General features: G+C 47.5%; 1 protein-coding gene across 1 annotated transcript; it reads right to left on the reverse strand.

Annotated features, from left to right (window-relative positions):
- Positions 1–28,155: 28,155 nt before the first annotated feature.
- LOC144268587 (scavenger receptor cysteine-rich type 1 protein M130-like) lies at positions 28,156–102,139 on the reverse strand. The gene is given in 17 exon segments (XM_077823615.1): positions 28,156–28,520; positions 29,473–29,625; positions 30,863–30,952; positions 32,027–32,098; positions 33,111–33,206; positions 39,911–40,048; positions 41,680–41,745; positions 44,689–45,003; positions 46,772–47,086; positions 51,839–52,156; positions 57,748–58,059; positions 58,513–58,827; positions 77,476–77,790; positions 90,104–90,118; positions 90,121–90,417; positions 94,087–94,178; positions 102,051–102,139. Coding segments are annotated over 17 exon segments (3,123 nt in total). The 3' UTR covers positions 28,156–28,395.
- Between the last annotated feature and the right edge of the window lie 1,037 nt (positions 102,140–103,176).

Genomic DNA, 103,176 nt, shown 5'->3' on the forward strand with positions numbered 1-103,176 from the left:
ATGGGGGAGTAACTGAGGCTGGAGGGGGCAGATCCTCTCCCTGTGTCACCATCACCCCGTAATCCTTCAGTGATTTCACTGCATAAGAAACTCCCACCAGGTGCAGGGCTCAGTACAAGAGCCGAGCTGGAACTTCTGAGTCCATCTCTTATTTGGTAGTTCCAAACTCCTGGCCAGGAATCTGGAGGGGGCTGGTCTCCAGGACTCGCACTTGTCAGCAGGGAGTCAGTCCCAGTTCTCTCTCAATCATGGTGTAGTGCAGGGAGGGGACACATGGTGCCAGTAGCTCTCAGTTTGGCTCAGGCCTGGCTGTGTTGTGCTCCCCAGCCCAGCTGGGAGGCTGAAGCAGCAGGATCTTTCCTGATGGAATGGAACTATCAACCTCAGTACAGTACAGGGGAACGTGATCATGATCCTGCCCTCCCCCTCCGGGAACAGGGGCCATGACGAGAGGGCAATGTAGGAAAGCAGCTTCAGTGGCTTCCTGGGGCACACACTCCCGTTGGTGCACTGCCTCTGCTCCTAAAGCCCAGAACAGCCTGACCCGCCTCTGAGTTGAGCATTCAGTATCAATGTGAGGCAATCCCACAGCCAGACCAAGGCTTCTCACTCAGCTGCACTGACTCACCACAGGCCATTTGGTGCAGAGCAGGTCCACTGCTCTATCTGGAATTTATCTTTCCCACACTGATCATTCCACACTTGAAAACAGGGTTGCTCTCAAAACCAGGGGGGCTGACAGTTTGCGGAGGTGTGGGGAGTTTTTCCAGTGCATTTCCCTACAGGAGAGGTCACTGGTGCTCAACCAGCTGATCCTGTCCATGCTCTGGAACAGGCTCAACATCCTTGACCCCGTCCTGGGCACCCTGGCTGGTCTGCAGAAAAAAATCTTGGAGTTCTTCTGGCCAGGGTTGCGCTGGGTCTCTCCAGGTGTCTTGAGCCTCTCCCTGGAGAAGAGAAGACTGGGTCTGCTCTTCCTCCACAGTCAGGTCCTTTTCTTCCACCTCAGGCCCTGCACAGATTCCCTTCTGGTGCAGGTAGTCCGGCATAGAGCATGCTAGTGCATGCCTTTGTCTGACCCCTCTGAGATCTCCCATACAATTGACAGCTCTTCTATCTCCACCTAAGGGTTCTCCCGCGAGACCTCTCTGAGCTGTTTGTCTTTTACCAGGACCTCCTCAGGACCTAGAAACTATTCTTTGCAACCAGGTCCATGGCCGCCGCTGCTACAAAGTCACTACCTAGGTGTGCAGGTGGCAAAGTGCCCCTCGGGACACTAGAGGAGGGTCCCAGCTGGTGCAACCAGGATCCCCTGGACTATGACCGGATGGACTGGGTGGACCCCTAAGGTGCTCCACCGCGCATGGGGTTCTCCACCCCACACATTTCTCATTGCGTGCTCCATGAGGCGCCGGCAGCCCTACCACCCACCTCTTGTGTTTTCCTTGAGTGGGTCCTGTGGAAGATTTCTCCATTTCTGCCCCTCACCCATGGCCCTTAGGACCTTACCACTGGCCTCCTGGCCCGCGAGCATCCCAGGCCACCCCCTATGTACCATGTGAGATGGCTGTGAGATATGCAACTAATCTGTCTCTGAGCAGCACCCAGAAGACAACTATGCACTCATGCTCCTCACCCTTCATTTCCTCACCCTTGTGTCCTGCCTTGACACCAAGTGGTGGGTGTGACGGGTTCCCCCCAGGGTTCCACCTGGAACTGGAGTATCACTGAACCCTCTGACCCACCAGCCTGGGCACCCTCTCACACTGTACTTCCATGACAAGGTGCAAAGCCTTCCAGCCTTCACTTTCACGAGCATACATACAGGTGGAGACACACACAGCTACAGTTACATGCAGGCTCTCTGACCAGCCCCTGCATAGGAATGCTACACCTGAGGCAACTTCAAGCTCCTCACGCACACACCCTCTCTGGAGTATAAACCCAAAATTATACCTTCTTACCCTGCACTGGGAACTGTATAGCATAAGCTCATAAAATTCGCTCCCTCCCTCAAAGTGGAGAGGAATATGCAACAGCCTTTGCCCCTGAGTTATGATTCCCAAACACTTCACTCCAACTCACTGGTTTCGATAATGCAAAAACAAATTTATTAACTACAAAAGATAGATTTTAAGTGATTATCAGCAATAGCAAATAAATTAAAGCAGATTACCTAGCAAATAAACAAAAAACACAGACTAAGCTTAATATGCCAAATAGATTGGATATGAATAGCAGATTCCCACCCTAAGAGATTATACAATCAGGCTGTAGTTTCTTAATGGGCAAGCTGCCCTTGCTTTACAGCTTTTAATCCCAGGTGTTTCATTCACAGGGTAAAAATCCCTTTAGCCTGGGTCCAGCACTTTCCACAGTTCAGCCTTTGTTCTTCAGGTGTTACCAGGAGTCTTCTTGTGTGGGGAACGAAGAACACCAGATGATGTCACTCCCTGCCTTATGTAGCTTTTGTATATGGCAGGAACCCTGGGTTCCCAAACCAGTCTTGGAAAAATAATGACATCTCAAGATGGAGTCTAGATACTTGTGGTCCTTATAGAGTCATAGCAGCCATTACTTACAGGCTGTCTGTAGTACTCACAGGAAGGCTCACCAGGTGGGGGATAAGCTTCTCCTAAGGCCTATTGTTTTTTCCTAATGGCCCATCCCTAATCCTTCCCCACCCACTATCTAGATTGAAAGCATCTTGTCAAGTGGGCGTTATTAAGGTGTAACTACATTTGAAATACAGATACATAGTCAATATACATGCATACAAATAGGATAATCATATTAGCAAATCATAACTTTTCCAATGACATCTCACATGACCTGTTTTGCATTAAATACATTATAATTATGTCATAATCATCTCCTAGCAATATCACTACAAAAATATGGGGTGGGGTGCAGTGTCACAATGGGTCCTCCTATCACCCAAGGAGGGTGGGGAACCCTGGTGGGTCAGTCTGTATTTCACCCTGGTCCCACAGCGAGGTGGGTATATTAGTTGGTGCCTCCTTCATGGAGCCATGAACACGGGCGAGTACCTGGCGCGGTTTACAACTACCCCCAAAACCTGATTGTTTTCCCGTGAGGGAGACCCCGATTAACATTTATATTGAGTGTGCCAGTTCACAGCCCCTCTTCTGGCTCCTCCAGAACTTCCTCTTCTGATTCTGGCTGAATTTTCCCCCACACCTTGTTATTTATGCACCCCATCCTTGGCCCAAGAAAATCGTCAGACCTCCTTGTCAATCTCCGCCTGGCGCTGGCCAAGGTGGCCATTCACCAGGAAGCTGGACAGAAGGGGGTGCTCTGCTTCTGTGAGGCCTATTTCCAAACATCCCTCAAGACACGTCTCAGGGCAGAGTTCCTCTGGGAAGTGTCCACTGCTTCCCTGGATGCCTTTGAGGAGCAGTGGGCGCTGTCTGGGGTTCTCTGCTCAGTGTTCCCCTCTGGATCCCTGATCTTATATCTGTGACCCTCACTCCCATCCCTGATTTTCATTTGTTGACCCCTGAAATTATTCGATGACTGGGTGCAATTATTCAATGTCTAGGCTGAGGGGAGCTGCCTTTAGATGTGGGTAGGCTTACACCCACCCATCCCCAGTGCGTCAGTGATCCAGCCCTCAGGCATGCTGCAGCAGCCTATCCCTGAGCAGGCCATGGGTCAGATGATCCCCAGGCCCAAGTATTTCCCTGACCCTGCCAGAGCTGCAAGTTAGTCTGTGAAACAGCCCTACCTGGCCAGGAACCTCCTGATGCCTCACCGTGTCACAGATGGGTCCCTAGGCTTCCAGCCTGCCCTTGATCTGATTCCTGGTCGTGTCCCAGCCTTGCTCCAGCTCACTTGAGCCTTGTCTGCGCCTTATTCTGACCTTTTGCTCCAGCCTTGTTACTGACCTGCTCCAGCCCTGCTTCTGCCTTCAGACCCTGGGAGTGACTCCAATCTGGCTTCAGCCCTTGGCCTGCATCTGCACTCTGACTCTGACACTGATTTGGCTTGTCTATGGACTCTGACATGGGTTCTGACCCACAGCCTGTCCCCAGATCCTGGTTTCAAAAGCGCTGCCTTTAGCCCGGTGCCAACCCTACATCCAGCTTCGACCACCACTCCAACCAACAGGCCTGACTGCCTGCAACCAGAGTCTGACAATCGACACTAGAGCCCTGGGGGCATTGCAGACTGTTAAACGCCAGTGCCCACCCCAAGCTCTCATTACCAGTTACAGCAATGATCTCACTAGCTTGGAATGGTGTAAAAGAGGAAATATCACATGCCTGTGAGCTCTTGGGGCATAAATGTGGGATGCCCACAATAGGGTCTGAATGGAAACTGGGCACTGGGAGTCAGTGTGTCAGTCCAACAGTGTCCCACCTGGCCAAGCAGGGTGTGGAACCAGCTGCCTCAGCTCAGTGGGGCTGTCAGTCTGTTGCTGCTGCTCAGGAACCTGAAAACCCTCTCGGATCTCAGATCTGTCAGGGGGTTGGTAGGGGAACCCAGGCCCACCCACTTTCCTGGGTCCCAGCTCAGGGCCCTCAAGTTAGACCAGCTTGTCCTGGCCTCAGGCCTCATCCACTTGCAGCTGACGTCCTTGAGCCTATGCAACAGGGTCTTAGGCCACATAGAAACGTGTTTTGTGTTTTGACTTTATGAAATGCTTGTAAAGTGATGCATGCACTTATAATCGCTGTATCCTATGCAATAAGCAGTTACTCACCTTGTGCAGTAAGGATGGTTCTTCGAGATGTCTCCCTATGCGTGCTCCACTGTAGGTGTGCTTGCATCTCTGCACTGCTGATCGGAGAACATCAGCAGCAGTGTCCATTGGGCCCGCACACGTGCTGTCTCTCCTCGTGCTGCACCATGAGGCTAGTCAGCGCGCGTGGGGTAACTGTCCTCAGTTCCTTCTCAACCGCAGAGTCATTGACAAGAACTCTGAAATAGAGGGGAGGAGGGTGGGTTGTGGAGCACCCATAGGGACTGTGGCAGGGTGCTGCTAGAGAGGCCTTAATCAGCTCCTGCCACTCCAGGCTGAATCAGGGTTAATGGATTGGGGCTGGGTAGATAGCTTGATGCTTACCTGGTAACTGACCACACCTGCCAGCCTCGTTATCAAGAGCTATAAGGCTGGGGGGAGGTGAGATCCGAACAGTCGAGACCAGGAGGGGAAGATCAGCCTCAGACTGAGGTGGGAGTATCCTAGTCTGTTGCTGGCCAGGTCTGTGATGGGCCAAGCTGTTGTAAAAAGTCTGTATATAGTTGGAAAGGGGTGGTGGGGACATGATCACAAATAAAGATCACAGGTGTTGCACCAGCCTGAAGTGTCCCTGAATTCACGGCCGTCCTTAGGATTTATGGGGCCCTATGCAGTATTATTAAACTGGTGTCCCTATGCCCAACGGCAGCCTGGGCTCACAGCCCATGGTGGGGAGGAACGAGGCAGCAAAGGATACCAAGCCACTTGGCCCGCCTCAAAGCAGCAGAGAGTCACAGTTACTCACAGAGACCCCCGTACCCTCTCCCTCCTGCAGAATGCTGACGCATTCGGCTCTGTGAATACGGTCCCTGCCTAAGGAGACTACAGGGCGTGCTGGGTGTGTGGGAGCCAACCCGCTCTTTCCTGCTGTCATGGGCAGTGAGTGAAGCTGCCACTTGGGGAGGCTAGCTCCCCAGCCCACCTCTTCTGCCTGTGGCCCCACCAATACTCCACCCCTGCTCTGCTCGAGGCCCTGCCCCCCCATTCCACCCAGGCCTCACCCTCTCCCCACTGTCTCCCGCCTCTCTTCCCTCTCCCTCCCTGCTCACCTCCTTCCAGCCAAATCCCTGAACCTAAATGATGCAAATGATGTTTGGGAAAAAAAAAAGAAAAACCTTCTGCAATTTCTTTCAAAAAAAAAAAATGGAGCAAGTTTGCCACTGCATGCCAGAAGGTGAAGCCTGGACATGCAGAAGGTACCTAATTAAAAGCACTAAATTTGGGAGTAAAAAAATGCCAGTCCTGGGTTTTTTGATATACCCTGCAGTTTGTCAGAGATTTATCTGCAAAAACTGTGTAGTAAGAGCAAGTCAGCTGCCCTGCTGAATACAGTATTAAATATTATGGAATACGTGATGCAGCTCTTCTCTGTTTTACATTTTCTTAATCAGTATTTCTAAGCTGATTTTATCATTTAAATGTACTCCTAAGCCTTCATACAGTAACCATTCCAGACTGCTACATATTTAACTCACTGAAACAAAGATATTGTTTTAAATTATTCAGTCAGAGAGGTTTAGTGTGTTCATAACAATGTTCATTGCTTTTAGAAAAAGGGAACACTAATTTACTTTGTGTGATCTCCATAACCATAGACATCTTTATAAAATGTCACCAACTTTAAAAAATATGTTTCCAAAGATTTTAGGCATAACAAAGGATTTTATATCTTACTAAGGTACTGATTTTGCTAGAGGGTTCTCTTAAAACTAGTTCATCAAATAATCAGAAGTAAAGAAAGGGAAACTTGGTTGTTCAGCTATCTGGCAGGAAAGGGGTCTTGTCCCTTTAAGGGCTCTCTTCAACAGGGGGCTGAAGGGAGAAGGGATGGACAGAAAGGACAGGAAGACTTGGGAAGCAGGTTTTTTGTACTACAGTCATTACAATTAAAGTGTATATTTTAGATAAGGGTGGTCTTTTGAAGAATTTATATTAAAAACTCTGTGTCTGAAGATCCAAGCATTTAAGCCTAAAGATGTATACTCAGACTGTGCGTCTAAAAATCTATGCAAGGTTTTTTTTTTATATAGATGTGGTTTTCTCATCTTCAGCAACACACTAATAAAATATTTTTAAAGCAACTTTTAAACAAGGTCCTGTAGACTAACATGTTCTGAGTAAATATTACAGTAATGCACAGCTGTTTTTGTCAGTAAATTCAGAAACTGACAGTATATACCTGGGGGTTGGCAAATGCCTGTTAAATGGCTTCATTACCACTTGAATGGCTCTTTAACAGTTTCAATATTGCGTTAAAAGAAAAGGAGTACTTGTGGCACCTTAGAGACTAACCAATTTATTTGAGCATAAGCTTTCATGGATAAAAACCCCACTTCTTCAGATGCGTGGAGTGAAAATTACAGATACAAGCATAAATATACTGGCACATGAAGAGAAGGGAGTTACCTTACATGTGGAGAACCAGTGTTGACAAGGCCAAGTCAGGGTGGATGTGGTCCACTCCCAATAATTGATGAGGAGGTGTCAATACCAAGAGAGGGAAAGTGCTTTTGTAGTGAGCCAGCCACTCCCAGTCCCTAGTCAAACCCAAATTAATGGTGTTAAGTTTGCAAATGAATTGTAGCTCTGCAGTTTCTCTTTGAAGTCTGTTTTTGAAGTTTTTGTTGTTGCAGGATGGCTACTTTTAAATCTGTTATAGAATGTCCAGGGAGATTGAAGTGTTCTCCTACTGGCTTTCGTATGTTACCATTCCTGATGTCTCATTTGTGTCCATTTATTCTTTTACGTAGAGACCGTCCGGTTTCGCCAATGTACATGGCAGAGTGGCACACATGCAAAAGTGATGTACCCTGCTGGTATTAATAACGATGAATGAGTATCACTAGCCCCTGGCTTTATATACAGGTTGATTGCAAAATGAGATTTTCACTATGCACGGAAAGTAGGGATTTACTGGTGATTGTTTCTGTAAGTCTGGATAAACTTGAGTATGTGTATATTTGACAGCAATGTAATACATTATAGCCTCAATACGCTTTTTAAAATCACTTCCCATAATAAATGACAGCTTACAATGTGAATGTCTAAATGACAGCTTTGTTCACTGGGACAGAAATGGTTACTTACCTTCATTCTCTCCCCATCCCCAACGTCCATCCCCCACCGCTGGTAATGTTCACCTCTGTCTTGCTCAAGGATGGAGGCTGAGACAAGAGCTTGTAGATCAGCAGCTCTTCTCCTCACTTGGCTGAAATGATCTGTGTTGAGCAACATAAAGCACTTCATTTCCCTTCAGGGACTCAGCGTGCTGTCAGCTCCAGCTTAAAGCAAGAGCTAAAAACTAAACCCATGTGTCCTGAATAGGAATGCAAAGTATTAGGCCTCCAAGCTAGTCCCAGAAAAGTCTGAGCAATGCTATATATCCCAGAGACAATTATCACGCAATTCCCCCCTCCCCTCCCCTCAGCTGAACTCAACTGATTTGAGATGTACAGGTTCAAGACAGCAGGTCAGGTTCTCAGCTAAAGCGCCCTTGATTTCAATGAAGAGATTAGTTCTGATTTCAAAAAGAAAAGGAGTACTTGTGGCACCTTAGAGACTAACCAATTTATTTGAGCATGAGCTTTCGTGAGCTACAGCTCACTTCATCGGATGCATACCGTGGAAACTGCAGCAGACTTTATATATACACAGAGAATATGAAACAATACCTCCTCCCACCCCACTGTCCTGCTGGTAATAGCTTATCTAAAGTGATCATCAGGTTGGGCCATTTCCAGCCCAAATCCAGGTTTTCTCACCCTCCACCCCCCCACACAAATTCACTCTCCTGCTGGTGATAGCCCATCCAAAGTGACAACTCTTTACACAATGTGCATGATAATCAAGTTGGGCCATTTCCTGCACAAATCCAGGTTCTCTCACCCCCCTCCCAAAAACCACATACACAAACTCACTATCCTGCTGGTAATAGCTCATCCAAACTGACCACTCTCCAATATTGCGTTAATAGGTCTGGCAGGCTGGAAGACTTTTTCACCTTTAAGTACTAGATCCCCTCCTGAGGAAGACTCACCAGGCTGCAGCAGCTGGCTGTGGGATACTGCAGGAAGGGTCAGAACAGCGATAGGAAGAGGCAGAAGGATGGACACTAAGATCCAAGGGTGCCCCAAATTTTCGGGTGCCCTACTCAGCTGCGTATGGTGCATAAGCCTAAGAACAGCCCTGCCTGCGTCTCTGAGAAGAGGGAGAGAAGGGCTGAACTGGAGGGGCACAGCATGCGCCTGTGACACGGGGAGGTTTGTCCGGGATCCAAGGATGGAGTCAACCATGCAGTGACTAGCTAAACAGCAAGAGGAGCTTCAGAAAACCCTGCAGGTCTTCCAGGAGTCCCACCAGGCAGAGCAGCTGGCCTTACTTGTCTGGCAGGCTGAACAACAGAAAACCCTCCAGGACTTCATCAGGGAGCAGGCCAGTGTGCAGCAGCAGCTCCTGCACTGATGGATGAGTCCCCCAGGAGGTGATGTCAGCCGTGCACCAGGCTTGGGACTCTATCAGATGCCTTCCTGTGTACATTTGAGCAGGTGGCAATGGGCGCCAGATGGGACAAGCCAACCTGGGCCCTAAGACTGGCCGCCTATCTGGCTGGTGAGGCGCAGGCTGCCTACATGGCCTTAAGTGATGAACAGGCCAAAGATTAAGACATGGTGGGGGTGGCTGTCCTAGACCGGATGGGAATGTCCACGGAAAAATACAGACAGACGTTTTGGGCGGCCCAGTGAACAGGAGCCTTGTGGCAATGAGATTTTGCCCAGAAACTCATGGACTGGGCCACTCGGTGGTTGAGGCCGGACACCCAGGCGGTGGGAGAAATTATGGACAGGGTGATCCTGAAACAATTTGTGCAGGGCCTCCTGGAAAACATGTGAGTCTGGGTCTGGTGGCACCAGCCAAATACGGTAGAGGCCGCTGTCAAATTCACTGAGGAATACGCAGAGGCAGACATTCCCCGAAAGGAGGGCCAGACAGGCCGTGACCTGGACTGGAGGAAGAATCCCTGAGAACCCCCCTCCCCACTGGGAGAAGCATGGAGAAAAGAAAGGAGGAGAACAAGGGAGCCACAGTCACCCGGGACACTTGGTCTGCTGGTGATGTTGGCGGCCAGGATACAAATGCAGAGATTGCCCAGAAATGGAGTGTGGGCTAGCCAAGATTTGCAATTAGATGAATGGTGGAGGGAGGAAGCAGGGACAGGGACTAGCCACCATCCCCATGAGGGTGGGGAGGAAGCCCCAGAGGGACTTGGCCTTTGCCCGCTCCCTCATTCAGCGAGAGCTTGTGAAGCCCCAGTGGTTTATCCCTGGGGTGAGAATGACACTCAAGTGCATCCATGGGGATTGGAGGCCCTGCCCTGTGGCCCAGGTGCCCCTGGAGGTTGGTGGCTGGCTTGCCTGGCAACTGGTGGGGGTGGTAGAGGGGTTGCCATACCCCATGTTACTGGGGACAGATTGGGCCCATCCCAAAGTGGAAAGGAGGCTGTGGGAGGGGGGCCCCCAGCAAGAAGGAAGAAAGAAGGAGACCCTGATATGGGAGGGGAGACCACTTTGCTGAGTGGCCCCAGGGATGGGGAGGACCCAGGTCCCCAGAGGACAAGAGAGAAAGACCCTAGACAACAGAGCTAGAGTGAAGACGGGAGAGAAGTAGAGGGCGAGGGACTGAAGGAGCGTCCCGTTATTGAACCCCAGGGGAAGGGACCCAAGGCCAAGAGGAGGCAGGGCCCCAAGGAATGCCTGAAGGTGGAGCCTCCAGGCAGGGAGAACCAGAACCCCCTGGGCCGGGTAACTGCACCTGTGGCCTCAGGCAGCCGGAGTGAGGTACAGAAGCATACGGCTCCCCTGCCGGCCAAAAAGGGGGAGCAGCAGGGAGGGTGACCGCGAGGCTGCGACTGGTGTGAGGACCTGTGGGTAGCAGTAGACCTGTGGGGAGGACTGCCCCCTGATCCAGTGCACCTTTTGTGCCCTGGGGATGGGCTAACCCTGCTTGGAGGACCCTAGGGACCACCCAGTGGGCGGCAGCGGGACTCCCTGGAGCAGCCTCCCAGGAGGGCTAACCCCCCCGTTAGTTCCTTAAGGAGGGCGGTGTGTGGCAGGGTGCTGCTAGAGAGGCCTTAATCAACTCCTGCCACTCCAGCCCTAATGAGGGAAATTGGATTGGGGCTGGGTAGATAGCCTGATGCTTGCCTGGGAACTGACCACACCTGCCAGCCTCATGATAGAATAAGGAGTTCTGAACAAGGACAGATAGCAGATGACAGAACAAGGAGTAATGGTCTCAAGTTGCAGTGGGGGAGGCTTAGGTTGGATATTAGGAAAAACTTTTTCACTAGGAGGGTGGTGAAACATTGGAATGCGTTACCTAGGGAGGTGGTGGAATCTCCTTCCTTAAAAGTTTTTAAGGTCAGGCTTGACAAAGCCCTGGCTAGGATGATTTAATTGGGGATTGGTCCTGCTTTGAGCAGGGGGTTGGACTAGATGGCCTCCCGAGGTCTCTTCCAACCCTGATATTCTATGATTCTATGATTAGCTGGAGCTATAAGGATGGGAGGAAGCGAGAGCAGAAGGGAGGTGGAGACCAGGAGGCTCAGGCTCCGGCTCAGGCTCAGAGGGAGGTGGGAGTCTCCTAGTCTGTTGCTGGCCAGGCCTGTGGTAGGACAAGCTGTTGTAAAACCCTGTATATAGTTGGAAACTGGTGATGGGGATGTGATCACAAATAAAGAGCACGGGTGTTGCACCAGCCTGAAGTGTCCCTGAGTCTCTAAGAAGATGGGAAGAAGAGCTGAACCGGAGGGGCACGGCGTGCATCCTGTTACATGGACACACATCTCAAAGAGACATTTTTACTGCACAAGGTGAGTAACTTCGTCTTCTTCTTTCAATAGTCTCCCTATGAGTGTTTCACTGTAGGTGACTCCCAAGCAGTACCCATGTCGGGGGCTGAAACTTCTGAGTCAGGTCAGTTACAGACGATAGTACTGTGAAGCCGAAAATGGCATCCGAGGCAGACACTCCAGCGATAGCATGGAGTTCTGCGAAGGTGTGGATTTGACCAATTGTTGCCACTCTACAGATCTCTAAGATAGGGACATTCTTGAAGAAGGAGAGAGATGAGAAGATAAACCTTGTGGAGTGTGTATGAATAGTATCCAGAAGGATCCTATTGCAAACTTGGTAGTGAATAGGGGACTGCAAACAGGGGAGTTTGAGAGGGAGTTAATAGGAGGGAGATGTAATGTCATCGTTATGGTTAGGAAGGGCCGTATCACCAGTTCCAATGCTGCCCCTATCTCCTCCACCTGCGCCTGTATCCAGACAGACAACCTAACCATGGGAGCTTCTATCCAGATCCTGGGGTGGATTTGCAGAGACTGTGGCCTGCATTTCCCACTCACAGAAAGCCAGGCTGGAGAGACCATCCAGTGTGAAAGGTGCCTGCTGGTGCAATCTCTCAGGAAGCAGGTGGGAGAGCTACAAGAGGAGACGGCTAGGCTGAGGAGCATCCGAGCCCACGAGGATTTCCTTGAGAGTATTCACATGGACACATCCAAGGCTGAGGAAGCTATCCAGATACAGAGGACTGCTGTCACACCACCGGGGGACAAGGATATGACTCAGTCACAGGGAGGACACTGGCTGCTGATTACTTCTGCCAGCAGGCAGTGCTCTACCCCTACTCCCAACCCACCCACCATGCTGATGGAAAACCAATATGCTGCCCTGGCAACGAGCAATGAGGAATCACCCCCAAAGGTGGAGGAGCAGAAGCCATGTACCCCCAAGGATGGGAGGATCACAGTCACCACTCCCAGGAGGAAATGTAGGGTAGTAGTGGTTGGTGATTTTCTTCTGAGGGGGACAGCAGCACCCATCTGTCGCCCTGACATGGCATCCCGGGAGGAATGCTGCCTGCCAGGGGCCCATATCCAAGTTGCTATGGAGGGATTGTTGAGGATCATCCGGCCCTCTGACTACTATCCCATGCTACGCATCCATGTGAGCACTAATGATATGACTCTCAGCATATCAGAAGTGACTACAGGGCTCTGGGAGTAAGGGTGAAGGAATTGGGAGTGCAGGTGGTGTTCTCTTCGACATTTCTGGTCAAGGGGAGAGCCCCAGGCAGAGACAGATACATCCTGGAGGTGAATGCCTGGCTGCGAGGATGTATCCAGGAGGGCTTCGGCTTCCTTGACCACAGGACGCTGTTCCAGGAAGAAGGACTGCTAAGCAGAGATGGGATCCACCTATTGAGGGAGGGGAAGAGCATATTTGAATACAGACAGGCTAACGTAGTGAGGAAGGCTTTAAATTAGGTTCAAAGAGGGGAGGTGACCAAAACTCACAGATAAGTCAAAAACAAGGACACCTGGGGGAACAGTCGGAATTTAGAGAAAACTTGGGCTGTTATAGCAGGGATAAGGGAGGCACAAGACAGAACTTGGGGTGCGGGGGGGGGATCAAATCAGTATCTCAGATGTCTGCATACTATTGTGAGCATTATGAGGAATAGGCAGGAAGAACTCGAATTGCTAGTAAAGTAACACAACTATGACACACATGGCTGGAATATTGGTGTGGAAGGGTACAGCTGGCTCAGGAAGGACAGAGAGGGGAAAAAGGCAGGAGCTGCTGCTTTATACATTAAAAATGGAAGAAGAGGTTGATGAGGCATTTTTTAAACAACGAACAAAATCATCCAAAGCGCAGGACTTGGTGGTGATGGGGGACTTGAACTACTCAGACATGTTGGGGAAAAAACCCAGCAGAGCACAGATTATCCAACAAGTTCTTGCAATGTATTGGAGACAATTCTTTATTTCAGAAGGTGGAGAAAACTACTAGGGGAGAGGCTGTTCTAAATTTGCTTTTGACAAATAGGGAGGACCTGGCTGAGAATTTGAATGTGGAAGGCAGCTTGGGTGAAAGTGATCATGAAATGGTAGAGTTCATGATTCTAAGGAATGGTAGGTGGGAGAACAGCAAAATAAAGACAATGGATTTCAAGAAGGCCAGACTTTAGCAAACTCAGGAAGTTGGTAGGGAAGATACCATGGGAAACATGTCTAAGGGGAAAACAACTGAAGACAGTTGGCAGTATTTCAAAGAGACATTAGTAAGGGCCCAAGAGCAAACTATCCCACTGCGTAGGAAGGATAGGAAGTAAGGCAAGAGCCCACCATGACTTAACCAGCACATCTTGAATGATCTAAAAATCAAAAAAGAGTCCTACAAAAAGTATAAATTAAGTCAAATTACAAAGGATTAATGTAACCAAATAACACAAGTATGTAGGGACAAAATTAGAAAGTCCAAGGCACAAAAATGAGATCAAACCTGCTAGAGACATAAAGGGTAACAACAAAACATTCTACAAATACATTAGAAGCAAGAAGATGACCAAGGACAGGGTAGGCCCATTATTCAATGAGGGGGAAAAAACAATCTCAGAAAAAGTGGCAATGGCAGAAGTGCTTAATGACTTCTTTGTTTCGGTTTTCATCAAGGTTGGTGGTGATTGGACATCTAACATAGTGAATGGCAGTGAAAATGAGGTAGGATCAGAGGCTAAAATAGGGAAAGAACAAGTTAAAAATTACTTAGACACATGAGATGTCTTTCAAGTAACCAGGGCCTGATGACATGCGTCCTATACTACTCAAGGGGCTGACTGAGGAGATATCTGAGCTATTAGCGATTATCTTCCAAAATATGTGGAAGACAGGAGACATTCCAGAGGACTGGAAAAGGGCAAATAAAGTGCCAATCTATAAAAAGGAAAAAAGGACAACCTGTGGAATTACAGATCAGTCACCTTAACTTCTGTACCCGGAAAGATAATAGAAGAAATAATTAAGCAATCAGTTTGAAAACATCTAGAAGACAGTAAGTTGATAAGTAACAGTCAGTATGCATTTGTCAAGAATAAAACTTATTAAACCAACCTGATTGCTTTCTTTGACAGAGTAGCAAGCCTTGTGAATAGGGGGGAAATGGTAGATGTGGTATATCTTGACTTTAGTAAAGCTTTTGATACTGTCTAGCATGACCTTCTCATAAACAAACTAGTGAAATGCAACCTAGATGCAGCTACTATAAGGTAGGTGCATAACTTGTTGGAAAACCATTCCCAGATAGTAGTTATCATTGGTTCACAGTCATGCTGGAAGGGCATAACGAGTGGGGTCCCACAGGGATCAGTTCTGGGTCGGTTTCTGCTCAATATCTTTATCAATTATTTAGATAATAGCATAGAGAGTACACTTATTAATTTTTTGGATGATACCAACCTGGAAGGGGTTGCAAGTGCTTTGGAGGAGAGGACTATAATTCAAAATGATCTTGACAAAGTGGAGAAATGGTCTGAAGTAAATAGGATGAAATTCAATAAGGACAAATGCAAAGTAGTCCACTTAGGAGGGAATAATCCTTTGCACACATACAACATGGGAAATGACTGCTTAGGAAGGAGTACTGTGGAAAGGGATCTGGGCGTCATAGTGGACCACAAGCTAAATATGAGTCAACAGTGTAACACTGTTGCAAAAAAAGCAAACATCATTCTGGGATGTATTAGCAGGAGTGTTGTAAGCAAGACATGAGAAGTAATTCTTCCACTCTACTCCACACTGATTAAGCCTCAACTGGAATACTGTGTCCAATTCTGGGCTCCACATTTCAGGAAAGATGTAGACAAATTGGAGAAAGTCCAGAGAAGAGCAACAAAAATGATGAAAGGTCTAGAAAACATGATCTGAGGGAAGATTGAAAAAATTGGGTTTGTTTAGTCTGGAAAAGAGAAGACTGAGAGGGGACATGATAGTTTTCAAGTCGAGAAAAGGTTGTTACAAGGAGGAGGGATAAACATTGTTCTTCTTAACCTCTGAGGATAGGACAAGAAGCAATGGGCTTAAATTGCAGCAAGGGAGGTTTAGGTTGGACATTAAGGAAAAATTAATTTATTCCAAAAAATAATTTATTCCAGAAAAATTAATTTATTCCAGTGCTTACCCACCCTGTCAGGGTGGGTAAGCACTGGAATAAATTGCCTATGGAGGTTGTGGAGTCTCCATTTTTGGAGATTTTTAAGGGCAGGTTAGACAAACACCTGTAGGGATGGTCTAGATAATACTTAGTCCTGCCAAGAGTGCAGGGGACTGGATTAGATGATCTCTTGAGGTCCTTTCTAGTCCTATGAATCTGTGATTGCCAGATACAGTTTGAGACCGACTTGAAAAGTCTTTTGGCCGGTATTTCTGAGCCCTTGGATCTTTCTGAAATGGAGAGGATTTCCTGAAGGCCTTTATTCTGTCTGGGCAGAAGGCATCTATGGTATGTAATATAGCCTCTCTGTTATCTCTGTGAGGGTTGATGTAGAAGGTTGGAAGGTGAATCAATCAGTTCATGTGAAATGGGGACGTTACCTTCGGAATGAATTTTGGATATTGTCTGAGTGTATCCTTATCCTGAAAGAATACCATACAGGGGAGATGTGCCATCAGAGCTGCAGTTTCTCTTATTCTCCTAGCCAAAGTAATCCCTATCAGAAAGCCCGTTTTCACTGAGAGATAAGTCAACAAACAGGGGGGCACAGGTTCAAAGGGAAGACTGGTCAGTCCTTTTAGTAGCCATTTTAAGTCCCATATGGGAGAGGGAAGCCAGGTTTGTGGAAAGAGATTTAAAATATCCTTGAGGAACCATCTGGTGATCGGGTGTGAGAGCACTGAGAACATAAGAACGGCCATACTGGGTCAGACCAAAGGTCCATCTAGCCCAGTATCCTATCTTACAAAACATGGCTAATGCCAGGGGCTCCAGAGCAAATGAACAGAACACGTAATCATCAAGTGATCCATCCCCCGACCCTATTCACAGCTTCTGGCAAACAAAGGATTGGGATACCATCCCTGCCCATCCTGGATAATAGCCATTAATGGACCTATCCACCATGAATTTATCTAGTTCTTTTTTGAACTCTGTTGTAGTCTTGGCCTTCACAACATCCTCTGGCAAAGAGTTCCACAGGTTGACTGTGTGTTGTGTGAAGAAATATTTTCTTTTGTTTGCTTTAAACCTGCTGCCAGTTAATTTCATTTGGTGATACCTCACTCTTGTGTTATCAGTAGGAGTAAATAACACTTTCTTATTTACTTTCTCCACACAAATCATGATTTTATAGCCCTCTATCATATCCTCCCTTAGTCATCTCTTTTCCAAGCTGAAAAGTCCCAATCTTAGTAATTTCTCCTCATACGGAAGTTGTTCCATAACCCTAATAATTTTTGCTGCCCTTTTCTGAACTTTTTCCAATTCCAATATATCTTTTTTGAAATGGGGCGAACACATCTGCATGCAGTATTCAAGATGCAGGCATATCATGGATTTATATAGAGTCAAGATGATATTTCTTTCTTATTATCTATCCCTTTCTTATTGAATCCCAACATTCTGTTCACTTTTTTGACTATTGCTGCATGTTGAGTGGGTATTTTTCAGAGAACTATCCACAATGACTCCAAGATCTCTTTCTTGAGTGGTAACAGCCATTTAGACCCCATCATTTTATTTGTATATTTGGGATTATGTTTTCCAATGTGCATTACTTTGCATTTATCAACAACATTGAATTTCATCTGCATTTTGTTTTTAAGTCATCCAGTTTTGTGAGATCCCTTTGTAGCTCTTCGCAGTCTGCTTTGGACTTAACAATCTTAAGTAGTTTTGTATCATCTGCAAATTTTGCCACCTCACTGTTTACCCCTTTTTCCAGTTCATTTCTGAATATTTTGAATAGGACTGGTCCCAGTACTGACCCATGGAGGACAGCACTATTTACCTCCCTTCATTCTGAAAACTGGCCATCTATTCCTACCCTTTGTTTCCTATCTTTTAACCAGTTATCAATCCATGAAAGTACCTTCCCTCTTATCCCATGACAGCTTACTTAGCTTACGAGCCTTTGGTGAGGGACCTTGTCAATGGCTTTCTGAAAATATAAGTACACTATATCCACTAGTTTCAGAATAGCAGCTGTGTTAGTCTGTATTCTCAAAAAGAAAAGGAGGACTTGTGGCACCTTAGAGACTAACAAATTTATTTGAGCATAAGCTTTCGTGAGCTACAGCTCACTTCATCGGATGCATTCAGTGGAAAATTCCCCCTTGTCCACCTGCTTGTTAACCCCCTCAAAGAATTCTAGTAGATTGGTGAGGCACAATTTCCCTTTACAAAAACCATGCTGACTCTTCCCCAACAAATTATGTTCATCTATATGTGTTACAATTCTGTTCTTTACTATAGTTTCAACCAGTTTGTGTGGTACTGAAATCAGGCTTACCGGACTGTAATTGCTGGGATCACTTCTGTTGCCATTTTAAAAAATGGGCATCATATTAGCTATCCTCCAGTCATTCGGTGCAGAAGCATATTTAAATGAGGTTAGAAACCACAGTTAGTAGTTCTGCAATTTTACATTTGAGTACCCCTCTACTAGATGGTGAAAGTCTGTTACAGTTTCTAGGTGGACAAGACGTTGAGTGAGTGGGAGAGGGAATGGTGGGCACATTGTCCTCTGTGAGAGGTAAGGATACTAGGTCTGTCTGAACCACGTAGGAGCAATCAGTATGATGTGTGCTCTGTCTTTTTTTATTTTCAGTGAGATCTTTGATATCAGGGGAAAGGAAAGGATACTGTAAAGGAGGTCCCCATCCCAAAGGAGGAGGAGAGCATTGTCTAGGGAGTGTTCCTTGTGACGGGTTGGATCACAGAACTCCCCTGGGAGCTCCCACCTGATGTGCCAAGACTACTTCTGCCCCTGCTTTCCTGTCCTGTCAGCTTAGGACTCCAGCACCCTGCCTGGTTTGAGCCAGACCCGCTAGCCTGCTGCAAACCCAGGCCCAGGTCTGAACCACGTCCCCTAACAGCTGTAGGCTTAACTGACACCAGCTTACAGAAGTGTTCCTGTCCTTGACACTCAGATGCCCAACTCCCAGTGGGGTCCAAACCCTAAATAAATCTGTTTTACCCTGTGTAAAGCTATTACAGGGTAAACTCATAAATTGTTTGCACTCTATAACACTGATAGAGAGATATGCACAGCTGTTTGCCCCCCCCCCCCCAAGTATTAATACATACTGTGGGTTAATTAATAAGTAAAAAGTGATTTTATTAACTACAGAAGGTAGGATTTAAGTGGTTCCAAGTAGTAACAAACAGAACATAGTGAATTACCAAGCAAAATAAAATAAAACATGCCAGTCTGGGTCTAGTACAGTAATAAAAACTGAATACTGATAAAATCTCACCAGTTCCAATAAGATTCCTTTTACAGACTAATCTCTTTCTAGTCCAGGTCCAGCAATCACTCACACCCCCTGTGGTTATTGTCCTTTGTTCCAGTTTCTTTCTTGGGGGTGGAGAGGCTCTCTCTTTAGCCAGCTGAAGACAAAATGGAGGGGTCTCCCAAGGGCTTAAATAGACTTTGTCTTGTGGGTGGAGACCCCCTCCTCTCTTCTATGCAAAGTCCAGCTCCAAGATGGAGTTCTGGAGTCATGTGGGCAAGTCACATGCCCATGCATGACTCACAGTTTTTACAGGCAGAAGCACTTGCCCAAATGGTATCTTGAGTGTCTCCAGGAAGACTTCTTATGTGGATTGGAGCATTCCAAGATGCATTGTTCCTTAAGTGCTTCTTGATTGGGCACATAATTTTGACAGTTCGTTTCTCCAGGAACTGACCAAAAGCTCTACTAAGGTTATTTAGAAATCAAGCCCGTACACAGCCAATATTCATAACTTCGAATACAAAAATGATACATGCATACAAATAGGATTAATAGATTCAGTAGATTGTTAGGGGGCTTATTTCTTCACCCACTTACTTCCCTGGTCCTTCAGGGAACAACAATACCCAAAGTCCAAAGGTGCAAACAATTTGATGTTTATTGGGGTGAACTTCCAGCAAGCATGATTCCTGTTTCCTTCCTTAGTGTCCCCCTTCCCAGCTCTGACACCACAGAGCCTTACACCTGTATCCTTGTTCTCATTCCTCTCCTTAACCAACATGATTCCAATTTCCTTACCCCCATTTCCTGTTCCCATCTTCCCCTTTAGCAAAACATGATTCCAATTTCCTTACCCCCATTCCCTGTTCCCATCTCCCCCACCCGCACACCCACACCAACACCCACCACCTCACTTCCTGATTGACTGCAGCCTATACAGTAAAACTTGAATTCTGCTTACCTATACCTTAACCAATCATTTCCCTGAAATTTAACTAACCAATCCTAACATATTGCAACATAATTATGTAACAATTATATCCCACCACCTTAATTAGTTTACACCCAACAAAATTAATTATACAGCAGACAGAAACAATCACAGAACCAGACAGAGATTATACAGACAAACAATAGCAAAGTGGGAACTATAATGACAAAACAATACAGAAGTGAGGATTTCACATCCCAGCTATTGATAAGTGAGTTCTTGCCAGACAGGATGCTATCAAACTAAGTTTCCTTTTACATTTTCTAGGCATTTCCCTTTCTCTTGAGGTGATAGGCACTATCAGGACAGGGTTGTATTCCTAACAGCCCAATAGCACCTTCTTTCAATGTGACTAGTTTGGAATGTGAGGCTGTGACCGGTCGCTTCCCAGTTTATGGCTGCCTGTTGCTTAGCCAAAGGCCTTAGCCTAAGAACAGGGCCTCACACTGTCACAGTTAAGAGAAGGCCCTTACACTGGCAGACAGTGATTTTGATTCTTTCTTTTATATCTCTATAACTAGCTAAGTGATAAGAATACACCTAAATTCTTAGCGTATAGGCCTTTACAGACAGATCTGAATATCTATATCCTAACATAGATCATAACCTTTACATAGATATGTTACAAGGCATATGTACCATGGAACATATTCCAGTTATGTCATATATATGCATAAGCATATTTCCATAAAGCCTTATGGGGGGCACCATCACAAAGGAGGAGGAGAGCATTGCCAAGGGAGTGTTCCTATCTCCGCTCTGGAACTGTAGCATGGACATTTCTTGTTCCGGTAAGTGGTGAACAGGTTTCATAGAATCATAGAATATGAGAGTTGGAGGGACCTCAGGAGATCATCTAGTCCAACCCCCTGATCAAAGCAGGTACAATGCCCAATTTTTTTTTGCCCCAGATCCCTAAATGGCCCCCTCCAGCATTGAACTCACAACCCTGGGTTTAGCAACCCAATGCTCAAACCACGGAGCTATCCCTCCCCCCCATGTGTGGTTGGTGTCCCCCACTGCCTGAGTAGATCATGAAGTACTACTGCGTCTAGTTCTCACTCATGGTTATGTGGGAATTTGCAACTGAGACTGTCCGCCATCGAGTTCTATGTAGACGGGACGTAGGCTGCTGACAGTGTAATGTCGTGGGAGATACACCAATTTCATGGTCTCATCACTTCCGCGCAGAGGGAGGGAGACCAGGCTCCCCTTTGTCAATTGATGTAGAACATGCAGAAAACATTGTCTGTTAGGACTTTTCTGTGTGATCCTTTGATCAGATGGAGGAAGTAGGCGCAGGCATTCCTGACTGCCATTAGCTCAAGGAGATTGATGTGGAGGGATATCCCCATGGGTTACCCTTTTCTTTGTGTTGTGAGGTGGTTCAGATGTGCTTTCCATCCTATGAGTGATGTGTCGGAAATGAGGAGCAATGACGGAGGTTTTTGCACAAAGGGGATCTCTTTGCAAATGGTGGCTGGGTCTTTCCACCAGTCATTACACAGGAATAAGGGTTGATTTCTGGGCATCGATCTGCACGCCCCGCTCTCTAAACAGTCACATAGCGGTTTTGGTGACTCAGTGAGCTGCTCGGAGAGACCGAACGCTGAGGAGGCAATCGTCCTTCCTCAAAGATGTTGAGGTACCAGTTCTATGGCTCCTCGCTGGAGGAGACAGTCTACCTCTTGTCATAGTACACTCTTGTAAGAAGGGTCCGCGAACAGTGATGGGGAAGGATGTTGGGCCGGGGGGAGGTCAAATGGATAGAGTACCCATGGCAAACAAACAAACAAACTCTAGGACCCATCGGTACGATGTTAGGCATTCCCAGGTGCAGCAGAACACTGCCAGATGGTGGCCAAGTGGGTGAATAGTGATGCTCAGTTGTTGGGAGTGGTTTGCCAGCACCTCAACCATCACAATAAAATTGGTGTTTTTAGGTGGATGGCTGGGATAAGGAAGATTGCTGGCCAGATTGTTTACGTCTTGAGAATTTAGTTTTCTTCTTGGGTAGCTCGTAGTATTTATGACCCGGTTATTGGGAGATGTGTGGCAGGAGCATCTGAGCAGTCACAAAGGGAAAGAGGGAGAGTCCTGTATTTATCCAGGACCCAGACAACAGAGGGGATCATAGGGTAAGGCCTGGAATTGCACACTGCTGTAAAGAAGAAGCCAATACAAACAACAGAGACCTGTGGGTATACTGCCTCTGATCAAGAGAATTAAGTCAGTGAAAAGAAGGTCTGCTATATGCCAATGTAAAGCACATGAAGGTCATGTAGTGAGAAGATCACAGAGCCACGGATACCTGTAATGAGTCCACTTCACTGACAAATCATTCAACTCATGTATCAAAACACAAAAGGAACCAGGCATCAGGCACTGGGAACTGATGGGGTTGAGGAGCAGTGGGGGACTTAGAAGTCACGCACATTGAAAACCTCACTGACAGATTGGGAAGCCACTTCAATGATGGGAGTTAACAGCATCACTGCACATTTTTCAGGCATTTCCCTGAGCTACCAGTATCACCATTCTGAGCCAGCTGGCTCTCAGCTAAGACCACAAAAAATGCTAGAGTATGGGACTGCGGCATTCATGTGAGATGGAAAAGAAACATCCTGATAGTGCCACGGTCCAAGACATCTCCTGCATCACACTATTCCCCAGAGGCCAAAGAGACTCTGGACATGAGCGGTTACAGAACAGAGCCTAGCAGAAGGGCACAAAAGATCTCCTGCAGGGTCGATGGGAAGTTACCCAGCACCAGAGCTGGGAGAAGAACAGGGGCAGAGTGTGATGAACCTTTGTTGGACATTTTTTGCCCTTTTCGTTATGTTGAAATTCAAATTTTTGACAAAAACAACAAAACTGAAAACTTTAACGTTTCTCCTTGCCCTGTCTTCCTTGACCCTCAGGGATCTCTGTGGAAGGAAGGAATGGAGTCATTTTAGGGCAGTACCCTGCACCCCAGCTATGACATGCAGGCAAAGCCACAAAATCAGAGTCAAGAATGTCAGAAGTTGACGGCAGAGCTAAGAGAGCCAGCACGGCTAGGAGATCATCAGCTCATGAAATCAGAGCAGTTTCCATCCCATGCCCAGGATTTCTCCTGACTAAAATAACTCAGGTACAGCAGGAGACCTCAGGTGACGTCAGAGTAGCTTCTCCACAATTTGCTCAATGAAATTACCCAGAACATGGAGAGTAAAAGCAGGGCAATGAGAGCTTCACGTCATGGCTTCCTGGGCATGGGCCTAACAATGGATCATTTGAGTGAGGATGGCTCTGTGCTCTTCTGTAGCAAGGCATTAATGGTCTCAGCCAGTAGTGAGCCACAGCAACATTGCATTTAAGGCAGCCAGCGTTGCAAGGCAGATGTTGTCTGAAACCCTTACTGGCCTGGGTTATCCCAAAGCACCGTCGGAGGCTAAATTATTAACCTCTCTGTGCCTCAGCTCCCCACCTGTACGCTGGGGACAATGATACTTATGTAACTCACCGGGATGATGTGAGGTAAATTGATGAATGTCTGGGAGAGGCTGAGATATTACAATGACGGGGCCGTACGAGTACCTAGATCGTTCAGTTCAGTAGCAAATTTAGCAATGTCGCCACTGGTGCCAGGGCGCCGGGTCCATGCTCCGAAGGGGCCCCGGCCAGCCACTGTTCTCCGCCCCCTGCTCTCTCCTGCATGGCAGGCTCTGCCAGCAACCAAGCTCCCCCCTCCCCAGCCTCTTCCCCCAGCTCGCTACTTCCATCCCTCTCCCTGCCGCCGATCAGCTCTTTGCCAGAGCCAGGGAGGGGGAGGAAGCGGAGAAGAGGCAGGAACGGGGCCTTGGGGAAGGGGGTGGAATTGGGGCATACCCCCTCCAGCCCCCTGCCATGAGCTGCTCAGCACAGGGGGCTGGGAGCACCCCCACAACCCCAGCCCACACCCCAGCTCCCTGCCCTGACTCCTGCACCCCCCACACATACCCTGCCCTGACTCCTGCACCCCCCTCACACACACCCAGTCCCCAGTCCTGACTCCTGCACCCCCCACACATCCCCACCCACATGCTGAGCACCAAACTGGAGCTCCTGCACCCTTCCCCCACATACCCACCTGCACCCCTCCCACCAAATGGGAGCTGCCCCAGGTAAGTGCTCCACACCCCAACCTCCTGCCCCAACCCTCAGCCCCCTCCCTCATTCTAGCTCCTGTTCAGACCCTGCACCCCAACTCCCAGCCTGCTCCTTCACACCCAGCCCTGTGCTCAGTGCACCCCCACCCTCAGTTCGCTGCAGAGCGAGACAAAGAGAATGGGCTAGAACCAGGGCCAAAGATCACTCTCTGTGAGCAGGGGTGGGGGGGATCCTGTTTGCCCTGCTGCCCTTGCAGTTTACCCCCAGCCCCTCTCTTGCTCCAAGAACCAATCCTAGCTCCCACCCCGCTGTGATTTTGCCCTCAGCCCCTGCCTTGCTCCAGTCAACAGGGACTAATCCTCCCCACATGCCCCGCTGTGCTCATCTTGCCCCTGGTCCCTGCCTCGCTCCAGCTGGGGACCAATCCTCCCCGCACCCTGCCCAACTGTCAGGGTGGATAAAAATCAATGACTTGTTTTAAAAAAAAAATCAAATAATCAGATTTTTTTTATTTTAATTGGATTTTTGAGGAAAAGATAGCTAAAGATAGTTTTAATTAAGGTACATTATAACTCATCATGGAATTGGGATTATAAATTTTAATTCTATTGTATGACACAATATATTCATGTAATGTTTAAGAAAAGTTTTGTAAATGAGTTCTAATAGTTCATGGATTAGGGATCCAATCTTATGGGGTTCCACAGGCTTCTGTATAGATTATTTAAGTTAATTTTTCTATCTACCCAATCGGACTCAGTGCTCAGTCTAGAAGATACCATCAGAGATGCTGAGTTTTGCAGTTCTCAGACTGTGGATTTGTGTCTCCAGAGGTAACATGCTTATTTACAGCAAAAATGTTTTAAATAAATAAATAATATATAGAGGTGAGAAATAGCAGACCTCAACCCTATTGTCCCTCTGCAAATTTGTGTACACAGGGTCAACCCCTTACCTGTCTTTAAAAGTGAAAAGTTTCAAAAAGTTCAATGAATAGAAGATTGTTGGGGGTGGAATAGATCTGGACAAGGAAAAGAAGTCTGGAGAAAAAGGTGAGAAGTGAGGGACATATGCTTTTTTGTTAAACAATTCTGTTTCTTGTTGAAGAAAAATATCCAGAATACTTACTTAACGTTGTTGTTTTAGTTAAATAAAACAATTTAAATATCTGTCTGGTAATGTTCTCCTCCTAATACAGCCTGGCAAGAAAATCCTCCAGATATTAATGATTAACCTGTTGAATTGGAGATAGTTCACCTCCCAATAACTTCATAAATATCTGCTTCAGTTACCTTTGGGAAATGAAATAACCAAACACTCATTCATTTTGTGATATAGCTGTAAAACTAATCTGAAAAGTTTTCAAAATAAATTACAGTTTAAAAATGTATACTGTGTACCTTCTAAAAATGAAACCTACATCTATCTCTGAGTTGTGAAGAATATGTATTAAGGTTATAACAAACAACAAGAATACACTTTTATGTGGAAAACCATGATTAAATTGAGTCTTTCTGACTCTTGATTTAAATCAAATCCACCCTGCCAGCTGTGCTCTTGCCCCTGGCCTCTTCATTCCCCAGGAGGCCCACAAATATGTTTGGTGCCGGGCCCACAAAAAGTTAATCCGGTCCTGGGTCAGTTGCTAGATATTGTAGAAATCAGCCAGGATGCTTAATTACCTCTGTATGTTTTTGCTTCCAGTACATCCCCTTTCTATTACCTTCAGGGAGTGGACGTGATCATACTGTAACCAAAACCCAGTAGGGCTGTTTTAATCTCCTGCAGACTTCTGCCATTTGCTTGCTCTTTCATGAGTGACACTGCTACAGTTGTCTGACTATTTTGGTGGAGGGGTGTTGTAGGGTTCCCTGGATTGTTGGAATTGGGTGGATCTGGCTATGTTATCTCACATCAGGGATTCATATTTGACTTTCACAGCTTAGGAGGGACCATTATGATCAGCTCATCTGACCTCCTGAATAACACACATTTCACACAGGAATTCCTACATCAAGCCCACAGTTTTGGTTGACCTAAAGCGTATCTTTTCGAAAGAGAACCAGGACAAATAGTTGCATTTTTTCCTATTAGAATATTTTTCCATCAGAAAATGCTGATTCCACAAAATCAAAACATTCTGTAGGAAGTATAGATTTCCTGAATATTTCTGAGAGGAAATTATTAAAATGTTTCATTTTGACTTTATCTTTTTGACTTTTAAATTGTATCATAGCACCCCCACATCACATCCACAGTCACATCCACATGCCCAACACAATCCTTTACCACACATCATTCACACCCCACCCAGCACATAAACAACATACAACTCCAACGCATCACTCCCCCACATAATATACACACCATCACATGCAACATCCAACCACCACACACTCTGTAGAAATCACATAACACACCACCACGTGGATACCATCACACACTGCCACAATGTGACACACCCACAATGCACCATGCAACATAAGAGTCAAAATGGTACAAAGATGCCTTCTTTAAACAAAGGTGAACAAATCTAACCTTATCTAAACAAAGCATTTCAACCTTCGCTTAGAATATCATGTTTCATGGAAGGTCTCAGTCTTTATCTTCAAGCCACTGAGGCCGAGATCTGCAGAGGTATTTAAGCTCCATTGAAATCAATGGACATTAGGGGGGTTTAAATGCCTCTGAGGATCTGAGTCTTCAGCATTTGGGCCTTTGACAAATGAAAGATTCCTTCCCATTCCATGGCCTGCATTGATCAGCATTGTCCCTCAGGCGCAGTGGAGCTGTCTCCTGCCAGGAGAAGCTCATTTGTTCAGGAGACAGTTTTCTTGGTGGTTGATCCGAGACTCTGGACCCCAAAGTGTGGGCCATTAATGATGGCTTAGAATCTTGATGGCTCCCATTGACTAGGACAATTGGTTGTAAATGGTTTATTTACCTGCAAGCCTTCCTGTGTTCCTGGGAACCAGCCAAGGAAGAATGGAGGCTGGGGTCTCACAGGACATGTGAGCATGTCAGCTGACACTGGAATACATTTTAAACCTGGGGCTTTTCCATTTAGAAGGAGGGGTGGGGACCCAGAGAGACAAAAGATTCTAGCCTTGTGCCAAAGCTATAAAAGAGGGTGGAACAAAACAAAGGAGGCTGCCAGTCATGAGAACACCCCTGCTTTCCACCTAAGATGTCTGCTGGAACTAACAAGTCTGTACTAGGGGAAAGGATTGAGCCCAGACTAGGAAGGAGCCTAGTTTGTGAAAGAAGGTTATTAGCATATCTGTGAGGGTGAGATTTTACCTGTAATCAGTTTCTTAATGTATTAGGCTTGGACTTGTGTGTTTTTGCTTTATTGTGCTTGGTAACTTACTTTGTTCTGTCTGTCATTACTTGAAACCACTGAAATCCTACTTTTTGTTCTTAATAAAATCACTTTTCTTTATTATTGAACCCAGACTAAGTGATTAATTCCTGGAGGAACAAACAACTGTGTATATCTCTCTATCAGTGATATAGAGGGTGAACAATTTATGAGTTTACCCTGAATAAGCTTTATGTAGAGTAAAATGGATTTATTTGGGGTTTGGATCCCATTGGAAGCTGGGTGTCTTGGTGCTGGAGATAGGAGACCTGCTGAGCAGTTTTTGGTTAAAGTCTGCAACTTTGGGGGTGTGGATCAGACCTGAGACTATTGTCGCAGGCAAGTGTGTCTGGCTCAACAACGCAGGGTTCTGGAGTCCCAAACTGGCAGAGAAAACGGGCTCAGAGGTAGTCTCAGCACGTCAGGTGACAGTCCCAAGGGGGTCTCTGTGACCAAACCCGTCACATCAGTCTCCATTTCTCTCCCTGCTGGTCCACGTGGAGCCACCCAACACACCTAATGAGAGAAACATCAGCCCAGGGACAGATCTTCAAAAAGGGTTTAATAAGAAAAAGCAAAAATTCACAATGAAGAAGTGTTAGGGACAAAAAAGCAGGGAAGTTCCAGACTGTCTGATCAATGGGAAATTAGAGGGGAAATCACAGCCCCTGTCTCAGTCAGACTTATTTCTTGCATCTAAACAAAACTGAAATCAAAAAGCTAATTGAAGCAGTTCCCAGGCAGGGATTGTCTCCAATACCCCGTTGGGTCAATGAGCATTTGGGACAGAAAGAGTCTAACCATACAGCATTTACATCCTCACGGGATATTTGATCTGAACCCAGCCATTCTTATATTGATGTCTCAGAGACGCCATCATCAACGTCATCATAACCTGGGTCATGAGAAGATGGGGACAGGGCTTCCCTCTCAGCCCCAGAGGCCCCTTCACTTCTTAGCGAGTGCAGACTCCAGCCTGAAAATAGCAAGCAAGTCACATTACAGTCAATGTATTCATTCTCCATGCATGCGCACTCACATAATGGATGGGCAACATACAGCATGGGCTGTGAATCAGCCCCCACCCACAGTTCCTCTTAGTGGGCCTCTGACATGTTTAAACCATTATCTCTCTCTCTGTTCTTCAAAGAAAACATGTGGGAGCGGATTCTCTCTGTTCTGAGACCTCCCTGGTGCAGGAGAAATGTGGGGATGGCAGTGAGCTGGTGACAACTCCCTGATAGGCCACTGGGAGCTGCTGTAACTCCTGACAGCTGATATAGTCCCTAAGGGACCACACGCCAGCAGACATCTGATGGCTGGAGCAGGGTGGGGACCCTAGCCCATGGGACTTGCCTGGATATCACAGATCTCACCCACCCACACAATGCTCATTCACACGTTATTCCCATCAAGACCAAAGAAATGCACATTTCATCCCAACCCAGTTTCCTTTGAGGTGCAAAGTGGGAGCTCAGTCCTGGGTCCCAGCTCTGATCCTGTGCTAATGGGGACATTTACATATTGAAGAGAGTGATTTCAAAGCCAGGCCGCTAACTAACCCCACCCCAGGGACCTGCTCTTCCCATTACCATCCAGGGCACTGACACCTGGTTTGGGGAAGGGCACTTTGGCCCTGATCCTGCCAATGGGCCCATGTAACTTTGATGATTTGGACAGTCCCACTGAAGTCAGAGAGAGTATTCATGTGAGTAGACTGACAGATGGGATCTAGTATTTGTAGGATCAGGGACCTTATCTAGGAAATCTTCTCTCTGTCTTGATTTCAATCCATTTAACTCTGTTTAGCAGAAGTCAGGGAGGGGACACAGCTGAGAGTTCACCAATAACTGTATTTCAGTGCAGTGACAGTGACCTCTAGTGGCCAGTAAAGGCTCTTCCAGGTGAGTTCTCCACACTCCACTCACCTGTCCGTGAATCCCTGTTCTTGACACTTTCCCCATGGGCTCCCGTGACTTCCTGGGCACTCGGTCCAGAACCAGGGTCATCGTCGGGGTCAGAAATTTCTCTGGCATCATCATAACCATCCCCTGGGTCATCTCCAGGCAGGGCAGGGACCTCTGAAATAATGATGGGAATTAATGGTAATGAGAAGAGGCTTTCCACTGAATAGAGAAATAAGCTACATGCCAGGTGTGGCAAAGGAGGGACTTGTGTGTATTATTTCTTATGAATGCCACATACACCTCAGTTTAGCTGTTTGATATTATCCTGCCAGACTGCACAGGGCAAAACAAAGGAGGCCATTGGAGGGGAAGCAAACAGGAAACATAAAAATAACAAAGACGTGGCTCCTTAAGGCAACAATGAGGGGAGCTGTTAATTGTGGAATGCCCTTGTCATAAACTTAAAGGGAAGGGTAATCACCTTTCTGTATTCAGTGCTATAAAATCCCTCCTGGACAGAGGCAAAGTCCTTTTACCTGTAAAGGGTTAAGAAGCTCAGGTAACCTGGCTGGCACCTAACCCAAAATGGCCAATGAGGGGACAAGATATTTTCAAATCTGGACGGGGGGGGGAAAGGCTTTTGTCTGTCCGTGTGATACCTTTGCCGGGAACAGATCAAGGATGCAAGCTCTCCAACTCCTGTAAAGTTAGCAAGTAATCTAGCGAGAAAATGTGTTGGGTTTTCTTTGTTTTGGCTTGTGAAATTTGCTGTGCTGGAGGAAATGTGTATTCCTGTTTTTGTGTCTTTTTGTAACTTAAGGTTTTGCCAAGAGGGATTCTCTATGTTTTGAATCTGACTGCCTGTAAGATTATCTTCCACTCTGATCTTACAGAGTTGTTCTCTTATCTTTTTTTGTTCTTCTAATAAAGTTCTGGGGTTATTTTTAAGAATCTGATTGGGGTTTTGGGGTCTTAAAAATCCAAGGCTGGTTTGTGCTCATCTTGTTTATTCTCAAGCCTCCCCAGGAAAGGGGGTGTAAGGGCTTGGGGGGATATTTTGGGAAATAGGAACGCCAAGTGCTCCTTTCCCTGGTCTTTGTCTAAATCACTTGGTGGTGGCAGCACACTGTTCAAGGACAAGATGCAATTGGTGCCTTGGGAAAGTTTTTATCCTAAGCTGGTAAAAATAAGCTTACGGGGTCTTTCATGTGGGTCCCCACATCTGTACCCTAGAGTTCAGAGTCGGGAGGGAACCCTGACAGCCCTTCCCTGGCTCCAGCCAGGCTACTTTGGGTTAATTCTTCCCAGCCCTGAGCTCAGGATCAAAGGGCAGACTAGGGAATGAAGAGGGTGGAGCAGCAGTAGCCAAGGGGTAATGTGGCTTCCAGGAGGCAGATTCATCATTGCTCACCTCGGCTGTCTGGAGTCTGGAGTACGTTTCTCAAGGCAGGCTCCTCCACATTATCGTAATCCAACTGAGACCCCGCTGGGGAAGCTCCCTCTGGAACAGCAAACGTCTCGGTCAACTTCCCCTGAACACACCCATTTCCCCAGCAGGTTTTAGTTCCCCATTAAAGGCCTGTTGTTTTCGAGTTTGGGCTTTTCATCATAGAGTCTGGAGGGGAAGTCACAGGGTGACCCAGGGGAAAAGGGAGAGTCATGGACATTCTCTCAAACAATAATTGTGCCACCTTTATTTCCTCAAAAATAACTAAGACTCTGCCCTGCCCACAGCATCCAATACCAACTTTGTCATGCCCTTCAATGAGATCAGGATCTATGCTGGTATTGAGCTAACCCTGGACCTGTTTCATAGATTCATAGATTCATTGATATTAAGGTCAGAAGGGACCATTATGATCATCTAGTCTGACCTCCTGCACAATGCAGGCCACAGAATCTCACCCACCCATTCCTGCAATAAACCTCTCACCTATGTCTGAGCTCCTGAAGTCCTCAAATCATGGTTTAAAGACTTCAAGGAGCACAGAATCCTCCAGCAAGTGACCCATGCCCCGTACTGCAGAGGAAGGCAAAAAACCTCCAGGGCCTCTTCCAATCTGCCCTGGAGGAAAATTCCTTTCCGACTCAAATATGGCAATCAGCTGAACCCTGAGCATATGGGCAAGATTCACTAGTCAGATACCCAGGAAAGAATTCTCTGTAGTAACTCAGATCCCACCCCATCTAACATCCCATCACAGGCTGCTGGGAGATAGTAGCTGCCACACCAGAGCTGACCATTGTGAATTCAACTGAACTCTATAAAGACATGGTTTAAAGTCCTTACATTATATGGGCTGGATCGTGAATTCGGCTATATGCTCCTGTCGAGGAGGCAGGGGGCTAAGGTCATGGGGCATAGATCAGGGGTTGTACAGTGACAAGTGTCAGCTGTGGAAGTCAGATTCTTTCATACAGTGTGAATATTTCTCTGCCAGGTTCCCTGCAGCTCCTCCCCTGGGAGAGAGCACAGTCAACCACACACAGAAAGGGTCAGGATTTGTTCACATTTCCATCAAGAGCTGGACAGAAATCTTTTGTGTGTCTCTGTGTCCACCCCCATCCTTGTTACCTTGCTTTGATCCAGGATCATTTTCCCCCTCGCTGTCCCCGGTGTAATACTGCAGCTTTGTCACTGAGTCATCTGAATAGGAAACTGGAGAAAGGGTAAATGGGATGTTATCACAGTAAGAGCAGTGAAACTGGCTGATGGGCAATGCATCTGGGTCCTGGAGCAAGATTTATGGTCTCACTATATTGCTTCTTCAAGAAAAGATGCTGAATTCACAGTGACTGAGTGGTGAGAGGCTGACACAGACTTTCTAAGCTAAATATCAGGGGTTTTTTTGTAGTAAATGTGGCTTTGGGGTGGATAATTCAGACTGGGAAGATGCTGGGAACAGCCATATTGACCTCATGAGGTGAGGCAGGAACTGAGTGAGCCTTTTACCATGGCATCCCCTCCTGTGGGTTTCATTCAAATCCTTCTCATGAACTGGGGAGCCTGTTTTGAGTCACACTCAGGGTGTAAGAATCTCTTTAGAGAGGAATGTTTATCTTCTCCTCCTGAATGTTGCTGCTTCATGGCCTGATCCAACAGAAAATTATGGCTAAGGCTGCTGGTCTAGATCTCCTCAGCCACAGACATGACTCCCATTTTGTTGTGCAAGATACTCCCCCTCCCCCGACTTTTTGCCAGATAAGGCAACACCCCTCCCAGGATCAGAGTCTGTGACCAACCCCCACCATTAGCAGAGAGGAGAATGTGCATCTCAGAAGTAGCCTCAGGGAGAAGCACTGACCATGCTCAGAGTGCCCCACAATGTGCTAAACTGAGAGCAGCATCTTCCCCCCTGATTGACATTCAGTCAAAATGACGTGAACAGTCACTTTCCTGACCGAAAACTAATTACCCCCTACGGCTTCAGGATGTACTGATGGGCCTGACTGTCCTCAGAATGGGGCTAGCAGAGTCTGCTAGGGAGGAAACTCATTCATCTCAGTCCAGTAACTGGCTGGTCTCTTCACAGACCCAGCATCTGCAGCCATCCAGGACTCACAGGCTTGAAGGCTGCAGAGATTTAGCTCTAAGTCAGAGATTTAGAAGGCAGAGTGCATTAGAGATTTTCTCCCTGTTAGGAATGACACACACAGACCTGAGCAATCAAACATTTCCTGCTTCTTTCTCATCAGGTTATAATCAATCTCCTCATACACGGCCTCAGAGAAAGGGTCCAAGGATCTTCTGGAGCCTGAAAACAAAAGGCAGGGTTTGCACAGGGTCAGAGAAGCTAGGGATGGGAAACCCTATGAGATCATCCAGCCCCTGCCCCCGAGTCCAGTGCAGGACTGGTTCCTACAGCACATTCCCACTGCTCTCTCCAGTTTAGATTTCAGCATCCCAGGTGACAGGGACCATGTCCCTGCCATATTTGTTCTATTGGCTATTTCACTGTCATTAAGTTTATCTTGATATTCAACCTTAATGGTCCCTTCATAAATGTATCCTATTACTCCTACTACCACCCAAAATCATTCCTCTCCTATCCTGGTGCTCACACCTATGGGCAAAATAGTATATGTACTGCCTAGAGACTGTGTGGGGAATAATTAGCTAATATCTGTGCAGTGCTTTAAAAATGGAAAGTACTATCTACATATCTTTTTAGGTGACGACTTTGAGGAACTGTCCCAGACTGAGGTGTCATGAGAGGAAGTTCTGGAACAAATTGATGAAGTAAACAGTAATAAGTCACCAGGACCAGATGGTTTTCACCCAAGAGCTCTGAAGGAACTCAAATGTGAAATTGTAGAACTACTAACTGTAGTCTGTAACCTATCATTTAAATCACCTTCTGTACCAGAAGACTGGAGGATAGCTAATGTGATGCCAATTTTTTAAAAAGGCTCAAGAAGCAATCCCAGCAATTACAGGCCGGTAACCCAAACTACAGAACCAGGCAAATTCGTTTAAACTACAGTAAAAAACAGAATGATCAGACACATAGATGAACATGATTTGTTGGGGAAGAGTCAACGTGGTTGTTGTCAAGGGAAATCGTGCCTCACCAATCCTTTTGGATTCTCTGAGGGGGTCAACAAGCATGTGGACGAGGGGGATCCAGTGGATATAGTGTACTTAGATTTTCAGAAAGCCTTTGACAAGGTCCCTCACCAAAGGCTCTTAAGAAAAGTAATCTGTCATGGGATAAGGGGGAAGGTCCTCTCATGGATCAGTGACTGAGTAAAAGATAGGGAAAAAAGGGGAAGAAATAAAGGGTCAGTTTTCAGAACAGAGAGAGGTAAATAGTTGTGACTCCCAGAGGTCTGTACTGGGACCAGTGCTGATCAACATATTCATAAATGCTCTGGAAAAAGGGGTAAACAGGGAGGTGGCAAAATTTGCCGATGATACAAAACTAGTCAAGATAGTTAAGTCCAAAGCAGACTGCGAAAAATACACTGGGGTCTCACAAAACTGCGTGACTGGACAACACAATGGGAGATGAAATTCAATGTTGATAAATGCAACATCTTGAATACTGCGTGTAAATGTGGTGACCCCATCTCAAAAAAGACGTATTGAAATTGGAAAACATTCAGAAAAGGGCAACAAAAATGGTTAGGGGTATGGAACAGTTGCCATATGAGGAGAGATTAATAAAACTGGGACTTTTCAGCTTGGAAAAGAGATGATTAAGGGGGGATATTAAACTATAAAATCGTGACTGGTGTGGAGAAAGTGAATAAGGAAGTGTTATTTACTCCTTCTCATAACACAAGAACTTGGGGTCACCAAATGAAATTAATAGGCAGCAGGGTTAAAACAAACAAAAGGAAGTATTTCTTCACACAACACACAGTCAATGCCTGTGGAACTCTTTCCCAGAGGATGTTGTGAAGGACAAGCGTATAACAGGGTTCAAAAAAGAACTAGATAAATTCATGGAGGATCGGTCCATCAATGGCTATTAGCCAGGACGGGCAGGGATGGTGTCCTTAGCCTCTGTTTGCCAGAAGCTGGGAATGGGCGACAGTGGATGGATCACTTGATGATTACCTGTTCTGTTCATTCCCTCTGAAGCGCCTGGCATTGGCAACTGTTGGAAGACAGGATACTGGGCTAGATGGACTTTTGGTCTGACCCACGATGGCTGTTCTTATGTTCTTATATAAGGGTAAATCTACACTGCAATCCGGAGGAGTGATTGCAGCACGCATAAACACATCTGAGCTGGCTTTGATCGAGCTAGCCACGTGGCTGTGTCAGCACACACAGCAGCACAGGCTAACCTGCCGTGTACAGCCTCGCCTAGGAGCCTGGGTGCACACTCCAGTGGCTAGCCCACGTCACGGCCATGCTGACGCAACTACACTGCTGTTGTTATGCCAGCTAGCTTTCACCGAGCTAGGTAAAAGCTAGCTTGGGTATTTCTACATGTGCTGCAATCACACCTCTCATTGCAGTGTAGATATGCCCTAAATGCCTAGTAGAACTGTCTGATCTCTTTGGCCATAATCACACAAGCTCTTTTGCAGCATTTCTCCTTCCTGGTACCCTCCCTCCTGCTGTATCTCTCTATTCCGGATCTTTCCCTCACATGGATTTTCTTGTACTTTTCTAAATGGAATCTCAACATGTTATTTTTCTAAGAATACTTGAAGTCTCTTTGTATTATTTTCTCCAGTGAGGCGGAGTGACCTCCCTCCCCACTTTAGAGCGAGGGACCACTACACTCCCTCTGGTGGGCGGAGCCAAACCTGCCCTGCCCCCATCGCTGGAATTACCAGGGCAGGACAGGAAGTATAAAGGGAGGGCCTTGCATCTCATTGGAGTGGGAGCTAGGGAAGGAGACAGAAGTCTCCAGCCTGCTGCAGAATTCTGGAGCTGGACCTGCACTAGGCAGCATCCTGTCCCCAAAGGAGACCGACCCTGGAGAGAAATTGCCGGCACTGCCATTGTCCAAGTACCCCGACGAGACCAAGGACCCGGGCACTATGAAACCCCTCACCCAGACGCTGGTAGGAAGTAGCCCAAGGAAACTGGACTTTGGTCCCGTTACACTGTCAAAACCCGAGTCAACATGTTTTAGCTGGATCCCTGCTGACCCAGTGGCGGAACAGTCCTCCGCTGTTAGGGCCCCGGGCTGGGACGCAGTGGAGTAGGGTGCGCCAAGGTCCCCTCATCCCCTGCTGCCAACCCCATCCCTGGGGTGGCAGCCTCCCCACATTAGGCCAAGAGGTCTGCTGTTGGCCAGAGCCAGGTCATCAAAACTGTCTGTTTGGTGCTCTGCCCTGCCTGAGTCCCTAGACTGTTTGGTGCTTCCTGCTCTTCCCCACCCAAAGACCCAGACTGTGTCTTTGCTGCCTACCTTAGCCAAGAGGCTTAGGCAAAGCCTGCTTCCCACTCTGCCCTGCCCAGAGGGCCAGAGCTTCCCTTATCAACCATGAACTGCTGGCTGTCCCAGCCAGGATGCTGTGGACTAAAGACTGTTTATACTCCACCCCGCCTAGAACGCCAGGGCTCTAGACTCTTGATTGGTGGCAGCTCTGACAGGAGGCTGCGAACTCTAGACTTCTTACAGATCGACGCAGCAAGTGGGAACCGAGCCTGAGTGCTGTTGCCTGACACAGTGAGAGGGTGCGGCCTCCCTCTCCACTTGAGAGCAAGGAACCACTGCATTTCCCCTTTGTATTATTTCTCTGTCGTCCCCACTAATTTCAACTCCTCCCAATGTAGTGTCATCTGCAAGTGTCACTGCTGTGCTGTTCATTTCCATGGCCAGATCATAGCTGAAGATATTAGATATGACAGGACTTAAGATGGTCCCTGGATCCCCCACAAAGCTCTCCCTGACATGCACACCTTGTGCAGGTTACAGGACTGCTACTAGCAGGCCAGACTTCTGTACCAGACATGCACTGGCTACAGAGCTTCCGTGCAAGAGGTACACACCAGATGTGTTCACCATAAGATACGTTAATACTCCGACAGGAATGGCTGAAGTTAGTTTAAACAAGGTATGTTACACACAGTGTCACCTAGTGGCTGAATAGTATAATACAGTTTAGCCTTCCATTACGTCTCCCCCTTTGAGTTCTACATTCCTACCATTTACAACATTCACGTTATCATGGTATCCTTACATTTATATCCTCCTTACGAATATGTATGAACAAAGAATGAAAACACTGTGTGTTGCTTCCAGATGGGGTTTATAGCAGAATGAAAAGAAATAAGGAAAAGAGTTAAAGTGTTGCTGGGTATGGTGGGAGTTTAATACAGAAGTGTACATTTGAAGATTGCCTCGACCCTTATCTCAAGGCAAGGTCAAGCAACCAGATGGGAGGGGCAAGGGGGGTGGTGGGCAAACATAAGAAACACTAAAAAGCCAGAAGAAAGGTGACCCTGGCTGAAACATAACCTTACTCCTTACCCCACCCATACGGTACAAAAGAGGTGGTACCAAAGTCCCCATACTACGATCCTCCAAAACGGAACATGACCATAAATTGTAAGGGGTGGGACCAAGGGATATAATTAAACCTGCTAAGAAAAAGAAGATGGGAAAAAGGACAGGGAAAACTCTGTGACATACAGAGCTATGGATATGCTTGCCTGATTAACCCCACTAAACATTGCATTGCCTGCACTCAGACTATGGTCTTCTGCTTTCTGTTTGTGTGATAAGAACCAAGAGAGGGGTGAGGGAAAAAGCCCTAACATCTCTCAGTGGTACTAGTTTTCTAATTACCCAACCCAAACACGTAACAACTTGGTCATCTGGCTTTCCATCAGTAGCAATGACTGCCTGAGGCCTGTTTGGAATCTCTGAGTTTTCTTCCTCTTGTTTCGGATCTGCCATCTGTAGAGTTTGCTCTGTTGATTGTTCTTTCTGAGGTACACTGTATGCTCCAGCATTTTATCTTGAGTTTATTTGTACTGGGTCTCCTTTCAACTATCCACCTTTCTAGTTCTTCCGCTTTTCTCATGAGGCCCATCATGGCTGCCACACTGAGGTGGAGAACGCTGTTGGTCTTTGATTCTTTGATCACATGCACTCTGAATGAGAAGTTTTTCTCTTTGAAAGAGATTTCTGTGGTGAACTGTCCCATGCAATTCAGAATGCCTCCAGTGTTAGTCAGAGCTGTGGCAGGTAACTTCATCTCTGGGAGGGGTTGAAGGTGATTGTAAGGCCCTTCTGAGATGACTGTTACATCTGCTTCTAAGTCCATTTTAAAGTCCATAGTGTTTCTCTGAATGATCAATTTCACTCTCCAGGCAGGCTCTGTATCTTCACACAGGATAGATCCAAGAAACAATAGCTCTTGATTGTCTGTCTGGAATATGAATCAATTCCCTGACTGCGTTCATGTGGCAAACAACTGCAAAAAGTCCATGTTTCATGCATTTAATATATCCTGAATGTTTGAGTGGAATTTGCTTCTCTTAGCCAGGGAGTTCTCCCTCTTTACCTCACCAATTTCATGGTATTAACTTGTTTCATTCAGGCTGCGTTTGTTAACAGCTTCTAAGCTAGTTTCTCGTTTTTCAAGTTTGACAAGTTGCTCTGGGTTTTGCTGTCTCATGAGCTCAGATTGCTTTGCAATTTGAATAGCAGTGTGTAGGGTGAAGTCTGTTTTGAATTGTAGCTCCTGTGAAGGATTTTTATCTGTTAACCAATAACCAGCCTCTCTCTGATGTTTACATGTTTGCTGTTCCTGAATCACAGTTTTCAGCCAAGGCATGCAGAGCTCTTATAAACTATTCAGCATTTTCCCCTAGTCCCTAAATTCTCTGGTGAAAACATGCCCTTTCATAAACCACATTTCTCTGAGGGTACAGTAGAAACTCAGAATTACAAACACCTTGGAATGGAGGTTGTTCATAACTCTGAAACGTTCATAACTCGGAACAAAATGTTACGGTTGTTCTTTCAAGACTTTACAACTGCACATTGACTTAATACACCTTTGAAACTTTACTATGCAGAAGAAAAATGCTGCTTTTAACCATCTTAATTTAAATGAAACAAACACAGAAACAGTTTCTTTACCTTGTCAAATCTTTTTTCAACCTTTCCCTTTCATTTTTTTAGTCGTTTACATTTAAGACACTACTGTACTGTATTTCCTTTTTTTTCCTTTCTTTCTTTCTTTTTTTGGTGTCTGGAGCTGCCTGGTTGCATACTTCCAGTTCCAAATGAAGTCTGTGGTTCACTGGTCAGTTCTGTAACTTTGAGGTTCCAGTGTATAAAGTATGCATCAAACAAAGCCAGAACCCTTTCATAGTCATCTTTGTGCCAGTCTTCAGGAAAATCAAAGGATTGAAAGAAATGCTCTGCTTGCTTCCAAATAGCACAAAGTAATCACCATACCTGTATAGCTTCAGTTTCCTTATGGAGTTTTGTAGCAATCTGAAATCTTGCAAAATGCTGCTTCTAGTCTGTAATTTGTGAAGGTTTGTCAAAGCTGAAGTTCTCTGGTCAACGAAGAGGGAGATGTTGATGAAATCCTGCAACCTGTGTTGCTTTTTTTTTTCCTGTCTCCATCCTTCATTGCTCCTCCGTCTGCAACCTCTGTTGCTCTCTTCCTTCTATTTTTCTTCTCCTCTGGCACTGCTTAACTTGGGGCACCATGTCACATACACCTTGGACATGGTAGGTGGCAAGGCTGCTATAAGCAGGTCAGGCTTCTGTACCAGACATGGACTGGCTACAGAGCTTCCTTTCCAGAGAGATACTCAACAGATGTGTTCACAATAAAATCCCTTAGTGCTCTGCCAGGCATGGCTGAGGTTCGCGAATGTAAGTTGTTACATGCAACACCACTTCGTGGCTGAACAGTATAATACAATTTAACCTTCCACTACACTGCCAACGCCCCACCCCCCTTAGGCACAGCTCCACCTGCTATTTCAGAGGCATTTCACACAGTGACACCAAGCAGGACCCACCTCTGCGCTCTGCCCTGGCACTTCGCACCTGCGCTCCCAGAATGATTAAGACCAGGCAGAGCAGGGCCCCCAGGATAATGCAGATGACCACGGGCACCGTGACTCTTCCACTGTCGGTCGGAGGGCGGCGCGGGGGAGCTGGATGGAAATGAACATGGAAGAGGGAGAGATTATCCTGTGAGAGTCCGGGGGGCCCAGGGATCTCCCCAGTCACTCATTGCACGGCCCAGGACAGCAGGGTAATGAGCTGGGACACAGTCTGTGTGCCATGGGGGCAGCTCACAGGCTGCTGTTTAAATCATGGGCCCTGCCCTGTCAGCTGGAGCCAGCAGACAGGAATTCTCTGGCTCAGCACAGCCTGCAGCTCCCACCCAGGTGTCATTCGCCCCTAGATTTCACAGGCCATGTGTAAGGGGACTGTTGGCCCCTTACTAAAACTCGGTGGGGGTGTTTCGGTTGGCTAGCTCCCAGGACCAGAAGGAAGGGGAAGGGTTGATAGGAAAGCAGGACCTTGAGACTGACAGTCCCCAGGAACAATGGGGAGAGGTGAATGCCCCAAGTCAGCCTGACTGACAGGGCGGGCAGGCTAATCAGGGAGTCAGGAGGACAAGGTGGGTCCTGTCCTCCCTGTGAGCTGGATTGCCTGGGTCAGACAGAGTGGGGCCGAGCTACGGAGAGAGCAGGGGCCTGAGCTGAGCTGCGGAGCAGAGCCGCGCCAGATCCAGAGAGAACCACAGCAGCAGCCCGGGGGAGCAGGTCAGTGCTGGGAGCAGAGTCACAGGAGACCTGTGCTGGGAGCAGAGCTGCAGCAACCAGATCCGGAGGGGCCAGAAAAAACAGCCCAGGGAGCTGGAGGCAGAGCAGCAGCAGCGCTGAGGCAGAGGGGAGCAGGAGCAGGAGCAGGAGGTGGGGCTGGGGCTGGGGCTGGAGCAGTCTGAAGCCAGGTGCGGTGAGGAGCTGAGGAGAGCGAGGGGGACCCTGGGCAGCGGGCCCAGAGCAGGGAGACGCCCCCAGCCAAGAGGCCTGGCAGGCCAGACTTGGAAGGGGATCGTAACCCCGACTGGGCGGCGGCGATGCTGGGAAGAAGGGTCCTGCCACCTTCAGCCTGAAGGCGTGTGACCACCCCCAGAGCAAGCGTCCGACCCGCAGTATCCCTGCAGCACAGCCAGGGCCTGGGCAGGAGGCCTGGGACGTGTGAGGAACAGACTGAACTTCTCTTACAGTCCAGAGACGCTGGTTGTGACGTCCCCGTGCCACAGTGCGGGGTGATGTGTTTTCCTTTAACCTTTCCCACTTTTTCCTTATTTTTTATATCGATTGCTGTTTAATACACTGTATTTCCTTTGAACTGCATGTAATGATCAGTGGGTCAGGGAAGCATCCAGTGCAGAGAGAGCATCTGGGAGTGGGGACACCTTAGCCCCTGCCCTAAGTGACCACAGCAGGGTTGGGGGTCGACCCCCCCCAGGAATCCTGGGCCCAGCCTTGTCTGGGTTACAAGGACTCTGCCAGACAGGAGCGTGGAAGGGGAGCCCTTGACGTCAGGCAGGCCTCTGGGTAAAGGAAGGGGGAGCGAGGACTCAGATCCCTTCGCTAGCCCATTTCACTGGGGTAGTGTATAAGCCAGGAAAGTTCCCCACAATAGTGGGACCATTCCCCTGCTTACTCATGGAAAGGAGCTCCTGTCCTTAGGCTACAGCTTGCAGCTCATCCTCGTGACCCAGCACCAGGTAAATTTTAACTCTTGATGGGAGCGGGGGATGTTTTACCTGTTCTACTCAGTGATGCTGTCGTCTCTGTCACACCTGCAAAGGGAAAGGGAGGAGAGTTGGAGTCTGGAGCGAGTGGGAGCTGATGTGCTTGTCACTGGGTAGCGTCCCCCTCAGATCTCCAGACATCACTTCTACAAACTCCCTCAGAGCAGCACAGGGTCTGTCTGTTAGTGATTTAGGGCCCACGTCCCCCTATGCTGACTAGTAACAAACCAGCACACTGGGGTCTGTGATGGACGCAGGGGTTATGTGGGCTGATGTCTGAGCCAGTATGGCCCCACAAAGCTTCCACCCCCACAGCATCCATGATGCTTCTGCACGCAGGAGATGGGAGGGCCTGGCCTGTGACCAAGGGTGGGCTGGCAATTGGACCCATCCTCCTTCCAGAAAATTACAGCATGTAGCAGAAACATCTCCTGTCACTCACCTGAGCAATTCACTGCAACATCTTCCTTGTGACCACAGTTGCTCTCACCCCAGGGCTTAGCAGGACAGTCCCAGAGAGATGACTCCGTCCCTCTGCAATTCAACGTTTCTACCCAGATGGGACCAGTCCCCTCACCAAATACAGCCTCGCCTGGGACTGGTACAGCAGATCCACAGCCCAGTTGTTTACACACAACGTTAGCATCCGCCATATCCCAGGAGTCATCACAAACTGTTCCCCAGAAGCCACGGTACCAAACCTCCACTCTCCCCGAGCATCTGTCCTCTCCTCCCACGACACGTAACTTCTCCTGATCTGGAAATGCAGAAAACTCACATGTTACTGGGACAGCTGGGAAAGTCCTTCGGGACCAAGAGTGAGACAGTGAGAAGCAGAAATACCTGTGCAGCTTGTCGAGTTCGGGCAGTCGGCAAACAGGGTCTGAGGTTTCTATGCAGAGAAAATGATTAACTGAACAGACCGAGAAGGGTGTGTGATGTAGGAGAGGGTAGGGCTTATCTGTATATTAAACCCCTAAATTTCAGCAATTTTATAAACTTAAATCTAAATCTATTTTGTTTCATAGCTAATGGATTTGTTCCTCAGTGGATTCTCTGGATGTTGAAATCTTTATTCAGCTCGCTGCTGGTGTGTGCGTGTTTGTGGGTATCTGAGTCTGTTCCATCCACCCTGTGTACAGCTGCTCTTGACCCTGTTTGAAGGTAAACAGATTTGTCAGCTGAAACACACCCACATTATTGTGAGGATCCAGAGACAAGAAATGGTGGTATTAGAATTGAGGACTGTACCTATTGGGTTATGGGAAGTGGGCAGCTGCTGCAGCCCTGAAGGGGTTGGAAAAGCCCTGCAGAGGGCTGGGGCTGGGGAAGGAAGTAAAACCCCAGCTGACTGGGGAAAGTGGCGCCGCTGGGGGCCATGTCCCAATCAAGGCCCAGCTGGCTCTATAAAGGCTGTAAGCCAGAAGCCAAGAGAGACCATTCTCTCTAGCTCTGAGGGAGGGACCTGGCTGTAGAGACCTGAACAGAGGACCTAGTTTGGAGCAGGACTGGGGAAATGCAAAGGAGCCGGGGAGCTCCAGCCTAGGAGAGCCCCAGGCAGCGGGCCTGGTAAGGTCTATTAGGTACGGGGGTTGCAGGGGCAGCCACGGGTGGGCAGAGGCAGCAGGTCCAAACCCAATGTTGCCTGTGATGAGTGGCTCATACTGTAGTCTGCCCCAGGGTGCAGGGACTAGCTGGTGACTAGAAGGAGCCTACGACTGAGGTGAGGTAGGGATAGCGGGTGGGGGGGTTCCCCTGGGAGGGGGAGACCCAGAACTGTGGGGTACTTCCAGGGGGCAGCACCCAGTGAAAGGGGCAGCAGGGTCCTGGGAGGGACACGGGAGCCAGCAGCAAGGCGAGACAGGGCTGAAGAGGGCGCTCTGGCGGCTGGAACGCTAAATCCCAAGGACAACCAGCAGCAGGCGCCGCTGGTGAGTCTGTGCCCCGGTTACAAGGACTAAATGAGACTTTAGATCTGAAACAGACTCTCGCCTATACGCACAGACCCCCTTTTTGGGAACTCTGATCCTGACCCAGATTTCACAGCCTGGGTGTCAGGAAGCAGGGGCTGCAGCAGAGCTAGTCTCCAGGCTACTTAACGAGCACAGCTGGACTGTATCAGGCTGCCTGACTGGTCATACTGCCTGATTGGTCAGCCGTCCAGCGCTTGAGTCCAGCAGCCACACCAGCATTCAGCAACTGCTCAGAGCATTTCCCACAGCTAAGATATCTCATTTTCCTGTCTTGTTCACTGTCATACTGTTACCTTGACCCTGGACTTACCCCTTGCCTTGCTCCAGGTAACCTGGTCCTGACCCTGAGCTCCGATTTCTGCCTTTGGCTCTGGCCTCTGGCTCTGACCCTTGGCTCCAACTTCTGGCTACCAGCTCCTGCTCCAACCACTCAGCATGACCACTCACGTCCTGTTCACTGACCTTGGGCCCATCTCTGCTTGTTCATCCCAAAAGTACAGCCACAGAGATTCCCAAATGATGCTCGCTAATGGGAGGCATTTGCAGTGGTGCTGGAACAATTTTTACAGTTGGGGTGCTGAAAGTCAGTGGTTCCCAAACTTTTTACCTTGCCCCTTCTTACCCTGTCTGTGCTCCCTCTCCCCCGAGTTGGGGCCAGGACTGGGCTGTGGATCGGGGTAGGGTGACTCAGGCTGGGACCACACCCCGCAGGGCTAGTAGCGGGACCCCGTGTCTGGGACCAGCATTGAAGCATGGGGCCGGCAGCCGGGACCCCCGCAAACTGATTAACCCCTTGCACCCCAAGTTCCCGTGCCTATAGGCATTTGTAAGCTCTCACTAGGTGATTGCACCGTGTCACACACAGCTTGTATGAATAACTCCCATTTTGTTTTCCAGGTCCTGTATTGAGAATTGACAATGAAAATATGTCTGTCACTACTGTGAATGTAAAACTGTCTCTACTGAAAAGTAAATACATTCAAAATTTCTATCACACCCTTTCAATGAGTAAAAGATGGAGTGGGTGTGTGCACAGTTTCAGAATTACCACTGCAAGAAATATGGGTCTCCTCTGCTCGGTTATCACAGGACTGCTGTTTCCATATGCCTGATGGGCACTGCCAAAGGGACCTGTGCTGCTCACTGCATACAACATGGTCCAGCCATATGGGACCAGAACCTGCTCCATATGCCAAGTCTCTTGCAACCTGCCTTCCATCCCCACAGTTCAGCTGTTTGCAGACAATTGCTGGGGTGACTACAGACATCTGATTGGAGCAAACACTGCCCCACGTCCCATTGTAGAAAACCTCCAGCCGCCCAGCACAGTCACTGTCGCTCACCAGCCTCAAATCCGTGAATTCTAGAAGGAAGTGCACAAAAAGGGAATTTAAATCATCTGATTCTGAAATGAACTGGGGTGAAGAGTGAAATCCCAGCAATTGCTCATCCCAAAGTATAGCCGCCACATTCTGCAGGAGCAAGTGCAGAGAGAATCATTCTAAAAATGAGACTTTCCTGGACACCATGGGCCTATTACAAATACAATGGTCACCTCTGAAAAGTCACCAGTTCCCAGCAGTTGCACACACAGACACCTGCAATACAGCAGTGACTGCCCTCCTGTCATAAATATAAAGGGAAGGGTAAACCCCTTTAAAATCCCTCCTGGCCAGAGGAAAAATCCTTTCACCTGTAAAGGGTTAAGAAGCTAAAGGTAACTTCACTGGCACCTGACCAAAATGACCAGTGAGGAGACAAGATACTTTCAAAAGCTGGGAGGAGGGAGAGAAACAAAGGGTCTATGTCTGTCTGTATGCTGCTTTTGCCGGGAATAGAACAGGAATGTAGTCTTAGAACTTTTCGTAAATCTAGCTAGGTATGTGTTAGATTATGATTTCTTTAAATGGCTGAGAAAATAGCTGTACTGAATAGAATGACTATTCCTGTCTGTGTACCCTTTTTGTAACTTAAGGTTTTGCCTAGAGGGATTATCTGTGTTTTGAATCTAATTACCCTGTAAGGTATCTACCATCCTGATTTTACAGAGGTGATTCCTTGACTTCTATTAAAAGTCTTCTTGTAAGAAAACTGAATGCTTTTTTCATTGTTCTAAGATCGAAGGGTTTGGGTCTGTGGTCACCTTTGCAAATTGGTGAGGATTTTTACCAAACCTTCCCCAGGAAGTGGGGTGCAAGGGTTGGGAGGATTTTGGGGGGGAAAGACATGTCCAAATTACGTTTCCCAGTAAACCCAGATAGTTTGGTGGTGGCAGTGGAAAGCCAGGGTCAAAGGATAAAATTAATTTGTACCTTGGGGAAGTTTTAACCTAAGCTGCTAAAGGTAAGCTTAGGAGGTTTTCATGCAGGTCCCCATATCTGTACCCTAAAGTTCAGAGTGGGGAAGGAACCTTGACACCTCCCAACACTAGAGAAATGCTGTGATATCCCCAATACTCCGGGGTGGGAACCAATGGGAAATGGTGACTTTCTAATCATGATCCCAGTCGGTAGGTAGAATAGTAGAGTGACCATATTTTCTCAAAGGGAAAACGGAACACCCCACGGGGGGCCCAAACCTCCCTTCCTTTCCCCCCTGACACATGGGGCCATCCTGAATGCACCCTGCCTCCCACCCATATAGGGACACCCTGAGGTTCCCCTAGCGCCTCGGCACATAGGCCAGCCTGAGCCCCCCTGCCACCCACGCGTGCGGGGTCAGCACGAGGCCCCATTCTTCCATCCCGCGCGCACAGCGGCCCATGACTCCGCTGTCCTCTCACGTTGGGCTAGCGTTGCCACTGCCCCCCTCCCCCAACATGTTCCCCGCACTCCGCTAGGGGGCGCATCCCACTTTTTTGGCAAAACTGTGCACGTGTCCAATTTGCTCTTCCCAACTCATGATCCGTTGGCAAGAGGAAACGAGAGAAATGCCCAGTTTTGCCAAAACTGTCAGGACAACCAGGGCAGGCTTGAAAAAGAGACTGTCCTGGCCAAAACGCGCTGTATGGGCACCCTATAGAAAAGACAGTGAGGGAGAGGCTCTATCATCCTCAGCTCTCTCCTCAAATGTCTGCCCCCTCCATTAAATCCCCTGGTAACCAGGCTCACGTGAGCATTCCCGGACCAGACCTGAGCAGAGAACTCCCGCGTCCTCTTTGTGTCTGCAGTTGTGCTGGCCCCAGCCCCTGGAAGGACAGTCCCAAAGATTGGATTCATTTCCAGAGCAGTTCACATCGTCCAGCCAGATCTGCCCGGATCCTTGCCCGTAATGAGCAGAGGCAGTTGCATTGATGGCGCGTCCACATCCCAGTTGTTTGCAAACGACATCGGAGTCTGACAGATCCCAGGAATCATCACAGACTGTCCCCCAGCTGCCATTATAATAAATCTCCACTCTCCCAGCACAGCGACCTGCCCCATTCACCAGTCTGATCCGCCTGCTTCCTGCAGGGATAGATCCCAGCTGTTAATATGCAATATGATGATTATTAAATAGCTTCCATGCAAATCAATGATGATGCTACAATGGCTGAGATATTGAAATGCTTTTTAAAATCTGTCTTTAACAAGAAAGACAGAAAAGGAGAAAAGCTGAGTAAGGAAATGAGGAATACTTTTTACAGAGCACTATTGATAAACAGCATGTGAGTGTAAGGGCCTAATTCTGAATTCCTTACTCATCGGAGTAATCCTTAAGGGACTCATCACATGGGTCAGAGCTATTTGTGAGACTAAGCGTTAGCAGAAACAGCCCTTACTCAAAATCTTGAATATTCTCAAACAACTCTTAAATGATAAAAAGAAAAGGAGGACTTGTGGCACCTTAGAGACTAACCAATTTATTTGAGCATAAGCTTTCGTGAGCTACAACTCACTTCATCGGATGCATAAACATCAAGGTGTTCAAGGAATTATTAGGCAATTAATTTACCCAAAACCAAATATTCTTTTCAATTGTTACAGAATGGGGAGGGGGTGACACTGGCTGACCAGGTCATGCTAGAGTGTAGTTAGATCCATTCACTTGTGTAGATTAAAGTAATGGTTAGATGTATGCGTGTGTATTCAGATGCTTAAACATTATGAAAACCAGTGGAATGTTATGGGTATTGTTTTTGAGTGTCTATTCCTGTCATAATGTAATGCCAAACATTTACATGATAAATACACGTGTAGCTAAATAACTCATCAAATAAATTTTGTGAAATGCGAAGGATTTAAGGACTTTAACAGAAAATGCTAATTTCAAAGGAAATAGCCACTATGAATAAGGTCTGAGGTCAAAAATCTAAGTGCATTTCTCACTCCCTGTCATCAAAGGAAAAGCCCACATGGGTAGATTGTCAGTTTGTTTTCTTATGTTCTTATGTGAGAAGAAGAAGATATAAATATGGATTCAAAGAAAGATCCTGTATCTCTAGACTGTTTGGATTCTAACAGAGAAGAATAACTGAATGAGAAGACAGAGATCCCCAGAGTTATTCTGGGTAGCCCTGTGTGATGGGGTGAGCTCCCCACACTAGCCTTGTAAGAGCTGGTATGGGCCAGGTGGGCCCAATCAGCTAATTACGCTGCAAACGGTGGAGGTTTAGGCTGGAATCAGCTGGTTAGAGAGTTTCACCTGTTCAGGAACACGTGGGACCTTTAAAGCCAGGAAGGTGGCTCCAGATTGGGCTGTTGGGAAAGACTGCAGTAAGGCAGACAGCAGTCATGCCCTGGGAAGAGGGAGGAGTGTTTGGGGGCTGCAGGGAGATAGTCTGTAGTTATTCCCTGGGAGGAGGATTCTTGGGGCTGGCACACTCAGAGTGAGGAGGGGAACCAGAGTATAGGAAGCAGTCATACAATCATAGAAGATTAGGGTTGGAGGCCATCTAGTCCAATGCCCTGCTCAAAGCAGGACCAACCCCAACTAAATCAGTCCAGGGAAGGAGCAGTGTGGACAGAGAGAGGAAGCCCAGAACTGCTGAGCTGTCCCTGGACTGGATCCCAGAGAAGAGGGCAGGCCTGGGTTCCCCTACCAGCCACCGAGGGAGTGGCACCAGGGCAGTGAATGGGAAGACAGCCTAGGACTGTTGATGGATTGAATCCCATCAGGGGGAACACTGAGTGACCTAGCTGGAGGGCTAAGTGACAAAGAGGATGCTGCAGGTCCTGGAGCAAGAGGCGCTGCAAACCAGAGTGAGAGCGATGGTGTGCAAACTGTGGATGGGCATTGGCCTCGAGAGCTAATCCTCAGAGTGACAAGGAGGAGATGCCAGACCGGCAGTGAGTGGAGTACCTCATGACACCCTGTAAAAGACTTTGGGGAAACTGACAGTTTATTACATCACTGCCACCATTTGGAGTTACAAACTGATTTCCCTGTTGTTATATTTTACCTGCTATAGCCTCTCAATAACCCTCCTTCTTTCTTCTTAGCTAATAAACCTTTAGTTATTTACTATAGAACTGGCTGCCAGCGTTCTCTTTGGAGGAAGTTCTGGGTGACTGACTGGTCCCTTGGGACTGGGAAAAACTTGATGTGGTGTGATATTAGGATTAAGTGACATTTTATCACAACTTTCAGTTTGTCTGGGTGGCAGGTTAGGCGGTCTGTGACTCCATAGTGAGACTTGTATAGTGATCCAGGAGTTCACGTTTGCGACTGGCTTGGTGAAATCTAATGATAGAACACACCACCAGTTTGGGGTATCTGCCCTTGTTTTTTGAGTCTGCCCTGCGTTAGTCACTTACAGTGGTGAGCCACTCCAGACAGCATGACAGCAGGTACCAGAACATTAGAGAAAAGGAGACTTGGTACCACTTTATTTTACAAATAAAGGGAAAGACAGGCAAATTGTCTCTGTCTGTGTACAATAAAGTCCAAGACACTTAGGGCCATATTCTACCCTGCTGAAATCAACTGTGAAGCTCCCACTGACACAATGGGAACAGAAATGGGCCCTTAATGTGCTGTAGTTACCCTGCAGTTGGAATGGGCATGAAAAATATCAGTGCAGTAACATACAGTGCATGATATAGGGACATAGTTAAAATATCTGTTACTTGTTTACTTTTACTGTTGAACCTTAATGTAATTATATACCAGCAAAAAGAACAATAGAATTATTTTGTACAATAGTCATGTACAACCAAGAACAATGAAAAAATCCCATCACAGATTTTTTTTTTTTCGTTTTTTTTTTTAACCTTTAAATGATGGAAAATTGCACAGTTATAGGATTAGGACTTCACAAGGTCACATTATAAAAGCAACTTTGATGTATTTCCTAAGTGACAGAGGGTTAGATCCACAAAGGTACGTAGCTACCTAACTACCTCTTTATAAATACATAATAAATAAATCACTACATATTTATTGAAGCAGGGACTTGACTCTCCCATATCCCAGGTGAGTGCCCTGGCCACTAGCTAGAATCAATCTCTAGCTTTTTTTCGGATTCAGTGACTTATTATTTGTACAAAGTGGAACATTTCCAGCAGGAGAGACCCACCCCAGCACAGTCTAGAGTGACTAGGGCACTCACCTGCGTTCACGTCCCTGCTCCAAATCAGGCAGAGCAGGGATTGAATGTGGATTTCCCACCTCCCAGTTGAGTGCTGTAACCACTGGGTCACGTGTAAAATGGGGAGATGAGAGAGCTGACCTGGCTTACGTGCCTAGCTCCAGGAGTGGGTTCATGACTGAGGTCCCTGAGCAGAGATAGGTGCCTACCTCTACCTGTGTGTCAGGGGGCTGAGGCTTTGATCAATGGCAGGTTGGCAACGAAATAACTTTGTGTATCTAGGCCCTACTCCCTTCCTTGGCATTTCACTGCTGACAAATGTAGGTGGTTCCCTGTTCAGCTTTCTGGCTTCTGGTGCCTAACTCTCCCCATGCATTGTACGTGGAGCTGGGCGCGTGACTCATGGCTGAGGATCCCATTCGATGGCTAGGCACCTAGGAGTCAGGCCTTGCAAGGCCCTTGGCGGATCTAGCCCAGAGCTACTATCCATGGCAGCCTTGGTCAAAACAGGTTGCATGTGACTTCCTTTTCTTACTGTTGTTTTCTGATTCAAGACAGCATGCTTTTTTATAGACTTTAACATAAAGAAGCCACTAGATACACAAGAGCTGCTTGGTTTCAGAGTAGCAGCCGTGGTAGTCTGTATTTGCAAAAAGAAAAGGAGTACTTGCGGCACCTTAGAGACTAACCAATTTATTTGAGCGTAAGCTTTCATGAGCATCTGATGAAGTGAGCTGTAGCTCTCAAAAGCTTATGCTCAAATAAATTGGTTAGTCTCTAAGGTGCTACAAGACCTGCTTGGAAATTCATCCTTTTCCCCACAAAATATGAATGACCGTGAATATTTTTCATGGTCCACAAATAAATTTGGGATATTCATAGATCTGTCAAGTTATTGAAAAAAATTAATCATGATTAATTGTGCTGTTAATAATAGAATACCATTTATTTAAATATTTTGGATGTTTTCTACAGTTTCAAATATATTGATTTCAATTACAAAACACAATAGAAAGTGTACAGTGCTCACTTTATATTTTTTTATTCCAAATATTTGAAGTGTAAAAAGTGAAAGAAATAGTATTTTTCAATTCAGCTAATACAAGCACTGTAGTGCAATCTCTTTACCATGGAAGCTGAACTTACAAATGTAGATTTATGTACAAAAAATAACTGCATTCAGAAATAAAACAATATATTTCAATTGGTATTCTGTTGTTTAACAGTGCAATTAAAACTGTGATTAATCATGATTTTTTTAAATCTGGATTATTTTTTTTAGTTAAACGCATGAGTTAACTGTGGTTAATTGACAGCCCAAGTTTTTCAACAAAAATCTGAACATTTTCAATGAAAACAAACTATTTGAGAAAATTTGAAATCTTATTGTGAAGATTTTTCACAGGAAAAAAGTTTTGATGAATTTTTTTGAACAGCTCTAATCCATAAAAATATGAGAGAGAGAAAGAGAGAGAGGTTGCTATAGTGCACTAACCCTATACCATGGCTATGCTTTGTTCTGTATATAATTTTTTTTTCTATAAATAGATCACAGTTTGAACATCAGATCCACATCATTTCAAGGACTGCTGAGACCACAGCACAAGGTGGGGTGGAGGCAGGCCCTGGGGTGGGTCATGTTCCCATTGAACAAGGACAGGATATTTATAAGATTTTCACACTAAGTCACCTGAGCAAATTACACCAACGTCCTCAGCAATTCCTGCCTGGGTTGTCTCAGGCTGGGAGATGTCACAGAGAGTCAGACGAGTCTCATTTCCTCCACATCGGACACTTTTCAGCCCCACGGGGCCCCTTCCTCGCTCAGACATAGGGGGGTTATAAGCTTTCTCAGCGACTCCGCACTGGAGCTGTCTGCACACCACGCTGGCATCGTCCATGTCCCACTGGTCATCCAGAACTCTGCCCCACACACCACGGAGGGAAATCTCAACTCTCCCACTGCATCGGTTCTCTCCATTCAACAGTCTGAGCGCCTCAGAACGACCTGGGCTCACAGAGACAAAAAATATGCTGAATAACACTCCCTGCTGATACTGCAATAGAAATAATACACAGGTGTGATGTGAAACACAGGTTTCTGTGCTGAGTGGAAGGTAACTCTCACCGCTGTGCAGTGATCCAGGGAACAGCCTCTTTCAATGGTTTCATTTGTCTGTCTACTCAGAAATGCAGGAGGTGATGGAAGGAAAGAATTCCCCAGCTCTGAGATAAGATCTTGCACGATGTGGAGCGCTCTCACCTCCCTAAGGAGTCAATGTGAGTGGAGAGTGCTCAGGAACACCTGGCAGATCAGGCCCCTGGTTTCCAAAATGGTATGTGCAAAAGTGCTCAGTGCTCACCCCGCACATTGATAGCGTCAGCGCTGTGAGGTAGCTGTGATTTACAACAGGAGTCTAGGGATTCGCCTGCAATGAGCGCCCCAAGCGCCCCACTTCACTGCTGCAATTCCCAGACCCAGACTGTCAGGACACATGGCTCCTTTAAAGAAAACCCTGCCCTGTTTGTCCCCATTCAATGTACATTGGTGGCCTGCGATCACGGCGTCAGCTCCAAACCCATAAGGAGCTAACACAATAAAGGCTTTTCTGCACTCAGTAAAGATTTTCCAGGCCAGGTCTGCAACTGTGGACGCTTGAGTTACCTTTCTCACGAAGTCTAGCTATTGGCTTGGCTGGAGATGATGCTGGAGAAGAGAGTGACCTCTGGGCAATGGGGAAGAAGATCTCATTTTTTTCTAAACATATATATTTTTCATTTTAAAACTTTGTTCACTGTGAGCACATAAAGATGCTGAAGTTCCTTGTGGGAGAAGCGAAGACCCTTTCTGGTGATTAGGTCGTTGGAGATTTATACAGTGTATGCGGCACCTTACATTTCAAAGGAGCCAAAGTGCTCCCAAAATGTGATCTGTAAACCTGTCAAATCTTCCTAAATATATAAACAGTTATAAGAATATACATACAGAGGACAGTAGTGACTCCATATTTAAAGATGAGATTAGTATTACACTTAAGACAGGTATTTAACTACTCTGTTTTTTATTAAAGTTTTGTATGGTCTGAATCTCACATTAAGACTCCTATACTCTGAGCAGGTGTAAATGAGCCCTTAGGGTTAGTAAGAATTAGGCCCAGTGTAATCTCCCCTTACTTCCCGCACAGAATCTCTGTGTCAGTGTGACCCACATTCCTTGTACTGCACCATTTGACTTTATTTCTCTGACAGGAAGCGAAAGATGCCATGGGGAGGGGACATAGATTTTATCTGTATACTCTGGGCCTCTGTTACGTTATGGGCAACCCCACACCCTAGTCACCCTCTGAGGGCAGAGCTAGAGTGCAGGGTCGGGGGGGGGGAAGGTTATAAATACAGGAGTGGAAGGGCTTTTATACGCTTGAAAGGCTACAAGGGCACAGCTGCAGCTGTACCTCTGTAGCCCTTTAGTGTAGACCCTACCTATGCCGACCGGAGGGGTTCTCCCATTGCTATAGTTCATCCACCTCCCTGGGAGGTGGTAGCGAGCTTGACAGAAGAATTCTTCTGTTTACCTAGTGCTGTCTACACTGTGGGGGGGGGGGGGGTAGGTTGGCTTAATGTGTCACTCAGGGGTGAGGATTTTTCCTATCCCTGAGTGATTTAGCTGGGTCAACCCAGCTTTTTAATGTATACCGTGTCGAAGACAGCCCTGTGGACTCAGTGGCTGAGAGATGTATCTGCTGTGAGGGCTGATCCCAACCCCTGTACCACCGTGGATACAGGGCAGTGCTATGCCAGCTTTATTTTCTAAGGAAGCCCTCCATTGAGATAATGTTTGGTGCACCATGGTGTGGTCTATGGACGTAGAGGGAGAGCTGGGGCAGTATTTGTTGCTGTGGAGACCACAGAGACTATGGAATTTACATTTAGCTATCAGCTGACTGCTCTAAACTGGGATTCTGCCTCAGTTAAAGAGAGAGAACGGGGCAGCACTTGGTGAGGTGAGGATTTGTGAATTCTTGCCTGATTTAGCTGGGTTTATGGGGAGAAGACAGTGCTCCATGGAGTGAGAGCCTCACAGAGATCCAGGGAACAGATATTGTAGAGGCTGCTTCCAATCCTGGTACCACATTGAATACAGGCTACAGATTTCTGTTTCACCAGCAACTGAGATACCCAGTCAACTCTTAACCCAAGCCTAGGGCTGGAGCACTGCTAGCTGCTAAGATCCCCAGACTGTTTCGTTGCTCACCGAGTTCTGAAGTGTTTGAAATGGCTGAGGTACTGCCATTTCTCAAGCTCTGAAGACCCACTACATGTTACAACCACACTGCAAAGCTTGAGAAATCATCTCTAAGAGAAGATCAGTGGGGAATGTGTTTGGATGTTTGTGCTGAAGTATAGAACACGTTAAGTTGTAAGAGAAACAAATGGAGGAAGGTCTGTGTAAGGAGAACCCATAGATTTACTTTCTTATAGCTTTTGTTGAAGTGGCAAAGAGTCCTGTGGCACCTTATAGACTAACAGACGTTTTGGAGCATAAGCTTTCATGGGTGAATACCCACTTTGTCGGATGCATGGAGTGGAAATTTCCAGAGGGAGGCATAAATATGCAAGCAAGAATCAGGCTAGGGACAACGAGGTTAGTTCAATCAGGGAGGATGAGGCCCTCTTCTAGCAGCTGAGGTGTGAACACCAAGGGAGGAGAAACTGCTTTTGTAGTTGGCTAGCCATTCACAGTCTTTGTTTAATCCCGAGCTGATCGTGTCAAATTTGCAAATGAACTGAAGCTCAGCAGTTTCTCTTTGAAGTCTGGGCCTGAAGTTTTTTTGCCGAAGGATGTCTACCTTTACATTTGCTATTGTGTATCCAGCGAGGTTGAAGTGTTCTCCTACAGGCTTTTGTATATTGCCATTCCTAATATCTGATTTGTGTCCATTTATCCTTTTACGTAGGGACTGTCCAGTTTGGCCGATGTACATAGCAGAGGGGATTGCTGGCACATGATAGCGTATATTATCATAGAATCATAGAATATCAGGGTTGGAAGGGACCTCAGGATCTAGTCCAACCCCCTGCTCAAAGAAGGACCAATCCCCAACTAAATCATTCCAGCCAGGGCTTTGTCAAGCCTGACCTTAAAAACTTCTAAGGAAGGAGATTCCACCACCTCCCTCGGTAACGCATTCCAGTGCTTCACCACCCTCCTAGTGAAAAAGTTTTTCCTAATATCCAACCTAAACCTCCCCCACTGCAACTTGATGACATTGATGGATGTGCAGGTGAATGAACCGGTGTTGGTGTGGCTGATCTGGTTCGGTCCTGTCATGGTGTCGCTGGTGTAGATATGTGGGCAGAGTTGGCATTGAGGTTTGTTGCACGGATTGTTTCCTGAGTTAGAGTTACTATGGTGCAGTGTGCAGTTGCTGGTGAGAATATGCTTCAGGTTGGCAGGCTGTCTGTGGGTGAGGCCTGGCCTGCCTCCCAAGGCCTGTGAAAGTGAGGGCTTGTTGTCCAGGATGGGTTGTAGATCACTGATGATGCGTTGGAGAGATTTTAGCTGAGGACTGTATGTGATGGCCAGTGGAGTTCTGTTGGTTTCTTTCTTGGGCTTGTCTTGCAGCAGAAGGCTTCTGGCTCTGTTGATCTACACGTCTGGCTCTGTTCATCTGTTTCCTTATTTCCTCGTGTGGGTATCGTAGATTTGAGAATGGTTGGTGAAGATCTTGTAGGTGTTGGTCTCTGTCTGAGGGGTTGGAGCAAATGCGGTTGTACCTCAGCACTTGGCTGTAGACAATGGATCATGTGGTGTGTTCGGGATGGAAGCTGGAGGCATGAAGGTAGGCATAACGGTCGGTGGGTTTTCGGTATAGCGGTGGTGTTAACGTGACCGTCACTTATTTGCACCGTGGTGTCTAGGAAGTGGACCTCCCGTGTAGATTGGTCCAGGCTGAGTTTGATGGTGGGGTGGAAGCTGTTGAAATTGTGGTGGAATTCTTCCAGAGTTTCCTTCTCATGGGTCCAGAGGATGAAGATGTCATCAGTGTAATGTAGGTAGAGAAGGGGCGTGAGTGGACGAGAGCTGAGGAAGCGTTGTTCCAGGTCAGCCATGAAAACGCTGGCATATTGTGGGGCCATGCGGGTGCCCATACCGGTGCCACTGGTCTGGAGGTGTATATTGTCACCAAATTTGAAATAATTGTGCATGAGGGTAAAGTTACAGAGCTCAGCAACCAGTTGTGCTGTGGCATCATCAGGGATACTGTTCCTGACAGCTTTTATTCCATCTATGTGTGGGATGTTTGTGTAGAGAGCCTCTACATCTATGGTGGCTAGGATGGTGTTTTCTGAAAGATCACCAATGCACTGTAGTTTTCTCAGGAAATCAGTGGTGTCACGGAGATAGCTGGGAGTGCTTATTCATAGCTATTACAATGTTTTAATGTGTGCATTAAATGTTTGGTTTACTAAGGCCATGTCTACATTGTGAGTGCTACAGTGACACAGAACTTCACTGCAGCTATGTCGCTGTAGTGTGGATGCTTCCTTCAGCGACAGAAGGGGTTTTACTATTGCTGTGGGTAATCCATCTTTCCAAGTGTCTACAGTGGGGGTGAGGTTCGCATAGTTATGTCACTCAGGATGTGACTCCTATTGATCTCATTGATGAAGGCTGCAAAGTGCCTAAATCCTTACTGAAAATGAAATGTATGCTCTTAAACCAGTTAGGCATTGCCATGCTGAATGGAGCAACAGCGAAACAGCTGTAAAAATCTGGGCCTAGCCACTATGGATAGCCATCAGACGACTTGCCATCTATCAGCTATGGCAGTTCTCTGGTGTGGCATGGGGAAGCCGATGAAGATCTTTGGAGAAGCCTGCAGGAAAAAGGACCCCTGCAGTATTTGTGTTGCATTGTAGAGGAGGATCTTCATCAAAGTGCCAGCTGCTCTCACTAAGAGCAGGATCTTTGTGAAAGTTCCCAGCTGGCTCAGAAGCCAAGCTCTGGAGCCATTTGAACGCTTTCCTGAAAACTGGGATCTTTGGCAAAGAAATGACTAGTTCTATGAAGTGCTGTGGGGAATTAATGATCTACAAACATACACACCCACTGAGCAAGCTCTGTAGGTGAGGGCTGCAGCCCACCAGCACACAACCCAGGATGGGCAACGGGGGAAGCATTTTGGCCAGGAACACCAGGGCAAACACTTATTTTTCCAGAGAGTGAAATGGGATTGTAATGGCCCCACAGCATGGATGAGATCTCTGCGTTTAGGTTGCTTCTGCAACACCAACCTCAACCTGATGAAGGGCTGAGTCAGCCCTGCTGGGACTGAGGGAATCTGTGAATCACAAACCCCAGGTTTATAGCACAGAGCCATTCTCTTTGGTTCACTCTAGCGTAGTGCTAGGATCCACCTCGCCACCCCTCACTGCACCTGGAGGTGTCTCTGATTTGGGGAACTTAAACAAAGAGAGCAACACTCCAATACCCCTACTTACCTTGCGTACTGTAGTCAATGGGACGACTCATGATGATCCTAAGCTGGCCTATAACCTGCACTATAACTAATACACACACATATATATTAAACTTACCTGAGCAAATAACACTGGCCGTGTCTCTGGGGGAGCAGGCTGGGTTGCCCAGGGCCATGCGAAAACAATCCCACAGACAGGGTTCAGTCCCTTCACAATGAAAAGTGTCGCTCCATACGGTTCCCCTGCCTTCCCCAAAGTGGGCTCCTCCCAGGATCGACTCGGCGTATCCACAGTTCAGCTGATGGCAGAGGACGTTGGCATCTTGCAAATCCCAGTGGGAGGCACAGAGGCTTCCCCATGTGTCTCCATGTCGGATCTCCACTCTCCCGGAGCACTCGGTGCCGTTCACTAACCTGCCGCCCAGGCACCCTGAGCACAAGGGAAAGTGAGTGTCGAGGAGGTGCAGTGATCAGTGTTAACGGCAACAGCAGGGAGGGGAGTAGGGAACAGGAAGGGATTGTTGCTCATGATCAATTCTAGCAGTTACCCTGTGGGGGCTGTGGGACTATTCTACACCTGCACATTCACAAACTGATACTCGATCCACGTCAGTTAGTGAGAAGGGAGGACCAGGAACCAGAATTTGGCTTCATTGGTACATTCCATACTCAAGGCATCACAAGCATTTCACTGAGGGATCAGTTCCAGCAGACTTGGCTGGTGCAGGGACAGGGCTCCAATTTATGGGCCAGTCCCCACCTGGTGTAAATCGGCATAGCCCCACTGAGCCCAGTGGAGCTTGGCTGATTGACACACTGTGAAGATCTGGCTGAGGATGCTCCCCAATCCCCAATTCTTTTCTTTCCCCTGGCAGCTGCTCACCTGAACACACCACGCTGGCTTCACTCCCAGGGGGACACTCAGTTGTGCCCAGCACAGTTACAAGACAGTCCCTCAGGCGGGATTCATTCTTCTCACAGCCAAACTTGCCATTCCAGACAGGCCCGTCTCCTGTGCCAAAGAGCTGCCCTGCTGGAATCGACAGGGCGAATCCACAGTCAAACTGCTGGCAGAGGGCGTGGGCAGCCTGTAAATCCCACTGGGAGTCACAGAGGGTTCCCCAGGCGCCTCCGTGGCGAAGCTCCACTCTCCCCGAACACTCTGTGCTGCCATTTGCCAGCCTGTACCCGCCGTACCCTGAGAAGAAGGAGAAGGGAGATCAAAAGGACATTTCTCTTGCACAATTGTATCCAAAGATGTGACGAAGGAGCCCCAGTGACCTGGGATAATTAACTAATAATTATTTCCCAGTTTCCTGGGCACTTTGTAAATGAGGATGTTCAGATGTGATTATCAGGTTCTTTCAGTGCAGGCGTTATTGCTCATATCTGCCCTTTGTGGGAAGTCACACAGCACGCACCAAACTCCGCCTTGGCATTTACTGCTCTGGGGTCAGGGTCATGCCTGGGACAGATTGTCTTTAGCTGAGGCCAGTCTCTGCTTTGGTGGTTCCAGAGTGCTGGTCAGGAGTCTGGAGCGGCTGCCCCTAAGTTATCACACAAATCCCATGTGAAGAAACTGGGGTTCTCAAGGGTGCTGAGTCCCAGGTTATTGGAAGCTTACTGAATCAGAACAGTTGCACTCAGGGGTCTGACTGGGAATAACATACACAGTGGTGATATTCTAGCTCAGTGACAGCTCTGCAACAGTTAAGGTTGAGACCAGCTTTCCTTCAAAGCTAATTTTTTCTAAGTGCTCTAATATCTGCCTGATTGATTGGATTGGATTGAAATACAGTATTTCACATAGGAGCACAGGGTTGCATTAGTAATCCAAATGTGGGGCCATTTCACCAAGGGGTTTCTGAGATACAGCTCCCAGGAAGGAAAAAAAACAGCTTATATTAAAGTTGACAGATTCTGGCATTTTATTTTTGCACACAGGTAGAGATCAAAACAAGGCGCAGATCATTGCACCAGGGTATCAGACACTTGAGGGTTACCCCCAACAGAGGATATGGCATCCACCAGCCTTTGGGGGAAATCAAATTCAGATGTTATTTCAAAACGAGCCTGCTTCTCCAGTTAGGTGCTTGCAAAGGATTGTGCACCTCCACACACATCTAATGGACTCCACTGAGCATGTGCAGCGAGAGAGGATAGCTATCTGGAAACCTGACAATCCAGCATGAGATGTGGGTGGCTTTGAGGGTAAATTGTGGCCTTTACAGCTAGGCTCCCCCACCCCGGCACTGTGAGCGCAACTCCAGCCCAGAAAAGAAACGTGATGTTAAAAAAGCAGGTTTATTGCTCCAATTGGTCTCTCTCATGGGGGATTTTGTTTGGTGTAAATATAATCTGAGTGCAGCAACATATTCAGAATGTGCTGAAATTGCTTTTGAAAAGAAAACAACTTCCAAATGTGAATGCTGACTGGGAAGGGGAGGGGTGATCAGGGGTGCAAGAGTAGGTGGTAACAGGGGGAAATGTTTGCGTTTTCAGCCAGGGATGTGTTTATTATGGGGAGGGAGACAAATGGGAATCGGTGGTAGGGGAGAGAAGAAGTTGTGGGGTGGGCTCAGGGAAGGGGGAGAGTGTGAGGATTGGGAGAGGAGGAGGGGAGAAGATAGGAGGGGTTGCAAACTAGGAAGGGTAGCAGAAAAAGTTGGGGGATTGAAGTAAGGCACATCAGCCATGAATTCTCCCCTTCCGTGTGTGTGCTGCAATCTACAGGAGCCCTATCCCTTTGCAGGCCCTGGGAGCAACTATACAACCACCATTATCCCCATTCCATTCTAACAAAATGTACAGGACAAGGAGGAGCACTGAGGAATCACATAGCAACCTTGTGGCCTAGTGGAAAAACCACTGGACTGGGACTATCCCCAGCTTTGCCACTGGCTTGCTGTCTGACCTTGGGCAAGTCTGAGGTTCTGAGCCCCAGAAGGTGGTGAGAGGCAGACCAGCTGAAAGTCTCTGGGCAAAGATAAAAGCCGGGAAAAATAGTGGTGATGTAATGGTAGGGGTCTACTATAGACCACCCAATCAGGAAAAGGAATGGATAAGGCATTTCTACAACAAACATACATATTCAAAACACAAGATCTGACAGTAACAGGGAGTTTATCTACCCAGACATTTGTTGGAAAAGTAATAAGGCAAAACACTAAATGTTCAATCAGTTCTTGGAATGTGTTGGGGAAAACTTTTTGTTCCATAAAAGTAGAGGAAGTAACCAGGAGGACCGACATTTGAGACTAGATTCTGACCAAGAGGGAGGAATTGGTAGTGAATCTGAAGGTGGAAGGCAACTTGGGTGAAAGTGACCATAAACGATAGTTGTCATGATTCTAAGGAAAGGAAGGAGTGAAAGAAGCAGAATAAGGAAAAAGGACTTCAAAAACTCCAGACTTTAACAAACATAGTGAACTGATAGCTAAGTTCCCATGGGAAGAAAATCTTAGGGAAAAAAGGAGGTCAGGAGACCTGACAGTTTCTCAATGCTAAAGACACAACTGCAAACTATCCTGATGTGAAGGAAAAACAGAAAAAAATCGTAAGAGAACATTATGGCTCCACAAGAGCTCTTTAAGGACTGAAAATCAAAAAGGAATCGTACAGAAAGTGGAAATGTGAAGCAGTTGCTAAGGATGAGCACAAAACCACAGTACCAGCATGTCGGGACTAAATCAGAGAGGCTAAAGCACAATATGAGTTACACCCAACAAGGGAAATAAAAAGATAATAATAATAAGTTCTCTAAATACATTAGGGGGTAAGAGAAAGATGAAGTAAAGTACAGGTCCTCTACTTAGTTAAAAGAAGAGCTAATAAGGGGTGATATCAAGAAGGCTGAGGTGTTTAATTTCTATTTTGCTTTAATCTTTACTAAATAGGTTAATGGTGAGCAGATACTCAACACATTTAATATTAACAATGAGGGGGAAGGAATGCAAACCTCACAGAAATTAAGTCTACTGTCCCCAAAGATACAGTACACACACACTAGCCTGTTAGCCTGTAGCCCTGTATTTGACATTCCTGCATGCACCCCTGTCATAAATATAAAGGGAAGGATAAACACCTTTAAAATCCCTCCTGGCCAGAGGAAAAACCCTTTCACCTGTAAAGGGTTAAGAAGCTAGGATAACCTCGCTGTCACCTGACCAAAATGACCACTGAGGAGACAAGATACTTTCAAAAGCTGGAGGGAGGGAGAAACAAAGCCTCGCTCTGCCTGTGTGTGTGATGCATTTGCCGGGAATAGAAAGGAATAGAATCTTAGAACTTAGTAAGTAATCTAGCTAGATATGCGTTAGATTCTGTTTGTTTAAATGGCTGAGAAAATAAGCTGTGCTGAATGGAATGGATATTTCTGTTTTTGTGTCTTTTTGTAACTTAAGGGTTTGCCTAGAGAGATTCTCTATGTTTTGAATCTAATTACCCTGTAAGGTATTTACCCTCCTGATTTTACAGAGGTGATTCTTTTACTTTTTCTTCTATTAAAATTCTTCTTTTAAGAACCTGATTGCTTTTTTTATTGTTCTTAAGATCCAAGGGTTTGGGTCTGTGGTCACCAATGTAAATTGGTGAGGATTTTTATCAAGCCTTCCCCAGGAAAGGGGGTGTAGGGTTTGGGGAGAATTTTGGGGGGAAAGATGTTTCCAAGCGGGCTTTTTCCCAGTTATATATCTATTAGATGCTTGGTGGTGGCAGCAATAAAGTCCAAGGGAAAAAGGAAAATAGTCTGTACCTTGGGGAAGTTTTAACCTAAGCTGGTAAAAATAAGCTTCGGAGGTTTTCATGCAGGTCCCCACATCTGTACCCTAGAATTCAGAGTGGGGAAGGAACCTTGACAACCCCACAATTGGACAGCACTGGAGTCAGTCATTTTGTATGTTCAACCACTGCTAGCTGAAACCCAAACATCACATAGCTAACAGTAGTTTTATGACCCTGAGAGGCAAGGCCGAATAGCTACATGCTTGCAGTTTTTCTAATCAAAATGGGAGAATAAAATAAAAAATAAACATACTATAAAAATAGAAAAAAATGTTTGGGCAACTGACCTTGGTTTTAGGTTCCTCTAACATGTAAGCTTTATCATTGTTATAACCAGGAATATTTTGCTAATAAAAATAATGAATTGTTATTGGCTGTTGCTGGGGAAATTATTAGCCCATTAGAGGCTATTATGAGCTGTGTGCTTTATCCAAAGAAAATTTACAAAAAAATTATTTAGAAAGTGTACTTTAGAGCAGTCTGAGGAAGCTTTCCTTTTGGCAAGGATTTTACACCTTAGTTCCCCAATAGTAAGATGGAAGGAGGGGGCCCCCGATAGCTTGTCTGTTAATTTCTTGAGACCATTTCAGACTTTTTAGGTAACTGTAAATATTTGGAATGCTCTGCACCCTACTGCTACAGCATACATAGTGTGCCCACGCTTGAAACCCAATAAAGTAGTTTTAGGTAAAGCACTCTGGTTTGTATCAATCATTTATCAGACAGAGGAGTTATGGCCATATTATTTTTTTCTTGAAGAAAACCATTTAAATTACCACTGATTTGGGTTCTAAAACCCCTGGGTAACAAGCCCAACTGAGGACACACTCTTTACCTTAACACACAGCATGGAGCTGATTTATGGTAAAACCACGAATAAGTTTATTAATAAAGAACATAGATTTAAATGATACTAAGCAGAGATAACAGAAGCAGAAAATGCTTACAAACAAAACAAAATACAACATATTTTAGGAACATCTTTCCATCACACATACATAACTCTACTCGCCATCTGTATATGCCTCACACAATGATATCCATAACCAGCATGTCTCCAGTTTTTATATGATATCTTACCCAAGTGAGCTGTAGCTCACGAAAGCTTATGCTCAAATAAATTTGTTAGTCTCTAAGGTACCACAAGTCCTCCTTTTCTTTTTACCCGGTACACTGTTATAGTACAATAATACTGTATACAAACAGTTGTTTCAACTGCTTATTCTTTGGGTTTCAGGCCCCTTGTTCTCCCCTTGGGGTGTCTGGACCCTGATTGTCACACAAAGATACTTAAGGATCTAGCTGAAGCACTGGTGGAACCGTCAGCCATGATATACAGACAGCTGCAGCGGCACAGGAGCCAGCAAACAGAGGGGTAAACAGGGGAGTTTGAAAGGGGCGTTTGTCTTGTGGTGCTTGTTCAGGGTTTGTTTTTGCTGTGGGGGGTGGTGTTTTGATGTGGTTTGTGTTTCCCAGATTAACAGGATTTAGGTGGGAAGGCTATGACAGATACAGAGGCAGCAGTGGGAGTGACCCATGTCGTGGAAGACACAATGAAGATGACTGGATGTGGAAGCTGCGGTATGTACATGATCCTGGAGGGGGCACCTAGTAAGAGTTTTGTCGGCATGAAATGCCGTCTGATAGAGCTGATGGAGGAAAAGATCCGAGGTTTGGAGATGCAGGTGGAAAGTCTGGTTGAGTTTAGAAAGGGGTTCGAGCAGATTATGGAGCAAAGACATGAGATATCTGAAGGGAAAAGCTCAGACTTGCAGATGGAAGCAGGACTGGGGAATTTTGAGGGGAGACTGCTGAGGAAAGTGGTCAGTGGAAGCATGTGACTAAAAGAACCAGGCAGAGGAAAAGACGGGCTAGTGAAGGAGAAACAGAGCTCAAGAACAGGTTTGTGGAGTTGGAAAATGAAGAAGGGGCTCAGCAGGTAGTCACTGAAGGTAGAAGGGCAAGGAAGAAGAGAAGAGCAGCTAGTCCTATAGAAAACGGGGAAGAGTCAATGGAGACTACACCAACTATGAGCCCCAGGAGGATACGGGATAGATTGCAGGGGATTGCAAGGGAGAATAGGAATGGAGAGAACTTGCAGCCAGAGGGAACAGGGGATAGACTGGAGAATAGCATCATCACCAGGAAAAGGCAGATCTATGTGAGCGGGGACTCTTTACTGAGAAGAATAGACAGGCCTGTAACCAGAGCTGATCCAGAGAATAGAAGGGTGTGCTGTCTTCCAGGTGCTAAGATACGGGATGTAGACCTGAGGTTGAAAAGGATCCTAAAGGGAGCGGGAAAGAATCCCCTAATTATCCTACATGTGGGAACAAATGTTACGGCTAGATTCTCGCTGGAAAGTATTAAAAGAGACTATGCTAGGCTGGGGAAGACGCTTAAGGATATTGAGGCTCAGGTGATCTTTAGTGGGATTCTGCCTGTTCCTACAGAAGGCAACAAAGGGGTGACAAGATTATGACTATCAACAGATGGCTCAGGCAGTGGTGCAATAAGGAGGGCTTTGGGATGTATGGCCACTAGGAGGCATTCATGGACAGAGGACAGTTCTCTTGGGATGGACTTCATCTGAGTAGGGAAGGAAATAGACTTCTAGGATGGAGACTGGCACAACTGATTAAGAGAGCTTTAAACTAGGAATCTGGGGGAGATGGTTGGGAGATGTCCAGGTAATCGCCACACTGGATTTTAGCATTTAGAGGGAAGAAAACGAAGTAAGAAAGGATACAGCCGTGGGTAGGAGAATGGATATAAGGAGGAAGGGCAGTGTGAATACCAGTCTAATAGGTTATACTGGCTGTAGAATGACCGTGCCTAATCAGGTACAGAATGTGAGCAAGGTCAAACAGCAAAAATTAAGATGTTTGTACACAAATGCGAGGAGCCTAGGTAACAAAATGGAGGAACTAGAGCTACTGGTGCAGGAAGTGAAACCAGATATTATAGGGATAACAGACACATGGTGGAATAGTAGTCATGACTGGACTGCGGGTATTGAAGGGTATGTGCTGTTTAGGAAAGACAGAAATAAAGGTAAAGGTGGTGGAGTAGCATTGTATATCAATGATGAGGTAGAATGTAAAGAAATAAGAAGCCATGGAATGGATAAGACAGAGTCCGTCTGGGCAAAAATTACATTGGGGAAGAAAACTTCTCCAGCCTCCCCTGGGATAGTGCTCGGGATGTGCTATAGACCGCCGGGATCTAATTTGGATATTGATAGAGCCCTCTTCAATGTTTTTAATCAAGTAAATACTAATGGAAACTGCGTGATCATGGGAGACTTTAACTTTCCAGATATAGACTGGAGGACAAGTGCTAGTAATAATAATAGGGCTCAGATTTTCCTAGATGCGATAGCTGATGGATTCCTTCATCATGTAGTTGCTGCACTGACTAGAGGGGATGCCATTTTAGATTTGGTTTTGGTGAATAGTGAGGACCTCATAGAAGAAATGGTTGTAGGGGACAATCTTGGTTCAAGTGATCATGAGCTAATTCAGTTCAAACTGAATGGAAGGATTAACAAAAATAAATCTGCAACTAGGGTTTTTGATTTCAAAAGAGCTGACTTTCAAAAATTAGGGAAATTAGTTAGGGAAGTGGATTGGACTGAAGAACGTATGCATCTAAAGGCAGAGGAGGCCTGGGATTACTTTAAATCAAAGCTGCAGAAGCTATCGGAAGCCTGCATCCCAAGAAAGGGGAAAAAATTCATAGGCAGGAGTTGTAGACCAAGCTGGATGAGCAAGCATCTCAGAGAGGTGATTAAGAAAAAGCAGAAAGCCTACAGGGAGTGGAAGATGGGAGGGATCAGCAAGGAAAGCTACCTTATTGAGGTCAGAACATGTAGGGATAAAGTGAGAAAGGCTAAAAGTCAAGTAGAGTTGGACCTTGCAAAAGGAATTAAAACCAATAGTAAAAGGTTCTATAGCCATATAAATAAGAAGAAAACAAAGAAAGAAGGTAGACCTTTTGTAGTGATAATCAAGGTCAGCCATTTCCAGCAGCTGACAAGAACGTCTGAGGAAAAGTGGTGGTGGGGGGAAATAAACATGAGGAAGTAGTTTTACTTTGTGTAATGACCTATCCACGCCCAGTCTCTATTCAAGCCTAAGTTAATTGTATACAGTTTGCAAATTAACCAGCAGCACAGCTATGGGTACCCGCATGGCCCCACAGTATGCCAACATTTTTATGGCTGACTTAGAACAACGCTTCCTCAGCTCTCGTCCCCTAATGCCCGTACTCTACTTGCGCTATATTGATGACATCCTCATCATCTGGACCCATGGAAAAGGAGCCCTTGAGGAATTCCACCATGATTTCAACAACTTCCATCCCACCATCAACCTCAGCCTGGACCAGTCCACACAAGAGATCCACTTCCTGGACACTACGGTGCTAATAAGCGATGGTCACATAAACCAGCTTTCACCCAGATCACACCAGATCACACATCCATTGTCTACAGCCAAGCTCTACGATACAACCACATTTGCTCCAACCCCTCAGACAGAGACAAGATCTCTAGCAAGCATTCTTGCAACTACAATACCCACCTGCTGAAGTGAAGAAACAGATTGACAGAGCCGGAAGAGTACCCAGAAGTCACCTACTACAGGACAGGCCCAACAAAGAAAATAACAGAACGCCACTAGCCATCACCTTCAGCCCCCAACTAAAACCTCTCCAACGCATCATCAAGGATCTACAACCTATCCTGAAGGATGACCCATCACTCTCACAGATGTTGGGAGACAGGCCAGTTCTTGCTTACAGACAGCCCCCCAACCTGAAGCAAATACTCACCAGCAACCACACACCACACAACAGAACCACTAACCCAGGAACCTATCCTTGCAACAAAGTCCGTTGCCAACTGTGTCCACATATCTATTCAGGGGACACCATCATAGGGCCTAATCACATCAACCACACTATCAGAGGCTCATTCACCTGCACATCTACCAATGTGATATATGCCATCATGTGCCAACAATGCCCCTCTGCCATGTACATTGATCAAACTGGACAGTCTCTACATAAAAGAATAAATAGACACAAATCAGATGTCAAGAATTATAACATTCATAAACCAGTCGGACAACACTTCAATCTCTCTGGCCACTCGATTACAGACCTAAAAGTTGCAATATTACAACAAAAAGACTTCAAAAACAGACTCCAATGAGAGACTGCTGAATTGGAATTAATTTGCAAATTGTATACAATTAACTTAGGGTTGAATAGAGACTGGGAGTGGGTGGGTCATTACACAAAGTAAAACTATTTCCCCATGTTTATTCCTCCTCCCCCCCCCCCCCCCCGACTGTTCCTCAGACGTTCTTGTCAACTGCTGGAAATGGCCCACCTTGATTATCACTACAAAAGGTTTTCTTCGCCTCCCCCCCCCCCCCCCCCCGCTCTCCTGCTGGTATTAGCTCATCTTAAGTGATCACTCTCCTTACAGTGTGTATGGTAACACCCATTGTTTCATGTTCTGTGTGTATATAAATCTCCCCACTTTATTTTCCACTGAATGCATCCAATGAAGTGAGCTGTAGCTCATGAAAGCTTATGCTCAAATAAATTTGTTAGTCTCTAAGGTGCCACAAGTCCTCCTTTTCTTTTTGCGAATACAGACTAACACGGCTGCTACTCTGAAACCTGTTAATGCAGAGTTAAGGTTGCCTGTTGATAGCACATGCGCTTCAAGAACTTTGGGTTCAGCAAAACTCAAACTTCTGAACACCAGGAAACACGGAGTTCAAATAAATGCCCATGCAATGTTAACTCTGCCCTCTTCAAGCAATGCCTCACAACACCCATAACACACACACACTCCCACTCTGCCTATTCACTGTCATAGTCAGGCACTATCTGCACTTTCCCTATGCTCAAACACTGAGCGTCCCCCCGAGAGCATACCACACTTGCAAAATATAACAACCACCCTTTTACCACCCATTGACACATCAACACAAGATATCACCTAAACATATACTTTCCCCAACCCATCATTAAATCCACACACAGCTCTCATGTCCCAACTCACTACTGACAATACCCATGGCAAGATGAACCCCGGGCCCTGCTCCTGACACAGCCTACACAAATGATGCCGACTGCAACCTCAAGGGCCATATGCACATCTTTCCTTTGGTGACACACAAGGGGATGCTTAAGCCCAGTTCTCTTCGTATCACATTCACAGCTCTCTGATGCTCCTCAAACTAATTCCCAGGTCTCCTCATATTACAACCACAGCTCTCCCAAGCTACTCCAGCGTATTCCTCCACCATTCAGTACAGCCACACCTAATGCAGTGACTGCAGCTGGAGAGCAGATACGCTCCGTGGTTATTGCCAGCTCCAGGAGGATCCCTTGGTGAAGAGCTGCTTGGGGCTTCTATTGGTGGCACTGAAACAGGAACTCTAAGAATTGTGAACTGCCTCAGTCAACTCAACAGTGCTCAAGCTGGGGCTTTCTGGTGACAGTTAAAAAGCAAACACTGGTGATTGTCTCCCTGCCCCAAGTTGTAGCACTATTCTGAGATTTTGGGTAGAATTGGGGATTCAGAGCTGACTTTGAGTAGAATTAAATGGTAAAATAACGTCATTAATGCAGAGTTAAGGTTGCCCAATGATACCCTGGGTGCCTTCAGAATGTTGATCTCAGCAGGGGAGGGTCCCCCAAGTACAGGGCACAATCCCACAAGGCGATGAGTGAAGTCTGTGAGAGGCTGAGCACCCTGAGCTGCCACTGCTGGATAAGACCCAAAGTGAGTCAAACACACCATTGAAGGGATAAAGGAGGGAAGGGGCATGGGGAGATGAAAGCTTTATTATCACTAGAAACTCACACAAAGAAATGTGAAGGAATGAGCACCGTAGGGCTGAGGTCTCCCTCTCTCCCTGGCACCATCCTTATACTATCTGGCTGGTTTTTGAGTCGCCTGGCTAGTTTTTCCATGGCCTTCCCAGTTGCTGGTCCAAAGGTGTTATTGGCTGGGGGACGGGGAGGGGTTGGTGTTGCCAGAATTTCTAAGCTGTGCACAAATGCACTTGGGCATGCAGTGATCGCAGAACTCCAGCTAAGCGTGTCAGAGCTGGAAACACAAAATGGCCTCCCGGCTGGCACACTCATCCTGATCTGCATGTGTGCAGTATGCCAAGGCAGACGCCAGTCAATGGGAGAGCAGTGCCACACTCCCAACCCCAAATCCCACCAAACCTCCCATAACTCTCTGAGCACTGAGCCCCTTCCCATGTTTGCCCCCAGCCCTGGGACTTGGCTCTGCTCACAGACCAGCCTCTCCTCTTCTGGGACCTCACCCTGTTCACAGACCAGTGACACCTCCCCTGGGATCTGGGCCTGCCCACAGATGGGCCAGTTTTTCTGTGCCTTGGCGGTAGCAACCCCACCCTATACAGAAAGGAAGCCCCTCTCCAATCTTAGTTTCCTCTCTTCAACTTTCAGGAAAAAAGACCTCTTTGTTTTCCACTTCCCCCCACCCATCCCAATACCCAACCTGGCAGCATGATTATTGCCAGCCAGCCAGGGGTCCTCATTGACACAGTGACAAGCTATCCAGCTGAGTGCCGTGGACTGGGCTTTTGGCCAGTGGTGTGTTCCACAGGCAGGCTAGTGGGCAGTGCAGATCCTTTTCAGGCTCTGCCATTAGCGGTGATGTTGGGAAAAGCACCTCACTGGTGGCCCCACCCTTTTTTTAGCTCGTCCATTTAGATTTGTATCCTGACAAGACCCTGGCCCTGACAAGACGGCAACCTTTGTTACCCATATAAGAAGATCCCAGGAATGTCACTCTGTCTGTGAGTCCCTCTGAAGCCCAGGATGTGTGCTGAGTCAGCATGAAATGCTAGGGCCAGCTACTGGTATGGCCGAGAGCTCCTCTGCTTCAGAATATCACCAGGTTCAGTCATCACTGGGATTTACAGTCACTTACCAACCAACTTTTAAGTTTTAAGCCACTTCCAAGTCTCGGAGTTTCCCTTATTCCATATGGCGCCATCTCCTGTCGCTGACAGTGGGGCTGAAGCCAGTGAGATGCTGCCATCTGCCTACAGTCTGTTGCCACGTGGGAGTGAGGCTGCCCTGAGTAAAGTTGGCTGCCATCTTCCGCTGTTTTCAATTAGACTGAAGCCCACAGGAAACATGGCTGCCTTGTATGGCTGATAGGAATGGACAGGGCCAAGGGACAACAGAGACTCTGTGAAAGGAGGGTGGGGAGAGTGCGGGGAGCAGGACACCTGGGGGTGGTTGCAGGAGACAGATTTAGGGGTTTCAACGGAATGGCGTGGAGAAGGATGTGGGGCAGGAGGAAGGCTGTGGGGAGAGGGATGTGGGGGGCACAGGGCAGCTGGTGGTGGAAGGGAGGTTGAAAGGGACATAGGGGGATGTGAAGTGCAGGGAAGCTGAGAGGGCTACAGAATACAGCAATGGGAGTGACAAATGAAGGGGATTAGGTGGCAGATCACCAGCCTCGGGTTGGTGGTGGAGGTGGGGAGTCCCCTCCAAGCAGTCGGGGAAGGCAGTCTTGCCGTGTTTCCAGATCTTGCAAGCTGATTGGGAGGCATGGGATTTTGCTGCCGACAAAAACATCAGAGGAGCTGCTGTGATGACACAAGAAGCTCCTCTAATACTCCAGTTTTCAGGGCTGGACCAAGCTCTGTGCAAGAGCTTCAGGGCTGAGGACACAGACCTGCCCTGCCACTGAGCCCTGCCTTCATGTATGTCCCTAGAGCAGAAAGAGGGTCCCGGAGCAGCAAGAGACAGGGGAGGGCGAAGTTGGGAAACTGTTCCTGCTGGGAACCAGGAAGAAGACAAGCCCACTTGTCCCAGTAGTCAGGGAAGTGATGTAGCTGGGTCCCAGGTGGTGAAGCCCCAGGGCAGCCATATTTCGCCCGCCCACTGCTAAAGGATTCCCCCCCCAGCCTAAGCAGGGGGGGTCCACAGGACCTGGAGAACCAAATAATTACGGGGGACAACTAATGAACAACAGGGACAGGAATACGGTCAAAGGATCAAACGAAGGGAACCAGACGGGGACACCAAGCAGAGAAGCCCACTGCTCCTCAAAGGCATCAAGGGAGTCAGTGAACGCCGCCCAGAGAAACTCTGCCCGGAGGTGTGAACGGACAGAAGATCTGAAATAGTCACAGGAGACTCCATCGGCCAACCTCCTCACCCTGGTTTTATAGATGGCCACTTTAGCCAGGGCCAGGAGGAGGTTGACCAGGAGGTCCCGCGACTTAGTGGGGCCACAGACAGGGAGTGCATAGATAAGGAGGTGAGGGGAAAAGTGCAACCAAAATCTTAACAAAATATTCATGAGGAGCTGGAATAGGGGCTGCAGCCTGGTGCACTCCAGGTAGACGTGCGCCAGGGTTTCCCTCATACCGCAAAAGGGGCAGGTGTCCGGGATTGGGGTGAACCGCGCCAAGTACAGGCCTGTGCTCACGGCCCCATGAAGGAGCCGCCAGCTAATATCCCCGGCGGGCCTCAGGACCAAGGTGGAATATAGGCCGGCCCACCGGGGCTCCTCATCCTCTCGAGGTGGCAGGAGGTCCCGCCACTTTGTGTCAGGGCGGGACGCAAGGGTGAGGACGTGAAGGGTATGGAGCACGAGCATGTATGAATGTTTCCTTGGCGCGGTCTGGAAACGGACCAGCTGCAGCTCGTGTAGCTGGCGCAGGGTGAAGGGGCGGGGGAGTCGGTTGGGTCCACGGGGCAGGGTCCCGATGACAAGGTCCGGAGGGCCTGGGGTGGAGGGTGGGCGGGGCACATCCTCCCTTAGGACCCGGTCGAGGTAGACCAGAGAAGCGGGCGGCAAAGCGGCCCTCACCTCCCGAAGTACGCACAGGGGAGTACGAGCTCTGGAGAGCCCCATGCGCTGAGCGAGCATCAGGGGATCCAGCCAGTCTCCCCGGTCGTAGTCCAGGAGGTCTCTGACTCTGGTGACTTCTGCCAGGACCAACCTCTGGCGCACCGAGGGGGACTCCGCCACCTGCACACGGAGCTGGGAGTTGTGTAGCAGGGGCTCCTCGAGGAGATCTTCCCCCATGGAGGCCACCACGGACCTGGTCGCTGTAAACAGTTTCCAGGTCCGGAGGAGGTACTGGTAGAAGACCAGCAGCCTGAAGAGGTCTCGTGGAAGACCTCTCGGATGGAGATAAAGGAGCTGCCGGTCACATCGGAGCCCTCGGAAGTGGCACAGGAAGGCGTGCGCCAATACGCTCCACGCCGGACTACCTGCACCATAAAGGAGCCTCTGCAGGGCCTGGAGGCAGAAGACATGGACCTGAGTGTGCAGACACTTCAGGCCCTGCCCTCCCTCCTCCAGGGGTAGATGGAGAGCCCCTGCAGGGACCCAGTGCAGTCCTGACCAGAAGAACTCCAGAATCAACGTCCGGAGGTTGGCCAGGAAATCCGGGGCCGGGACCAGGGTGTTGAGCTGGTGCCAGAGCATGGAGAGGACTAGTTGATTAAGCACCAGTGCCCTCCCTCAAAGGGAGAGGCATCGGAGTAGTCCCGTCCATTTCTGGAGCCACTCTATCACCCCGCCCTCTAAATTTTCCCAGTTCTCCAGCGGAGAGGGATGCGTGGCAGAAAGGTAAACGCTGAGGTAAAGCAGCAGACCCGCGCTCCACCGGATGGTCTGAAGTGCAGGTGGGAGGGAGCTTGCCTGCTGCCAGTTTCCTACCGCCAAGCCAGAGCTCTTGACCCGGTTGACCCAGGCGGAGGAGGCTGCCCAATAGATGGCCTGGCAAGCCTCCACCCACGCCAAGTCGCCCGGGTCCTGGACCACGAGGAGCACATTGTCGGCGTACGCCGACAGAACCAGCCGCAGCTCCTGCTCCCAAAGCGCCAACCCTGTCAACCTCCTGCGGAGGAGACAGAGGAAGGGCTTGATCGCCAGAGCGTACAGCTGGCCCGAGAGGGGGCACCCCTGCCATACTCCTCGCCCGAAGCTGACCAGTTCGGTCAGGGTCCAGTTGAGCCTGACCAGACACTCTGCGGAGGCATACAGCACCTGGAGAAAACCCACAAACTGGGGTCCGAAGCCAAACGCTCGCAGAATGCTGAAGAGATACCCGTGATCCACCCTGTCAAATGCCTTCTCCTGATTCAGGGACCAGGAGGGCGAATGACAGACTGTCCTAACACCTGAGTTCCAAGAGGTCCCGGACCAGATACAGGTTGTCGAAGATGGTGCGGCCTGGGATGGTGTAGGTCTGGTCTGGGTGGATCACGTCCGCCATCAAGGACCCTAGCCGCAGCGAGATTGCTTTCGCTATGATTTTGTAATCCTTGCTGAGGAGCGAGACGGAATGCCAATTTCACAAATCACGGAGATCCCCCGAGCCCCAGGGCAGCAGGAGGCAGGGAAGTGTTGCTATGGGTGAAGAGGGAATGAAGTTCCCCGACTCAGGGGTGAGAAGAGGGCAAGTGCAGTCTCCAGCTGAGCAGCCAGGGAGAGGGGTGTTTTGTGTGTGCATTACAAGGTTGACTTTTCAACCTGAAATTATCACACAAACATTGGCAGGGGAATCAAGGGCAGTTAAAAAGCCCAAAGACAGATCAGGGTGAAAACTTACTTTAGCAATAAATACAGTATTGGTACAGTGATAGACTCAGCTTGGTGAAAGGCACCTTGGTCATAAGTTAGTTTCATTTTCAAATCAGAGAGAGCTGTCAGGCACTCAAAGTTGTTGAGAATTTGTCTTTCAATTAATATCTGCCTCAGAATGAAAATGGCTGCATGCTTTCAACATTAATGAAATGTGTGGTTCAAAATTCCGTGAAAACATTAATTGTCCTAAGTTATTTAAAAAAGAAGAGGGAGGGAGTTGGGTATATCTGAGATAGATTATATGAGCCAAAGCTGTCACATGTGCATACATTGCAATTTGACAATGCACATGTTTTGCATTCATATTTGTAGCGGGGCCGTCACCAGGCTCTGGTCAGAAAAGGGTTAAAAGCAGCCAATAGAGGCTGGTTGGGTAGTCAGCCACAGGTGTGGTTGCACCCAATTAGGGCACAGCTGGCCCTGATAAAAGGGCAGGCTGAGCGAGTGGGAGAGAGACTCTTGTGCCAGCTTGGGAGCAAAAGACCAAGCTGCCTGGGAGAGTAAGCAGGGTACCTGAGGCAGAGCAGGGCTGAGGAAAGGCAGGCAGAGATGAGGAGCTCTGACCTGGTGAGTCCCCAGGCTGAGGCCTTGCTAAAGGCCAGGGGAGGTACTAGGGCTGCAAGGAGGCAGGTGGGGCTAGAAAGGCAGCAGGTCCAACCCTTGCCAGTGATGAGTGGCCATAACAGACTGCAGTTTGCCTCTGAGAGAAGGGGCTAGATGATGACTGGCAGTAGCCACTGAGAGAAGGTAGTGTCATAAACATACAGCTAAGGGTAGCATAAAATCCCTCCTTTGCCTACAGAAGCTCAGATAACCTGGTTGGCACCTGACCAAAAGGACCAATAAGGGGAGAAGATACTTTCAAATCTGTGGGGGGAGGTTTTTGTTTTTGTTTTTTTCTCTCCGGGACAGAGAAGAACCAGGGTAGGGAAAATACATCTCTTAAGCCATACCTGAACTAAGTATCTAAGATTACAAATTGTAAGTAATAGGAAGGAAATGCATTAGATTATCTTTTGTTTTAGCTTGTGAATTTTCCCTCGGCTAAGAGGGAGGTTTATTCCTGGTTTGTTTGGGTTTTTTTGTAACTTTAAAGTTTTGCTTAGAGGGGAATCCTGTGTTTTGAATCTGATTACTCTGTAAAATTACCTTCCATCCTGATTTTACAGAGGTGCTTCTTTTACTTTTTCTTTATTATAAAGTTCTGCTTTTAAGAACCTGATTGTTTTTTACTGTCCTAAAAACCAGTGGTTTTAGCTCACCTTGTTTAGCTCACCTTGTTTACAAGTTACACCCAGAAGAGGCGGTGAAGGGGCTTGGGGGGATAGTTTGGGGAAACAGGAACTCCAAGTGGTCCTTTTCCTAAATCTTTGCCAACTGTGCCCATATATCTATTCAGGGGACACCATCACAGGGCCTAATAACATTAGCCACACTATCAGAGGCTAGTTCACCTGAACGTCCACCAATGTGATATATGCCATCATGTGTCAGCAATGGTACATTGGTGAAACTGGACAGTCTCTACGTAAAAGAATAAATGGACACAAATCAGATGTCAAGAATTATAACATTCATAAACCAGTCGGAGAACACTTCAATCTCTCTGGTCACACGATTACACACATGAAAGTTGCGATATTACAACAAAAAAACTTCAAAAACAGACTCCAGAGAGAGACAGTTGAATTGGAACTCATTTGCAAATTGGATACAATTAACTTAGGCTTGAATAGAGACTGGGAGTGGCAAAGTCATTATGCAAGGTAACCTATTTCCCCTTGTTTTTTCCTACCCCCCCCCAGACGTTCTTGTTAAACCCTGGATTTGTGCTGGAAATGGCCCACCTTGATTATCGTACACATTGTAAGGAGAGTGATCACTTTAGATAAGCTATTACCAGCAGAAGAGTGGGGTGGGGGGAGAGAAAACCTTTTGTAGTGGTAAACACCCATTTTTTTCATGCTTTGTGTGTATCAAAACATCTTCTGTACTTTCCACAGTATGCATCCGATGAAGTGAGCTGTAGCTCACGAAAGCTTATGCTCAAATAAATTGGTTAGTCGCTAAGGTGCCACAAGTACTCCTTTTCTTTTTGCGAACACAGACTAACACGGCTGTTACTCTGAAACCTAAATCTTTGTCTAACTCACTTGGTGGTGGCAGAGATACAGTTCTAAAGACAAGGAAGAATTTGTGCCTTGGGGAAGTTTTTAACCTAAGCTGGTAGAGATAAGCTTAGGGGGGGTATTTCATGTGGGTCCCCACAACTGTACCCTAGAGTTCAGAGTGGGGAGGGAACCTTGAAAGGTGGGTATGGGGGTTGGGGTTCCTCTGGGAGGGGAGATCCAGAGTGTGGCAACACCCCAAGGTAAGGGGCACCAGGGTCTCTGAGGGACATGGGGTCAGAGGTGGTGGAGACAATAGGGCAGGTAACAGAGGGCAAGAGACCGGCCCATAGAGGGAACTCCTGAGCTGAAGGAGCTAATTCCTGGACAGACCAGCAGGAAGTGCTGCACTGGTGAGTGCCCTGCCTTGTGACAATATTTCTGGGGTTTTTTTGCTTAATATTTTATTGCAGCAGTCACTATTGCTTCACAAGACTTTACAAGTTACACCCAAGCAATAGTATGGGCTTTCAGCTAGTCTCTAATAATCATATCTGTATGAATGGGTGGCACAAAGCCAATCCCCATTGCAGGGCAATAACCTAAAAGTGGCCACAACTGGTCCAATTCCATCAAGAAAGTTTTAAAATAACACCTACCCCCTACATAGCACTGTGTATTCAAGTGCCTGAAAGCCTTTACAAACACAAATGAAGTTAAGCCTCACAGATACAATCTGAGGTAGGAAATTAACTGTTTCACAAATGGGGAAACTGAGGTACAAGGCATAACTGAATACAGAACCAGAACTAGAAAGAAAACCCATGTCTCCTGGGTTCTGGTTCTGTTCTCTGATCACTAGACCCTGCCCCTTCCCCTTACAGATGTATCTGAGTAGGGAGGAGAGGCTCAGCAGTGGAGAACATGCATCCCTAGTGGAGGATAAGGGAAATCAGAGCTCTGTTGGGACCCTATCCTTATATCAGAAGAAAGGTAAATAGAACTGTCCCCATTTAGTGCAGACACTTGAAATAGAGTGAGGACTATGAGAGAGAATGGGATTTCCCACCATCTCTTCTTGGCTCCCCCTGGGTGGTGGGAAAGTGAAGCCACCCTTTGTAGCAGACAAGAATCCTTTGGAGCAACTTGGAAACGTGCAAAGTTTTCTGGGATGTGGCTTCACAGGAGGAATATATGGATGTGAGAGAAAAGAGATCTAGTAGCCCAGCTGTAGGGCCTATATTAGTCATATGTTAAAGTGAACAGTTTGAATTCTTACCTGAACACAATATGCTGACAGCATCAGTGTGGGAGCATGTGTCGTTAGGACGGGACATCCTGGGACAGTTTGAAAGGACAGTCTCATTCCCCACACAATGAAACTCTTCCTTCCAGATCAGATCAGGTCCTTCTCCAAAATGGGTTGCTCCTATAGTAGCTACAGCCTGTCCGCACCCTAATTCATTGCAGATAACAGAAGCGGTGTTGAAATCCAAGTGTGAATCGCAGACTGTCTCCCATGTATTTCCATGTGTGACTTCAACACGTCCAGAGCAGGCAGTGTCCCCTCCAACCAGCCGGACCTCAATGCGACCTAAAGAGCCAATGCATCCATCAGTGAGTGTTGGTTATACTGACATCCCAAAACCTTCCCCAGGCCTTCCTGGGGATGAAATGAAGGGAACCTTCTTCTCTCAACAGCAAAGACATTGTTAAATAAGCCCTTTACTCCATATGCCAGTTCCTGTGCTCCAGTGATGAGAGGGAGTTTGAATAAGAGGTCAAAGCCAAGAGGTAGCCAACAATATAATTCTCAGGTGTGAACAGAATGACACAAAGCAGAGTGTGTGACTGTCTCTCCAGGTGGGACTGGACGGGACTGATGAGTGTTTACATGGTCTTATACAATATTCCAGCTGAGGATGTACTTTCTGTTCCTTCATTACAGGAAGGATATTGAAAAACTGGCGAAAGTTCAAAGAAAGAAAGCCTGGAGGCTTCAAAGAGGCTTAATCTGTGAGACTGGGGAGTAAAGGAGAATAAGGGGCAAGGAATAGCAAGTGTCTTCACAGGGGTGAGAACAAGGAAGGGAGGAGCTTCATAATTCATATGATCTGAAAATACAAAAATAGTGGCTGAGAGTTCAGAAGGGAAAAGCAAAGGGCAGAGAGGAGAAATAATTCCCCAGAAGCAGAAGGAGCAGAGAGTGGGATAGACACAAAGGAGAAGTGATGGTCTAGAACAGACTAGATACAATACTAGTGGGAAGGAAGCAGGAGAATGTTCTGCATGATGCCAGAAAGCGGAGATGTTCCAACTGCTTGGAATTAGGATCTTGTGTGTCGGCCTCATACCAGCAGAGCCTGACACCTGGAAAACCAGTTCCAGTGTGAAGTGCTTATCAGTTGCTCTTATGGCTTGTCTACAGGGGATGTTACCACACATCAACTGTAATTAGCTTTACTTAAATACCTTGTGTCCATATGAACCCTGTTCTCAGAGCAATTTATTTGGCATCTTAGGTTGCCGTAACTAATCCTCATTGGAGAAGGAATAGCTCCACTTCACAATCAGTTTGTTCATTGTAAGATTCCTGTGAAATAATTCCTAATGCTAATGCTGCTGACAGTCCTCCAGCTAGTGTCCCATACTGCATTGCTCCACACCTGCATCAACCTGCTTTGTGCCTGTTTGCACTCCACAGCTCTGGGGTCATCTTGACCAGATGTACCCTCTCTGGTTAAATGCTGGCAGGCAGCCAGGAGCGCCTCTTTTCGTTACCAGGTGAGTTCACATTCCCATAGCAACCAAGGCCCCCCTGCTTCCACATGGACCCATGTAGAGGCCCAGGACTTGATTGGCCCTGTCTGGAGACAAGCATGTCCAGTTCCCTCTGGATAAGAGTCACCAGAATTCAGATGTCTACAGGGCATTGTCAGAGAAAATGAAAGTGAGGTGGCTCTGAATCTGGTACCGAGTCAGCGAACGAGCTCCAGCAGGTTAGTAACTGCACCTGCATCTCTGCAAGCCATCCTGAGTACACCTGAATGAATAACTGAAATTTTCCCCCTTCCCACCCAACACTTGTTCCTTTTTTAATGTCTTTTCAAAATCATATTTCAAATCTTTCATTAGATCAGAAAGAATATTTTTTATGTTTTGTTTCTGCAAGAAAAAAACAACCATTCAGTTTGGGCTCTAAATGAATCAGTTCTTCTTTCAGATTTTTTGGTTTGGCCACTAAACTGAAAAATCAATGATTTACTCAGCTGTAGTCAGTAAAGCCTGTAGAAGGGCACAAGCAGTCAATAACCTGCTCCTGCCACTCCTCTACCCATCCTAGAAAAGAAAAGAGTCATCCATCCAGCACCCAACAGCTCCAAACCATACACATTTAAAAAAAAAACTCGCCTACACAAAGCCTGTCCCTTCCTCCCCACTCACGTGTGTGCACCACTCAAATAAAGTACAGAAGGTCTATAGAATGGGAAATAAATGGGGGATTATCTTACTATCTCAAAGGAAACCATGGTGTTGGAAGAGAAGATGGGGCATAGCATTCCAACCTTATGGGAACAAGCATATTTTATCATTATTGGCATGGAGACTATGAAGAATGGGACCATAAATGACTGTGCTTTTTCTTATTTCCCTGTGCACGTGTAACTGTGTGAAGAGGGGAGTTGTAGCGTGCAGAGAAGCTGTCAGATCTCAGGAAACAGAAGAAAAAGCTGTAGATGATCTGTTCCATGGAGCATACAGTTAATCCCAATAGAAGGCCTTGAAAGCAGCTGGAAAGGTTTCCTGGAGCATGCACAAAAGCTCAGAATGGAGCATACAGCCCTTGGGAGGGACACGATGCAGACAATGCAGAGGCAAACAACCATGATAAAGCACCTTTTGCTGCAAAAGCCAAGCACTCTGCCCCAACACTCCAATGTCCTGCAAACTATGGAGAATGCACCGTAATGGGAGCACAATTCCAAATAGCCTTAGCACAGTTCCTTCCCACTGCATTCAACCCAACAGGAGATGGAGAACGCTTTCTGATGTATCACCGTCAGGGGTGAAAACTCCTTGGTGGGGCTCTCCCTCAATATGCAAGGTTTGCAGTTTGCATCACATTCTTTTGGTCTGGTCTACTCCTAAAACTTAGGTCACCCTAGCTACATGGGTCATGGCTGTGAAAAATTCACACCCCTAAGAGAGACAGTAACTTTTTTTGATAAACTCAATAAATTCATTTCCATAGAATGATAGAAGTGTAGGACTGGAATGGACCTTGATACGTCATCTAATCCAGTCCCTTGCACCAAGGCAGGACTAAACCTAGGTCTTCATTGGCATTTTTGTCAGTGAAACTTCTGTCGGACAGGGGTGTAGAAAAAAACCCCCACCCCCCTGACCGACAAAAGTTTCACTGACAAAAGCACCGGTATGGACAGAGCTGTGTTGGCGAGAGATGCTCTCCCACTGATACAGCTACTGCTGCTCATTAGGGCTCATTTAATTATGCCAGCAGGAGAGATCTCTCCTATCAGCATAGAGAGGCTATACAGGATACCTTACAGCTGTGCCGCTGTAAGGTCTGCAGTGTAGACATAGCGTAAGTATTATCTAGACCACCCCTGACAGATGTTTGTCTGACCCTTTCTTAAAAACGTCCAATGACAGAGATTCCACAAACTCCGTAGGCAATTCGCTCCGCTGCTTAACAAGTCTGATGGTTAGGAAGCTTTCCCCAATGTCTAATCTAAATCTTTCTTGCTGCAATTTAATCCTTTTACTCTAGTCCTGTTCTCAGTGGTTAAGGAGAACAGTTTAATGCCCTCCTATTTACAGCAGCCTTTTATTTACTTGAAGAATCATAGGCTGTCCCCCCATTGGCCTTCTCTTCTCCAGACTAAACCAACCCATTTTTCCCATCTTTCCTCATAGTTGATGTTTTCTAAACCTTTAATCATTTGTGCTGCTCTCCTCTGTTGGCTACCATTTTGTCTGAAAAACTTAATCAGGTCGAGCTCAGCCCGTAAATGGCATAATACCTCCCACCCCAAGCTATTAATTCAGAATGTAATCAAACCAAAACTCGCTTGCTTTCTCACAGAGTGTTCATTAGCCACAACTTCCTGTGGCATCCTAGCAGAAGCACAAGGCACCCCCACTCTCTTCCCTTAACCACTTGGATCATTTTGCAGGGGTCCCCTCTCTGGCTGCCCATAATTTTGAGAAGATTTATCTAGTTCCTACCCCTTCCATCCTCCAGGATTTCAACCTGGGTCTCACAGATGTTGTGTAAAATCCAACACGCACTTATCACACCAGGCAGATTAGTAGTAGTGTCATAGCACCTGGGAGCCCTACTCATGGTCCAGGACTCCATTGTGCTGGGTGCTGTACAAACACAGAAGAGAAAGACAGTCTCTGCCCCAAAGAACTTACAATCTAGGTAGAAGACAAAAAACAACAGAGGGATACTGACAGGGGAATACATGGTCAGCATGACCAATTGTGCTCTCAGCAGACTAACAATTCTCAAGTTTTCACCTGGCTCAAATTGCAACTGTTGTCTTGTGTTTGCCTAGTGACGGATGGCAAAGATGATTTCTGTTCTTGCATATATCTTCCAAAGTTCAGTGATCTTGTTTCAAGAGGCAGGATGACCTTACGCTGTTCTTCCTTTTCTCTGGACTTCCCATCCCCCTCCTGATTTCTATGCAAATAGAGCTTCCTTTGTTTGGGGTGACTCTTTGCTTAATTTCGCTGGGGACAGGTAGATAGTTGCCTTCCCTCCTGCCTGGGAGAAACCCTTTATTTGGACACACACTTTAAATCACAATATCAATGAGAAGCCATAATTCTTAATATAGTTATACATAGATTCCATGATGATATTATGTGTGGCATAGGCTTTCATTGAACATCTCACTCAATACACTTTCATAATATAGTAATATGGTACATAATATTGTATACAATCAGATGATTCAATTGCTTATTGCTTGAGGTTCAGCTCCCCTGTTTTTATAGCCCAGTAAACAGTTGCAGTGTACTCTTTGAGAAGTAAAACTCAGACCAAGCTTCTCTCGCCTCCTGCATGTAGATGACATGATGTCTCCCCCCCCCAAACTTGGAGCTTGATAGTTTTGTTTTCCTAATATGCAAATAGACCTTTTTCATCTCTACCTGATGACCAGGCTGGTCAGAGAAGCAAACACATTCCTTTGGCAGACCTGTTTGCCAGCTCCCCCTGACATGCCTGGTTTAAACACACTTTAGTCATTATTCCAGCCTGTACTCATAACCCTTGTACACACTTCATACATACAATGTGTAAGAATATCAATGATCAGTGACTTATTAGTTTTCCAATATTGTACATGCCACTTCTCAGACACAGATTATGACCTCATTGAATTGGGGGACACTGAACTGGCCAGGCCATCTGAAACTCATTACCTGATACCAGTGAGGCCCTTGCCTCCTGGCATTGGGAAGATATGAGTGTCACACCCACCCAGCCTCTTCACCTCCACACCGATCCTCACCACAGCCTCCATCCCTCTGGTGTCACCAGTCCTAGCTACAGCCAGGCCAGTAATTGTTGTCTTGGTTCAGACAGCAAACCGAAAAAATCAGAAAAAAATATTTGATTCAGCCTTAAAACTGTTTGGAACTTGTCAGAAAATCAGAAGAGCCCATTGTGGGTCATACAGAAATTGTGTGTGCTCCCTCTTATAACCTTTAGTCCAGTGATTAGGGCACTTGTCTGGGAGACACTGGTTTGAATCCCTACTCAGGAGCAGGGGCTTGAATTCAGGTACTCTGTCCCTGACCCACAGGTGAGTGTGCTACTCACCAGGCCGTGAACTATTCCAGGCTGGAATGCTCTCAATGGCTCCTGTTGAAGCTGTTCCACTTTAAATGTTCCACCTCTGAAATTTAGGAAATGATTAGTGAAGGTACAGGTCACCATTAGGTGGGTGCAGGGGGAGGCAGTTTGGATGGGGGTGGACTAGATTGTCCTGGAGCCTGGCTGGGGAAGGAGTCCCAGGTGTGGTGGGTCAGGGGAATGGGGGGCCCAGCTCAGTGTGCAGCTCAGGTGCCATAACCAAGGTAGGGTGTAGCCCTCCAGTGATCTGCTGCTGTGATATGTTTATGAAGAAGCACAGGGCCGGAGACAGCAAGGAACAACTTCTTCCATGTTAATGGCTTCTTGAGTGCCAACTAATGGCTTACTGGGATAGGAAGGGGAGGGGGAGCTAGAAATATTGAGGAGGGTTAATTTTACAGAAACTGGTCGGACAGGGGGTGGAGAAGGAGAGAAAAATATCAGTCTCCTCTCACAAACTTAAAGTTACTGTAACAACCATGTAATACAAGACTGTCAAGATTTTGGGACAGACGGATGGAATTTTTCTGACTAACCCTCTTAGCAAATACCCATTACAAACATTTCAAAGCACAACTATTATTCCCATTCCATTGTGACAAAAGGTACAAAAACAAGTAGGAGCTCTGAGGAATCACTAAGCAACCATATGGCCTAGTATAGAGACCCCTGGACTGTGACTATTCCTAGCTCTGCCTCTGGACTTCTAAGTGTCCTTGAGCAAATCACTTCACTTCTCTGTGTTTCAGTTTCCCCAGCTGTATAATGGGGATACTAAGGTAAAGCTTTTTGTGATCTACTGATGAAAAGGGCTATATAAAAGTTAGGTCTTTTTCCAATTACCTAGTTACAGTTTCTATCAACTGCAAACATAGGTGAGAACTATAACCTTCTAAATGACCACTAACTCTGACAACAAACACTTCTCTTTTTGTTCAAAAAAACTAGGAAATTCACTGAAAGAAACCTTCATTTGTGCAGGGGTAAGGTTGCCCAGAGGTATCTTGTGCTCTTCCAGAATGCTGAGTTCAGGAAACTCAAACCTCTGAAAACACAAAGTCAAGGTGCTCACCCATGCAACATTAACTCTGCCCTCTTTGAGCTGTGATCCAACACAGTCAGAGCACAAACATGCACACTTTGCCTTTGAAAATATCACTCAGGGAATAGGGCACATGACAAAAGTAGCACTGAGTCAAATGCCTTCTCTCTGTTAAGATAGAACTTGTTTTTAGGTGAACTGTACTGAACAGCCTATACTCACAACCCTACATCTGTCCAACACTCAAATACTCAGTGTATTCCCCAGAAAGAACCACACACCTGCTAAATTTGACAATCCCTTTACACCCTTGTCACCCAGTCATACTTCTCCCCCAGCTTCAAAGAATGCACTGCCACACCCAGTCTTTTGCAGGAAGATTTATTTTCTTAAGAGAAATTAGCAAACCAATAGAAAAAAAAAAAAACTTTTTTCTCATTCCTTGGTCTCAGGGACACCCCCATCCAGGGGTCTCTGGCACTGCTGCTCCTGGCAGCTTCCCAGTTTCAGTCAGCTCTTCTCCCTTCTTGGCCCCTAGCTGCTTCCCTAAGCCCCTGGCCCCTTGTTGCAGGGATACACCACAGGAGCTAACTCCACTCTGGTGTACCTTCCCCTCCCCAGGATGCAGCCTGTCCCTGTCCATCTTCCCAAACTGCCCACGAGCAGCCCTTTACAGCCCCAGGTGTAGCCCAGCCCTCTTTAATTTGCTGGATTGGACTCACCTACTATGGTCCAGGGTTGCTGACTTAGCCTATCCACAGGGACCAGCCACCCTGTGAAAATCCTTTTACACCCATTCACCCTTATGTAGCACCCCTTAACCATCCAATTACCTTCTTTAGCATCAATCTCCTTACAGGATTTGATGGACAGGCCTGGGTTCTTTTGAATCTCGTCTCCAGCTCAGCAGGATGCAACTTCCTTATTTTCTTCCCATATGAATTTATTTGGCAGTGCATCCACTCTTTTCGTTCCTTCCTAGCAGGGTCCCAGGGCAGTTGGAAGGAAAATTCTAACCAGAGGGTAACACCCACTTACTTGACAGATAGTTAGAGACTCTCAAGAAATAAAGCAGACACATATAGTATATTCAACACAGTAGTTATACTAAACAGAAAGTAAATATAACTTGGGGGGTGGGGGGGAATAGCTCAGTGGTTTGAGCCTTGGCCTGCTAAACCCAGGGTTGTGAGTTCAATCCTTGAGGGGGCCATTTAGGGATTGGGGCAAAAATTTGGGGATTGGTCCTGCTTTGAGCAGGGGGTTGGACTAGATGACCTCCTGAGGTCCCTTCCAACCCTGATATTCTATGATAACATAACATGGTAAAACACTGCTCTCAGGGTCACTGGTGCCCATGCTGATAGTACCCATTAGTTTCCCATGAATCTAAACTCCTCAGTCACTGCACGGGGGCTGATGATCGCTGCTCTCAGGCATCCTCTTCATGCAGGAGTCAAGCTGCTTCTGCTCCTGGGATTTCCCCTCATCACAAAGGGGTGCAGGGCTCAAGGTGCACATTTCAATAAGACTACTAAAATCCTACCTTTAGTCTCCTACCCTAGTGCTCAGACAAACTCGCAGCAGGCAGGCAGCGTGGACTCACAGTCAGAGCAAAGTTTCCCATGTGGTGGTGGATTTTCCCTAGGTAGCTGAAGCATTAATTCAGCCTGGCTTGGTGGGGAATATTCCCAACAGAACTCTTTAACCGGGGAGTGACCTTGAAGAGGGAAAGGCCCAAGCTGAGCGATGCTGCTGCCCAGGGGCCAGTTCTCAGGGGGACCCTGCATGAAGACCTGGGACTCACCACACAGCCAGTCCTGACCTTTCCATAGCTGGCTCCAGACTGCTCCAAATTGGCTTCTCCTCTCTCCAGTGCTGGGCATCTCACTTCCTGTTGGTCAGACTCACTCATGTTCCCAGGCTTTCTCTTGTCAGTCACTTGACTCTGCCTCCCTCCTTTCTCTCAGACATGGCCCCTCCTCTTAGCAGGGGGCTGGTGGCCACCCAGACACAACTGCTATCCTCCCCGAACTGACGCATCCCCTATCACTCTAAATAGTGTCTCTCTGCTCTCTCTCTTGGTAGCCTCACACACTCTGGGTCTGCCCCTGATTCCCAGGTACAGTGCCTCTCCCTGAGGTAGTAGCATACAGAGTCCCATGAACCTAGCTAAACCCATCATTAAACACACAGACTGCCTTCATCTCCCACCAGGTGCATTAATGAGGATTTTTGTTAGTGAATTTTAATTTAATTCCACAGTCACTGACATGCGAAACTGTCTGTCCACAGGCAGTAAGGAGAGTCTGACCTTCATTGCAATGAATGAACAACAGTCTCCGATCTCTGAGAGCACCAATGACAATAAATAGTGTGAGAAATGTTCAACTCTAGCAGTGACTGCAGGGCTATGTGCACACAGAGGTCTCTGTCCTCCATAGTGCTTTGTGTAGGAAGCTGCACTGGTATAACAGTGGTGTAAAGTGGGCCTTACACATCACCGCTAGTCAACTGCACCCATTGCCACCTCTAAGCTGATTGTTGCCAGTGAAACATAGGTGTAGTTGAAGCTAGACCAGCTGGCTCTGTGAGACAAGAGGCATGCTCCAAAAGGGAGCTGTTAGCAAAATCCATACTGTGCTTATTTCCAGATGAGAGCCTGGATGTAAGTGGATGGTGTAAACTGGAGAAGCCACGAGGCTGCTCAAAAGAGAAGTGCAAAGCTGGTGGGCAGGGATCCTATTCAATAACAATATCTAACAATGCCATGCTGTGTGTTGGCCTCTCTGCTCGCCTCCTGTACTCCTTGTGTGTACAGGGTTGCTGCCTGGTGTGCAGATGAAGGGAATTGTGATGCATTTCCCTTGGTGCAGTACAGAAAATTGGCCAGATAGGTTTTGTGTGGGTGCAGGGTGTGAAAGCCACGGAGCGGCTGTGCAGACAGGAGAAGTGGGAGAGAGGGAAAGTAGCAGAGCACCTGAGCTGATTACTGACTGTTAAAGTGGGGCCTACCAAGATCCAGCCAATGCTTGTCAGGGATGGGGAGGGTCACTGTGAAGGCTAGTACATGTGAGCATTACCCTAGCACAGAGTCAGGGCAACTTTACAGCAGTTGTGTCTAGGGAGCAGAGCTCTCAATCTACCAAGGGCCAAATGTGGTCCCAATGTGTGATACAGACCCAAAATGAAGGACACACACTGAACATTCATGCAGGGAACTTAAAATGCCAAGGAATCTTTTCCTTTAGTGTAAATGTCTCTTTCTGTAACCTCAGGTAAATAATTGTCAATAATAATTCCTGAGGTAAATAATTGTCAATAATAACTGTGAGGGGACACTCAGTTCATGTGTCTCATTGGTCGCTTCGTTACCAAGATAAGTTACAGGAGGTACACTGGAGCAGGAGGGATAGAATGAGGGTTTCTCAGACAAGTCGGTTTCCATTTCACGTTTATTCAGCATTTACAAGGTAAATGCTGGTGCCTAATTCCCAGATAGCTGGTCGAGTTTCTTTGTACCCTCTGGATCCTCCCCAAATCCTCCAAGCAGCACCAATAGGCCCAGAAGTTCAGGGTTTACAAGCCCAGAGCTGCGGCTGCAGAGACAAGAACAAGCCCAGCAGGGAATGGGGGTGTGGCTGCCAGGCTCCCACTTTTGGCTCCTCCCATTATGCAAAGGAGCTCCTCTCTGCACTTGTGCATTTCTGGTATAGAAACAGCAGAAATTAGGATGCTGCAGCTCAGGCAGTTACACCTCAGCTGAGACACTGCAGCTGCAGAGCTCACTGCACACGGGAAACCCAGAATGAAGCGCAGAGAGAGACCCTTCACCTCGGCCCCGGTAGATCCATGCACCTGTGCTGAGCCTGGCACAGAGACTGAGAGGGGAGCCAATGCATCTCCATATGCTGAGGGTTACTCCACTTTAGGGCCTGTTGAGGAGGCCCCCACTGTGCCCGGCGTATTTCTGAGGGAAGGTGGGTGGGGGAGGCTTATGGTGACTGTGGCCCTGTGTTCTGACACAGGGCCAAGAGGGCACAGGGGAGGGGTGACCTCCCCACAGTTTCTGGGGATACTGTCACTGAAGATGGTAAAATGAAAAGGACTACTTGTGGCACCTTAGAGACTAACAAATTTATCTGAGCATAAGTTTTCGTGAGCTACAGCTCTCTTCATCGGACGCATTCAGTGGCATTCAGGGTGGTAAGTGAGTGGCAGGGTGTGAGGGGAGACACACAAAGCACTGACCCCAGTGATCAGATGTGCCTTCACCAGTGGTGGTGATCAGGGATTTGCAGAGAGATGCAAACTGAGCTAATCAGAACAAAGAGGTGTTGTTGCTGTTCAGCCAGCTGCAGCGACCAATGTCCTACACTGAGGGCAAGTCTACAGTACAAAATGTAGTTGACCTAAGTTATGTGAATATATAGCCGCCACAATAACTAAATCACTTTTGTGTGTCCACACAACGCTTCTTGTGTTGGTGGTGCACATCCTCACCAGGAGTGCTTGCACCCATGGGCGGCGTTTGAGCCTCCCGTTCAGGGAGCCTAGCCCCTGGCCCTCTCCCTTCTGCCTGAAGCCCCACCCCTCCTCCACCCCTTCTGCCCCTCCTCCTCTGTGGGAACCTCGAGCCCCTGACCGTGGTTGCTGGCCCCCCCGCTCCAGCCCCGGGCCGCCCTGACCAACCCTCCCAAGAGCCCCCAGCCCCAGAGCACCGGGGGCCCCAACTGGCCGGAGTCCTGAGCCCCAGGCTGGGACGCGCTAGCCCCAGCCCCCTCGGGGAAGAGGAGCAACCTCCCTGGGCTGAGGACATTGGGAAGCGGCAGGAAGCAGGAGGGGGTTCAGGGTGGAGCGTGGGTGGGGCCATGCCTGGCTGTTTGGGGAGGTTCAGCCTCCCCTAGCTTGCCATACCCCCCACCCATGCTTGCATCAGTTTAACTATCAGTGTGGAGCATTGTGGGATGGATTCAGAAAGGCAACAACAGTCAATATAAGCAATGCAGTGTCCACACTGACAGTTTGTAGACCTAGCTACATCGACCTAAGTGCTACACCTCTCATGGAGGTGGAGTTGTTATGTCGGAGTAGTGGGCAAGTTACATTGGCAGGAGCTACATTTTAGTGTAGACACTTACGGAATTAGGTCAACGTAAACTGTCTTACATCAACCTAACTCTGTAGTGTAGACCAGGGCTTAGTATTACACGTGTCAGGGCTGTTTTTAAGTCACTCTCTTTAGACCTGTGTGCAAACACAGCCATTTTAACAACACGAGCTTTGATGAAGCCAGGTTATACATATACCTCTATTTCCCAAGTGCAGAGGGATCCAGATGCTGTCTCCACGACATTATCCTAGGGATAATTCTAGCTCACCTTGCATGGGAAGGCAACCAGGTGGGCTGCAGAACAAAGAGCTACACGTCATGTGGGAGTTTCCTGCCTGACTCTGGGGGGATTAGGGGAAGGAGGGAGCTGTGTGGAGCAGTGGAGTCAGTTTTTGCCCCTGCACCTACCCCCAGCTGGTTTGGCCCCTCCCACTTGCCATGGTCAGGCTCAGGGCTCCTCTCTTGCTGCCTCAGGGAACTCTGGGGAAAACTCCACAGCACTCGCCCCCCCCCGGCTCCAGTCCCAGCTCCCACAGCCACAGGCAGGGTCACAACAGCTGCTCCCCTGGGGAGACACTGGGCTTCTATACACAGGCACCTACAGGCACAGACCTGCTAATGGGGCTTTGCCCCACCCCACCCTTACTCCATGATAGCTGCCTGACCTGCCCAGAGGATGGCACAGCCTGCTTATCCACAGTCTACCAAGGGGAGCTCAGGGAGAGACTGGTCAGCTCCACACAGACCTCAGTGCAGGGCACCCTCCAGCTCTGAGTCTCCAGGAATGTCGCATACTTTGGGTTCAGTCCCTTCTCCCTCATAGGGAGTTTCCTACAGGGGCAGGTTGGCAGAGTTCTTACCTGAGCAGATCACTCGGTATCAAAAGAATGAGGGCACTGGAGTGCACCCCATCCTACATGACTGCAGTTCCAGAGAGCTGACTCGTAACCATCACAATCAGCTAGAATCAGCCAAGTTGGTCCAGATCCTTCTCCAAAATGAGCATTACCAAGGGCACTGACAGCAGGTCCACATCCCAACTGCTTACAAACCACCTCAGCATCTTCCATGTCCCAGGGAACATCACACACCGTCCCCCACAGATCCTGGTGTTTAACCTCCACTCTCCCGGCACAGGGGCTGCTTCCATTCACCAGCCTCAGCTCATCAGCACCTTCAAAGAGACACAGAGCAGAGTTGCAGACAGAGCAGAGCCCATCTGCTCTGGCTTGGAGATTATCACACAAGGGTCCTGGGCTTTACTCCCTGATATCCCAGTCAGGCTTGTCACTGGGGAGGCAGCATGAGGTATCTCCTCCCCTCTGAGCCCTCTGGGCTGGTGAATGCTGAGCTCCATCACTGCTGTGTGATTCACCACCCTCCCTCATCACCCAATCTCCTCATTCCTTCGACCCTCCTCCCCCACCACTCACTTGAAAACATGTTCCACCACCCAACCTCTCCCTGGCACCAGCTCCTCCAACCATCTCCAACAACCTCTCCTGCCTGGAAAGGAGTGTGGTGTATTGAAAACTGTTAAAATGCCAACCTGCTGCCACTTTAAGAGGAAGGGACTTCCTGGTCCTGTTTGCAGGCTAGGGATGGAGCGCTTTGTAAGGAAGTGGCAATCTGGGCCTTCAGCAGTCAGACTCCAGAGAGCCCACCTAAACCTAGATGGGGTAAGTTGTGCCTCTCTGCCTTGTGAAGCACCCTGCTTTGTCTCTCTCTGTTTTGGGGTTCTTGTGTGTGAGGGTTCATAGAATCATAGAATATCAGGGTTGGAAGGGACCTCAGGAGGTCATCTAGTCCAATCCCCTGCTCAAAGCAGGACCAATCCCCAACGAAATCATCCCAGCCAGGACTTTGTCAAGCCTGACCTTAAAAACTTCTAAGGAAGGAGATTCCACCACCTCCCTAGGTAAAGCATTCCAGTGTTTCGTCACCCTCCTAGTGAAAAACTTTTTCCTAATATCCAACCTAAACCTCCCCCACTGCAACTTGAGACCATTACTCCTTGTTCTGTCATCTGCTACCATTGGGAACAGTCTAGATCCATCCTCTTTGGAACCCCCTTTCAGGTAGTTGAAAGCAGCTATCAAATCCCCCCTCATTCTTCTCTTCTGCAGATTAAACAATCCCAGTTCCCTCAGCCTCTCCTCATAAGTCATGTGTTCCAGTCCCCTAATCATTTTTGTTGCCCCCCACTGGACTCTTTCCAATTTTTCCACATCCTTCTTGTAGTGTGCGGCCAAAAACTGGACACAGTACTCCAGATGAGGCCTCACCAATGTCGAATAGAGGGGAATGATCACGTCCCTCGATCTGCTGGCAGTGACCCTATTTATACATCCCAAATGCCATTGGCCTTCTTGGCAACAAGGGCACACTGTTGAGTCATATCCAGCTTCTCGTCCACTGTAACCCCTAGGTCCTTTTCTGCAGAACTGCTGCCGAGCCATTCGGTCCCTAGTCTGTAGCGGTGCATGGGATTCTTCCTTCCTAAGTGCAGGATTCTGCCCTTGTCCTTCTTGAACTTCATCAGATTTCTTTTGGCCCAATCCTCTAATTTGTCTAGGTCCCTCTGTACCCTATCCCTACCCTCCAGCGTATCTACCTCTCCTCCCAGTTCAGTGTCATCCGCATGTTCTACATTCTAAGTTATAAAGTCGTGTTACATTGCAACCTTCCAGAAAGAGTATTTCATATATTTATCTAACTTCTCTGTGTTTCTGCTGTGAACATAACATGGAGAGCCAGACATATCCCACTATCCTGCTCTCCCTCCCCTCACACTTGCTGCTGCTCTGCCCATTCAGTGCCACCCCCCCACACACACATACAGCCCACCTGCCACTCAATGCTACTTGCCTTCCTCCTCTGTCTGAGTCACTGTTCCTCCCAGACCCCACCCATTCTACCTGCTTCAAATTTTTAAATGTTTTCTCAGAAGGAATTAGAGAAAATGTTTTTCCCCATTTGCATTTACCTGCTGGTTACAAAGTATAAGTGCAAATTCATCTGTGATGACTATTTTATACCCAGTTTTTATAAAGCACATTCCCTTTCCAGTAACAAGGGCTGTAACTCCATCCTGGGGGGCAGGGGACATCAGAACCCCCAGAGCAGAGAGCTCCCACTAGCTGCAATTACAGCTGTATATTGATGGGAAGCTGTGGGGAGGGGGGCACTGTTCCATACAATCTCATGGTGAAAACAAACCCCTTCCCCAGAGCACAGTGACTATTATGGGAAGTCCAGGAGCTCTGGACCCACCTCCACATCCCTCTTGTTCAGTGGTTCTCAAATTTGTGTACTGGTGACCCCTTGTTGAAGGGATTCATTCTGCAACACTGAGTGAGATTAAGAAACTTGGTGTCTCTTCTGACCCTTCCCCGCTTTGTAGGAACCCATGTGTTCGGCTTGGAACAAAAGAGTTCACCTTGATCATTTTAATTTATTTAAAGGTTTTTTTCTGTCTGGTGAATTTTATCTCCATGTTCTCTCTCCACCCTCAATCACACAGGTAGGTATTGTTCCCATTTTACAGAAAGGGAACCTGAGGCAGTGAGAAATTAAATGAGATGCCCCAAGGTCACACACTAAATCTGTGTCAGAGACAAGAACGGACACTAATCGTCGGATTCCCAGTGCAGAGTTTTCACCATAGAACCATCTGTAAGTTACACAGGGGGCACAGGTTGTGCACTCATGTATTCCATGGTGTCCTCACCACAGCAGTGTCTGGGGGTTTATTGTTATGATTTCCTCTTCGTGCCGTTCCCAGTAGGGCATATCCACTGCAGCATGTTTGCTCTCTGGTTTCAGCAGCCACCATCATGTTACACCTGCCTCTTGCTCTTTGTCGTCCCAAACCAGCAAAGGCTGTTAGTCATGGGGCAACAATTTTACAAAACCATTTCTCTTCACCTGCAATTTTTTTTGGTTTTTTTTTTTGTTTTGTTTTTTGAATCCCAGTGGAATTCTCTGCGTTTTCACTCTGGTAAAGATCAGTTTTATCATGAGATCAAACTCCAGCTGCTTCTATGTAACTTTCTTGGGAAGTTCAGGTAAAACCCCCCACTTCAGAAAATGTCCTTGCTCTGGAATCCTCAGCACCTACCCTCCGAGGCACAGAGACGTTGCAGAGCTATCTGCGATCTCTACATACCAGCTGTGGTACTGCAGTTTGTCTCTAGCTAAATATTTGAGGTTTCTAAAATCTGACTTTCATCTTCAGCTTCACCTGTTCACACTGCAGCTACAGAACAGCAGCGTCTCAGACTGCAGCAACTCACAGAAACAGGCTGCTACTGAACAGTTCAATGTCCTCACAAGTGCATCATTTCAAACCCTGCTGAAGTTGGCCCAGCACGTTTGACGCACACAGGACAGCAGTGTTATTTTAAATGGCATGGAGTGTATATCTGGAATTATTCACAGGTTCCATACACAGGCACAGAGCTGGACGGGCGATGAGGCTGGAGGTCATAATATAGAAGTCCACTCTGCTTTTCTTCTGATTAGTTGACAGGAATTTCTAAGCACTGAAGTCATTAGTTCACTAAAAGCAACTCCGGGCTCACTGTGCTACAAGACTGGGGTATTTTATAAAGCATACAGATTGTGACAGGGTCAAATCTGTGATTATTGCAAATATAAAAACCTCCTCTCTCAGAATAACCAATGGGAGATAATCAGAAACTCAAATTTACTTTAACCCCAACTGCCTGCTTTCCATCTGCTTCACTGACTTCTGGAATAAAACACTGTTTCTAGTGGATTAAAGCTTTCTTCCTACTTCTCATCTGCCCAACTCATCCAGTGAAATAAAGCAAGCACTTACCCGTGGTGTCCTGAAGAAAGAGGAGAAGCCAAAGCAGCTGAGCGGAGAGATGTCCCTTCATTGCCAGACGGACCTGCCGTCCCCTCCTGACACTGCACAGCCAGCACGGAAACACTCTGCCAGGGCTCCTCTGTGTCTGACAAGTGACAATAAAGCAGTGGAAGGGAAATATGTAGACTCAGATGCTCGCATCAGCTGCGAGAAGGAACCAATAGAAACAATATTCACCTTTTTAGACATTATCAGAGAGTTTATCTAAATTTTTATGCCACTAAAACATCCAATACAATTCTAAAACTCCAGCTGTTACCATATATGAGTGACGAGTCCGCTTCTGATGTCATCTTTGCTTCAGTCTCGGATCATCATGTAACCGCCCTCCTTGGTGCAGGGCAGAACTGTGTGAAAAATGATTCTGTCTGATTAGTTAAATAACTCTAGAATGCTGCTCATTTGACAAACTAATTATGAAAACAAATGTGGAAAAAAGAAACCTCTAAAATTGAACCCCTCAGAGCTGTGTGTGTCCAATTGTAGCTAGGCCACTAAAACCACAGAGTTGGGATGTTACCACTGGGGTCAGCTGTATCCAAAGGAGAAGGGACCAACCCCTGTTCCCTTTGTGGAATCCAGACTGCTCAGGGCTTCCTGAATGGCAGTGGTACATTAGTGGTAGGAGTGTGTCATGGAACTTCCTTCTTCAGAGGTGACCATCAGTGGCAGCAGAGTCTCAGAGGGCTTCCTGTTCACCATGTCAGAGCTTGTTCTTAACACTGACTGACTAGGTTCTGAGTGACCATCTCGCATACCGTAGTGTAGGTAGCAACCCACTCCAGGACTCTCTGCCCAGGCCAGTGCTAGGACTGCCCTGTGTGGTAACTCCAGGCAGCACAGGCTGCATTAGTCAGTCTGGGAGCAAGAGAGAATCACAGGGTCCTGGCCATTTCCATCTGTCTGAATACAGAATCTCCTTAATAGTCCGTGCAGCTGAAACCTGTCTCTTCTCTACAGTGAAGAGCAGCACATTGGCCGTAGAACACAAGCTTTCCAGGAGACAGCAGCAAGTTAACCAGGAAAACAACATAGCCGACATTGAGTGGAAAAGCAGCTGGGGGCAGGGGAGCAATCAAAGGTAAAATCCAGCCTGAAGGAGCCGTGTGTAGGTGTGTGTTAGAACAGGCCTAACAGAGGCGTTTAGAATGGAATCTGAAATCAGCCCATCGCAGCACTTGTGGTACCAAACAGAAAGGCGGCCTTGCAGGAAACAGCTCTAACGCAGGCATCTCTGGCACTTTGCCACCCCTACCTCATGAAGGCCAAAGTGCCACAGTGTGAGCTCCTTGGCAACAAACAACAAGGTGTTTCCCCAGACAGAAGCCATCTTACTGAGTGGCAAGAACTCTGACTCAGCACAGGAAGTTCTCTCTCACCCATCCAGAGAGCGGCAAAGACCAGGAACCATGCGGTACCTACCCCAGCTCTGCCTTAACTACAGTCCTTGTCAGCGGCTCACCATGCCAGGGCCAGTACAGCACAGTGCAGCCCCTGACCCTGAATAACCAGAACACAGGTCAGAGAATTGAAGAACTGACTGATAATGGAAGAAGGTGCTGGCAACGTTACCGGGAGTGGGGGTGAGCTCTCCTTGACACAGCTCTGATTGGTTTTTCTGCCCCAGGAGGTGGACAAGTGGGGCAGGCTGCCAATCAAAGGCTCAAATTCACTAGGTGTTTGGAGCTTTTCATGTTATCTGGAGACTGGGCCCCACCTCATCAAAATCCCATCACCAGGGGCAGTTTGCCAGACGTGGCAGAGCTGTGACAGCTGCTCCAAGGCCGTCTCCTTCAGAACAGGTGTCATAGAATCATAGAATATCAGGGTTGGAAGGGACCTCAGGAGGTCATCTAGTCCAACCCCCTGCTCGAAGCAGGACCAATCCCCAACTAAAATCATCCCAGCCAGGGCTTTGTCAAGCCTGACCTTAAAAACTAAGGAAGGAGATGCCACCACCTCCCTAGGTAACGCATTCCAGTGTTTCACCACCCTCCTAGTGAAAAAGTTTTTCCTAATATCCAACCTAAACCTCCCCCACTGCAACTTGAGACCATTACTCCTTGTTCTGTCATCTGCTACCACTGAGAACAGTCTAGATCCAACCTCTTTGGAACCCCCTTTCTGGTAGTTGAAAGCAGCTATCAAATCCCCCCTCATTCTTCTCTTCCGCAGAATAAACAATCCCAGATCCCTCAGCTTCTCCTCATAAGTCATGTGTTCCAGTCCCCTAATCATTTTTGTTGCCCTCCCCTGGACATTTTCCAATTTTTCCACATCCTTCTTGTAGTGTGGGTCCCAAAACTGGACACAGTTCACAGAATATCAGGGTTGGAAGGGACCTCAGGAGGTCATCTAGTCCAAGCCGCTGCTCAAAGCAGCACCAATCCCCAATTTTTGTCCCAGATCCATGAATGGCCTTCTCAAAGACCGAACTCACAACCCTGGGTTTAGCAGGCTAATGCTCAAACCACTGAGCTATCGCTCCCCTCTCCAGATGAGACCTCACCGATGTCGAATAGAGGGGAATGATCACGTCCCTCGATCTGCTGACAATGCCCCTATTTATACATCCCAAAATGCCATTGGCCTTCTTGGCAACAAGGGCACACTGTTGACTCATACCCAGCTTCTTGTGCACTGTCACCCCTAGGTCCTTTTCTGCAGAACTGCTGCCGAGCCATTCGGTCCCTAGTCTGTATCAGTGCATGGGATTCTTCCTTCCTAAGTGCAGGACTCTGTCCTTGTCCTTCTTGAACCTCATCAGATTTTCTTTTGGCCCAATCCTCTAATTTGTCTAGGTCCCCCGTATCCTATCCCTACCCTCCAGCGTATCTACCTCTCCTCCCAGTTTAGTGTCATCTGCAAACTTGCTGAGGGTGCAATCCACACCATCCTCCAGATCATTAATGAAGATATTGAACAAAACCGGCCCAAGGACCGACCCTTGGGGCACTCCACTTGATACTGGCTTCAAACTAGATATGGAGCCATTGTTCACTACCCGTTGAGCCCGACAGTCTAGTCAACTTTCTATCCACCTTATAGTCCATTCATCCAGCCCATACTTCTTTAACTTGCTGGCAAGAATACTGTGGGAGACCGTGTCAAAAGCTTTGCTAAAGCCAAGGAACAACACGTCCACTGCTTTCCCCTCATCCACAGAGCTAGTTATCTCATCATAGAAGACAATTACGTTAGTTAGGCATGACTTGCCCTTGGTGAATCCATGCTGACTGTTCCTGATCACTTTCCTCTCCTCTAAGTGCTTCAAATTGATTCCTTGAGGACCTGCTCCATGATTTTTCCAGGGACTGAGGTGAGGCTGACTGGCCTGTAGTTCTCAGGATCCTCCTTCTTCCCTTTTTTAAAGATGGCACTACATTAGTCTTCTTCCAGTCATCCGGGATCTCCCCCGATCGCCATGAGTTTTCAAAGATAATGGCGAATAGCTCTGTAATCACATCCGCCAACTCCTTTCACACTCTCAGATGCAGCGCATCTGGCCCCATGGACTTGTGCTCATCCAGCTTTTCTAAATAGTCCTGAACCACTTCTTTCTCCACAGAAGGCTGGTCTCCTCCTCCCCATGCTGTGCTGCCCAGTGCAGTAGTCTGGGAGCTGACCTTGTTCGTGAAGACAGAGGCAAAAAAAGCATTGAGTACATTAGCTTCTTCCACATCCTCTGTCATGAGGTTGCCTCCCTCAGTCAGTAAGAGGCCCACACTTTCCTTGACTTTCTTCTTGTTGCTAACATACCTGAAGAAACCCTTCTTGTTACTCTTAACATCTCTTGCTAGCTGCAACTGCAAGTGTGATTTGGTCTTCCTGATTTCACTCCTGCATGCCTGAGCAATATTTTTATACTTTTCCCTGGTCATTTGTCCAATCTTCCACTTCTTGTAAGCTTCTTTTGTGTGTTTAAGATCAGCAAGGATTTCACTCTTAAGCCAAGCTGGTTGCCTGCCATATTTACTATTCTTTCTACACATCGGGATGAAACCGTTTGTCCCTGTAATCTCAATAATGTTTCTTTAAAATACAGCCAGCTCTCTTGGACTCCTTTCCCCCTCATGTTATTCTCCCAGGGGATCCTGCCCATCAGTTCCCTGAGGGAGTCAAAGTCTGCTTTTCTGAAGTCCAGGGTCTGTATTCTGCTGCTCTCCTTTCTTCCCTGTGTCAGGATCCTGAACTCGACCGTCTCATGGTCACTGCCTCCCAGGTTCCCATCCACTTTTGCTTCCCCTACTAATTCTTCCCGGTTTGTGAACAGCAGGTCAAGAAGAGCTCTGCCCCTCGTTGGTTCCTCCAGCACTTGCACCAGGAAAGTGTCCCCGACACTTTCCAAAAACTTCCTGGATTGTCTGTGCACCGCTGTATTGCTCTCCCAGCAGATATCAGGGTGATTGAAGTCTCCCATGAGAACCAGGGCCTGGGATCTAGTTAGTTAGTTGCCAGAAGAAAGCCTTGTCCACCTCATCCCCCTGGTACTGTGGTCTATAGCAGACTCCCACCATGACATCACCCTTGTTGCTCACACTTCTAAACTTAATCCAGAGACACTCAGGTTTTTCTGCAGTTTCATACCAGAACTCTGAGCAGTCATACTGCTCTCTTACATACAGTGCAACTCCTCCACCTTTTCTGCCCTGCCTGTCCTTCCTGAATAGTTTATATCCATCCATGACAGTACTCCAGTCATGTGAGTTATCCCACCAAGTCTCTGCTATTCCAATCACATCATAATTCCTTGACTGTGCCAGGACTTCCAGTTCCCCCTGCTTCTTTCCCAGGCTTCTTGCATTTGTGTATAGGCACTTGAGATAACTTGCTGTTTGTCCTGTTTTCTTAGTATGAGGCAGGAGCCCTCCCCTCTCACACTCTCCTGCTTGTGCTTCCTCCCGGTATCCCACTTCCCCACTTACCTCAGGGCTTTGGTGTCCTTCCCCCGGTGAACCTAGTTTAAAGCCCTCCTCACTAGGTTAGCCAGCCTGCTCGCAAAGATGCTCTTCCCTCTCTTCGTTAAGTGGAGCCCATCTCTGCCCAGCACTCCTCCTTCATGGAACACCATCCCATGGTCAAAGAATCCAAAGCCTTCTCTCCGACACCACCTGCGTAGCCATTCGTTGACTTCCACGATTCGACGGTCCCTATCCAGGCCTTTTCCTTCCACGGGGAGGATGGACGAGAACACCACTTGCGCCTCAAACTCCTTTATCCTTCTTCCCAGAGCCACGTAGTCTGCAGTGATCCAGTCAAGGTCATTCTTGGCAGTATCATTGATGCCCACATGGAGAAGCAGGAAGGGGTAGTGATCCGAGGGCTTGATGAGTCTCGACAATCCCTCAGTCACATCGTGAATCCTAGTTCCTGGCAAGCAGCAGACTTCTCGGTTTTCCCGGTCAGGGCGGCAGATAGATGACTCAGTCTCCCTGAGGAGAGAGTCCCCAACCACCACCACCCGCCTCCTTCTCTTGGGAGCAGTGGTCGTGGAACCCCCATCCCTAGGACAGTGCATCTCATTCCTTTCAAACGTCATAGTCTCCTTCTGTTCCCTTCCCTCAGATGTATCATCTAGTCCATTCTCAGCATTATTAACTGTGGAGAGAACATGAAAAGGGTTGCTTTCCTGTATCTGCGTTGCTGGTACATGGAAGCTCCCCTTTCTTCTTCTGGAAGTCGCCTGCTGCCAAATTGCTTCACTGTCCTCCTGTCCCCACTGCGCAGCCTCTTCTGAATCTTCAGAACATTGTGTCCGTAGAAGCATATCCTGACGTCTGTCCAGGAAATCTTCAGTTTCTCTTATGCAACGCAGGGTCGATACTTGTTTCTCCAGACCTTGAACCTTCTCTTCCAATATGGAGACCAGCTTGCACTTTGTACAGACAAAAGTCACTTCTGTCCTGTGAAAGAAAGACGAACATGGCACATCCAGTGCAGGTCACAACAGCTGAACACTCCCCATCCATATTACCTTCCTTCTACGAGCTTCCTCAGGAGTTGTAGTGACTACTCAGAGAAGCCGGCAAGATGTAAGCCTCAGTGGGCCCTCCTCTCAGGCAGATCCCGGGCAAACTCCCTCTGTTAGCCTCTCTGCTGTTCGCTGCTCAGCTGGTTCACAGCTGACTGGCTTTTTATAACAGTCAGGCCCACTCAAAGCTCACCTGGAACAAAGCACTCCCAATTCATACTTTTCAAACCACCAATCAAGCACACGGTCAAACTGTCAAACTGTCCCCGCAACAGACACTCAGATACTCACCAACACAGCCTCCCTAATGCAGCCCTTAGCGTACCTCCTCTCAGGATCTTGTGTAGCTTGTAGTATTTATGATCCGGTTATTGGGAGATGTGTGGCAGGAGCATCTCAGCAGTCACAAAGGGAAAGAGGGAGAGTCCTGTATTTATCCAGGACCCAGACAACAGAGGGGATCATAGGGTAAGGCCTGGAATTGCACACTGCTGTAAAGAAGAAGCCAAAACAAACAACAGAGACCTGGTGGGCTCTACTGCCTCTGACCAACAGAATTAAGTGAGTGAAAAGAAGGGCTGCAGTATGCCAATGTAAAGCACGTGAAGGTCATGCAGTGAGAAGATCACACAGCCACGGATACCTGTAATGAGTCCATTTCACTGACAAATCATTCAACTCATGTATCAAAACACAAAAGGAACCGGGCATCAGGCACTGGGAACTGATGGGGTTGAGGATCAGTGGGGGACTTAGAAGTCACACACATTGAAAACCTCACTGACAGATTGGGAAACCACTTCAATGATGGAAGATAACAGCATCACCGCACATTTTTCAGGCATTTCCCTGAGCTACCAGTATCACCATTTTCAGCCAGCTGGCTCTCAGCTAAGACCACAAAAAATGCTAGAGTATGGGACTGCAGCATTCATGTGAGATGGAAAAGAAACATCCTGATAGTGCCATGGTCCAAGACATCTCATGCATCACGCTATTCCCCAGAGGCCGAACAGACTCTGGACACGAGCGGTTACAGAACAGAGCCTAGCAGAAGGGCACAAAAGATCTCCTGCAGGGTCGATGGGCCGTTACCCAGCACCAGAGCCGGGAGAAGAACAGGGGCAGAGTGCGACGAACCTTTGTTGGACATTTCCCCCCCCCCTTTTTTTATGTTTAAATTCAAATTTTTGACAAAAATAACAAAATTGACAACTTTAATGTTTCTCCTCGCCCTGTCTTCCTTGACCCTCGGGGTCTCTGTGGAAGGAAGGAATGGAGTCATTTTAGGGCAGTACCCTGCACCCCAGCCATAACATGCAGGCAAAGCCACAAAACCAGAGTCAAGAGTGTCAGAAGTTGACGGCAGAGCTAAGAGAGCCAGCATGGTTAGGAGACCATCAACTCATGAAATCAGAGCAGTTTCCATCCCATGCCCAGGATTTCTCCTGACTAAAATAACTCAGGTACAGCAGGAGACCTCAGGTGACGTCAGAGTAGCTTCTCCACAATTTGCTCAATGAAATTACCCAGAACATGGAGAGTAAAGGCAGGGGAATGAGAGCTTCACATCATGGCTTCTTGGGCATGGGCCTAACAACGGATCATTTGAGTGAGGACAGCTCTGTGCTCTTCCATAGCAAGGCATTAATGGTCTCAGCCAGTAGTGAGCCACAGCAACATCGCATTTAAGGCAGCCAGCGTTGCAAGGCAGATGTTGTCTGAAGGCCTTACTGGCCTGGGTTATCCCAAAGCACCGTCTGAGGCTAAATTATTAACCTCTCTGTGCCTCAGCTCCCCAGCTGTACGCTGGGGACAATGATACTTACGTAACTCACCGGGATGATGTGAGGTAAATTGATGAATGTCTGGGAGAGGCTGAAATATTACAATGACGGGGCCGTACGAGTACCTAGATCGTTCAGTTCAGTAGCAAATTTACCCTGGCTCCAGTGGCGCCAGGGCGCCGGGCCCATGCTCTGAAGGGGCCCCGGCCAGCCGCTCTTCTCCGCCCCCTGCTCTCTCCTGCATGGCAGGCTCTGACAGCAACCAAACTCCCCCCTCCCCAGCCTCTTCCCCCAGCTTGCTACTTCCATCCCTCTCCCTGCCGCCGATCAGCTCTTTGCCAGAGCCAGGGAGGAAGCAGAGAAGAGGCAGGGACGGGGCCTTGGGGAAGGGGGTGGAATCGGGGCATACCCCCTCCAGCCCCCTGCCGTGAGCTGCTCAGGGCAGGGGGCTAGGAGCAACACCATGACCCCAGCCCACCCTCTCAGCCCCCTGCCCTGACTCCTGTACCCCCTCACACACACCCAGTCCCCAGTCCTGACTCCTGCACCCCCCACACATCTCCACCCCCACCCAGAGCACCAAACGGGAGCTCCTGCATCCTTCCCCCACATACCCACCTGCACTCCTCACACCAAATGGGAGCTGCCCCAGGTAAGTGCTCCACACCCCAACCTCCTGACTCAACCCTCAGCTCCCTCCCTCATTCTAGCTCCTGCTCAGACCCTGCACCCCAACCCCCAGCCTGCTCCTTCACACCCAGCCCTGTGCTCAGTGCACCCCCACCCTCAGCTTGGTGCAGAGCGAGACAAAGAGAATGGGCTAGAACCAGGGCCAAAGATAGGTACCCACTCTATGTGGGCAGGGGTTGGGGGGATCCTGTTTGCCCTGATGCCCTTGCAGTTTACCCCCAGCCCCTCTCTTGCTCCAAGGACCAATCCTAGCTCCCACCCCACAGTGCTTTTGTCCTCAGACCCTGCCTTGGTCCAGTCAACAGGGACTAATCCTCCCGCCATGCCTCGCTGTGCTCATCTTGCCCCTGGCCCCTGCCTCCCTCCAGCTGGGGACCAATCCTCCCCCTACCCTGCCCAACTGTCAGGGTGGATAAAAATCAATGACTTCTTTTAAAAAAATCAAATAATCATATTTTTTTATTTTAATTGGATTTTTGAGGAAAAGATAGCTAAAGATAGTTTTAATTATGGTACATTATATCTCATCATGGAATTGGGATTATAAATTTTAATTCTATTGTATGAGACAATATATTCATGTAATGTTTA

Source organism: Eretmochelys imbricata, chromosome 1 (genome assembly GCF_965152235.1).
Source record: "Eretmochelys imbricata isolate rEreImb1 chromosome 1, rEreImb1.hap1, whole genome shotgun sequence".
NCBI classification, from domain to species: Eukaryota; Metazoa; Chordata; order Testudines; family Cheloniidae; genus Eretmochelys; species Eretmochelys imbricata.